This window comes from Cyclopterus lumpus, chromosome 2 (genome assembly GCF_009769545.1).
Source record: "Cyclopterus lumpus isolate fCycLum1 chromosome 2, fCycLum1.pri, whole genome shotgun sequence".
In the NCBI taxonomy this organism is placed as follows: domain Eukaryota; kingdom Metazoa; phylum Chordata; class Actinopteri; order Perciformes; family Cyclopteridae; genus Cyclopterus; species Cyclopterus lumpus.
The window spans coordinates 10,497,946-10,638,630 of NC_046967.1; the positions used below are offsets into that span (position 1 = coordinate 10,497,946).

Sequence of the window (140,685 nt, forward strand, 5' to 3'; positions counted from 1 at the left end):
TAAATAACTTAGCCCGTTTGTAATTAGAGATATACATATTTCTTATGCAAACACTGTTCGCAGGTGATGGAGTTGAGACACTATCTCTGTGCCTGAGGCTCGGATAGAAAGGTTTTTTGGGGGGTGGGGAGGAGACCCAAGAGACCCATCTGCTGCCAGCCAATGAACGCACCGAGTCTAGTCTGTAGGAGGAGGTGGAGGAGGAGGAGGTGGAGGAGGAGGAGGGAACTGACACGAGAACTTCCTCGTGAGGCAACTTTTCCACACGGCGTAGTAATCAGGGCCGAGGAGGCAGGAGTGTGAGGGGAGGAGAGCGAAGAGGCCCGAGGCAGCCTGTCGAGGGCAAGAGGAGCTGCACAAAAATCACCCTCCGAGAGGGAAGTCGGGGAGGAGCGTCGGAGGCACAAGCTGCAACGTCTCCCATAACTTAACGATATTCCGCTAACAAAAAGATGTTGCTTCTGAAAAAGGATTCGCACGGTTAAACTAAATATGTCTCCTCTTCGTTCTGCGCGAGAGCGCACGAGGAGGCGCTCGGCAGTCGTGTCGCGCTGAGTCACAAGCTGTTGACTCTGAAGATCCACGAGGCACCAACATGTGCTCGGCTCTTGTCACCGCGTGCATTATAGATGGAGTGCACTTTGCAACCTATTGCAGAGCCAGATACACGCATCTGCACACACATTTTACAAATTCATTCATAAATTCAGTTCCTAGCCTAATGATAAGCTATTTGTTGTTGTGCTCACTTTATAATCCATATTTTCCTCTGCGGTTGATTACTCTGACCAATCAGTCTATAGGTCTTGAATGTACGTAGTGTTGCTTAGCAACCGATACGTAGTGACCAGTGTGACCAGACTTGCCAGTAACAACCTAAACACATGACACGGCAGGTCCTGAGGTAGAAACATTCGTTTTTGGTTTGCCAGTGTGTGTCTTTAAAAATGCTTTCATTGCATTATTAATTGTATTATTATTTATTTTTATTTAATTAGTATTTATTTTCTATTCATCGCTTTTTTTATGGCACAGTGGGGAAGTCCACGGCTGACAACAAATCAATTAAAATCATATAATCAAATTTGTGTGAAAATAATGATGTAAATCATGAAAAAAAAATATCAATTTCTTGTGGGATGCTCAAAAAAAAAGATGTTTTTCATGCTCATTTCCAAAGTAACAGGACTCCCCATTGGCCCCTTCCGTGAAATCAACCATTAAAACCATGCATTGGTTGAAATGCACCAATCAGAAGACACCATTCCACAGGCTCTGGTTTCTGCATGACAATGTAAGCATCATGCACATGATGAAAAATACACATACACACACCCTCACAGTTATGCAGCTGCAAGTGTTATTTTTTTATAGATTTTCAGTGATCTGACTTTTCTCTTTTTATTCCTGCAGTGACCCTGAGCAACACACACACACACACACACACACATTTGCACCCACACAACTACACACAGACACAAACACACATCTCTGGCCCGAGGACAGAGATGGAGAGCTGTAATTTCCACCGAGCCCGCAGAGTCTTTCCATCACTCGAAAACTCAATCTCCACCCTTTCACTCTCACAAAGGCAAAATTATCACACACACGAAAGCATGAAGATGATTTCGCTTTACTTTTATTTAGTTAAAACTTTATTATCCTATAAGTAAATTAAAAATCTGTATTTTGACAGCAGAGAGACGAGATCCATGCCGGGTGTGTGTGAGTGTGTGTGTGTATGTGTGAGTGTGTGTGTGAGTGTGTGTGTGTGTGTGTGTGTGTGTGTGTGTGTGTGTGTGTGTGTGTGTGTGTGTCAACAATAAAGGATGGACAACGCAAGAGACTTTGACGCCTAAGTGTGCAGATTCACGATCCGGCGAAACTATTCCGTCATCAAATACTCCCAGGTTTGATTTTTTATTTATTTTTTTTGGTGCAAATCCATCAGTCGCTTCCTGTCTTGTTTTTTTTAATGTTTTTTTTTGCGAATGCACCAAACCCCCCCCGACCTGCTCGCTAACGGCATCAGCTCAGTCCCCGTCGTGTAAAGAGGCCCAGAGACGTCAAGAAAATGATGCTGAACGCTGTAAGAAATCAAGCAAATACAGGCAGAAAGCATATTCCATATTATTCCAATATATATATCATCATATACATATATACATATTCATCCAACAGGTGTGACTTATTACTTCATCAGAGTCACCAGGTTGGTCCTCTCAGCTTGCCGTGCGTCTCTGAGCATGTTCAGTGACGTCTGCCTGAGAGACATCGATGAGCAGCATCAGAGCGTCAGGTCAAATGTCATGAAGGTGGAGCTCATCTCCATTTGGAGGCCTCCGAGTGCACTTTGCACAACATTAAACAAGCAGCGAATCCCTTTAGGGGGGGGGGGGGGCATCTTACCCCCGCCGCCTACCTGCATCCGCTTTCATCCAGGAGTGATGTCCGCCTGCGGTTGGGGAACGGCGCTGTAAGCGATAGTCACTTTTTCTTTTTTAAAGTCCCCGAAAAAGCCATGTTTTAATTAACGAAACCACGGAAGGGCGACGTGATGAATCGAGACGAGTGTGTGCTCTCCATCGCCTCGTTCACCGCACGTGGATGTCCGAAGAAGTGAACCGTTCTCCCACAAGTGTGTGTGTGTGCGCGCGCGTGCGTGTGTGTGTGTGCGCGTAGGCTTTGTAAATGTGTCAGTGTGTTGGTCCTGGCGGCTCCCGCTGTGACTGAGTGTCTCTAATTGAGTGTGCTGCTCACTCAGACAGGAGGTCTCAGACAGTGTTGACATTCAGGCAGTGGAAGGCCACCATCGGGGATGACAGCTGATCATTCTTCCAGCCAGCAGCCTAATTACACGGAGATGGAAGGAGCGGAGGAGAGAGAGGCATAAACAGGGAGAGAGAGAGAGAGAGAGAGAGAAACAACAAACAGGTTCCGGTTGCTTCCAATCAAGCCTCCCCCCCCCTGGTGGGTAGATGAGCAGCCAACACCCCACTGCCTTCCTGCTCTCTGACTGGGCTCCTGTGACCACACGGCCCCCCCCAAACTCCCCAGCATCTTTCACAGCACTTTCCCCAATTATACCAAAGTCGTGAGCCCTGTGTGTGATTTCATTGTCGCCCGAAGCTCTCTCTCTCTCTCTCTGGGACACACACACACACACACACGTGTGGAGACACACAGACGTGCGCACACACCCTTTGATGTATGGAGTCAATCAGACTTCATTGGACAGTGTTGCGATAGCCTCAGGATATTAGGCAGCTCGCTCTCTGTGCTCACCCAGATGATGAACGCCTTCATGTGTCCACAGGTTTTCTTTTTTCTTTTTTCGTGGAGCAATAACAGCGTCTCTCTGGCCTTTCTCACCCTCGGTCGTCCATTTTCAGTCCAACTCAACAATGTTAGCTCGGAGCGGCGTTTTTTTGGGATGAAACATCAAGCCGGCTGCACGTCGTCAGGTGGGCGGCCATGTTTTGTTTGTTTTTTTTAATCAGGAAAACAGCAACGCTTCCTGGACGATATCAAGCCTTCGCCTTCTTTCAGGAGGTGGGACTATGGATACTTGACAGGCGATTGGGTGGATCCATCTGTCAATCAAACTCTTCTCGGAGCCGGTTTGGGAGAAGAGAGGAAACATCTTTTCCACGGAGAAAAGCCTCCAGTGATGAACTTTGCTCTTCTTTCAATCATGGAGTTGTCTCCAGTGATATACACACGGTATGAATATGAGTTTTCAAGACTCATCAATACTTTACGTCTTTATTATTGCGTAAACATCAGAATATGTAAAATACTACAAGATGTTCTCCCAGGCACTTACTAATATTGTATTTTAAATTCTTTTTTTTTGAAGTTACTCTCAAACAAGCGTGTTCACGCTGACACGCAAATGAAATAAAATGGTGTAAGACACACACACACACACACACACACACACACACACACACACACATCTGCAGGACTCCACTTGAGATTCATACCCATTTAATGAGTGTCTCTGACCTCGCCCGCACGTCTCTGTTATTGTCGTCCCCCACACAGGAAGCTGCTGACGGCCGCGTGACAACTCTGTTTAGTGCTGATGGCGCGTCAACACACACACACACACACACGCCAGAGTTTGTCTAATTTATGTTGTATATTTGAAATGTAAGCAGAAGTGCGAGTGTGTCTCTAAGTGTGTTTATCTGTGCATCCAAACACGGTTGTCAAGCGCTCGAGCGAGCCAATCTCTCATCAGATCAGCTGACGTGCAGCCGGACGTGAAGACGGAGCGGAGGCCATCACTATGCAGCCCGGCGGTGCAGTTCGTCCTGACCCTGTCTGGGGCCCTCTCCTCTCGGCTGATTCTAATGAGCCCCCCCGGGATTACACTTTAGGCAGGCCGGTGTCCCGATGAGGCGACATCAATACACTTGCACAAACATTGCATTCACCTCAGCGGGCAGACACGGGGAGGTGTATCCACTACCCCGCTGTAGAATGAGAGGAACACATAGATTTGTTCAGCACATCCTGCACACACATCAGGGCTCCCTCAGGATTACTAGCATGAATCTTTAGACTTCACCCTGGAAACAAAACTGGGTTTCGCTGAACATGTTTCGAACTCTTCGAAAACTAATTTGTTCCTCTTTTTTTTACGAGGATTTTCTAGCGCGGAACCGTCACTCGGCCAATCGGGGGGCTCGATACCAGGAGGAGGAGGAGGAGGAGGAGAAGAAGGAGGAGAAGGAGGAGAAGGAGAAGAAGAAGAAGAAGAAGAAGAAGAAGAAGAAGAAGAAGAAGAAGAAGAAGAAGAAGAAGAAGAAGAAGAAGAAGAAGAAGAAGAAGAAGAAGAAGAAGAAGAAGAAGAAGAAGAAGAAGAAGAAGAAGAAGGAGGAGGAGGAGGAGGAGGAGGAGGAGGAGGAGGAGGAGGAGGAGGAGGAGGAGGAGAAGAAGGAGAAGAAGAAGAAGGAGAAGGAGAAGGAGAAGAAGAAGAAGGAGGAGGAGGAGGAGGAGGAGGAGGAGGAGGAGAAGGAGAAGGAGAAGGAGAAGGAGAAGAAGAAGAAGAAGAAGAAGAAGAAGAAGAGTGTCGCTCACCAGCTGCTAGTTGCTAACTGAATATGCTATTTGATGGAGGTTTTTGACACAAAAGTTCACGTTTTCTGCCATGGCAACAGCGTTATCAACCTCGTTGATGAGCAACATTAAAAAGAGCAACTTCGCGATCGGGTCAAAGCTCAGTGGGAATAATCTGCAGTATTAATATGTTTTTTATTGTCATTGAACTAGAGGTCTGACTCTCCTGTCTTTCACTAAATACCAGTCGTACGTTCTCTCAAAGGAGTAGCTGCGCTGTATTTTAAGCATCCGCCGCTCCCGTCGAAGGGTAAACTAATGAAGTCACCCCCACACCTTGTAAACATTTCTGATCCGAGGGGGGAGAACAGGTGACATGTTGACATCTAAAAATGTACCTTGAAAAATCTGTGCGGAATTAGAAAGAAAAAAAAACTTGCATTCATCAACGAACAAGGAAAAAGTTTTGTGCAAAACTCTCTGGAGTTTAACTTCCAGCCACCTCGGCTACAAACAACCGTCGTCGTGTTTTTAAAAAGTCGTGTTCCGTCTCTGTGACACAAAACCCTTCATTTGCCTGCGATTTCCCTCATTGGTATCAAAGGTTGAACGGTAAGAGAGCCGATCAAGTATTGTCCGCGCTCGACGAGCTCATTAATGTGTCACAATTCATTATCAGAGCCTTGTCCCCCACCTTGTCGGGTGGCTAATGGGAATATCAATCATAGGCTCCCCCCCCCCCCGCCGAATCACGACCCTTCTCACATCTCCGCCGCTCATCTTGCCTCTCTCGACTTCTCGTCCCGAAATCCCACCCAAACACATCCGTCTGGAAACAAATGTCAAACACAATTTCGACTGGGGGGGGGGGGGGGCATACAGAGCTGCTGTCTCACAGATGTTTCCAGCTGGTGTATCCAGATACAGTTCTTTGTGACAAGAAGGTGAGCCTTTGTGGACAAAAGAAAAACAATGAGCTTTGATTGATGCCCGTAGGGAAGATGAAAAGATGAAGTGCTTGCAGCAACGAAGGCGATGAGAATTCATAAGTAGGAAACCTAATAAAAGTATGGAAATATGTTTAAAAAATCATAAGTAAAGCATCGCTGTATGCAGTACAGTATGAAGAAAACATGAAGAAATGCTACATATCTGCATTGAAGTTTAAAATGAATTAAAATGTATATTATACTTTTGATTAAATCTTTTTATTTAAAATGTAATTTATTAGATTTTTAATCTCATTAAATGTGTTATCGTATATAATTACATTTGTTACGTTCACTTGTTTGTTTTTTTCTCCCTACAATTTACTTAAAATAATTTCTTTAAATAATTATGTCATTTAATTAAGTGTTTAATGCGACTACTCTCAGTCATTTAACCCTAAATACTACTTGTATTTAATAATGTCCTTATTCAGAAAACCTTCAAATATTCAGTTTACACCCGATGGCCCTAAACACCCACGCCGGTGTTTACAGGTGGGTCAGATTAAACCCTAACAGGTGCAACACAAAGCAAATCGAACACAATCGGTTTAATCAAGAGTGAAAACACAAGAGGGGCTGAAGAGTATCTTATAGAGAGGAGACTTGGGCAAAAGCACCAAATATAATATCATATATTGATAATCCGACTCATCTTTAATAGATTTTTTGCCGGTTGACACTGAAACTGCGTCTGAATAAACACATTAATTTGTGTCAGTCTTTTGCTCTGGAATCCTTTAAACAGACATAATGTGAAATCAATGGTCAAAGTTGATTTTTTTAAATGTAGTATTTACAATAAATGCTTCTGCACCTGTAATTAAAGTAATTATGACAGCAAACATACAGGCGTTGATGTATTAATTCCATTTTCGCTTCAAGTAAAACATCGTTGCTCTTTCCCTGCTGGCTTATCGTTATTATTGGCATAAAGATGTGAAGACTGTTGTTAAGAAAGAGGAAGAATAAGCATTGCATTTCTTCTTCTTACTCTCTTTTCTCCTCCTCCTCCACCTCTTTTCCTCTTCACGTTGACACCGAGCCGAAGGGTTGAGAGGAGAGTCCATCGACTCGGACGAGCTCGATACGCAGCGGAGCGTTGCCTCCCAAAAAGCTCATTTTTTACGCCTCTCAAATTGCCTTGTAATTTCATTTTTGTGTGTAAATATGTGTGTTTTCTTGTCAGGTGCGTGGCGGGCGGAGGAGACGAGCTCTGACAAGCAATTACACCGCCGCCTGTTCTGGAGGCAGGTCGGGATGAGCAGAAGATTGAATACTCCAGGGACGAGGGAGGAAAATGGCCGCCTGGAGGGGGTGAGGGGAGACGACCACAGCGCCCCCCCCCCCCTTATTTTAAAATGCCACGATTTGAATAACTACATTTGTCTGAAACGCATATGATTGCGCAATAGTGCTTCCGCAGCGTCTGCAGCCCAGAGCCTTGTGAAGTGCAGTGTGGGTTTGATTTGGACCAGTGTGGCATTAAATAAAAAGAAATCCTCCGCCTGTCCCGTTCTCTCTCAACCGTTAACAACAACAACAACAACAACAACAAAAGGCGATCCGACAGCAGTTTTTTTTTCGTTTTTTTTGTCCTCAGGTCTGCTGTACGCGGCGTGGCGTTGCGCCCAAAGGCCGCAACCCCTCACAGCCATCCCGCCATCGGGGCTGCTGGGCTGCAGCGGTGCAGCAGACCGCGCCGACAGCGGCTCGCATGTGATACGTAACCTTCCCGCGGCGCGCACATATTGTGGATGTCCGAGGCGCCGGCTTTGACAGATGGACTGCGGGTGCCCGGCGCTTCCCCCGGCCGTGAACCAGGAGCGGCTCTGCGGGAGCGGGTACAGTTGATCCATTCGGGGTATGTCCCATTAGCTTGATTAATGACCTAATTAATGCCAATATAAACTCCTGGGAGATAAGGAGCAGAGGGGCAGTAGAACCAGGCTCGCTCATGGTCAGTGAACTACAGCGGTTCTTTTGTTCCTCGAGAACACAAACCAAACTTAGGCCACCTGGAAGTTGCTAGAACTGTGAAGCCTATGGGTGATAACTGCCTGGCTCAAGGGTAAACTGGTAGTGATGAGGCGACGGCCACATTCATACTGCCGGTTAAAGGTTCCCTGACCTTTAGGACCCCCCCATTGAAGTCCACATCAGCATTTTCTGCTCCGGCGTGAAGATCAACGTCGGTGGCCAAACTGTCTCTGACGGTGCTGATCCTTGAGGACCGCGTTAGCTTGATCCAATTCTGGAGAACCGCGCTGAAATTGAAAGAGCTGATTCAGCAAAGCGCTCCCTAGTTAACGCTGTCGGACTCGAGGTGGACAGTTTTCGTATACTTCGGTGTCCAAAAAATCGATACAGCAGAACCATAAATATCCTCTTTTCTTTTCTTATTCTCAAATCCCGACACATTACCCACAATGCAAACTGCGCATGCATCGTCAGACTGGACATTTCAATTGGTCCCGTACTGACGCTTTGTCGGTTCTAAGCTGCACGCGGTCGACACGTGGCGACCGTCGGGCATTCAAAACTAAAAGCACTCGCTCAGGCCGAGGAGAAGCATTTTTCTTGCTTTTGTTTTTATAGTTATGTCCGAGCTGAGAGACTCAAACTGGATTTTCAAGAACCAGTTTCCAGCTGCTAGAATTGGACTCTTGATGCATTGAGAGGTGTAATGTTGGATGCAATGCAGAGATAATCATCGTGGGAAGGAAAACGATTAAAAAAAAAAAAACATCTGATTGCGAAACAAAATAGCCTCGTCCGCCATATCTCTCCGATCGGCACGTGGGCGTCCTCGCCTCCCACGCCGCTCGTCTCCCTCTAACCGATGTGGGCCGAGAGCGTACGGCGGCGCCTTTGATCTCTGGGTCGAAAGAGGCGAGGACGCGAGCCTTCATCCTCCCCCGCGCTCGTCTGAAATGCAGCCAAGTACGGGCGAGGCCGACCGCGACCCCGCCGCCGCCGCCGCCGCCGCGCGCAAAACACTTACAGGCCGTTCCGAGGCGCCACCTGCTGCTCCGTGACACGGAACAGCAACGCGGCTCCCCCCCCCCCCCCCCCCCCCCCGGTAATTAGCGATGAAGGATGGTGAAATGAGTGGAATTGATTTTGCGATTCATGAAAGGATCGCAATTTGCATTGCATTGTAATTACAAAGTGATTGCTACGTTGTCGCTCGCCGTCTTTCTTGCAGGTACTTTGTTTACTTCTCGCTTCTTTAACTCTGCAAACCAATCAGCTGTTAGCCTCGTTTTTTTTTTTTAAGAGCATTGCTGTTGACGCTGACATTTTCCCTTTTTACGGTATGAGGTCCTTTTTCCTTTTTCCCGGGGTCACGTGTTTACGAAACGGGACTCTCCGATATCGTTTTCATTGATTCTGTCGCGGGGGGAAAACCTCACAATGAGCTTCAGCTCAGAGAGAGACGCAAGAAAATGCATGTTGTTGTCGTTGTTGTTGTTGTTTTTGCAACTTCACACAAAGAGCTGTACGAAACACAACACGGTGTGAGATGGAAAGAGAGCGAGAGAGTTAACTCACTTCATAAAAGCTCGTGCTTCGTGGTGCTCTCGTTCTTGTTAGAGTGGAGTTAATAATTATAGTTTAATGATGAAGGATAAGGTCTATGCTCTTGTACGTATCTTCGGGGCACATTGTATTACACAAGTGTTTATTGAGGAAATGCTAAATGTTCCCCGACTATACGATTTACAGTAATTGGCGGAGATTCAGAACCTGCCCCGGAGACACGGACTCACCCAGAGGCAAGAAAACGAGTGCGGTTCGTCATCCTGTCGATGCGGAGGCTGCGTGATTTGAGCTCTTAACGATGGACCCTGACAGTCGGAAGTCACAGTTTCACCCGATCCACAGCGGTTTGTTTTTGGTCTCTCTCGAAAAACCGAATGTGTTAACGGGGGGGAAATGCAACTGGCAAACAGGATCGTGAAGCTGAAATCTGTGGCTTTCCACTGAAATATCGTTAAAAAAAAAAGTATATTCAGTGAGGAGGCTGGTACCCCGTTAAGATTTTTTAAAAAGCACACCAAAAAAATGCAAAGCACGCAATTTTTTGTACAAAAATACAAGCTCTAAAATCTGGCGCGTGACCAAAGAAAAAAGCTCCTCGGTTTGATTAATATTTTCGAGAGAATGCACAAACAGGTCATTTTCTCAGGACGCTTTAGAAACAAACAAACGTGACAGACAATTACAATCTTCGGCCGTCCTCGGCAATTATTACGAGCCACTCGGCGTCGGCGTCTCGTATCGATCGCGCGCGTCAAGGATCTGAGTGGAATGGACAGTTGAAATCCGTTGTCAGATGACAAAAACTCCTCTTTGTGGTTCTTCTGAAGCTCAACAAAAGCAACAGGAGGCCTCAGCGGTCTCAAGGCCTGTGTTGACGCCATCTTCCATTGTTGTTTTATCTCTCCTGTTGAGTGGGAGCAAAAGAGGAAAACGGAGAGCCCGGTGGCACAACAGATGGCATCTCAAGCCCCCCCCCCGTTACCCCCCTCCCCCCCCCCCCCCCCGAGCCCACTCAGTGACCGGTGCCATGCTGCCACTCTGGGGGCGCCGCCACTGTGAGGCAGAATTCATTAGCGGGATCAGGCCGGCGCGCGAGGAGGTCTGAACGCACGACGGGGCTCTCGGAACGCGGCGTTTTTCCGGCGTCATTTCCTTCTTTTTCAAAGGGGGGAGTTAAGGGTTCGGTGCCAGACCCCGCACCCAATCATTTTTTTTTTCATTGGCCCCTTTTTGGAGCGTCACGACTTTTAATTGGAACGGAATAGCAGCTGCCTCGTCGACCGTCGTGTGTTTATTTTCCGATGACCTCTCCACGGCTCGAGAGTCGAGGGGGGCAACAGAAAAAAAAGCTCATCCCGTCCCCCGCTTGAAACCCACTCCGGGTTGCGTTTCAAGCGCACTCCACAGGTGTTCACCCCCTCCGCTGTCTGGCAGGAATCAGACGCACTTCACACCCTCAGCCCACATCTGGCGTCGTCTGCTGTGTTTCCATGTTGGGGATCTCAAATTGGCACGGGATGAGCACAGTTGGTCAGCGCTATTTCCGTCCGCCGTCAGTCTGCCCGGCCTGTTTATCTGAGCGTTCGAGAACAATTTAGTCCCCGGAAAGCGAGAGGAGCTGCAGCGATGTTCCTTATTACATATTCCCCCTGAAGAAGTCCACACTGTGTTCCCTGAAAACTCTCTGGCTCCCAGAGACAGACTGACTGACTCCTCGCTCTCCTACGAACAACCTGAGCAGAATAGCAAGGAGGCAGGCGATGCACATGGTAGAATATGGGAGTATAGTGACTATTTTATTCCGACAGAAGCTTCTCGTATTTGTCGTAAATTAATCTGGGAAACAAATCTAACAAACGCATCAGATGTAGCAAGTTGTTACGGCCTCACGTCCACAAGCAGATTGGACAAAATTTGATATTTTCTCGAATTACACAATGTTTCCCACCCAATAAGCCTCGGAGTAAATAATAATTTCCCCCGCATGCCTCTGTTTGGCTCACAGTGTAATCCATCCTGTCTGAATGTAATGCAATATGCATTATCTGTTTGCTCAGGAGGAGCGGAGGGCTGGTTCGGAAGTTCAGGTCCAACAGCACCACCCTCTGGCCGTCAGGGGGAACTGCAGGTGGTCTCCAGTCTCGTGTATGACTCATAAAAAACAAATTATGCATCCAGGATATGTGTATCAGTAATATTAGTGATTATTGAAAGTGTTGAGTGTGGAGGCTTTGGCTTGTCTTTCAAGCTCAAAAAAAGTCCCAAAAAATATATTAGGGCCCGTATTATTCAAATATTCTGGGATGTTGGAGGAGCTTTGCGACTGTAAGATAACTGCTGTACTCACTAGAGAGTATGAGGTGAATATCATGTGTTTCCAGGAGCTAGAAGACACAAAATCACACACCAAGGAGGCAGCGTGACACCCCCCACGGAGCCAGTCTGACACATGTCCGGAGAACAAACTCCTCAAACTCGTCTCCCGAGAGTCCGCTCGAGGGCCTTAAAAAAAGAAGAAAAGATCAAGTCAAGAGTTCTTCTGTGGTCTCCTCCCGTGCACTAGAGACACACACACACACACACACACACACACAACTATAGACCCACATCTGCACCCTCCTGTCTGTCACCGCTCACCGCGAGGGTTGCCACAGACATGCGCTGACATCACAATTAAACCGAGAACGCCCCGGCACTGCACGGTCATCCATCACATGCACCCCACCCCCAAACAAACACACACACACAGAGAGAGAGAGAGAGAGAGAGAGAGAGAGAGAGTCTTCCTGCATGCTAAGAGGGAGGTGTGCATCTCCTGCCGGCAGCTCACACAAAGCATCTTGATTGGGGGTGTGAAAATAAATTTTCAGCCTCAATTGGGCCTCCGGTATTCTGCTCCCCTTGAGTGGATTTTCCACCGAGATAAAAGAACAATATGCCTCTTCCATCGCTGCCTTTTTTATTTATTTTTTGCCCTTTCTGACCAGTAATATCAATATCGTACTTTCCCTGCTAAACCCCCCCCCCCCCCCCCCCCCCCCCCCCCCCCCCCCCAAGTGAGTACTCAGCCATGCCACAGAGGTGCAGATAATTTCCTGAGCATCAAGGAAGATGCCCTCTCCGGGGGCCCCTGGCGCTCTGCAGGCCCCCGGCCCCCGTGCTTCTTGATCTCATCAAGCGAGCACGTCCGCCTCCATTAGTCTCCGGCATTGTGCTCGAAATTGCTCTGACTTGTCGGGCGATTACCTCAAATGAACAATTAGGCGGCTGGCTGTCACAATAACTTGCTCCCCGTCTGTGAATTGCCTCGACCGGTTTCTTAACGGCTGCTGCCGCCATCAAGGTGCTCCAGATAAATGATCCATTCTGGAGGGGAAATGTCAGCTCGTAGAAAACTCGCGATGAATCGGCGCGCATGCATCTATAGTGGCATACACTGTGATGGGATGACGAAGGAGATAATGCCCGCTGTTGGACAATGAATATACGCTGGCGGGGGAAGTTCCTATTGGGAGATCGGTGCATGGCGAATGCGTATTTTTGATTGGAGTGGAAGTTATGTCAAATGCAGCAGATTCTTTAGGGGAGTTTTGGATGAAATGTACAGCATGTAACCCCCGAACGTTGGAGTTCCCCTTCATCTATCCAACTTCCAAAAAGGTGAACTGCGTTAGTATTTAGCCTCTCCGTTGCAGGTCCAGATGATATTTCCTCTTCCTCTTTTTCTTTCTGTGATATCTTATTACGTGAACAACAGAATGCCTCGACAACCAAATCACAAATGTGTTCAGCAGAGGCAGAGAGCCACGGTTACTAACGATGGTACTGTGTGTATTCAATCCCCCCCCCCCCCACCCCCACCCCGGTGCCCCAGCCGGAGCAAATCTAGTCCGCTCCGATTGGTCTCAGCCACGGTGGGCAAGTCCTCAGGACGCATCTCTACGAGGCCTGAAATGAAGTCTCTGTTTGTGTGCATGTTTTTTTTTTTTTTTACGAGAGCGCGTGCCTGTCTACCTCTACGCCAAGTTATAGGAGAGCCTGCCCCCCCCCCCCCCCCCCCCTCTGCAAAGGAAATCCTGCATCAGCGGCGAACCAGATTACCGATCAGAGCGTGACCAATGTCAGGAAGCGCCGAGCGCAGTAATGCGGCCTAATGGCGAGACAAGCCAGAGACTCTTTAATGGTAATGAATACACAATGTGAGCCCAGGGCGGGGATGGAGTCGTGACCAGACTGGAGAAGGGAGGGCGAGAGACAACCACGGTGTGTGTGTGGGGGGGGGGGGAGGAAGGAGAGACACCTTACACAGTGAATCAGCTGGGATGCGCCGCAATGTGATGATGATTACGTGCAAAGATGGAGGAAAACCTGAGTTTCAAAGTTCCTTCTTGACCTCAAGACCTCAGGATCCAGTCAGTAACCATTCTGTATGTGTTGTTTAGGAGACTTTAAGGTTATACATATTCCAATCAGCTGCTAAAGGTGACATTGATTTGGCAAATGTCCCCATTGCTAAAAGCTAGAAGGAGCATTTGCTTGATATGATACCAATACTTTGCGTATTTATACTCACATGCCTTTCATTTAGTATCAAAACATTTCCAAAGAAGCTAGTTAGATTAGTTCGAGTGTGTGTCTCGGATTTTCCTGCTTTCCAAGCTCCCGCTGGTTTGCATTCATGTCTCTAAAATCAATTCCCAGAGTCACACACACACACACACACACACACACAATTTTCACGCAATATGCAAATCAAAAGAAAGCAGCGGCCACCGGGGAAGCACTGAAAACAAATTGACAGTTTTTTCGGAAACGCAGAGATAAGCCGTCGTGTTAATGACTGTAAATTAAATGCGTCATTCCGCCCCCAAAATAAATTTTGACGTGAAAAATTTATTTAAGTAAGCGTCTCAGGTAAACACAGAAGAACCGTAGGGACGTGGCGAGAGAGAGGGGGGGGGGTGCAGCTGAGCCTGTCTGGTAGTATTTCTCATTTACTGTCCCTGTCTGACTCGTGTGATGGTTCCCGGCCTGCGTGTAACCACGGCGTCCTTCCGTGGCAGGGCCAATAAAAAATAAATAAAAAAACGGAATTAAACACGACCAGAGCGGCGCTTCGCCTTCCTCGCATCCTCCCCCCTCCGCGGCAGACTGTCAACGGGCTTCCTCGGCCTTTATCCGCCTCTCCATTCACTTATCTCCACGCCGTTCGGGGGCGGGTGTGGGGGGGGGGGGTCCACGCCCGGTTCTTGTTGGCATTTCCATTAGCGAGCTGGATTGTGGCCTTCGGTGCGTGAGTCTGGTGTAGACGTGTTGGGGGGGAAGACAGTGAAGAAATAGTATGTCCAAAATAATCTCTTTCGGTGGCGCCACTATCTGAATGAAGACTGACACGTGTTGTTATGCTGCCGTGTGCGTTGCGGTCGCTCCTTCCGTAAAGCCTTTCGGGCTGAAATATCTCAACTTCTCGAGGTCATTAAATTCCTTCTCGATATTCAAGACCCCCTGACGGTTCATCCGGAGCTCCACCGGGAGGTCAAATCGTTACTAACCCTGTAAAAATATACTTATTGTGCATCCAAAACCTCCTGATGTTCCTGTTAGCCTTGCCTGCATTTTTAGCGCTGATTAGCGACAGCTAGCGAGCTAACACGCTAAACCAAGACGCCAAACATGTTAAACATCATACCGACTAAACGCCGGCACGTTCTGACAGCGGCATTAAGCTCCAAGCCACTCGTGACGCAATAACTCATAATTTAAACATGTTATTCCTAACATTTCTTTTCTTTGGCGCAAACGGGCTTCCGTACCTCCGATGTTTCGCTACGTCATCCATGCAAAAAGATGATTGCAGTGTCTCATATTGACATTTAGGAATGTTTCTGTTATACCAAGAGTATTTATCCAAAGGTGTGAAGGCTTAGGAGTGACTAAATGACCCTAAACACATGCAGCTTTTCTCACCAATATTTACTCATATCTCTTCCTTCCTATCGCGCCCTCCACGTCATTCACTCCATTGCTTCCGATAAGATAGTGAATACAGAGGGGGGTGTCATGTGGAAACAAGATGGACTCCAGATAGACTTAAAACATACAGATCTCTCCAAGTCTCTGTTCGCCTTAGGAAATCCATTATGCGGATGATTACCTTCTGCTGGTGAACCGAGCGCCGCCGACGGCAGTCAAAACACAGTCACATTAGCATGCAGCTCAGAGCTCACGCGGGCTATTGGATCCTATCAGAAGGTGAATCTCTCAGCCAAATTGATCTGTTTCAACACACATCCCTAGATTACGTTCTACAATAGATTAGAGGACTGCGGAGGGGGGTTGGGGGGGGGGGGCATTAGCAGGTGTTCTCCTTTGTCAGCAGAATGGTGAGAGAGTGGAAACTCCACGTCCGTTAGATGCTGCTTTAGTCTCACTGTTAAAATCATTTTGGTTTTCCTTGGACAGAACGTACAGTACGGACGCGGAGAGGCGAGCGCTCGTCTTCGATGTGTAAGAAATTAAACTGCGCCGCTCGCTCGGGCCTCGCGTTAGTTGTCTTTGATCCAAAGGAAGATAGAAATAAAGGTAAAAGAAAATGAACAAGATATAGTAAGTTATAAAGTTGTTTTTCAAAGCATTTCTAGTCACTGCGGTGGATCCTTTATAAAAAAAGAAAATGACCAAAAAGATCTTGGGATATTGAAGATTTCAGAGATGACGTCACTTTTAAAGTCAGGGTTGCATTAATGTCGCGCAAATCCACAGTCATCTTATAGATGAGCAGAGAAAAGCAGTTCCTGCATGGGCGATAATGTAAAATACATAGAACGTCCTTCCATCTGTTCTCTTGCATCGTCAAGACAGTATCTTTCATTTCTTACCTTCCATCTATGTGTACACGCCCCATTAGCCAGCATCTCGCCGGCTCGTTCCCCCGCATTTTTAATGCCGCGGTTTACTGCCAAGCGGCCGCCCGGTCAGCCTCGTGAATCACAGAAAATGATGAGGTGGAGGCGGCTCAGAGACCCCCCCCCCCCCCCCCCCCCCCCCCCCCCCCCCCCCACAGAAAATGGATGTCCTATATTTGAGCCACTTGAAGGGTGCATTTAACCAGCCAGAAAACCTTAACTACCTTGAGTTATTCATGCTCCGAACCTTTAGTAGCTCCTTATGTCAAGACACTTTTTTTCCACCGTAAAAATTCCATTCGGTGTAAAACCGCGACTTCCCTCGAGGAAGACGTTGAGCACCATCGACTTTTTCTGACCCGCTTCCATTTTTTTCCTTCTTTCTCAAGCCGTCTTAATTTGCAGTCATCGCTTGCGAGCATGACTAATAATGTCTTTTGCTTAACTGGCGAGGGGGAGATAAGTAGACGAGCATCTGAAATCAATGGAGGAGGATTAAGGAGGACCGTGGAGCTTCCAACTTCTCTATTCAGACTCCCCCGAAAACGAAAAACACATGCGCCTCCACACAGCACCCTGAAGACAGGGGGTGGGAAATACCTTTAGGCTGCACCCCCCCCCCCCCCTTAAAAAGAACACTGTGCATAATAAGGCCATCATTTCACATCTTGATGGTTCACATTTCATCAACTCCATCTCGAGACTCACTTTGATGTTTATTGGCTGCGTATGATATAATTGGACTATTGTTTGGATTCTTATCATTTGGTTTTGCTTGTCGTGCGAGGGGGGGGGGCGGGGGGAGATGACCGCGCCGTACATCACGCGGAGGAACACAGGTGGGACCTTTTAAAGCTGACATTTCGGGTTTCAATTAATATATGCTGGGGGATTATTATGGATGTGCAACCTCAGCAAGGAATTGACTGCCCTCAGCTAGGAAAATTACACTGCGACGAAATAATAAAAAAAAAAAACATGTCTGATTTAAATACATGCCCACCTCGGACCCCTCGGTGCGAGTCTGGAATGTGCCGCCTCTACAGGTTTTGAAGTGACATCACCCCGCCGGCGTGTGCGCCTATAGCAGTGTGTGTGTGTGTGTGTGTGTGTGGAGGGGACAAAAGAACAGTGTGGATCCAAGCAGAGAGAGAGGGGAAATAAAAGAAAAAAAGATAAGCTAGGAGGATGGAATAAAAGGGAATTGATGTGTGTGTGTGTGTGTGTGTGTGTGTGTGTGTAGAGTACGCATATTCACTCCATTCATAAGTCTCTCTCTTGCTTGTAAGCATCTTCCACACATGCACACACACACACACATCTGGCTGGCATAGGTACACTGGCCTATTATATGGCAGTGATGCGGCTCCGCCACTATCCCAGGCCTTGCTGACAAATGTGTAACGTATAGGGGGCCTTGTGCTCTCTGTGCTGGAATTCAATTAGGATGCCTCGACAGTAGGGGTCTGCCTGGAATGGGATGGAGGAGTTAGAGCCCTGTCATATGGGCCCAGTGGGGCGGCAAGCCTCCACTCTGTCTGCCTAATGCTGGTGTCACAGCCGCAGGGAGAAGCACACTGCCTACAGGGCTCCCACCGACGCACTTTATTTGTTTATTTGTGTCTCTTTTTATTTAAAAACAGCTTCTTTTTTTTTTTTTGTCCGCCGCGGCTTGCAGATGTATATATACATATATATAGGTATTCGCCAGAAATGTAATTCACGAGAGGCTTGATAGGCAAACCACCAAAAAAAAATGTTGTTGTGTTCATTTACACACCAAAAAAAAAAAAGAATTGAAAGTCTGCAGAGAACAAGATGCCAAGCAAGTGCCTCAGTAAGGCAGCCTGAGTCCTCTCCTCAAACAGCCGGGCACTGGAGCGTCCACCGAACATGAAACAAAATGCATTTCCAGCTACAGAATAATACACATTTAGTGCACTTAAGGTGTGTGTGTGTGTGTGTGTGTGTGTGTGTGATTGACTATCATTATAATGAAGGAGCATCTCAGTCAGTGCAGAGGGGGTCTTTGCAGCCATCGTGGATGCATTTCCCCCCGATTGCCCGACTTCATGCCCTAAAATACATGCTGGAAAACCAAAGCAAATACCAGTTCATCAAAACTCGCTGCTGTCACTCTGCTATCAATGAGAGAGCAATATAACAATTTGATGACTCGCACTGTTGTCGTTGAGAGGCATTCACATTTCAAAGTTCTGTTCAGATTTGAACAATAAACTATAAAGAGTAGTTTCATGCTTTGAATTGCCATAAACGGGGCGTCCCGCTGAAGACAATTCACGCTTGAATTTGGGTAAACCGCGGTAGAATGTTCAGCCTGCAATTTGCCGCGTCGACTCCGAGTGGAGCCCCCACCTTCTGCTCCTATTTGCCATTTTCTTGCGTAGTCCTCCTTTGTGCCCACACCAAAACATCACGCCCTGTCTCCTTTAACCTCCCTCTGATTGGCGCAGCTGCCGAGCGCCATATCTTTCATTTCGGCCGTGTCCGCGAGCCGAGCCAAACAACTTTTCCCCGACACGGAGGCCTGGATCGGGCGGCGTAATCAGGGATAGAAACTCGGAGGCACACGTCGGCTTCAAGACACTCGACGTGGGGCACAGAAACGTAACCAGGTAGAGCTATTCCTCGCACCGTCCTCGCCGTCCCACCCCCCCCCCACCCCCGACGCCGAGGCCCTCGGCGGGGTCGGTGGCCTTGCCAGCCGTGACTCAATCAGTGAGACAATCAGTCCGGGGCCGCTGGTCCTGGATTAAGGCGGGGGCTGTGTAGGCTGTGGTCGAGAAGGTGACCGGGGGGGGGGTGGGGGGCCCAGCGGGAGAAGGGACAATCACCGACCCAGCACGGGCCCCACACACCGGGCCGCTAATCGGCCATTATTGAGTGCAATCACGAAAGAGGGAGGCCCATCAGAACGAGAGAAACTAAAAGACGCAGCAGCAGTCGGACAGAAACACTTTAGGGGGGCGAATGTTTTTAAAAAAAATAAATAAAAGACCACAAAAAACAAAACCAATGGAAAGTTCCACGAGTGAGCTGCAAGCTCCCGGTACTCGGAAGGGAAATGGTGTTTCTCAGCAGACAGAAAGTGGAACTTTACAATGGGCACAAAAGAAATATGATATATTGTATTTATCTAATATTCAATATTAGATAAATTGGCATATTTTTGGTCGCAGGCAACGGGCATGTGAATAAAAAATGATATAGTTGGAATAAAAGTTTTTACAAACATACCAAATGTTAGTTTTCCTTTAAATATTATGCATTTGGGATCATTAACACAAGAGCTCTTTTTAACTGTACCTGATTGCGTTGCTCTCCACGAATGAACGCGCTCAACAACGGCCGTTTTGTTATAATAACTGGCAAACGTACAATTACAAGACGCATTAGCATCCTCTGGAAGAGAAGGCGGACGCACAAAAGAGACGGACTGAATACACGAAGCAAAATTACTCTTTGATTGTCACGGACACACAATGAAGTCTTTTAGCGGTTTCGCAGACGAGATGGAGGTCTGGCGTTTCTATCTCGGGGGTCACCAGAGGTCACTTCAAATCACACTTTAATTCAACGGAAGATGACAGCCGTTACACACACACACTTTGTATCGGGTTTAATGAATATTTAGTGCAACGACATGCGAGAGATGATTTCTTTTCACTCGCTGTTTGTGTGGAAGGTGGCGCTGGGAGACGTTGTGTATGTATACTCAAACGAGGAAGAGACACCAAATGAGCACAAGCAAAAATAAATGACGATAAAAAGGCGACAAAAACAGCAAAAATACAACTAAAAGATGCTAAATAGCTGCAAAGAGAAACAAAAAGACGACAAAGAGAAACAAAAAGACGACAAAAACAGCAGAAATACAACAAAAAGATGCAATACAGCTGCGAAGAGACACAAAAAGGCGACAAATACAGCAAAAATACAACAAAAAGATGCGAAATAGCTGCAAAGAGACGAAAAAAGGCGACAAAGAGACACAACACAACAACAAAAAGATGCAAATCGATTACAAACAACACAAAGAGATGCGTAACAACTACAGAGAGACACATAACAGCAACATAAGGATGCTAAAGAACTATAAAGTCTGCGTGTCTTGCTTCGTTGCAGGAGAGGGGGCGGGGCCCATTTTCTCATACTGCGCCTATGGGTGGAATATTTGTTTGTCAACACATTTATTGACACTTTTGATTTTGAGCGTGTGCGCGTGTGTGTTCCAGACTCGTATATCCTCTTCAGCAGCAGTCTCAGGCTTAGTTTGGTCCTTTTTCCTGGCAAATATGTAGATTTTAAGTTGGGGTGGACGGCCACGGTTCGATTGCTGAAACATTACCCGCTGGAACCCGGAAATGAAATTAAGAAGACGGCCGATGAAGGATGACTGTCCTCGCATGAGATCTGTGAGTTATGACACGCGTCGGCGCTGCTCCCAACGCGTGGAAAAACAATTGCCATCCCGAATATCAATCAGTCAAACTAAATGATGAATTGAATGACTTCGGATCAGTCCATCACCGGGCGTTATCCATTTGAGAAAGGCCAGTCGTCTCCCGTGACGCAATGTCCTTTCGTTGGACTTTGTTCTCCGCCTCTCGCCTCCCGGTGCTTTTGTTTGTCATGTACACACCGTCGCCTCTCAGTGTAAGTACACCCGGGGACAATAGGCGGAGATAAGGCTCCTCCAGTTGCTTTTGTATCGGCGTCACTTCCCCCGGTCCGTGTTCTCACACTGGGGAGGGGGGCTGGGGACGAGATATCCAACCGCCTGGACAAAGACGGAGGCCTACAATCCCCATGGCGGTTATCCTCCGACTGGATGTATTCAACCACGTGATGCCACACTTATCATAATTATAGTATTTCAACCGTTTCCCTTTTCTCTCGTGACGTTTTGTGGTCAAAAAAAGGCACGTTAAACGCAGGGGGGGGGGGGGGGGGGGTAGGCACACCTCTTCCTCGCTCATTATTGATGAAGGGGTCAGGAGCAGAGAGCGAGAAACACACACAAGTTTAGCTTGGTGGGGAAAGCATTTAATGTTACTATTCTAATATCTAATATGCTTGTTATGCCACTTGCAGCCGGAGAAGGAAAAGTTATCTTCATCTCCCTCCACTGGCTTTAAATACGGACCACGTTGCACAAAACTTGGAATAACATGATTTACAATTCTCCAAACAACCGCTCCAATTAACACCGGACCACCGTGGCCATCTGCAGAGTCTGGTTTTTAAAACAAAAACAAACAGACAACCACATGACAATAAAGCGGCTCCCAGGCCTCCGGGCCGGAGCCTGGACTACTAGCAAAGGGGTCCCTTCTCTCTGCAGGGGAGCTGAGGCAGAGATCGCCCCGCCAGCCTTGTGATTCCCTCCACGTTGCTCTGATTCCCAGCCACTCGCAGATCAATAGCGGCCTTTGAGCAAAAGTAGAGGCCCTATTGTGACTGCTAAGCTATACGGCGGCCATTGGTGCAGCTAAACCGTGACAGACTCACCCCGGCCTGCTTCTCCCATTAGTCAGCCTCCACGGGGTGAACACACAGACCCGAGGTCCCCTAATGGGAATTTAATGCACTCCGATGTACCTGCAGCCAAATAAAAAATAAAACGGACGCTGCTTTTTTTCCCCTCTCCGCCGCGGATGACTCACGGTGGATATTAGATCTCCGCAGTCGGCGGCGCCGGCGCGGATCATGAGTCTCTTTGTGTGCCGAAGCGGCTCCAAATTGGAATCGGGGGGCATTGAGTGCACTTGTGTGCCGCCGTTGGGTATCTGGCTTAGCGGAGGGATCGTTTCTTTTACCGGGGAGGAAGTGTGCGCTTATCACGGAGTGGTGTGTGTGTGTGTGTGTGTGTGTGTGTGGGCTTGGGCTTGGGCATAAGCATGTCCTCTGTTGCTCATGGAAAATGATGTTCCATGTTACCTGAAGAGGAGGTAAAGTCGGAATGGGTTGCAGATGTATTTTCCCACCATAAACATGCATTCACAGGAATTATTGTGCAATTCCAGCAAACAAACTCTTTCCACCGAAGCATCCAGCGCATGAATTATGTAAATGGAGGGAATGCAATCGTCCCGTACAGCCCAGGGTGTATCTACTGTGTAGCCTTTGCTTTTATTTTCCAAATGAAGTGTTTTTCTCCTGCCTGGCTGAAAGCCTTAATTGATTGAATTAGCCGCTCAATTTGACTTTCCAAACCGAACTTTCCCTTGAAGAATCCCCGTGTTTTAATGGTGTCTGTGCCCCGGCTCCAGCACACAGGCAAACGCTGTTTGTGATGCTCAACGCTTTGCTGACTGAATCAGCCCAGAAAGTTATTTTTTCTCTCATTTGTGAGGTGCGGGTCTCTGCGGTCGCTCGGGGACCTACGAAGCGGCGTGTCTCCGCGGGTCGCCGTTCCTCGTGCGATGGTGCTTCATCAGCACTTCCAGTAACGGCCTGCTATTCGGACCACTGGGCCGTGCTCTCCTTGTGCACTGGCTCTCCAGCTATGCAGAGGGCAGAGGGCCCGGCTAGCTGGCGGCCTTAACCCCCGTGAACCCTCCCTCGGACACACACACACACACACGCACGTGTGTGTACTCTGAGGGCGGGTGGTGGGGGGGGGGATGAGTATAAACATGACAGTATCGACAGGTCCCCGGGATGGCCCCGGCCTCGTCTGCCCCCCCCCCCCCCCCTTCCAAGCTGCCGGGGGTTTCGTAGTGACCCCGTGTGCACTTCTGTCCGGCGTGTATCGAGCGCCCGCGACACATGAAGCCGTCGTGGCGTGATGAGAAATAAGCGCCGTCAGCCCACATCTGGATGGAGGAGAGGGGGACGCAGGGAGGCTTGGACCAGAGAGGAGAGGGGCCACGGAACAGAGGGGGGGGGGTGGGGGTCAAAGGGCAGTCCGCATGGCAGCGCAGCGTGATTCATGCGCCTGCAACCGGACCCGGGGTTTGTTTCCTTTTCTTTTTTCTTTCAAAAAATCCCACTTCTGTTGCATTGGCTTTGTCGCCTGTCTGCTGACTAATACGAAAAATAGTGATTCAAGCTCCAGGACAGGATGTCCACGTCATTAAAAAAAAAAGAAGCCTGTTCTGGTGTCGGGTAGATCTGGAGACGCTTCTTTTTTTGATCTGAAACTCCTCCATATTCGTCTTTCACAGAAGAAAGAGACAGTAGATACATGAATTCATAGACGGGTGGTTGGATTGATGGATGGAGGTGTGTGTGACAGATGGGTGTCAGGTGGATGGATGATCCGCAGACAAATGGGTGGATGGAGGTTGATGGATGGTTAATTGGATGGACGGAGTGATGGATGCTGATGTGGACGCGTACGCAGAAAGATTACACAAATACATACAACATTTTTAAAGTTACATCTAATATCTCCCTCCGTGCTTCGTCCTTTGTCTCGCAGAAGAAGCGCTCCGCCGTCACTCCGGAAAAATTACAGACAATTAACTTTAATAGCGCGTGAACACGCTGTTGACAGATGTGCGCGTGACAGGTCATCTCATGGGAGAGGCGGTGCAACAACGCCCGACGCCGCGTGGATCACGTCATCGGTGGCATACTGAATGAGAACCGGGAGCCGCGCTCTTTATTCCCGGTGAAATCAACCGTTTGCAGCATTGTGCACGCAGCTTTAAAGCAGCCTTTGATTTGCTTCTCTAGCTGTGATGTGTTCAGGCTAATGGGATTTTGGAACGACGAGTCTGGCGCAGCGGGGCCTTCTAACTCACAGAGGGGATTCAGGTGGTTGTGCCTGTTTGCCGACCGGTTAGCCGAAGTATCTGAGAGGGGGGCCGCAAAGAAACCTCAGCTCCGCACAATCGTGCGCCGCCTCTCAAGTGCGTGAAAACAAATCGTGCAAAGCTGCGTGGCGTGCATGCGATATTTCACTTTGTGGGTCAAAGGTCAAGGTCACTGGGAGCTGCCATAACTCGAGGATGGATTTGGTAATTGTACACAAAGCGTTTGAGTCTTTGTTTTCTTTGATAACTTTCGTGGCGATGCCTCAGTTTGTTGCAGGCCAATTTGATTTCTTACCGTTTTTGATGTTTCCAGCTCTCCGGTCAGCAGGTCGGCTTCAAACCAGGTTTTGCGGAGCCCCCTCAGACCCCTCAGACCCCTCACCCCCCTCCTTCATTGCTCTGTAACATCCTTCCCCTTCTTGTTGTTTTTTTCCTGTGGACAATTCTCTGCGTGATTTCTAGATTTCATCTTTTTTTCACCTCCAGCGGCTTCATGACCCAGCTTTGTGTGTGTGTGTGTGTGTGTGTGTGTGTGTGTGTGTGTCTGTGTTTTTGATTGTTGTTCACAGAATCCGGGCCTCCCTCCACGCCGGAGATCTTATAGGGTGCTGAGTGGGCGAGGAAAGATGGACGGGTGGCATGGCGATGGCGGTGGGTAAGTTAGGTGTTGTTGGGGAGGCCTGGTGGTCTCGGACTCTGCACAATCAGAGCGGTGCCTGGTTTTAATGAGGAGCCTGTTTGTTAAATCCACTCAGGGAGGATGTGCAAGTGCTTAGCATTTGCTCTCTAATTAGGAAAAGCTAAACAGTCCCTATTGCTGAGGATCAGCCATTAGGGGGAAGCGGAGGCACTTCGGCGCGGCTGTGCACGGGGTGCAGATTGCTGGGCCAAACACTCGAGGAAGGGGGGGGGGAGAGAAAAAAAGAAACAATCTAATACAGAGTTATTGTCATCGCAAAAAATATTTTTTGTTCTCCCCCGCAAGACAGGAATCGATTCAAACAGTCATGGCGACGATAAAGAAACCAATCAAACGGCGTGTCGGCAGTGCAGCGGGCGTGAGGGGGGCTCAAGTCACTGCAAGGAGTCCACCTAGTGGTCCTGAGCAGAACTGCAGCAAGAACATCCCTCGTCTGAACGGAAGCTGAAACTGCAAAGGTGTCGACCGTTTCGTCCTCCTCCTCCTCCTCCTCCTCCTCCTCCTCCTCCTCCTCCTCGTCACCATCATGTGCAATTAGCAAACAGCGGTGTGGTCACGACACACACTGTAACACACACACACTGTAACACACACACACTGTAACACACACACATTGTAACACACACACACTGTAACACACACACACGGCTCCTCTTCATCCGCACAACGAGCGCCTCCCTGATCACGCGGACCGCCGTTAAAGTGCAAGAAGAGGCGAACGCTTTCAAGATTAAGACCCTGATCAAATTTTTATAACTCGATTTTCGGGGAGAGAGGGATTGCCGTGAGAGGACTGCGGTGTGTGTGTGTGTGCGTGTGTGTGTGTGTGTGTGTGTGTGTGTGTGCCTTCGTACCTCATGGCCTTCCTCACACACACACGCATGTCTCATGAATGACAACCATATTCTCCCTGACAACTGAGAACGCTCCCTCTGCTGTTGCATATTTCTCTGGTTTCATAATTGTTCACGTTAATTCATATTGTCGGACCCTCTTAGACCAAAAGAATGACACGTACCCTTTCTTATATGCGTCATATGTGTTCCGTGTGAATCTGAATAGAATAATAATACAAGACGATTAGTTGATGTTGCATACTGGCTGTTTTCCCATATATAACGATGCAATAAACACCTTTTTAATAAAGTGCACGTTACAGTACATAAACCTGAGTGTTTTATTCCCACACGGTGGCTGTTTCATCCTCTCAGGATCCAGATGTCGTGCTTCTAAATGGGATCAGACCACGCGGCGCCTTCGCCACTCCGTGTTTGCTCGTCGTGTCGCGGACTTCTCATGTCTCCTTCCCCGTGATAGAAGATATTACAGTGAGGGTGGCATCCTCACCAGCCTCCTCCCCTTCAGGTTGTACCTTCACGGCTGTCCTTCTCCCAGACAGTTGACTGTACGCTCGACTCCAGACTGCGAGTATTTTTAGCGCCGTCACAGATGGAGGCCGTGGCCAGCATGTCATAGACCAGAATGTTCTTTATCTCAGCTGTCACTCTTCTTTTCTTTTTTTTCCCGGGACCAAAATGGATCTCGTCCACTCGGGAGTCGGGGGGGGGGGGGGGGGGAAGTTTGCTGATATCCAATGATGACACGTGCAGAAATAACAGCTTTGTCCCGTGCTGTGACCGACCCAGGCTTTAGCCACGGCCTAACGCCGGCCTGTGCGCCTCTACGTTCAAGGTACCCGCTGGTGAAAGCCGGAGCATGCACAGCGAGGGAGTGTCCATTTGATTCCCTCTCAACCTGCAAGCAAAGTGTTGGCCAGCAGAGACCAGGAGGACTTCTTTCTTTAGAGTATATACGCCGCAGGCTACGACTGGGGGGGGGGGGGTCAAGTGGTCGGCTTTGTGCATCGCAGTTTGGAGTCTGCAGAGACTCCTTGGCAGCGTTCACACACTGGAGCAGCAAACCGGACTGGGGGGGGGGGGGATGTTGACATAAAGGAGGAGGCGAAGAATGATCCGAAGTTTGGTTTGTCCGATTGTGTTCAGGAGTTTTCTTTTGGTTACATCTCCATTACCACGGCAAAAAGGTGTTTCCATCTAGTTCACACTAAACACTGGAACCATTGAGTATTTTTAAAGTGTGCCGGCATTAGTTCATATTTTCTCATCAACGCATCTCATGAAGAGACTAGAAAAAACAACAATGCATGTCTCTCAAGCCCATTTGGTCTTTAAAAAACGACCCACAACAATAGTTTCATCTGTTCTTAACCAACACTAGTTTTTTACAAATGGTACTCAAAAAGGAGTAAGTGCTGCATTTGTTGGGGACTATTTTAGGCCGTGGATTGATACACATGTGGTGCACGCATATGTGACTCAAAATTAACCTCCCAGACGCCGTTAGCTTGGCTGTAGACGCTTAGTTTCTTTAATGGCTCCAGGACATCAATGGAGGTCTACGGTTACACAGACAATACCTGTATAGGACCAGTTTGTAGTTCTCTTTTGTGTTCTTAAGAGACGACAAATAAAATGAAAAATGTGCGATTCGACGAGCGTGGACGTCAACAAATGATGATCAGTGTTTCTTCGCATTGATTTTACTTTTTAGTTTTCTCCATGAAACTGTTTATTTTTCAGGTCAATAACGCGTCTTTCCACAAAGAAGCTTGAATCAAACCCTGAAGGTCTCCTTCTGGATGGCGTTGCATTGTGAGCCTCATTTCGGCCTTCACCTGCAGCTCGGTCAATTGATGCGGACATGACGGGTCCCTTCGGACTGAAGGGAAATAGTGGAGCATAGACACAAACACACACACACACACACACATTAGCAGAGAGGTAAACAAAAGAGTGACATTGATGACTGTGGCGAATCTGGTGCTTTGGAACGATGTGATTGTCAGCTCCATCTGCACTTTCAAACACAAGGTTACGCAAGTCATTAACACGGGGAGCAAAAAACCGTAAGCGAAGCAACTCAATACGTTTTTGCATAATATCAAGAAAGAGTTTCCAAGGATTCAAAAAAAAACTCAGTCGACCAAAGCATTATTCTCTTTTTTTTTTGTAGGAAATATAATAGGAAAAGACTTTGAAGATTAATATTGTTTCTCACGCTTTTACATTTCAGTGAGTCCCGGAGGATTAATGCCTGCACTCTTGTGGGATCCCATTGGAGTGAGAATAACATATTCGGCCCGCAGTAAAGTTTAATTAGGACCGTGTTTTGTTTTTTTTCCGATGATTTTTACTCCGGAACAGAAAGCCGTCTAAAACCAGAGAGAATCATGGGAAGAAGGGGGAAGCGATTGAGTCCTATTAACAAAGAGAGAGGACAGTAATCAAGAGGATGGATCCCATTGCGAATAAGCGAGAATGTGGAAGACCAGCAGTCAGCCAATAGCGGGCCCCCGTGTTCTCCATGACTACCACAATGACCGTCACCATCCACAGGAATGACACGTTCGCAGAGGGTCAAGAGCAGATTGGTGGCACCTGACGTTTCCATGGCGCCGGCGTGCACGTAAACTGTGTTCCACCCCTTGGATCATGGATTTCCGCTTGTGTACTTGTTTGTGAGTCATTAGCGAGGCATTAGTTGTCTTAGAGCCGAAAGTCCACACATCAGGCACGAGAAACACAGATCAAGATATGCAAGTAGAAGGAAAGAAAAGCAGGTTGCATTCATCAATTAGAAGAGAAAAATCCAAAAGGCTCAAGAGCATGAATCCAATGTCAATAATCCCTCTTTTGTCTTCTAATATGAGAATGTGCCCCCTTTAGTTTGTCCGTATAAACCGAACCACCGGAAATAGCCTGATTGATTACGCAACCTTTGGAAACATTCATGTTTCGGGGCTAATGTCTGAGATTAGACACCTAGAGTGGTGCACCGAGGGGAGCCGACGTCTGTTTGCACACAGAACCTCCATGTCAAGCGGTCCCAAAATAGATCCCCTTTTTATTATGTCCAGGATTTGTTAAAAGGGGTCACGATAGCTCAACCTACGATCAGCGTAATCTTTTTCATATCCGTCTCCGACTCTATTAATTTACATGATGGCAATACAATTTATTAGTAGCACAATTTTATTACTGGGAGGATCCAGGAAGGTTTTGTACTTTCCCTTCAAGCTTGTCCTCAAAAATTATAATCTCTAACAATACTATAAACAGAGAAAACATACTATTGCTGGTTTAAAAAATACCCAACAGTGAATGGAGTAGTCAGACCGTATGAGCAGAGTGGTATGCGTTGACAATATTTTCATTACATGGTTCCCTCAAGATTTTATGCACATTTCACTTTGAGCTCCTTTCTATATTTATGCAAAATTCTCTCATCCAATTACATTTTTTTTTTTTTACTGGTGTTCTTCCAAGAGAGAGTGAGATAACTATTCTCGCAAGCAGTAAACACAGATCTAACGCAGCAATATCTTTCTTTATTTATGGCGTTAATCAGGGTGTGAACCCCCCCCCCCCCACACACACACATTTTTAATGTCTTCTCATTTACTATTAATTCTTAGTACTTTGCTGTACCCCTTTCTGTCTGATGGATGTGATTCTTATATTTATATATTTTGTTTCCCCACATTGCCAAAGCAAATTCATCCAATTGTTGTTTCTCTTCCAGGAGGGGGGGTGGGGAGCTGTTGTAATACCGCCGCGGCAGCAGGGGGCAGTAGCGCGCAGCCTAACGCCACTTATCGCCCTCAGGAAAATATAACGACGAGGAAGATTTTAGCATCAACAGTGCGAGACTAGCAGAGGTAACGTTCCCCCCCCCCCCCCATCATTGTTTGCTTTGTACAGCTCCATCTTAAACCCTTGACTTTCCACAGCGTTGCCTTATTTCACGTGTGTACCGTGTCGCGCGCCGCTACCGAGCCCCGAGTCGCCCGGGCGGACGCTCCTCCGTTAGCGTTAGCGTTAGCGGGTTTAGCTAACGGGACCAGCAGCGAGCTAAGCTGTCATTATTTTATGCGTATGTGGGTGTTTGTTCGCTGCAGAGGAGGCTTTGCTGCGTGATGTGGCCCCTGTAATCTGTTCATAAAGCTCCGCTAGCTCCCCGTTATTTAACGCCTCGCGCTCATCGCGCGCCTTCTGCCCCGCTGCGCCTCACGTTGCCTCATCTCTCCCTTTTTTCTTTTTTCTTTTTTCTTTTTTTTTGTGCAGATTTTTTTTTTTTCTTGGCCCAGTTATTTAGCGGTGCGGCCAGTGACAAAGCTTTGAAAAAAATGGACACGAGAGCCTGGAGGAATCCGTATCACGACTATGACGGCAACCCCGCGTCCACACAGGCGCTGTTTGACTGCCAGGGGAAGGTAACACCAATAAATATATATAAATAAATATATCTAATGTATGGGTTTGCACGTGCTTCGTGCACAGTGACCCTCATCATTGAACATGGTTGTTCTGTCTTCCCCCACCCCCCCCTCTCCCTCTCTCAGCTCACAGCGGAGTTCGCCCAGCGGCTGAGCAGCAAGATCAGCGAGCTGCTGGCTGTCATGGAAAACGGGCTGAAGTCGGCCGACCCGAGAGATTGCACCACTTACACCGGCTGGGCAGGTGATGGCACCGTTACGCACGCACGCACGCGCAATGCGTGACGACATATGGGTCTCTGTTCACGTGACTGACAAAAGGAGGTCACGCCTGATTTGTAATGCTCATAGCTGGCACTTTTTTTGTGTGTGTTGGTATTCCTTTTGTATGTACTCCCACGTATTTTATTTTTTTTCCAATGCTTATATTTTTCTTCACAATTTATGTTTTTTTTTGGGGTCATATTCAACGTTATGAGAGGCATCAAACACCCGCCCCATCTGGTTAAACTCTTGCTGCGTTAACAGTATTATTCATCTCGTTTTTAAAAAAAAATGTCACTCCAATATTTAGTTTATTATAATAATAGATGATCAATAAATGCAGAAAATATTAATATTTACAGAGCTGGAACTGGAGAGATTTGCATCATAAATGAATCTTTTGATCCATCCACAAACTATATATATATTTATTTATTTTTTGTTCAATTTATTAATCGACTCGTTTCCGCTACATTTAGATAAAATAAAATTGAAATTACAATATTAGTTCCAGTTTAAAATGGGGGGGGGAAACATTTCTGTTTTTGCATTCAAAGTTTTCAGCAACAGCATGTGTAGTATCTTTCCGTCCACAGGCATCGCTCTGCTCTACCTGCACCTCCACAACGTGTTCAGGGACGACTCCTTGCTCCAGAGAGCTCTGGAATACGTCAACCGCAGCCTGAAGTGTTTGACCCGACGTCATGACGTCACCTTCCTGTGCGGGGACGCAGGGCCCCTCGCTGTAGCTGCAGTGGTCTACCATCGCCTGCAGAGGGTGCAAGAGACTGATGAGTGCATCAACAGGTCAGTGTAGAACACGTTCACAAGCCTCTTAGGTGGAGATTGTCACATTTTTATTTCATACTTTTGTTAAATTCTCGCCTTTTTTTTAATTACAGTTATTACTCATATTACCGGCTAAGGATTAATTGATCCGGGTCAAAACTTTAAGAATGGTTTTATGTCAATTCCTGTGTTTTCTTTGCCGAGAAAAAAATAAATGCTGCAAACGGCTTTGTAGCTTGAAATGCATAAAATTGGCTGTTAATCAACTCTTAACTACTTAGAATATTCAATTTGTGTAGTATGCAAAGCTATTTTTATTATTTTACAGGTTGTTGCAGTTGGCTCAGATAAATATGAACATTTATAGTGACTAAATGTTAGCTCAAATTTGTGTAAATATATATATTTGTGTGTGTGTGTGTGTGTGTATATATATATATATATATATATATATATATATATATATATATATATATATATATATATATATATATAATGCTTGTTGCACCCGTGTCTTGAATATAGTTGCCCTTGAATGTCCTGCCGTTTGGAGAACAATAGGTTTTGTTTTCCAGTCTCGAGAAATAGTGTTTGGGAACGTGCTGCTTAAACTAAATGCTTGCGATTGGCCAGACCGTTTATCTGTGACCACTTTTGATTGGACGAACCTGGAGCATTACGCCGATCACAACGGGTGAATATCGCTCCCAGCGCTGTTGAATGAACTGCCAGAGGTTACAGGTCATCGTGGATAGGTCGCGGGTCGTGAGTAAAGGTTCACGAACTCTCTCTGCTCTCCCAGACTGCTGCAGTTTCACCAGAACGTGGTGAAAGGTGCCGGCGGGCTGCCTGATGAGCTGCTCTATGGCCGGATGGGTTTCCTCTACTCCCTCGTCTTCATCAACCAGCAGCTGGGGCAGGACAGGATCCCACTGCAGTACATCCAGCAGGTAAGAAAGAGAGTGAAAGTCCACGTTTATTCGTCGTTGCTGCCCCTCCAGCTATTTAGATTGAGCTAATTTGCGTTCATCAAAGTCAAATTCTCTAATCTATCTCCATGGATTTCTTTCAATCGGACAGATTTGGTGTGTTTTGTGAGGCAGGATGTGTTGTTCTCCCTCCTCAGATCAGCGAGTCCGTGCTGGTGTCAGGCGAGCACCTCAGCAGGAAGTTCCGGGTCCAGAACCACAGCCCTCTGATGTACGAGTGGTACCAGGAGCAGTACGTCGGCGCCGCCCACGGCCTGGCTGGCATCTACTACTACCTCATGCAGGTAAAGCGGGTCTCCTGTGTCCAGCTTGTGGGGCTGTTTTAGGCACCTAACTCTGTTATCGGCAGTATTTTATTACTTCTACTCGGCTCATTAATCTTGTCAGGAGCAGCATGTTGCTTGATAGATCTTCCTGAGATGCATGTGCGTGGGTGTGTTATCCGTAACTAACGATTGCTTTCGTTTTTGATTAACCTGACTTTTTTTATATTTCCAATAATTGACTAATTGTTGAATCTATTGATCACAGCCCGGCTTCGTCTGCGTGGAGGAGTACGTCCACAGGCTGGTGAAGCCCAGCGTCGACCACGTCTGCCGCCTCAAGTTCCCCACGGGGAACTACCCTCCCTGCATTGGGGACGACCGCGACCTGCTGGTGCACTGGTGCCACGGCTCCCCGGGGGTGGTGTACATGCTCCTGCAGGCATACAGGGTAAACACTCGAGGGAGTAATAAATCATGTTTGGTGATTTAAAGCCTTTTGTTGTGTGGAGAATAAGAAGAAAGTCACGCGGCCATCTTCTGGTGACGTTTAGGCCATTTCCGTTGTATTCTCAGCTAATATTGTGCGTATGTATTTGCCTGTAATGTCGAGGAGTTATCTTAGTTTGACACCTCCTCTCCCTCGTCCCAGGCCTTCGGCGTACCCCAGTACCTGGAAGACGCCCTGCAGTGCGGCGAGGTGGTGTGGCACTGCGGCCTGCTGAAGAAGGGCTACGGCCTGTGTCACGGTGCGGCGGGTAACGCCTACACCTTCCTGGCCCTCTACCGGCTAACGCAGGACCCCAAGCACCTTTACAGAGCCTGCATGGTGAGAGCGCGTGAATCGGGTGGTTCCGGATGCATCCGGGGAGCAGCCGTTTGAGTGGTCACGCAACTGGAATCCATCTGAATTGGTGTCCAAATACAATCGATTTCTCAGTAAAGTAAAATACACAAATCGGATAATGTTTTAAATGCTTAGAAGACGTCATTTTGTATTTCTTTGTTCAGAGGCTTTATGGATATTGTGTCTTTTTCCGACTTTGATGCAAGATGTGAAGGTAAACTTCGCTCGTATGACAACCAATCATAGCGCAGTCGGTTCAACGCCAGCCTTCAAATCAAAAAAATATTCATGAAATGGGAGAGGGGGTGGTAAGTGAGAGGCAGACCCTTTTATGTTTATTGACAATAGGTTGGTATCTGTCGGCATCAAAGCAGGGTGGGGGGGGGGGGGCTCTTTGGATGCACTCCAGGTGGCACGAGTCCCCCGTGTACGATCATTAATATGAATCTGTTGGTGGAGGATAGAAATGGACCCCTCAAGGCTCCGCCTCCTCCGTCTGGCGCTGTGGCCACAATCTGATACCTCGACACAGACGCTGGGGTCTCGCAGCTTTTAGTAGCTGTTGACATCGCCAGCTTTTCCCCGTTGGGGGGGGGGGGGGGGGGGGGTCAGCTGCAGTTCATTATTCTGATAGAATGGGAATGTTATTGTGACACCACCCCTTCTCTCTCTCTCTCTCTCTCTCTCTCTCTCTCTCCAGTTTGCAGACTGGTGCATGAACTACGGCAAACATGGATGCCGAACACCAGACACTCCCTTCTCACTTTTTGAAGGTAATATTTTGATGACATGCCCCACACACACACACACACACACACACACCATGATCTCATCTAATCGGAACAATCTTCTTTTTGAATGAAAGTTACCTTGAGGAACCTTTTAGCTGAAAAGGTCTCGATGTAACACCGATGCCTCTACGAGTCTACCTACATGTACAACATTTAAAAAAAGTTAGAGCGATATAACAGACTGTATAATCTTTTATTATTACGGCTATAGCATCGTTCTGTGTCTCCGTTGCGTTGTTACTGGCGCTGCCAACTCACTGCGTCACTTCCTGTTTGCAGGCATGGCGGGCACCATCTACTTCTTGGCTGACATCCTGCAGCCAATGAAAGCGAGGTTCCCGGCCTTTGAGGTCTAAAGGTTTCCCCCACAGGTAGTCCTCCCCGCCCCTCCCTTCCTTCCCTTCCCCCCCCCCCCCCACTCCACACTGTGGGAAAATATAACAAGGAGAAGACCCACACTTTTGCTCTCTGTCACACTCATGCATGAAAGCACCACATTCACAACAATCGACATTGTGCCATGTTTTTTCCTGCTCTACTTTACCGGGAACTTTACATGTTATTAACGGGATAAATCCTATACTCGCATCTCAACTACATCATTGTCTCAAAGATATGTCAACGGTGAGAGCTTGCCTCGGTTTTTCGTTCCTCTTTTGTGTATAAAATAATTAAATTCTGTGGCTGTTGCTCAGATTGTGATTTCTTTTTGAGGGTTTCAGCAAAAAGGAAGGAAACTAGTTTTCCGGCTGTCAAAAAACCATAAATAAAACAACAAAACATAACAAAATATTGTGTTTAAAACTAAATGGTGTTCAGCTAACACTCAGCAACTGTATATTTGCTAATCTGTAAGCTTGATATGTTAAAGACGGAAATGGATGCTTTGGTTTTGTTTTTGGTTTTCTTTTTCAGAGTCAACAGCAAAGCTAGTAACAACGCACTAAATATAATACAGTCCAAGCTGTGCCATGTGTTAAGGGATTAACCCCGGAGTGTAAACTGTTGCCTGTCCTTTGCACTGTCTGAGCAATAAACCATGTGTCTTTTTACAGCTGTCGCTCTCGTGCATTTCACTACTTTTTTGCTCTTGTTTTTGGTGGGCGGTTGTGCAGCGGCGAGGGAACGCCACACGGGGGCAGCGGCGAGTGCAACTTTCGGGAAATTAGTGTTTTGGCCTCCACCTGGCGAATTAAGTCCATCCCCTACCCCCCCCCCCCCCCCCCTTTCCCTTCCCTCGGTGACTTCATGAACAGATTGTTTGACAGTCCAACTGCACGCTGATCAGGCTCAAATTTCCATAATCATTGGCGATACGGTCCAAAAACTGCCCGTGGTGGGGAGGGGGTGAAGAATTAAACCCTGACGTGACGTAGAAGTGTCGGAGGCCCACGCATGTGTGTGAACGCAGTCTGAAGGCATCTAGCCGCGCGTTGCAGCGTCCATCCTCTGAAGTGCTACTCGGGTCTCTTCTCCAAATAAGGCTCACGTTGGCCCCCGGCCTGTGCGTTCTGTGTGACCTGACGCCAGCCTGGGTCTCGGGAGGGTCTGCGGGGGGGGGCTGTGGTACTGTACCGGGGGGGTCTGGAGAAGCGTTGGTTTTTCGTAGGAGAAACCGAGCACCTCCAGCAGGACTTGGGTGTAAAAATAGGGCTCATCTGTCCAGGGGGGGGGGGGGGGGGCGTCCCGTACGTGTCTTTGCACTGCGTCTCACGAGGGGGGCCTCCGACTCTTTTTCCGTCCTGTTCCTTCAGCTGCAGGACTTCCATCGATGTGTTCAATGCGGTTCGTGAATCACAGAATCCTTCCTCTCTTAAAGCAAACGGACGAAGGAAGCTGGACATTCACCGCCGAAAAAAATATATATCAAAACGCATTCCTCCCATTTAATTATTGTTCTCTTGACTGCGTTTAATAATCGTGTGATTTGTCTCGTAATTCATGTATTAGTGCTGCTTGTTTTAATGAGCTTATTAATAAAACTTCATACTGAATATACAGTAGCCAAGAGGCTTGTGTGTGTGTGAACTGGGACACGCTGCATCTCGGTGTAGTTTAACCTCCAATGCATATGAATCAAATTCACTTTAAAAAAAAAAAAAAAGAAATGCCCCGTTTTGTGTTTTTTTTTACATTTTATTTAATTTTTTTAAGCAATTTTATATTTAAAAAAAAAAAAAAAAAAAATCTGAAATTATGGCAAGAAGAAACCCCACATTTTATGAGGACAAAGCTCACCAGAAATTGAATGCCATTCGTCACAACCCTGGAGAACAAGCTGTGACTGTAAAGTCAAAATGCTGTTTCCATATTCAAGAATGAAGTTTTTGTCAGCGTGGATAGAGTAAGAAAGAAAGTTCTTCAGTACGTTCAACAACTATATGGCAGGAACCTTTTATTTGTGTAAGTATGACCATTTTTGTAAGTGTTTTCCTATTTTCTCAATTTAGTTTGTACGGAGCAGTAGAAGAAGGGGGTGGAAGTTTTTTTTATTTATATTTATTTGGCATTTTCAGAATAGAGGTGAGAATAAAGTTTCCGCATTAGTGCCAGGCATGCGACTAAATGAATCAGGAGGATTATTTAAAGTCATATTGGACATTTCGACTTTTTAATTCTCAAAATGCACGGCACTAATACTCTTCCGCATGCATGGGACTGTTTTCAAGATGGAAATCCATCCGTATATTTAGCGTGTACTCATCTTCTGCATTAATAATACGCTCCTCTTTTTTTTTTTATTTTAATGTTGCCGTCAGCACCATGGAGAGCGCTGGTCATTTAACCGCCATCGATTGCGCAATCAAGTCTTTTACTTCTGGGTAACTTCGCCCATTATAATGATTTTTTATTTATCGCCTCAATTTCACCCCAATGCATTAGTTCTCAATATAACTTGACTTTGGGATGTGTCTATTAATTATAAACCATCTAAGAAGCAATCTGATGCACTGAGCCTCTTTTTTATATATATATCTATATATAAAGAAAGGTAATATCCATAAAGCTCACGCAGTCGTGTTATGAAAGTTGGTGGAATCGGCTTCTCTTTTCTTTTTTTTTAAAGTTTATTTCTTTTTTTCGCCACGCTGTTATTTAACCGTAAGAGGAGGAGCACACGACGTTTAAAAATAGCACCTCGTAAAACGAGCCCCTCGCGAGGTGGTCCGCCTTCCTGCGTTTTCAAGCTCCAACTTATATATGCATCTCCTCTGGGGGAAGAAAAAAAAAAAGAGGAACATTTCAATTTTAAGTACATACAAGTATATATTTTTCCCCTCTTTATGAAATAACATACAAACAAAACCCCGAGACACAAGACTTGAGTCTGGCCTTCCTAAAAATACCCCCGTCCCCTTCTAAAGGCCTACGCCCACCGCACCGGGCGTAGCTCTCCTTTCCATTTGCCCTAAGAAAGTTAAAGATGCTCCGGCGTGTCATCTGATCCGCCTTCATTAGCATACGTGACGTCACGCGCCCGGGATTAATAAGAGGGGGCTTTGACAATGACAGGACCACTCTGTCTTGGGACTTCGGCTTCGCTTCTTCTTTTCTTTACGCTCCTCCAGCCCCTTCTCTGCAAAATGGTGTGTACATAATTGTGTTTCGGATCCTTGTGGGTGGGGGTGGGGGGGCGGCGGTGCCGACGGAGTTACTTTTTAATCCCTTTTTTCTGCTAGGAACCACTCTCTGTGGGGCGTGTATACCGACTCTCCCAAAATCAGATTTATTAAAAAAAATTGGGACTTGATTGGCATAAATCTAAGTTATAAGTTATGCGACAAGTTCACGGTTGATATTTTTTGGATACTTTTAGCACCAGGACCACCCGCCACATTTCTATGAGGCTTATACCTAAATGCAAGGACGCATTCCATCCAATCTTTTGACAATTTACGGCAATAAATTCTTACATTTAGCATTGTTTAGGACATCTTGCACAAAACTGGATTTTGTCTGTGCGACTTCTAAACTCATAAATCGTGTGTTTTTTTATTTATTTTTTATTAATTTCTCTGTGTTCTCTGTGTGTATGTATTCGTAAATGTTCCTTTTTTTGTTTGTTTGTGCACTTGTGCCTTTTTTTGTGTATTTCCACGTGACAGACCGAGTTCACAGCGGACCAGATCGAGGGTAAGTGAAGAAAAACAAAAAAAGTGTGGGGGGGGGGGGGGGGATCCATCTTAGTCCCATACAAATAACTTGGCATGCAGAAGGAAGAAAAAAAAAAAAGGTCGCCGTCGTGTTTTACACATTTACGGGATTATCTCCCTCCCAAAATTGTAATTTTAGTACCATTTTAATAGTTAAAATCTCGAAGATTTACTCCCCAAAAAAAAGAAGGAAGTAGTGATGAAGAAGGTCCAGTTGTCGAGGAGAATTCGAGACGTCTATTCTAAGCCGACCTGGCCTTGTCGTGTGGCCTCTACAGGGTCAAGATTTAAGATTCGGGGTCCCGTTACACGAGGAATCCCGACATGACACTTGTTTACATTATAGTATACAAAAAACTAGGCATTTGCACCCCCCCCCCCCCCAAAAACAAACCAGATCAAAGTGCTGCCTCTTGCACATTCTGGTACATTTATACTCCACAAGCGGGACGGGGTGTCGATTACAGCACCGTCAGCGCTCTCATGTTCAACTCGACATGCCTCTATATGGCCTGCGTTACTTTATTGGGGGGGGGGGAGGGGCTCAGGAATGGAGGGGGGTGGTGGGGAGCAGGTACAGCTGCTCCTGCTGCTGCCGTTCAGAGCATTAATCTGTCAAAAAGGTCACTTCCTGCTGGGATTCATACAAATAGCCGACCCTCCTCCTCCTCAGCTGTCGACACAATTATCAGGGGAACAATGACGGAAGTATGCGGCTTCTTTAGTCTTTAATCCCCCCCCCTCCCCCCGCGTCGCTGCCATTGGCTGACTAAAGACCCCTTTAACATTAAGAATAGACAATCCAGAGCAGATGGATCAGATATAACGTGTTAACGGCTCCAATAAAACCATTTTTTTGTCGCCGCACTGTGCCGCCAGTGTGTTTTTGTCTTTTTCCTTCTCGCGCCAGGTGCTCTGTAACTCAAAAGTTCTCTCCTCACTCTCCCGGCCAGAGTTCAAGGAGTCTTTCGCCCTCTTCGACAGAGTCGGTGACAGCCAGGTGGCCTTCAGCCAGGTGGCCGACATCATGCGCGCCCTGGGCCAGAACCCCACCAACAAGGGCGTCATTAAGATCCTGGGCAGCCCGAGCGCCGAAGGTGAGACTCGCTCCGTGACTTGAATGTGGGCGGGGCCGCACCACAAAAAAAAAAAAGCATACGAAGACGTAAAAGACGATGTTTTCTAACAGACATGGCCAACAAGAGGGTCAACTTCGAGACTTTCCTCCCCATGCTGAAGGAGGTCGACGGCCAGCCGAAGGGCACCTACGACGACTACGTTGAGGGCCTGCGCGTCTTCGACAAGGACGGCAACGGCACAGTCATGGGCGCCGAGCTGCGCATCGTGCTGTCCACCCTGGGTGAGTGTCGAGCTCGCCAAAAATAGACGCACACAAATAGACACTGCTTGGCACGCACTGTGTGTGTGTGTGTGTGTGTGTGTGTGTGACATGGATCCTTGTGCGCCTGCAGGAGAGAAGATGAACGAGCTCGAGATTGAAGCTCTCATGACGGGCCAGGAGGACGAGAACGGCAGCGTGCACTACGAGGGTGAGCTTTGATTTCCCAGCATGCCGTTGTCTATTTCTTTAATTTTTTTTTAATAAATACATCGCGCTGGAAGATTTAGATTTGAAAACACGAGTTCCGTCTCTCCACAGCTTTCGTCAAGCACATCATGTCCGTGTAAGAAGGAGCTGTCGCTCGTGTTCAGGACATCTACACTGCATCAAAGACCAACCAAGGAAAGACAAGGACTATGTACAAGGGATGTCCAAGCGAACCCATCTTGTTGTTTATTTTTGTTTTTCTTACCACTTCAAACCCTCCTCGCTCTCCGCCCAAGCCCCCCACCACCACTTGGCCTCTACTCCCCCCCCCCCTGGTGGGGAGGGGGGGGGGGGGGATGGCGCGCCTCCACTCGCCGCATGGGGTGAGGCACGGGGGAGAAGGGATGACCGCTCATCAAGTGAGGGTAGATCCCTCCCTTCCCACCGACCACCTCATCCAGTCTCGCCACCACTGGTCCCAGCAAAGCCAAAGGCGCTGGAGAACGGCTCCGTGGACACGGCCGACAAAAGTCTCCCCACTGAAAAGTTGTATTTATTATTCTCTGCTCATTTCAGAATAAACTTTTCCAACGTACATCCCACCTGGGTCGAGTCCTGAATTTGTATTATAGGCCATGAGACAGGGGGGGTGGGGCGGGGGTTGCATGATAACATTGCAGCAGTGCTAGTTTTCTTATATAAAGTCATATATCATAAGACTGTTATGGGACAAGGGGTGACTGTGGTTCAGCGGTGAGCAGGGGTCGTCCTTCAATCAGAGGACCGGCGGTTCGATTCCCCGGCTCCCCTAGCCTACGGCTAGTTAGTCCTGATGGGCAGGTGGCTCCTCCCACCGGTGTGTGAATGATGTCATGACGTGTTAAAGGAAGACTAGAAAAGATCTACACAAGTCCGGGTCCATATACAACATATGTTGACCTTTGACCTCGGATGCTGCAATAGGGCTGCCTCAGCTCTCATAACTAACCTCGTAATAATCTAATAATAATCACCTGCATATGGACAGATGGCTGCGTCACAATGACCTTAAAAAGACATTTAAAACGATGCAAACATAATAATAAACATATTCTAAAGAGAACTTAACATTTTGTGAGATTTATCAAATAATTTAGGGACATGTGATCAAGTATAAAACTTATTTATAGCAGAGAACAAGGAGTCACCAACATATTATGTGTACTTTTTCTATAACTATAACCTACTTGTTGTAAACCGTGAGAGTCTGCCCCCTTGTGGTCGAATGAGAAACTTTGATTACAAAACACATGATACTGTTAATTCTGTTTAAATATCTATTTAGATTGCTGCGCATGCCAACATAACAGCATCTAAAGTATACAAATCGATCCTTTTGGATGGATGAGATGATTTCCACTCCAGAAATGACATTTATTTTCATTTATGTGGCATGTCAGTGTAACGGAGATGTTTCCTGATTAATAAAAACCCACTTAAATAATTGATACAAATGATCGTATAATGTTTTCGCTTGATTTAATAGTGTTAGACTACTACTTATCAATTTAACAACAACAAATTAGTCCGGAGCCAGCGAACGGCAACGGAGTGATGCGTCGCTGCAGGTGAGACGATCTTTGTTTTGGGCTTCCTGAACCTTGCGCGTTCAGGTCGACTTTTCTTTGCACTTCGCTGTGATGTCGACGACCTTCGTGAAGAAAGTCGGCACCACGTGTCTGTTGGGTCTGAGGAATGTCTCCGCACGAGGACAGGTGTTGTCCGTGGCTGCCAGGTGGAGTATTCGATACCAACGTGTCACTTTTACGGCGGACACGTGTTTACATTCTGGCTAAACTAGACGGACACGTTAATTAGGTTCGCCTGCGGGTCAGTGGTGAGCGGGTCCGTCTTTCAATCAGGGGGTTCGAGCCCCGCCCTAGTCGATGTGTCCTTGAGCAACACACTTAACCCCGAGTTGTTCCCTGTAGCTGTGTCTGCGGTGTACGAATGTAACATGGTTGTAAATCGCTTTGGATAAAAAGCGTCAGCGAAATGACATGTAACGTCATAATTAGATAATCCTGCATATGCATTAGTTACATTTAGTCCATATTTTACGAACTGTAATCACGTGATCTGTAGAAGTGGCTCCAAATAACCTTTTGACACACTTCTTGTGCCTCTATGTCAACATTGTTATTATAAAATAGCATGATTTTTTTTTTAAAAAAGCATCATATTTATTTATTTATTTAGTACATTTCAGAATCAGAACTGTTTATTGCCAAGTAGGTTACACAGTTGATTGGTGCATAACAATAAACACAATATAAAAATATGAAAATTGACATGCTGGCTGATACGCAGTGTGATTGGTCGAATTTCTCTCATTCTTCCCAGGCCGTACAGTCAGGCCCGGCAGCCCGTCTCCTCCGTCCGTCCTGAGACCTCCAGCGCTGCGACCATGATGGACATCGGGACCCGCCGGATCTTCAACGAGGACCATGACATCTTCAGGCGAAGCGTGCGGCGTTTCTATCAAGAGGAAGTGATCCCTCACCACAAGGAGTAGGTTAGACGCGTGGCGTTTGAAGTCATGCTAAACACGTGCACGCCTCGATACATTCCCCCTTTTTAAAATGATTTTGTTCTCGATCCAGGTGGGAAAAGGAGGGTCAGGTGAGCAGGGAGGTGTGGGAGAAGGCTGCAGAGCAAGGCATGCTGGGAGTATCGACACCAGCAGAGCACGGCGGCATAGGAGCAGACCTGTTTTCCAGGGTTGTCACATGGGAGGAGCAGTGAGTTGTACTAAAAAACAAATAAATCATTCGTATCCGAAATGTAACATTGAGCGTTTACTTTGATTTCTCTCCTGCAGAATGTACTCCAACTGCTCCGGCCCGGGCTTCACCTTGCACTCGGACGTCGTCATGCCCTACATCTCCAACTACGGCAGCGAGGAGCAAATTAAACGCTTCATCCCCGAGATGCACGCCGGGAAATGCATCGGCGCCATCGCCATGACGGAGCCGGGAGCCGGCAGGTCAGAATTCAACGTCGGCGTCGGCGCACAGAAGCACCGATACCGCGTAGCTTTTGACGAGCCTGCGACCTTTTCCCTTTTTCAGTGACCTCCAGGGCGTGAAGTCGTACGCCAAGCGGGACGGCAGCGACTGGATCCTCAACGGCAACAAGGTAACAAGAGAAAGAAAAGAAGAACAAGAGCTGCCGTTTGATTCGCTCCGCCTCCCCTCTCCAGGTGTTCATCTCCAACGGTTGGATGGCCGACGTGGTGGTGGTCGTGGCCGTGACGGACCGCGAGGCGAAGTCGCCCGCGCACGGCATCAGTCTGTTCCTGGTGGAGAGCGGCGCCAAGGGCTTTCAGAAGGCCCGCAAGCTGGAGAAGATCGGCTTGAAGGCCCAGGTGCTTATGTTAGTAATTCGTTGAGGACCAAACAAAGCATCACTTTGGTTGGCTTAAGGCCATCTTCAAAGGTCACGGGGTCAAACGTCACACTTCCGGTCCACAACGAGAAGTTCCCCTTCAGAATAAAACCGCATCCAATTTTAACCAACACTTCTAAAGAATAAACTACCATTCATTCTCATGCATCATACGGTTATCAATACATACAGTTACAATAAGAAAAACAGTGATCATCATATGCGTTACAATACATTCCTCCAGAATATATTCTCGTAATATTCCCTATTAATTCTCATAACTTCCTTTTATGTATTAATTTAAAACATAAGACTCCCTTTATGTGCAAATCAAAATAACCTGTTACAACTCTACAATCCCGTCACAGGACACGGTCGAAATGTTTTTTGAGGACGTGCGACTCCCAGCTGATGCCCTCCTGGGGAACGCCAACCAGGGCTTCTACCACATGATGAACGAACTGCCGCAGGTGAGGATTCTATTTAAATGTTTGTTTGAGCTTCGTTATATATTTGTTCCTTGTTCCCTGACATCTCTGTCCTTTTGAGGTGCATATTCATCGTTCCGGTTTTGGTTGGTTTTAACCATAAATCCTTTGGTGGCGAAGGAGCGCCTGGTCATCGGGGCCCAGGCCATAGCGGGCTGCGAGTTCATGTTTGAGGAAACCAGGAGCTACGTGACGCACAGGAAGGCTTTCGGCAAGACCATCGCTCATCTTCAGGTGAAACGGCGTTTTGTTTTTGGACATGTTTACAGAAGTTCAGGTTGAGGACCTGTCAGACGTCTTCATCGTCATGTTTCTTTTTGAGGATGCATTTCATGGCGTCTGCTTCGACTCCTCAGACCGTGCAACACAAGCTGGCAGAGCTGAAGACGGAGATCTGTGTGGGCCGAGCCTTCGTGGATAACTGCCTGCTGCTCCACGCCGAGAAGCGCCTGGATACGGCCACGGCTTCCATGGCCAAGTACTGGTGAGGGGTTTGTTTTTGTATTCGCCAGCTTCTTATCTTTTAAAAATAAATAAACATGTCCCTTTTGGCTTCTCTGCAGGGCTTCTGACCTCCAGAACAAAGTGGCCACCGAGTGCCTGCAGCTCCACGGAGGCTGGGGCTACATGTGGGAGTACCCCATCGCCAAGTAAGTGTCACGTGACCTCGGTGTGTGTGTGTGTGCTCCCAGTCCGCCCACAAGTCGCTGAACTGGCGTCTGTCTGTCTTCTCCAGGGCGTTCGTGGACGCCCGTGTTCAGTCCATCTACGGAGGCGCCAACGAGATCATGAAAGAGCTCATCGGCCGCAGCATCGTGAGCCGGAAGTAAGGAAACGGGGACGTTGTCGTGGCGATCGAGCCCTCGGGACGGTAAAACAGGGGGGGGCTCGTTAGCACAGGTGTCAATAAAACAATAAATTCAACGTAAAAGGTGTTTTTGGAAATGTTATGGGTTGCTTGTGTCCAATATATGATTTCAATTTGAGATCATTTTATGGCAACACCTGAACATATCCATAAATTCAGTAGCTATGAACTATTTTCATTGGTCGAGTTTTATTCAGAATCTACATAATAATGACTTTAATAATCTTTTTGAAGTCGTGCCCAAATATTGTACATTTATAGTCCATTGAATAAAAAACTTTGAAATCAATCGGAATCAACCCTCCCTTGTGCATTGTCTTATTTCCACCGATAGGGGGAGGCAAACGCACGGACAAAGCCGGCACAGACGTGGCACGCGCAGGCCGACTGACTGAATGCGAGCTCGTTCTTCGTTTTGTAGATTACATCGTACCAACATCACTGAATTGGGGGGGGGGGGGGGGGGGGGGGTACAGAAGAGCTACTGCTCACTGATGCATCTTCCTCCCATCTCCTCTTCCCCCTCTGCCTCCTTCCCCTCTCCATCACTTCCACGTTATCGCCTCCACGCCCTCTCCTCCTCCTCCTCCTCTCTCCCTCCTTTTTCCATGTTTCCTCAGCAACAGCCACACCCCGGTGCCTCAGCTCGTTTCCACTGCGGGCAGCAGCCCCCCCCCCCCCACACACACACACACACACACACACACACAGCAAAGCGGCCCAGAAAGCCTTAAAGCAATGACTCGACATTTCACTCTTCCATCGCACCTGCCGCGTGCGTCGTGCCTCTGTGACCACCTGCATGCATGTGTCATGTGTTGCATACACCTCCCCCCCCCCCCCCCCCCTACACACACACACACACACACACTTAAGCCGTTGCACACATTACAATATAATATCAAGCAGGTCGTGCACGCTGCAGCTACACAATCCCGTTGCGCCTCCATCGCCGCCTTTACGGTAGCGTCGTGCGCGGTGGGAGGAGCCAGAGGGCCCCCGCACCGCTCTCATTGTCGCCGCAGCTCCCTCCTCTCACACGGGGTGTTAGTGCCGCTCAGCAGCCCGAACCTCCAGGTAAGAGCCGCCGCTCTTTGTTCCTCGTTTACCGGCCGCGCCACGCGGCGCGGAGGCTTCGCGTGCGCGTGCGTCTCTGGGTTCCGGCTGTTCTCAGTGCAACATAAAAGTTTATGAAGGGGAAAAGCTCGAGTGGCTCTTTTATTGTCGGCATCGCCGTGCACTAATCCTCAGCTGGTGTGTGCGTGTGTGCGCACGCGTCATGGTCCGATGTACAGTTATGTGTGATTTAAGGATGCGGATGTAATCTCTTGTAACTCGGCGTCTCTTCTCAGTTTTAGATTCGGGAGGAACGTTTTTAGATGTCGTGCACGTGAAGAAATGTGTGAAAAAATTTTTTTTTATTGTTTTGTTAGTATTTCTTATCTTTTGCTACGTCCTGGTGCGCCTCTTACCGCAGCAGCCTGCGCCTTTTGTTCTGGTCCACGCCTGTATGGTGCTGAAACCGGCGCTGCCCCCCCCTCCAGACACACACACACACACACACACACACACACACACACAGCTACTCACTGCAGCACAGGAGAGCAGATGAACCTGTGAAGAAAGGCCGGGGATTTAACGTGTGGATTATTTACCCCGCCCTGCCCACGGCGCGTGGCTCCTGTGGCTGTGGGAGTAGTTAGTTGGCATCTTGTTGCCCTTGTGGTCATCAAAGGCTGCATGACGTATGCAACACATGCAACACATCTGCTGTGATTTTTAGTTTAATTAAATTGCATTAATCGTACTAATTCATTAACATTTTTTAATGATCCAGAAATGTCCAGACCTCTCATTAAGCAGGGATCTGGTCCCAGCCATGCCCCCTTTCACTGTCCCCCTTCGGCCCCATAGATTCCCCCCCACGTCTGGATGTGAGAGCATTCCTTTCGTGAAAAGGACTTTAGCGCTTGCATGAGACGGCACACCGTTTTGTTGTTGTTGTATTTTCACATTCCTATTGCGGTCTCCTTAGACTCCAGGTACATGGAGGGTAGAGGATGAAGACCCTTCGCACGCTGGTGGTGGATTTGGTTCACGATGTGGGTCGGGTCTGAAGTAAATGAGATTCAAGCGTTGGTATAGACTCCTCCTGAGAACAGGTATAGGTTTCTCTCTTCTTGCTTTCTTGAGGTTTAGTAACTCGACTCACTGTTGAATGGAAGCCGAATCGACACCCGGTTCGCTTGTTTAATACCATTTTTTTTGTTGGTTTTCCCAAAGCGTTTCCTGTGAGAGTTGGGCGGTGTACAAAGTGGGACGGTTACTTAATGGAGGTGTCAATTAACATCTCGTGGAATGGACAGAAAGATGCCCATTGTACAGTTATACATATGTTCATGTGTGTGCGTGTGTGTGTGTGTTTTCCACCCCTATCAGGCCAGATTGGGCTGAGTCTAATCACCGATTGGGTAATTGAAACGACTGTAATCACGAACAGGTCGTCTTCACATAAGCTATATATACTTATTTAAAATCTCTCCGATTCCTGGACGCCTTCTTTGTCCATGGGACGTTTTCATTTTTCTTTCTCCCACCGCCAGGAAACCCTATCCTCCTCCCCGAGGACTAATTGTACTGGATCGACGTTTTGGGGCGAAAAGATTCCGTTTCTGGATTCTGTTCGTAGATCGAGGGGCTGATTCCGGGTTTAATGTGTGCCGTGATGGGTTTTTGGAGGCGGTGTGGGGCCCACAGGTGTTCTGAGGACCTCCGGCTGCTCTACAGGTGTCTGATGGGAGCTGGCAGAACTGTGTCCAGACCGTGAGAGAGACCTGATCTAATTCACATACGTCAGAGGGACAAAGCAGGTGTTGAGGTTTATTAAGTTGAGATAAACTTTATCTGATCCCTGGGATCCATCCCGTGACCTCTTCTGGGTCCGGGACGTCCTCTGCAACCTTTTTTTTTTTTTTTCATCCACCCTGCGACTCTCTCAACGTCTACTGGCACCCGGCCTCCCCCCGAACCGACCCCGACAAGCCAGGCGTCACATTTCATTCCTCACGGGCCGATGACCCGCGACAGAGAGGACTCTCTCTCAGGGCATTCCTCCGGCCAACTCTCCCCACATATTGGCATCCGCTGTCGTAAACCCCGTCAAGCTCATCGGCGAGGTCGACTGGAGGAGACCGGGAGTGAGTAGGACGAGCAGTTTTATTTTTCGGAGAGGCGAGGAGAACACGGCGCCGCCTACCACACTTTGAACAGGGCGGACTTGGATGTTGATCCGTGTGCCTCCCAACTCGAGAATCCTCTTCTTTATTTAGATCAGAAAAAGCACATTCCAAGGGGAAGAATGAAAAAATAAATTCACGCGGAGCAGGAAGTCATCATACGAGTGCAGCTTTTAACTCGGCCCCCTAATTGGGACGCGAGAATGCAGATAACTGGACTGTTGACATGTCCTGGATAATATTATGGCTGTGTCTGTTTCTACATGTAGCCAGCTGGGCCCCTGCATCTGTTTTAATGTCGACAACGCACCGGGACTTGGCAGGATCTTTTTTGGGGGGGGGGGGGGGGGCTTGAAGTACGCAGCAGTTCCAGTGGAGCCGTCAATGAGCCGAGGGACCTCCGGTTAGCCCGGCGTAGCGTAGCGGCTCAAGCTATGCAGCGCCCCAGCCTTTTTATGATTTCCAGATGTTTACAAGCGAAACAGCGAGATTGTGTTCTCCCCATCTTTTTTTTTTTTTTGCAAACGGCGGACAGGCCAAGCAGCTGCTGGCCCGAAGAACATGGAGCGCAGTGTGCCGGGTGGAATCAAAGAGCCTCATTGTTGGAGGCCTCATGTATTGTTAGAACGCACACGCTCCAGTTTCTTCATGCTTTTTATGAACATTTGGCATCTCAACTGTGTTATTTATTTTCTTCACTTGATCCATTAAGGACTCTAAAGTCTCGGAGGATTCAAGGTCGGGGGGGGGGGGGGGGGTGCGTGTTTCGGATTCATGGGAACTTTCCACACACAGCGGCTCTGTCCAGCCAGTGAAACGTAGAAACAGATGGACGTCGACGGTACATCACGTTCCTGGAAGTCTGTGTTTTTTAACTGGACTGCAGGAACACAGCAGCTGAGTGTGTGTGTGTGTGTGTGTGTGTGTGTAGTGGACCTCCTGGCCCGCTTCCACAAAGGGGTTTTCACTGTGACCGCCGCTGCAAATGCCTGAAGAGGGACTTACCAGCAGAGCTAGCGTCCTCTCTTAGATATGCAACAGGCGGGGGGAAGATAACCGGAGATGAAGGATGCCTTTCAGGGAAAATCCACCCAAAAAATGCTTCCTGCACCCTCACACTGCACTGTAGAAGGGTTCCTCATTCCCAAGTATCCCCCTATCTGGACTGTCTGTGTTGTTTTCAAGTGTTGACCGCGCCGACCGTGGCCTCCCCCCTCACCACGGCAACCCCTGCCATGGAAACCAGCCCCTCAAAGGAATGAGTCTTTTGAGCGCCAGCGTGCAAGAGACCCTCCTGTGTGTCGCCCCAGCTCCCTGTGTATTAAGAGGGAACAGAGAACAGCGTTCACATGTTTTCGGTTCTCCATGTTTTCGGTCCTCCATGCGGTTCCCTTCTTTTTTTTCTTTCCTTTTCCCCGTGTGAATGTGAATCCCCGGATTGGGACGCCAGTCGCAGAGGGTTCGGGAGCCCGTTGAATCTCTCCTTGTTCTCGTTCCTCTTGCAGCGTCCACGGGACCGAGCATGTTATGTCAATGGCGTACCCCCAATGTGCTGTTCGGGAGGGGGGGGGGTGTCCTCATTAAAGAGCATAAATCCTGGTAGAAGATGGGAGCCGTCGGAGCATCAACAGATGCTTGTGAAGGGCCTCTGGGGAAGGCGGGTCTCTTAAACTGAAGCGCTTTGGGCTCACAGGCCGAGACCTTCATCCAAAAAACAGACCTGGTTTTACAGAGTAAATCTGTCGACCGTAAAGGGAAAGTTTCCCATAGCGATGGTATTAAAGCTTTTCCCTAACACATGGTCTTTATGGTTTTATTCATGCCATATATACCCTGGCACCGACTGCTCTCCCCGGCTTCCTTTATGGAAACTTGTATATCCTTTGCGTGCATCTTTCTGCCCGTTTTTCTGTGTTATTCGTGTAGGTTTTATGGGATGGTGCAGTAAACTCTGCTCAGCGTCTCGGGTCTCTTGGGAACCGCCAACCTGTCCGCTGTGTTTTTACCTCTGCATCTTAACCGTGCGTGAAGTCGTTGTTGATACCAGCAGCTTCTCTTCTCGCTGTGTGGAGTCCCAACATTACATCCTGATGTTATCTCTGCTCGGGGGGCCCCCGTCACTATCTCCCACGACCTCTGTGTGTTGTATTAGGTTTCCATTGTGCATGCGACTCTCTTTTAAACCTCCACGGGGTCTGCGACGCTCCGCTTCACCTGTAAAACCCCCGCTGTTTAGAGCCACCAGCTTTTTGCCAGTTCCTTTCTTGTCTGCCGATTATTGACGTTGTCCCTACCGAGCCCTCCTTTTTGCCTTCAGCTCACCTGTCGGGAAGCAAGGAGAAGCCCCCCCCCTCCCACCCACCCACCCCGAAGGATCTGCATGGCCACATTCAAATGCTAATCCGCTGCCATCTGCTTTCTACCTCGGTGGTGGGGTGGGGGTGTCCACGAAAATTCCCTGAGCTCCTTTGCGCCCCGGGGACTCGCCAGGCTGGTCGCCGCCTTTACACCCTAATCAAGGCACACTGCCCCCCCCCCCTCCTGTTCTCACCCAACAGTGGTCACCCATACAGAAGGCCTAGCAGCACTCTAAAGAAGTCCCCCCCCCCCCTTTTTTTTATTCGGGGGCAATGGACCTGAGAATAATGGACCTGTTTTTCTGAGGAATTGACTTTATTTCTCGGGCTGAGAAGTCGTTCCCTGCCGGTTCAAAGTCGTACGAGCCGATCGAGACCGCCTCCCTTCTCGGCTCCCACTCTCATGAGTGGGAACGCTTTCTCAGGCTCGGCCTTCTGAGTGGTTTGCACGTCAACTGGTTGTGTGTGTGTGTGGGATCGGGATGGCATAATAAAGTATATTTTAGCAGTCACTGCGGTGAGTTCCTCTTCATGCTCGTAGCCTGTTTTTTTTTTTAAATGATCTACTGAACATCATAAGTGTGTAAAACGAGTCGATGTATTCGTGTGATGGAGCTTGCGGCTACAGCACAAGCACACGTCCCTTAAGGCGGAAGCACTAAACCCCCCCCCTCATTGGATTAAATACAAAAAATGCATTGTCGGAAAGCTTAAGTCTGTTTTGTTTACTTCGTCGTGGGGTCCATGTAATTTTCAATTAACTACGACACAAATCTGGGAAAGATTAACACGAGTATACTTTTGAAATGCAATGTTCAGCCGATGGATCACCAACTTCACGCACCTCTTTCCCATCGCAGATCGGACTCTTTTATTTCCCACTCCATCACCCCTCCGCCAGTAATGCTCCCCCCCCCCCCCCCCCCCCCTCGATGGAGCCGTCGCCATAGCAACTCATCTCGGTGTCATGGAAACAAAGTACCGGCAGCCCCCACAGCAGCAACCCCGGAGAACCACACGGCGACACCAACTATGCAGTACAACTGTCGACTGGATTGAACCATTTTGGGCCCCATTTCTTTCTTTCTTTCTTTTTTTGTATATTTCTATTCGACACTGAAGAAGAAATGAGCCGTTTCAAGCCGGGGGTTCAATGCCCGAAGCGACACATTTGGCAACAACCCGACAAATGCACCCTCGCCGGGGCTTTTTTCTTTTCTTCACATCGTGGGACGTGATGAAATGATAGTCCGAGGGACGTATCCGGAGCTGCAGTTTGGCTCCCGAGCATGTCAAATGTGCAGCAAGTTAATGCTGCACATTCCTGAAGTCCCTGAAGTGCACACAGTCACGAATCGCTCCACCACCACACCGAGCCCCCGCGTCAGCACATTGTTCCTGGGATGCTGCACTGCTCTTTAATAACTTCATTCTCCACTCCTTCCTCTTTTTGTTGATGGGAACTAACCAGAGACAAAATGTGAAGGCGTACGACATTAGTGCGGAAGAAAAGTTTAGGATATTCCAAATGCATCAATTATTTAACAATCGGTAGTTTAACAAAAAGCTGTTTCTTCATATCTCCAGCATGTAAAAGTACAACTTCCTTAAACTTTTAAGATTGTGACAATAAGCGGTTGACTTTGGAAAGTCAAAAGTATTGAATTCAGAAAGGTGAAATGAATGGAACTCAACAAGCTACTTGCAATGGTTGGCTCTGATTTTTCAATTTATTTTTTAAACGGGCTAAAACATGCAAAACTATTCGCAGTCCTTTTAGGAGCAGCGGAAAAAATTGTTTCCCATTCAAAAAAAAAAATAAAATAAAAACATGTCAAAACATAACACATTGTTATTCATTTCCCACGATGGCAGCGGCTGCAGTCCCCCCCTCCCCCCATCTCCCATTCAGAGCTGCCAAAAATCAACATCATTTCTATTCCCGAGCCTCCTGCCATGACTCATTCTTTTTTTTTTTGGGAGAAGGGAGGAGAAGGAGGAGGGGGGGGGGGGGGGAGGGAGCCGGCTTGCTTGTTTTTTTTGGATGCTTTTACTGGCTTCCCGTTCCCAGCGTTGCCCTCCCATAAGACTCGACAGCTGTTGTGGGGATGTGCTGCGTCTGCGTCATTTATTGGTGTTTACATGTGCCGGGATGGAGCTGCACAGTCGCTTGATGGGCTGGTGACATCCGTACATTGCAAAATCACTGAAGTTGTCTTTATTTTGGGTGCTTTAAAAGCCCTAATGACGGAGCTGTCCTCCTCCTTCTGGTTCCTGCTGGAGCGTCTGACCACTGGGGGCCCGGATCTCGGCGCTCCCTGTGTAGGTGCTAATTTAGAGCAGATGGCACGTGGACGCCACGGCTCAGATCTCCCATCAACAGGAAATGGCTTAGTGGCGGCGACATCCCTGCTACAAATTACAGCTTTTCCTCGCTGGTGAACCTGCCCTCTCGGTGAGCCGAGAGAAACACATGGAGGACGAGCCAATTATCCACGACCTGCATTGGCCCCCGCAGGTACAGACGAGCATCACGGGGAGGTGCCATTTCATACGCGAAATCTATGATGTAAATACGTGTTGGCTCCATCCCTTCTGTGCTGTCTTTCTGCCTTTTGAACTGGCGGAGGAGAGAGGGCCGTGTTCCCTGTGAGTAAAAAAAAAACACGTTGGGATTTCTTTTCCATGGAGTAATATCGGGTTTCTTGTACAGTAGCCTGTGTCTCAGTTCAGCCCGGGGTGCACGGACGACTTCAAAGCCCACGGCTACACCCTGTGGTTAGTGTAAAGCCTGGCATATATATATATATATATATATATATATATATATATATATATATATATATATATATATATATATATATATATATATATATATATATATATATATATATATATATATATGCCACAGTACACACGCCCTCAGACAGGGCACACATTTATTTAAGTCCATAAAAACAGTCTCTTTTTGGAGCATCTTCCACATTTGAGGAATTTCCTGTGTTTGGCTTGTATCAGAGGTGTGTGTGTGTGTGTGTGTGTGTGTAAGGCGGGACTTGAACAGGAGGCGGGGCTCTGGTGTGAGTCCCGCTGTGGCGTCTATATGCAGAGGGCTCTCAGGGGATGGAGAGGATCAGCTTCTTGTCCACCGACTCACCTTTTTGACCTCTGACACCTCGGAGTCCTCAAACAAGCTTTTGACCACGAGTGAGCGAGTTGGACAGCGTCACATCTCCGAAAGCATTCCAGCTATTGAGTGAATTAAAAGTTGTTTTTGACGATCAAATTGATCCTTAATTGCGACTCAATCCAAGAGTCATACATTTGATGAAAGGTATCCGACCGAGCCTCAGCCACGCTGGCCTTTCAACAGAGAGCCAGATCAGCGCGGATTGGAGCTAATTAGATTTCCCATGGTCTTAAATCTAATCACTATTTGTTTAGAGCAAAACAACAAAACAAGCAGATGTCGCTGTGCTTTTCTACCGATTTGGAGCCAAACGCCGTCGTGGGGAAACGGACGTGAGATTTGCTCCGGTGATCCGATCCTCGGTCATTAACACGCGTCTGCCAGTGGCGACGATTACAAGGTCCAACGTCTGAAAGTATTAACGTGGCAGCGGCCGTACGGCTTACAGTCGAGTGTGTGTGCTGCGGTCTGGAGAAAAGTCCTGCCACTAGTAAAGCTTCTAGAACTTCTGAGGAGTCGTCTTTTTATCACCCACTTCTATACAATCGGATTTCAGGAGTCGCCCCCTGTTGGCCATTAGACAGAATTGGTCTTTCTGCCAGAGCCCCCAAGGGCACGCTGTTCAACTTCAAATCTTTATCAAAACTGTTGTTGATTTTTAATTGTATTTCTCTGATGCCACGCTTCACTTTTAGCTGCATGTGTTTCGATTATCGTTTCCCTTTCGTCTCAATGTTGCTCCGCCTCCTTTCGTTTTTGTCCCAAAGCTCTTCCCCTATAATCTTTAATCCATATCTGCATATACAGTCGTGATAACTCTGCCCTCTCGTGAAACCACAGCAGCTCCAGTTATATGAAGGCGCACGGAAAGTTCCGGCTTGAGTGACACCTGCAATAAATGTGTCCCACTCGGTGAAATCCAGCTTGTGCTAATGCTGCTGCGGTTTAAATAAAACAGCTTTGAGTCATGCTTTCCAGTGTGGGGACCCACAAGAAGCAGATTATGCTGGATTTGTTGCTTCCAGACCCTTCGATGAAATCACAAATCTGGATGAGGGGGGGGGGTCCGGACAGATTACGCCCCACAAACCTCCGAGGATCCATTCAGCTAATCCTGATCATAGTTGGCCGCTCCCCCAATCATTCCCAATAAGGCAATGCGATTGACCTACCTTTTTTTAAATTTGGGATTAGGCATCAGGTTTAAATTGTCACCCGTGAGAGTAAATCCTCCGATAAGCAGATGTTCAGAATATTGACGCTTGTTTCTTAAAAAACGTGGAATGACGTCACAATATTGTGTGTGTGTGTGTGTGTGTGTGTGTGTGTGTGTCTGATGAGGGATGAACAAAACGTGTAATCTGGTGACGCCGAGTTCGTCCTGTGTCTGTTGGCGGTGAGGTGGTGGGAGATTGCCTCGCTCTGTAATCGTCTGCGGCTCTCACAAGCTTTCATCCCCCCCACCCCCCTTCCCCACCCCACCCCACCCCCCCACCCCCAAGACAAGCTAGCGATGGGACTGAGGGAGGATGTGCCGGCTCTCTTCCTCTAATTTCTCTTCGTGCGTCGATGCGTCCTCTACGGTTCTCTGTGTGGTTTTGGCCATCGCGTGTCCCCGTGACATCGGTTTCTTTAGTGGGTTCATTTATTCCCTTCTTTAAAGTATAGGTTCAGAAGCCTGTTTTAATACTCTTCTTGTTTCGAGCATCGTCACCGGGATCGGGGGGGGGGGGCCAAAGAGCGGAGGGGTCGCGGAAAGGTCGTGGAAAGGTCCATTATTGATATATAGCAAAGGTGGTTTCAGCCATTTTTTTTTACAGTATGACAAATGTTCTGCTGGTATTGAAAATGTGCCTTCGCCCCCCATAAATCATAACACACATGTGCGCCTGTATACCCTTGTTTGGTTTCTTATTTATTTATTCAGTCTTATTCCACATTTGTGCCCGTTCGTACTTTCCGATTCATCTTCTTTCTTTTTTTTAGCTCATATTTTCCGTATTTATTCACACACTTTGACGTCGCTCGTAAACCGCGCGCGATGGATGTCCAAAGACTGGGACCATTGTGAGCCGGGACAGTAAATACAGCTCGTTTCATGTGGGTTTTTTGGGGGGGGGGTGGGGGGGGTTGGTGGACTGAGCAGGGAATTAGGCTTTCAGCAGTCGGCACTCCCGAGTTTATGCATTTGCTCGTCTGGCCTCTGCAGTCTCTCCCTCAGTCCCCCCCTCCCCCCCCCCCCCCTTTTGCCTTTGTCTCAGTGCTGTTGCTGCAGCCGGCCGTGCCTGCAAATGATCACCAGGACAGAGCAATTATTCAGCACTGGGGGGGGGGGGGAGCCCCGCTCGCTGTCATGTTTAGATGCTGCACGCATTCATACTGTGGACGCTGAGAGGAGAATGAAATATGCTGCTGGAAATGCCTCAGAGAGAGAGAGAGAGAGAGAGAGAGAGAGGTTCATCTTGGAGCTCAATTCCCTGCGGGGCGGATGAGCCTCATATCTCTTTCAAACATGCATTAATGTGGCCGACACACGCGCACATTTCTGGTGCCCATCCCCCTGTTATCCACCCCTCCCCGGCGCTATGGAGACACTGGTTTGGTTTGCAGAGTGTGTGCTGGTGGAGGGGAAGAACTGTGTGTGTGTGTGTGTGTGTGTGTGTGAGATGGAGTGTGTGAGCTGCAGTAGAGCGCTCGCATCAGCCATCTCTGTCAGTGTGGCGCTGCTCCTGTGACTCCTGTTTGCTCCTCTTTTTTCTTCTTCTTCTCATCTCTCTTTCTTTCTTTCTTTCCACAGAAGCCCCACCCACCCCCACCCCTACCTTGAAAACAAAAAGCTGCCCTCACCAGGTAAGACGTTTGTTTTTTCTTTTCATGCAGTTCCTTTTTTGTAAAATCCCAAGCAATAAGCTGTCGAGATAAAGAATGCATTCTTTCCTTTTCAGCGTCGCCCTCGAGCATTTGCCCATCTATCTATAATCAATGCCTCCCTTTTGCATCATCTCCCCTTTTTGTGTTTGCAGAGATTCTAATTATTCAGGATATTTCCAGCGGGCTGTTTTCTGTGTGTTTTGGTGACCCCGTCGTCTTTGTGGCGTGCCCGGTCTAGACGTCGCTGATTATTCAGCCGGCGGGACAGTTCACCCAGAGTGCACATGTTCACCGGAATTCAAAGCCACGATTTCTCTTTTTTTTTGTGGAGAAAGTGCTTAAAAACAACTGGTGGACGATGGAGGGATGAAGCCCCTTTGACCCCTTTTCCTCCCACCTTTTCTTCTCTTCTTCCCTCGCACTCTGGTCTCATTTCGTTGTGCCTGTGTGGTGCAGACAGACGGCGATGGGGCAGCTCTGAGGCAAGCGGCCCTTTCCTGGGAACCAACCCACCCCGGCGTGGGCGGGGAGGCCCCTCTCTCCCATTTCCCCCCTCCATCCCTCCTCTGCCCTCGGAGCGAGGTCATCGTTGGGTAACCAACTGTTGCCGCGGTCGCGGGGCTCAAACAGTGGGAGGTGGGAGACATTGCTTCGGAGTCAACATCGCCCCCCCACTCCCCTCCCGAGTCCAACGGCTGTTTGCCAAGCGGAGGCATCGGAGCCGTTAACGGAGCTGAATGTAGGTGTTAGATGCCGAGTGCGAAAGAGAAGGGCATTGTTCCCAAAAGTATTCTTCAGCATCGCCACGCGCTCCTCAGCCTTCAAGGCGCCTGATGCGCATCGGAGATAAATATGATGCGCGGGTTATTTTCGACTTTGACAGGACGCCCTCGAGTTGTCCGTTGACAGGTGATGGGCGTGCAGCCGGAATGCCGCAGACCAGCCGAGTGAAATAGACGCGGCGCTTCACTCTCACTGCAGACACAATTCAATGGTTAAAAAGAATTTATGAAGAAAAAAAAAAACTTTCAGCATCTTCACATTCTTGAGGGTGAACGTTTTCCAGAGCGGTAGAACGACGGCCTGCGGGCCTCCTGCGAATATGGACTCCTTAAGAGCAGCTGTCGCCTCGGGGCGGTTGGGAGAAACAACCTGGTCCTGCACCTGGTCCTGCACCTGGTCCTGCACCTGGTCCTGCACCTGGTCCTGCACCTGGTCTCGTATGCTCGCGTGTGCTCCAGCCTGTCCGTCACGTGACGTGGCTGAAGCGCAGTGCGATGCACGCGTGTTAATACCTCAGATTCAAGGCCTTCGACACTGTTGTCCGGTGGGATACTTCAAGGCCAAGTAGGGAAATCAGTCCTTTCTAATGCGTCGCTGTTCTGTCAAAGATGCCGTACAAAGAGGACTAAACCTACGAGTACGTTACTGGTGATATATAAACGTGGGGGGATTGTCCAGGAGGCCCGTAGAGTACGAGCATTAGAGGTGAGGTGGGTGATTCAGCTCTTTGTGACACTTTTAAGCACTATTCCAGCTAACGGCTCAAAGTGTGAGTCATTTCCATATTGCTTGATTATGCGAGCCTGATATCTCGTACTAAGTTGCACCAGAGACCAGAGTTCTGCTGCTCACCTCCCTCTTCAAACTGCTGACTGCAGTCATGCTCTATTCTTTTCTTTTGGATTAATTAATGAGCCTCTTTCCCGGCAGAGTTTGGCTCATTAGCCCCCCCCCCCCCCCCCCCCCCCCCCCCCCACGTCTCTTCACACCTGTAAGATTGAGTTCAGGACTACATGCAGAGTTGTGAATCAGAGACTCGATAACTCGCCAACTCACATCGAGAAAATGTGATTGCGGCGGTTTCTTAATGGCAAAAATTAATGAAATAATAATTTTTAATGTTTTCTCGTGGCTTTATTGTAATAAACAGCCGTTTGGGCAGCGAGCGAGGGAGTCCTGAGTCCTGAGAAGAAACATCTGAGCCACATAATTGTGGAAATAGCTTCCTGTTATCAGGCCCTTTTGAGCACTGCTCCAAGATTAGGATTCATTTCCCGTTTGCCTCGTCTCCGACGATGAAGTCAAATCTGGGGATTAGGTCGGCCTCTGACCTCCTCCCCCTCCTTCCTCTACCCTTGACTCTTCCCTTCCTCCGTCTCGTCCTCCTGGTCGACACACTTGGCCTCCTCTCCTCAGGTCGATGGTCATCGATAACTGATAAGATTGTGAAAAAGGTAGAATTATCGCATAGTAAAAAATGAATAAAAGAAGAAATAACTTGTTCCCAGTTGCTTTTAAAAAGAATTTGTTCAAGCCCCTGTTTGTGACTTCATCCTTTTTATACAATCATGGGCGCCATCTTTGTTGTTGAGGGAGATTAAGGTGTCATAACTGCTGCGTGAGAGAGTTTACTGTAACGGTAACAACGCATCTCTCCATATCTCCCTCTCTCTTCATCATCCCCTTCTTCTTCTTCTTCAGGCTTAAGCTTCGCCGGCTGGCCAGAGGAGACCTCACTTCCTGTGTGACCTCACTGTCTCTTCTTTTCTCTCACTTATTCCCCACCCCTTTTTTTCTCTCTCTCTCTCTCTCTCAATAACAGATTGAAGGAAAACATCTCGCTGAATGTGTGAGCCGATGCAGATGTTTCCATTCAATCTGTTTTTTCGGAGGCTGAACACGATCAATCAATCCAATTCCTTCAAATTAAAAGACCGCGCAAACTGTGTTTTTTTTTTTTCTTCAAGTTTTCGTTATTGCCAAAGGACGTATGGTGGCCCTGTAGTGACATGGGCAAAAAAAAAAAAAAAAGAGAGAAAGTAAATCCACATTTATGCTGCTGCATAACATTAAAAGCTCAACAGTGACGAGTTCATGCAAATCGGCAAAGAAACGTTCTCGTTTCTGTAAAGCGACCTCGGGGAATTCCTCGAGGAGAAACGCTTGTGTCTCCTCCTCCTCCTTCTTCTTCTTCTTCTTCACTCCAGTCCTCTTTCTCTCTCTCCTCTCTAATAAATCAACCTCCTTCCTGTTTGGAGGATCTCTGCTCGGCTCTCTTTGCGTCCCCTTTATTCCCCCCCCCCCCCCCCCCTCGTCTCTTAATTTCTCTGTCCAGCTGCGCACACACACACACACACACTGTTCACACTGTTTTAATGTTAACAGGATGCCCACCCGCCCCCCCCCCGCCCCCCCCCCCATGTTGGGCTTAAGCCTGAACTCATGGCCTGGCTCGGACCCAACGGTCCAATCCAAGAATTTGACAAATCTCTAAGTGGAGTCTGTTGGCACACAGATGACACGTTCGCTTGTAATCACTTAAAAAAAATATATATATATAATAATTTTCTGTTTGGGGTGATTATCGTCATCCTTGCGGTCGCCATGGAAACTGCCCGACTGACCTCATCCTTTCAAAAAGGCCCTTTTTTTTTGTTGTTGCTTGAAGCCGTCACTGAATCAAATAGCTTTTGTCAGACCGAATGACACCGTTTGTTGTTTAGTGTTGAACTTTATCGAAGCCCTAACGCGTACTCCCTCTTCTCCACCCCCCCCCCCCTCTTCTTTCACGCAGGTCTGAGCAGACGCTTCGAGCTCGGCAGCTCGGCCGCTTCATCCATCAGCGAAGAACCGCTCAAGTTCGGTAAGCTCATCTCGCACTGGAAAAAACTAAAAGGACAAGGCAAAAAAACACGCGTGTCTGGACCGCTGCCAGATGGTATACTATGCACGACTTCTTCTCATACCCCCCCCCCCTTCACACACTCCTTTCCCATGACTCATCGGGGCCCCCGGAGTCAGATCTAAGTGGCTGCACTCAGCCAGATGATTAGCTCGGCTGTCCGTGGATGTATAATACAGAGGGAGTTATGTTCGGGCAATTGTTTGGGATATGTTTCACCGCTTTAAAAAAAATAACTTGAAACTCGTGTTTTTGGGAGCAGCTTAAACATGCAATGACAGTGCAAGTGGCTAAATGTAGATTGTGTGGTAAATTCAGAGAGTTTTGTGTGCGTGTGCGTGTGTGTGTGTGTGTGTGTGTATATCTCTCTCTCTATACTTAGCTCCTGTTAACAATGTGTTTGCTCCCGGCCAGAGAAGTTGTGGGTAGTCGAGCTCAGTGGATGCATTCGGTGGCGTCGATGAGAGCGGTTGCGAGGTGGTTTTTTTGAGTGTTTGTGCGTGTGTGTGTGTGTGTGTGTGTGTGTGTGTGTGTGTGTGTGCGTGTGTGCGTGCAGGGCGTGGGCTGTCGGCATTCATCATAATCCCCACGTCCTTGAAGGAGGCGGCGACCGACCGCTAAAGAGACGAGGCGGACTGGGACGTTTTGTTGGGAAAGGTTTTTTTTCCCCAAAAAGATGACAGTAATAATGTGTAAATAAGGACAATCTGCATTTTTTTTGTTTTTTGTTTATACAACAATGTGCTGTTGCGTAACAGACGGCACCAGCCTATAAATGGCATCAACAGCCCAACCAGCTATCGGCGTATTGATGACTTTAAAAAGGCTCGCCTGCCATCCGTGTGGGTGCAGTTATCGGCCGGACCCCCCCGGGGGGGCTTCGCCATGGAGGATCTGCTGACCTACTTCAGGATCCATAACGTGGTTCAAAGTCCTGCTCTCTCTGCAGCCGAGCGTCCAGCAGCAGCCCCTCCCACCCCGCGAGGCTCCGCATCACCATGGGAACAATGACATCAGCGTGAGGCGGGGCCAGCATCTAAACTAAAGAGGGAATTAATCCCAGCAGTCAGTTTGATTTTTTTTTTTTTTATTCGATCCTAAACTTGTCCGGTTGAGGAGGAAATTCAGTTTCCAGGATTCTAAAACATCTCAAATCCAATAACTGTTTGATTCATCTCTAATATGCCGTTTATAGGACAAGGAAAAGTGGATGAGCGCGTTGCCAATAGCTCCAAAAAGGCACTCATGGGAGATCGATCCATTAATGCTCATTACACTGCAACAGTAGATGATATATGAATGCATTACTGCAACGATAATGTTTGATTTGTTATTGTCGCCGCGGTAATAACTGCCCACAGCGGTTCACTTGAGCGTGTCGGTGTGAGGCTGTAAATATTCATTTGTCAGAGAGGAAAGATGTTTTTGTGTTGTTTTGGCCACGTGCAAAACTTCGCGTGCTGAGGATTTCTTTTGAAGCCTTGCTGGTTCCCAGTGCGCCTCTACTGCTGGTATTACGGTACCTGATTGGGCACGGAGCCCCACACCTCCGGATTATTGCACACGGGCGTGTTATTCGCTACGCTGCCCGTTAAAGCTCCTTCACGCTACAACGGCGGGCGCTCATTACGCGTCAATCCACCCCACGTCCTGCTGAGTCAGCAAAAAAAACATAATCCGCCCGTCTCCTGCTGCTCGGGAGGAAGTCGCTGCTGGATTCTGGGTTGATTACAGGTCAACTTGTGACGGTTACCCACCATGCACTGCGTCTATATGGCCTTTGACCCTATATTCTAAATTATGAATTATTTGATGAAGCTTGGAACGCCCTTTAATGGTGGGGCGGATACATTTGAATCCTAATTTCTTATCATATCATTGTCTTCATTGAGATCTGGATTCCAGAAGTTGAGTCCACCTAAATAACTGAATGAGTGACCTTCTTGTTGTCTCTAAAACTGCTATTTCCCCCTGAAATATAGAGAAAGAGGAATTAGGGATTACATAAAGGTTGTTATAACAACTGTGAATTCAAAATGGCAAAACACAGCATTTTGTAGGACATTTTTTGGCAATATAGCCTGCATAGATAATATCCGGAGCTGAAGTTATACGATAAGCCGTCTCATCGATGTGAAGGATGTAGAAGATCATACCTAAAGTCGGAGAGCAAGCTCACACACACACACACACACACTGACTGACACACACACACTCGGGGCGCTCACACACAGGATTAAGGCCAGGTTGGCGTACTGAGAGATTCCATCCTCCCTCCTAAATGGACGGTGACATTCCGATGAGAGCGGCGCTCCACGGAGGCGTGATGAGTGACCCAGATTGGGGGTGCGGTTGGTGGGGAGAGGAGGGAGGCGCAGACGGGGGGGGGGGGGGGGGGGGGGGGGGGAGGGAGGTCGGATTAGGGACGGGGATGAGGTGGAGTCGGGTGGAGGAAGAGAGGGACGCCGGGAAGGTGGAGACGCACCTTCTCTCTGGTCTCACGCTCGACGCAGGACTTCCGAAGACGTGACGGGATCCGACAGTCCTCCCGGCGCTGTTGCTTTTAACCCCTTCGAGGAAGAGGACGCCGCGATTTGAAAGTCAAACAGGGTTTGACGTGATAACTTTAGTTTCTATCGAGCTTCGGCGTGAGGTTAGCCGAGGACGGAGGAGGAGGCCGGTTCCCTCCGTCAGAGATCAGTTCTTTATTCTTTATCGGGGTTTTTTTCCGGCCCCGTAAAAGCAGGATTTTGATGCACTTTGTCAGCGATCGCACGAAGCAGATTGCAGACTGACCCCAACAGTGTATTGTGTCTTCAGATGAGACGAGAGGGCGTCTGCTTCTTTTGGTGGTGTTGTATTTGGAAAGATCCTTTTTATGTCTAACACAATGCGACTGGGAGACGGCCACGTCGGATCACGTTAACCTCGCGAGGATGACAAGGTGTGCCCGGAGAGCCCGGTGCTGAGGGGAGGGGCGCAAACCCAGACATGAGGAGACAAATAAATAGTTTGACATCCGTTCCACTATCTAATGTTACTGGAAGTGTTTAGATTAAAGGTAGATGAAAATAATAGATTAATAACGGGTGCTTTCTTTGTCCAAAGAATGCAGTCGTGCCCAACAACAAGGTCTTAGACACAAAAACACAACATGAACACAGACAACAAGCCAACTCAGAATAAAAGAGGTATTTGCAGTAGGTCTGGAGTGTGCATGCGAGACGAGGTGTTTTTGTCTTTTCATGAAAAGACGAAACAAAAAGGATTTATGTAAGCAGTCACGGTTTCTGCCATCTCAGTGTGCCGATGCCAAAGCGGCTCAATGCAGTTCTGCAGCACCATCAGCACCAGTTTTCTTCCTTAGCAACAGCTGGAACCAGACTGAGCCCTGGGCTGAGATGGCTGTCCCAGACAGTTTGGCCCAATATCTTTTAAGTGTCAGTCGGCCTCTCCTCCTCTCCTCCCTCTCCTCCTCTCCTCCTCTCCTCTCTCATGCAGGGAAGGAGGGAGGATGCAGGAGGGATGGAGACGAATGAAAGCGGGAGACACTATTTCACAATAATTTTTTCACACATATTTCAGGACTGGAGCTGCCAATAATTTGTGATTGTCACTTCCAAAGAATCAAAAATATTAATTTCTCTCAATTTTCAAAGAATAGTTTGATGTTTTGAAAAGAAAGTTTGATACCACTAAATATTGGAGCTTACCAGGCTGGTTAGCTTAGCTTAGTTTAGCATGAAGACAGGATTTTTAAAAGGGAGACGAGTGGAAAAGAGGGGAGCGGAAGAAAAACAGAATAAAGCTCGAGGCTGACAAAAAAAAGGGACGCGAGAAGAAAAGGAGTCTCGGTGATGATTTGTTACGATGAAATTAGCTGCAGCTGATGATGATGATGCAATTTAGCGGCGCTGCCAGGCAATGGAGGGCCCCCTGCTAACCATGTTTATAAAGCAACATTATGTGTCTCCTTAAGGGGGGAAGAAAGGCTTTTATGAGGGTGCACACTTGATTGGAGTGTGGATACTTTGGTAGTGCGTACTTGACTGTGGCCTTTTGTTATCTTAATGGTGGGAAAGAGCTTGTAGTGGAGGTCTGATGGGTGCTGCTCTCTGAAAGGGGCAAGCCTGTCAAACCCATATGCCGGACCCCCCCCCCCCCCCCCCCCCCCCCCCCCCCCTGTAAAAACCTGTTCTGGTTGCCACGGTAACAGCCTATCGAGGACGAGGGAATATAAAGGGTGTGTTCACATGCTCCCCCACCGACCATTTCATGAGCTTCCTGCTGCGGCGCTCCTTAACATCTGTGTCTTTCGTTTGCATCCCATATCCTGGATCCATACGCGGGTTTATTCCAGATCTTTTTTTTGGGGGGGGGGGTTTTCGTGTTTTTGGAACGAAGCTCGCCTCCTTGAATCGCATCGAAATCCCAGCTCGTGCAGGTGATGGCGTCACGCTCCACCTGCAAGCCGCCAGAAACGAACGTGTTGGAAGCCACTCTTAGACTTTGGGAGTCCACTGTTTAAAAAAAATAAATAAAAATAGAACGGAGTAGGCACAGCTATTTTTCAGTCTGTTCTTTCTGTCTCACCACGTGGATGCTGAGACAAAGAGCAGCCGGCATGCCAACAGTGTAGCTCCTGACTCCCTCTGGTGGCTGATCTGTTATCTTCACCAGCTGAGATGAGATATATATATATATATATATCTGACTCCTCTCTTATTCTCTCATCTCTCCCCCCGTCACTCGCTCCTACAGGTGACCTGTCCCCCTCCCCGGTGTCCCGGCATGGCAGACGGTCGGCAGCCAGACGAGCACTGGGCCTCAAACGGCCAGGACAACGGCGAGAACGGCTGCTCCGCCTACAGCTCGGCCTACAGGGAGAACGGACACCACGGTGGGGCAGCCGCACATCCCGGAGGCACAGGTAGGCACGCAGACACGGTGTGTTTGTGAGTGTGTGTGTGTGTGTGTGAGTGTGACCACAGCACCAGGTCAATAACATTGATTAGACCGCCTACACGTACTGCCAGATGCGATTGGTTCCATGGCGCCAGGCAAGAGCAGTCGGTCCTCCAGAAAGGCACGTGTTTCACATTTAAATGAGCACTGAACTGCAGCAGCGATACCAACGGTTGAAGGACAACGCTGTGCTTCGCCAACACACCTGTGTAGAGGGCATCTGGACCAGAAAGCTCCACGACGTCTAGTTGGAAATACTTTAAAAGGTTAAGGACAGGGGGGGGGGGTGTCTTGCAATAAAGCAGTTTGTATTTGAAGATATTTGCCTTTCAGAAACATCATTGTTTACTCTTTGCACAAAAATGTGAAACTCTGTAAACTCATAAATATGATTATGTCGTTGGCTAAAGGTTAATACATCTTACTAGCAAAATAAAGCGTCATATTAGAACTAGGCAGCAGGATGCCAGAATTATGGAAAAATGCTCATATTTCTGACTGACGTGATCAGTCCAGCTCAAAGGAAAAGAGAGAGAGAGAGAGAGAAATGGGGGAAGGTAAAGGAAGCTGAAGAAGAGAAAAATAAAAAAGGGGAAATTAGATTTTAAAAAAGAGGATTTTGCTCCCCAGCTGGGCCACTTGTTATGTCAACGTGCATGTGTACATCAGGTGTACATCCGGTTTTTAACAGTACATTTTTGTCAATGTCTTTTGATATTTTATGGGTGAATCTGATTATTCAGCCAGTATAATCTGACACAGTAAGTTCAATATGCATCCATCTGCACATTGAGTAAACGGCCCGACTGGCCACTAATCGAATCCTCGCGGAGCCTGAGATGCATCCGACAAGCACACAACGAGCGTCGGTCCAAACCCGAGGGGCTAAAGGTTCAGATGAACCCACAGAGATGAGGTTATTAGTTCTCCATTTCCTTCCTCCCATCCATGTCTTGTCTTCCCGGTGTTGTCTCTCTCTCTTTCTCTTTCTCCTCTCTCTCTCTCTCTCTCCCTTCACAGTGGATGACTCAGCCAATTTGCCTCCCTCCCCTCCCCCCTCTCCATCCGCTGAGCAGATTGGGCCCGTGGCACAAGGTACACCCACTCACACTTGTAACCACTCAGACCGTTCAGGGTGAGAGTGTGAATGGTTGTGAGAGTGGTAAAAAAATAAAAACAGCTCCAGGATTTCAAGTCCTCATTGCAGCCACTTGGCATGATGAGAATAACTCCTCCTCGTTCTTCTGGTCCCTTTAAGGGCAGGGTCCTCTGTCACCTTGCATGTCAGCTGATCATTATATATATCCTTTTTTTTAGGACGTCTGCAGCATGCCTGGACGCTAGCACTAGGCCACACAGGCATCCTTTCCTCCCTTGACGCTGTAGTACGTAGCCCGCCACTGGAGCCCTTCATCTCACAAGTCTGTTCTCTCCTCAAAAACATCTCCCCTGTTGCTCATTGTGTCTGTTGATTTTCTCAAGTAGTAAATCAACAGATCGGCTTTCAGCTCTTTGCTCTCAGAAGAAACGTCACCGTCACTTCCTTCTCGCATGTGTGGCATGAGATCACAAGATAAAATAAACAGAACTGATTGTACAGGGCGCTTTCACGAGAAACCAAACCGGATTAAATAGAAAACGAACCATAAGTGTCAATATCACTTCTGATTCGGACTGTGGCTCGTGAAAGCACCCGAAGAATATTGTTCTCGTACCTCCGAGAAAACATTTTCTTTTTTTAATAAAAATGTGCTGTATTCTGAAAAAGAAAGACTCATTGCATCCATGTCGGGATTAAACTGTAGTACAATGATCAAACTATTATTTCTAAGCCAAATGTGCAAATTCTGAAATGGTATATTTTCAAAATGAATGTGAAATAAAACCAGACTAAGATTAGAAGGCGTGTTAATTGCATCCCATGCATCTCCATCAGAGCTGAAAGTAACCCCAAGTGTTGTTGTCCTCCATGTCTCATCTATGTGTCCCCCTCTGTCCCCTGCTCAAAGAAGATAAAGTAGAAGTTGTCAGTCAACAGCAGGAGGATGAGGAGGAGGAGGAGGAGGAGGAGGCGGCTCCAGATGAGCCCCACAGTTACCAGGAGGAAGTGGCATGTAAGCAGCCTGGAGATTTGCTCTTAGAGCAGACAGATAATTTAACAGAGCCCCAGGCTTTGGGCTTCCAGCAAGCCCAGGCACCTGAGGTCCTCAATGGAGGAAGTCATCAAGGTGAACACAGCCCGTCACAAAAAGGTGTGTGTGGTTTCTATTGGGTTTATTTTGCGAGTGTACATCCTTCCTCTTTGAAAGCGTGTTGGAGCGAATGTCTTTTACCTTTTTACCCTTTCTTTATTTTGCATGATCCTCTTGTGCTCTTTTTTTTTTTTTTTTTTAACGGGGACTTCATATTTTTCCACTTGATTCATAACTTGTGATGCGAACTCGGGGCTTTGCCGTCCTGCAGCTTCGTTGCTCTTGAATCCTTAAGCTTCTGCTTCAGTACCCGACGTTGCCGTGTGCAAAATTATGTGACGTAGCATTTGTGCTTTTTTTCATGCAAAACATAACCATTTGCTTTTCATTGGAGTGACATTTAGAACACCCGATCAACCATATTGCAGTTGATCAGTTCTGCACTTTTGTATTGCCAGCTACATTGCAAACGCAAATATCACTGTCTATATACTGTGTCGCTGGTATTAGTCGTCTGTATATTTTGATGTGGGGTTTTTTGCTGGAATATTGTGTGCAAGACGGTGTTTCGGAGCACACCCACCTGTATGGGAGCTTCGTGAATCAGTCTTGAATGTATTTGAAGTCTGTTGTATATCTCTTTCTTTGAGTTTCAATGTTGTTTTCATTTCATCCCGAGGCAAAGGATAATTCTGTTTTCCTATTGTTACGAAGGACACACTTTTGGCATTACATAACACCCTCATTGGACATGTATCACCATCCTTACGATCTCTAAGGTTAATTAAATTAAAGAACATACCCTTCATCAATATACTCCCGAGCAATGTAGAGATGAATCCACCCCAACAGTGTTCCGGTACTTGCTGTAGAAACTTAAATGACACCATTGGCACTCAATTACATCAACAACAAAAAAATCTTTATCATGAGGTTGACCATGTTTTGTCAATCAATGGGTATTGCAATAGGAATTCATTGCCATCTAACATCATGCAACTCATTCCTTCATTCCAGTTCTGCACGCCATCTTAGGTGCTGTGACCCCCCCTCTGTGCTGTTGTGGCCTGCTGCAAAATACACTGTGCTGTGTGTTTTGCTTGACGGAGAGCTCCTCTATGTGCAGAAGGCCTCGGCTTGACTGTCTTGGCTAGCTTTTGTGGATGCTTCAAGCAAAGCGTTTAGCTCATAGGACTTTGCACAACGTTGTACAGTATCCTTCACACTCACAGCCCAGCCAGAAGAGTGTATGAGTAAGGAATCGTGTGAGTCGGCTCTGAAAGAAGATGAACCTCAAGTGGCGTCGCCGCAAGGGACGCGGTCTGCTGTTGGAAGAGCGACACCTGAAGGCGCAGAGCTCGCCCCTCCCTCTGTGAAAGAGATCTCTGACACCGCCTCAATTGAGCCGGGAGACCAAGAGAGAAAGGATGTAGTAGAAGAGGCCGCTGAGAGCCACCTGCTCGTCGAGTCCAAAGAAGAAGAAGCAAAACAACCGACAGAGGAGTTATCAAATCTTAAGGATGACGACAAAGAGGGAGTTCTCTTACCGAGCAAATCTGAATCCCCCGTGAATGAAGACAAGGAAAAACCAGAGACGCTTGAGGGGGTAAATAAGGAGAGCCAAGATAGTGGCAGTGATGTTGAGTTGCATGAGATGCCAGGGGACCAAAAGCAAGAAGCAGTCGGATCAAGTCCAGAGTTGAAAGAGACATCAGATATTTTACGTCAGTTTGGAGCAGAAACCTACTTTGAGACATCCTCGAAAAGCCACAAAGAGGAGTCATCCCAAGCCGAGAGCTATTACGAACTCAACACAGCAGCAGAGACAAAGTTAAGCGAGGACACCAAAAGCATCGTGCAGGAGCTCGGGGAACAGCAGGAGAGGTCGGCCAAAATATCTCTTGGTAAGATGTGTCTTGAACAAAGAAGCCTCTCCCTAAACATTACGGTTGGGTCTTCAACAGTCCAACTAGGCAAGGGCGAGAAGTCCAGGGCCTTGTGTTCAATCAGTGGAAGCTTTGATGAATCTGAGGTTTACCCTTCAACTCCATCTGTGGAGAGCCAACAGCAATTTCCTCCAGCTGTCTCCATTACACCAACTACCCCTGAATCACCTCCAGAGACCACCGAAAAGGTTGACAGGCCTTTCCCATCTGATAAGCACATATCTCTTGAACATTCAGGCAGTCTTTCCGAAATGTTGGACCTGGCTGGAGACCTGCCTCGGCCATCATTAGAGAGGCGGGAGCTAGACCACATGAGGCGAAAGTCCGTGCCCGCCAATGTATCGGCTCTGGTGGGGAGTTCATTGGCCAAGCTTGCCTTGGTCGATCAAACCTCAAGAGTGGTAGGAGGGGAAACCCAACTGGAGGAACTGGGCTACTGTGTCTTCAATGAGTACTCTGGGCCCATGCCTTCTCCTGCCGATGTGCCCAGTCCAGGAGACTCTCCGCACCAGCGTTTCCTTTCAATGGAAAGTGAAGTCGAGGAGGAGCCTGGGGCCACGGAAATTGAAGGACTTCAAAAAGGAATTATCCCTGAGATTTCTGAAAAAACTGGGTCCGAAAAGAAAGATTCACCAGTAAAAAGTACCCCGATTCTTGAGAGGGCCGTGACAAGTGGAGTGAAACCGGATCGCCTAAGAATTCCATTGAATTCCTCAAAAGATAGACTGACTGAGTTTCGTTTGGAGAGTGGCCTGCCCGGTGACATAAAGATCCAAGCAATTCCTGAGGTAGACATTGAAAAAGACCCCTCCAGAGAGGCTTCTCCCATCCCACTAGACAGCTCCTTTACTTTCACTCCGTTGGAGACTGGAAGCAAGGTTCCCCCAACTCCCACCACCCCCAAGTCCCCAGATGGTACACCCTCAGAAATACCAGTCACCGTAGAGAAGTCAGTGAAAGATGTCCGACCGGAGGTCAAAGCAGAGAACGATCCAGAGTCTGAGAGGATTCATAATGAACAGACGGAGTTAGACACAGGAATGCAACAATCTGAGCAGGAGGATTCAGAAGAAAGAGGGGATGAACCAGAAATGGCAAACATACCTTCAGCGTCATCTCAGTCTTCAGGAGAGAGCACAGAAAAAGATGACAAGATGCAGCAAAGTGAGCGTGGGACACCTCCAAGATTAGAAAGGGTAGAAAAGCAAGAGACCTCAAAAGCTGGTCAGGATTTAAGCACTGAAAAGCCATTCGATGATGAAGATGACCAAATCCAGTCACAGAAGGCGGCTAAAGGGGCACCAAAACCACATATAACCTCCCCAGTCATCATTATACCTCAAGCACAAGTAGAGGAAGAAGCCGATGAAGAGGACGATATTGAGATTGCTGAAGAGCCTCAAGAGGTAATGGAGGACGCTGAAGTGCCTGAGAGTCTAATCAAGGTGAGGCTGACGGTAGGAGATCAGATGGTGGAAGACGATCCCAAGTCTGGCGCAGAAGATTGGAGTATGCAAAACAGTGGTGATGGTGAACCTGCGACAGACAGCTCGCACTTGTCTCCATGCTCTGACCATGATCTAGCACTGCGACTGGATGAAGGTGGCAGAGATGACTGGATAGGGGAGGATAAAGAAGAAGACACACGTGTACGTATGGACGAAGGGACAAAAGAAGAGGGCGAGGTGGTAAAGACGGACCAAACCGAGGAGGAGCAAGGGAAGGAAGTTGGTTCTGATGGGGTAGGCGAAGAGAAAGAGGTGAAAACAACAGAGGATGATGGGGAGGAGAGGATGGGGGAAGAGGAGAAAGACATCGAGGTTGGTCAGGAGGTGGAAGAGACCTCCGCCGTGTCCATTCCGGCAGCTAACGATGAAACCGCCGTGGACGTCTCCCTCCTAGATACAGACAGTGGCTGGATGGACACACAAGGTACCCCGAGCTTGTCAAATTCTTCACATGTAAAATAAATGTTTAAGTATTATTTTTTTTTAATACCGGAAACTAGCTTACACCACAAAGCTTGTTTGCGAGTAAAATCGTAATGTGGAGAATTAGTCCTCTTTTAATCCCCTCTCCACTGCAGATGATGACAAAAGTATCATGACTGAGCAAATCGAAGCCCTTCCTCGGGTCCAGAGTCCTACCACTACACCTGTGGTGGACAGACCCGCTAAACGGGCCCCTGGCAGAGGAAGGGGCCCCCCGGGCACCACTGAGAGTAAAGTGACCCGCAAAGTACCCAGCCACCATCCACCAAGAGAGGAGATGAAGAAGAAAAAAGGTTCCAATTCTGTGTTGCTCGGCTTAGAACAAATGATGTACATTTTATGTTAAGCCTACATTTAACCGAGGCGTGCATGTTGGTATAACCCTGTCTCTCCTCTTTGCTAGTAGCCGTGAGGAGGGCTGACAAGGTAAAGGTGTCAGCCCTCCAAAGTCGCTCTCCGTCTCGAAAGGGCGTAGCCAAAGCGGCAGCCAGACACCCTAGGCCCGCTCTTCTTCACGGCTCTGCTAGACGCAAGGTCACAGGTGAACGGTCTTCACCGGGGAATCGGTGCTGTGGATAGAGAGAGTGCAAACTAATTCTAATGTAGACCCCACAACTTCCCCGTCTATTGTTTTTCATACTGGAAAACCTACAATAACAGGAACAAGTATGACTGTTTCATTAGACCTGACACATTATGATTTCTCAATGGAGTCAATGCTGGAACAATTTAGGGTTTTAATTGTACAATAACAGGTGTTTTACTGGCTTTACTCTCTCTCTCTCTCTCTATCAATGGCTCTTTGAGGAATCACACGGGTGCAATGTAGCTGGCAAACATCATGTGCTACAGTCTTTTTTAAATCTGCTCAACTGCTTTGTCTTTTTTTTTCTTCTCATTTTGTCCAAAAAAAAAAGAGTATTTACTCCTGCTTGGCCTCATATTCATGTTTAGTTCTGCTCACTGTTGCCTTCCGTAATTTGCGATTTGGTATTGGGGTCATTTTGAATGATCATAGCAACTCTGGTTTCAATGACACTTGTATGTGTGTGCTGGTGAAACGAGTGCATGTCCGAGGTTGTGCGTTTTGACTGACAGGTGCGTTTGTAGTGCATTTATGGATGTGTTAACGCGTTATTCTCAAATATGTCTCCCTTGTTGGATTGCATTGATCGGTACAGAGGAACTCCTTTCTTTACAGGTATGGAAAGCCATCAACCCCTCAGTGTGGCCCACCAGTCCAGGGAGAGGACCACCGTAAGTACCATAAACGCTATCATTGTTTATCTTAAATGCATCGTTTCAATTATCAAAGGTTATTACTATTTTTTTGGCACTTTTGTTGCGTTAATATATCGTCTGACAGCACATAGGAGGAAATACAAGACCCTGCACGACACGCACTTTGCTCACATTTAATGGGAAGAGGTTCTTTGTTCATTATCGCTCACACACACACACATCAGTTCAATACTGTTGCATATTAACTGTGTGATGGGGGGCTTTTGCATGACAAAATGGTGGTTTCCTCCCCCTTTTTCTAAACGCCTGCATGTTATTTCTCTCTGCGTGCACGTTCATTTCGTCTCGCATGCCTGCCTCTGTCCTCGCGCCAGTCACGACCGAGAACATCTGTGAGTATAGAAATCGAATGAGAGTATTAGCCGACAGGTTTTATTATTACAATGTGCAGTACAGGGGGCCCCCTCAGAAACATCTCCTTTCACCGCTAACCACCCTGTCTAAAAATCATCCCTTGTGTATGTTCGATCATTCCGTATCATGATTTACATTTTTTTTTTGTGCTGTAAGCCGTCAGTGTTTTGAACTCCATCCCATCTCACGTCTTCGTCTCTCCATCTGCTTGTCACCCCTCCCCCCCCCCCTCATCCTGCACGCTCTCCCCCCTCGCCTCTCGTCGCGGCTTTCGGGGGTCCAGAGCCCCACGAGGGCCGTTCTGTTAAAGATGGCGGTTCAGCGCCGGGCAACCGATTCCCCGCCCCCCAGGCCCAACTCCGCCTGCGGCCTTAAACGGAGCCCCGTGGTGCAGGCGGCGCTCAATGAGGCCCGCCCCTCCTCCGCATGCTCCCGCCCGTCCCCTCTGCACCACAAATGGGCAGAGAAGGTAACATGTAAAAGCAGCGGTGTTGCCGGGGAGCTTTGAACCAGTGAGCTCGGGCGTTGACGCTCCTGTGTGTGTGTGTGCGCGTGTGTGTGTGTGTGTGTGTGTGTGTGTAGGAGAGAGCGTACCGCAGCCCAGAGAAGAGGTCGTCTCTGCCCAGGCCGGCCAAATCTCTGACACGCCACATCCCTGCTGCCGAACAAGACGACAACAACCCCTCCAGGCCAACCTGTAAGAACACACACACACACACACACACACACACACTGTGACTCTCCTCACTCGCTTTCTATTGAATGACTTTATTAAACTCCTTGCACTCCCCTGGCCTGTTTGCCTTCACGTCCTTGTTTACTTTCCCCCTTTCTTTGCCTCCTTGTCCTTTTTTTTGCCGCTCGCCTCTCAAAAGCGTTCCAGTCCAGAGCGGACAACAGGTCTGGAAGAGCCCCCGGTATCACAGGTAGACCACCGAGTAGTAGTCGTAGTAGTGTTGGACCCATCACACCCTGCACTAGTGTTCATTCATTCATCGCGGTCACACATTATTCTGAAGTCCCCCCTACAATCTTCATTTTCCAATCTGAGCTTGTTTATGCAGATGTGTTCCCAAATTCAGTCCTCATTCAACATTTTTCCAAGTGTGTTGACTTTGATCCACGACGACAAGGTGGATACTTCCCGTCGCCGTGGCAACAAGCCGCCAGCGTCTAATCAATACAGTGGCGTTGCCTTGTCAAACATTCTTGTTTGATTTGGGTTTGTTTGCTTTGTGGAAACTGAGCATACACCTGGTGCTCCATAGTCTTCCTCTCTTCCCCTCCATCTGTGTTTCTTCCTCCCTTTTCTCTTCGTCCAAAGTGGTTCTCCCCGGGACCTCTTCCTCCTCTTCCCCCTCGCCCCCCTCTTCATCGTCGTAATCCAGCCGTATCTCTTCTCCCCTCCAAGGCCCAGAGTCTGCACGTTCCCGGTCAGTCCGCAGCGGCGCCTCCACCCCCGGCTCCACCGCCGTCACGCCCGGCACGCCCCCCACCTACTCCTGCCGCACGCCCGGCTCTCGCACGCCCGGCAGCCACACGCCAAAGTCCTTCAGCGTCCTCCAGGAGAAGAAGGTGGCGGTGATCCGGACCCCGCCCAAGTCGCCGTCCTCCGCCCAGCGGCAGCTGAAGGTGCTCAATCAGCCCCTGCCCGACCTGAAGAATGTAAAGTCCAAGATCGGCTCCACCTCCAACCTCAAGCACATGCCGAAAGGCGGACAGGTAACCGGCCACGTCCGGGTCCAACTGAGCCAACTCTTTGAGAAGCCTTTTATTTATTATTTTTACACATTTATTTATTGATTCGTACACATTAGTCTGCAGCATGGAGAGAGACAGATGGATGTACATCATTCAGACTTTCAAATGTCATGCATTTATCTGTTTCTGCCACATGGGGGCAGTAAAGGACATTTGTTAAATTATAGGATTTTATTTGTATTTATTGTAGCTCGTAATAGGTAATGAAGTTAATATATTTTATTTTGAAAATAACGTAGTGTGCGTATGAATATCCTAGCTGGCTATTCATACGCACATGACTAGAATAATAATAACGCGTAAAAAAAGACATTGAAAACAAAGTCAAATGAATTTACTTATTATAAGAAATGAAACATTCATCTGATGAGCTGCTGGATGTGAGTAGAGGGACGTTTGCATCCCTCTTCTTCTTCTTCTTCTGTCTCCTCTTCCCTTCTTCACTGTCACTCACTTCCTCTATATGTCCTCTCCCCTGTCTGCCGTCCTCTCCGTCATCAGCTGCCTCCGGTCCTCCCTTTTTGTCTTCCTCCTCCTTCCTTCACATCTCTCAAATTTCTCCTCCCTCGAGAAAGGACGTCAAAAAGCCACGTGTTTTTGTTGTTGTTTTTTTTTAAAAGCCGCAATCCTCCTTAAAGTCCCTCTCGCTGCCTCCGAGGAGTCGACCTGCAGAGGCACTCGCCCCGGGGATCGGCCTCCGCCATCGGCGTGGAGGCTTCTCCCCTCCGGCTCTCGGTATTAATAATTGCGAGCGGGAGGAATTACTTATTGAGAAGCTGCATCGAGGACAGAAATGAAATATTTCACCTTCTTTTTCTGTTCTCTTTTGCTGGAAAAGAATTGCGTTGATAATCCACCCCCACATTTTTTTTTATATAAAATGTTTAAATAAATAGAGCTGCGAGTTGACGTCACCTCCGAATATTATTGCTTACGCACACTCGCTGTTGTCCTTCTTCCTTCCTCTTTGGGGGAGAAATGTTTAATGAGGCTGGGATGAGCAGCTCTGCAGGCTTTACAGAGTGTGATGTACTTGATGTTTCACCTTTTTATTGAATAGGTACAAAAAGAACGAAAAATAACATTTTGTTTCATATTTCTTTGTCATTTAATGATTTATTGCGACATGAAAAGTCCCTTTTCAAAATAAGACATAGCCTCAGTGTTTTGGCTTGATTTTGTTGTTCCAACATTTTAATTGTGGGTGATTTTAACACAGAAGCGTGAATAATTAAATAAAGCTGTTTCATAATGCATATTGTAGGGCTGCCACAAATGATTTTAATGATATTTTAATTAAATATATCCTGTTGAAAAGGGATCAAGTTTCCCATAACGTCAAAATAACATATAAAGAAATCCTCATCTCAGAGCCTTTTAATTAATAATCCATCATCATAATAGTCGATCGATGAATTGACTAATTTGCAGTAAAATAACATTTAAAAATATACATATTCTTTGGTTTGTCATTGGTTGACCTTGCTGCTGCAACAGCTGTGTGTGTGTGTGTGTGTGTGTGTGTGTGTGTGTGTGTGTGTGTGTGTGTGTGTGTGTGTGTGTGTGTGTGTGTGTGTGTGTGTGTGTGTGTGTGTGTGTGTGTGTGTGTGTGTGTGTGTGTGTGTGTGTGTGTGTGTGTGTGTGTGTGTGTGTGTGTGTGTGTGTGTGTGTGTGTGAGCTGTCAAGAGAATCCAGGTCAGGTCGGAGGCTTGCTGTCGGGTCTCTCGTGCCCCCCCCCCCGCCCCTTCCTCCTCAACCCCCCCCCCCCCTTTCTTTTCTCTCCCCGTGTTCACCTTTTGGCTCTTTGAATAATGAAGTAGGCCTTTTTTTATTAACACGGAATGGCGCACAATGCAGAAAAACTGTCGTTTCGGATAAGTTTTATATCGACATATTTATATATATATATATACTGTATATATATAAATATATATCTGTGAGCCTGTTTTATTTATGTGATTGCCTGTCTGTCTGTTTTCAGTTCGTAGGTTTAGGCTGCATGATGTTGACGACCACCTTTAGCATCAGTCTAACGGGCCATTGACATTATGACATTATGACATTACCTGCACAACATTAATAACATCACTTCTCCTCTCAGAGCGTCGTTAGCATGCGAATGCACGTGAAGACGCGCGGCTCCATCAGCCCACACTAATCCAAATGAGGGCACATATGTAGTGTTTTTCCCCCCCAGATTTTTTTTTTTTTTTCTGAATTCGATTTTGTTTTAGGTTAAAATTGTACACGAGACGCTGGACTTCAGTCACGTTCAGTCAAAATGCCGCTCCAAGGATAATCTGAAGCACTCGCCCAAAGGAGGCAATGTATGTACGCTTTTTCCTCTTTTTCTGCTTTCTTTCTTCCTACTTTTCACGTGTGTTTCAGTGTCTTCAGTCCTCGTGTCGTGGATGTTGCACTTGTTTCCGGTGCTTCCGGCTGTAAGAACTGTACTCAAAGCACCGATGGAGCCGTCATGCTCTCTAAAGGAATGTCTTTATCCCTGCATATAAAAAAGAACAACTCCATCCATAGATCAGCCGAAATTCAAATTCCCCAGCGCGCCGGCTGATTGAGAGGTCGTGGATTTAAAATCGGGACACTTTTACAGGATTATTTTTCTTATTTTTAAGCTCCTCCCAGCCAGTCATGCCCTCAATGTCGATGTGTTTGTATAAAAAAAATAACAAATGTCTCCCTCCTGTCATTCGCAGGTCATGATTCCAAGTGTTAAGCTGGACTTTAGCCACGTTCAGGCTAAATGTGGCTCCCTGGACAAAATCCAGCACGCAGCGGGCGGCGGAAACGTGAGCGACACATATTCAACATATTACTTATAGATTTGTGAATTACAGCTGTCTTCATTTACATCACTTGCTTTGTGCCTCTGAGTGTCATTTTTTTTTTTAACCAGCATTTACGCAGGCAACATGTAAACACCCCTTTGCTTGTCTCCGTATCTTTTGTTACATAACAGCGCTAACTGGGCAATAAAGTTTAATTGAAGCACCTGCTCCCTGTAGCGTTCATGTTAACCTCTCCCCGGGGGAGCCGGCACCACCGTGCCTCCCCGATACATCCATTTTTCGGCTTTCTCCTCGCATCGTTTTTACAGTTTTTCAGGTAAACGTGTGTTTAATATGTGCTCCGCCCCACAGATCCAAATCCAGACCAAGAAGGTCGACATGAGCCACATCACCTCCAAATGTAACTCCATGTCCAACATCCGCCACAGACCAGGTGCGGCACCCGTTTTAGCTTTTGGTGACGGGAAAGTTGTGCAATATGCAATATAATATGACGTCCTGCGGGTGTGACACTCCCCTTCTCCTCCTGTCCCGTTCCCAAGGTGGAGGCCATGTGCGCATTGAGAACGTGAAGCTGGACTTTAAAGACAAGGCCGCCTCCAAGGTCGGCTCTCTGGGCAACACCAGCCACACTCCTGGAGGGGGGAATATTATGGTACCAAAAGAAAGCACAGTCGGCGGTTTCTGTGGGAATATAAAAAAGGAGAGAACCCCAAATTCACTTTTCTCTCTCTCCGCCCTCCAGATCGAGAGCCACAAGCTGTCCTTCCGGGAAACCGCCAAAGCTCGGGTGGACCACGGCGCAGAAATCGTCATCACGCACTCCCCCGGGGTCGAGACGGGGGGCACTTCCCCCCGCATGTCCTCCTCCGACAGCATCAACCTGGATTCGCACCAGCTCTCCACGCTGGCCCAGGACGTCACCGCTGCCCTGGCCAAGCAGGGCTTATGAGCGGGCTGCCAATCACTCCTCTACCCATCAACCTCATTCACTCACAAGCATCCAATGTTCTCCCATGGTCCTTCACTGCAACATGACCCCCCCCACACACACACTTGACCCCACAGGTTCTACAGCTGTAGTTGATTGACTGTCTCGTCCACCTGCGACCCGTCCGGCCCTTCCAGTGGGACTTTTCCAAACTCAAAGGATTATTTTCGCGCCCAGTCACTCTTTATTTGTTGTTCATAAATTTTCGTTCACTCAAAGATGGACTTTTTATTATTTTTTGTTCTCGATGAAAGTGAAGGTTTGAGTGGACGCCTTCGTCTCCGAGGTCATTGAAGGTTTTTAGCGTAAAAAGCATCACATTCAATGTTCATTCAGATGTTCATTCAGAATTAATAAGGTACTACATACTAGACGCTATAGTCTTAAAGATACAACTGTGTGAAAGACATAACTTCCAGAAACATGGCTCGTAACTGTACCTGCAGAAGAACGGCTGAAGACGCGATTTAGGTTTTTTTTTTAGTTTGTTCGTTGGTCGCTTTTTTTAATCTCATGATTTCCTGACACGTGCTGAATTCTTCTTTTTTATATATGTCACTGTAGTGGAAGTTGTTCCAGTTTTGTATGTTCCCTGCGGCTGCACTGGCTTATTAGCACTTAAAATGTGAATAACCACTGCGGTTATGTGGAGTCGAGCGCTAAAAGGCTGAGCTTTCCAATAGATGTTCAATTTTCATTCTTTTTTTTTTGTGCAAAACCGACGGGCTGTTCTTTTCCGTTTGATTTTACATGAGCTCTGTGATTTTTATTAGGCTACAACAATGCTGTTATGCTGGCATGGCAAACAATATATATATGATGAATAAATTAGATCTATGTGGGGCGAGTTAAACCTTATCAGTGTGAGTGTAAACGGGGCCGGGATGCATTCTAGTGTCCACGCTTCAAAGAAGAGGCCATGTTTGTTCCAAAAGTAGAATTTAAAAAAAGAAAAGAAAACAAAACAAATGAAAACATTCCATTAAAAAGAGCAGCTACCCCCTTTAGTGCAAATTTAACCAGTAACTTTGCAGGAAATGAACAATCGAAACAAAGGAGAAATGAAGACTTGCAGCTGTTAGAATTCATTGTTAAAAAAAAAAAGGATTAAAAAAAAAAAAAAACCTGTTCTAGCATATTCTCTGCTCACCATTGTGAAACTCCTCTGCCCCCCTGTTCCTCTTCCCCCCGGTGTCGGTTACCCCTCCAGTGTTTTTCTGTGCTTCCTATACCCCCCCCAGCCCCTCTTTGCCTGTGTAAGTGTATTTAAAAGACCATGTAGATGTGTGCACTCTTTCTGATGTTTGAGACGTACTGATGACAAATGCTCCTACAGGATGACGACGACAGAAATAAAGAAAATAAAAACAGATTTGCGGTATTTTTCGTATTAATCCCCCCCCCCCCCCCCCCCACAAAGAAATATGATTAATTTATCTTCAGTGTGCATTTTTTTTCTTTTAAATCCAGTATAGAGAAAAGCTAATATTTCGGTGTGGGTGTAACATGTAAATCTGTGATATTTGTCTCTTTAGATTCATCACTTATTATGGAAAAACGTGTACATAAATACCGATTTTGCATGAGGGGGTTGCTAACACACTTTGATTTATCATAAATATATGCATTAACATGGGGAACGTGTAATACTCTGGTTTTATGTTTGTATTTAATGTCGTTATGTGCAACAGCGCCCCCTGTAGGGCCACGCTTTACGACTGGTCACCACAATTTAACATATTTACCATACAAGGTGCAGCTTTAATCTAGGTTTTGACTAAGTTGGTGACGTTAACGTTAACCCCTTTAACGTTAGTTTTTATCGTTAGTTAGCACTTTACGTAAGTTGCATTTAAAGAGAAATGTATCCAACTTCTAACGATTATTGTTACTATGCAAAGTGAGATTTTAATTTTAATAGATACGTATATAAAGAAGCTCAACTAGCTTGACATGACATGCAATAATAATAATAATATCCATTATTTACTTAATTTAAGGTAATGCAACACTTCCGTCCATCACTGGAAGTGCTGCCTCTCCCCACCTCGACCACCTGTGTTATTGAACAACCTATTGGATGTTCACCTGAAGGATGCTCCCCCCCGTGAACGCACCATCCGGGTGCGATTCAACGAGTGTATACGGGCGCGTGCGTGCGCGCGCGCGCTTGTGTGTGTTGCAGTCAAACGTTGTGTCATTTACGTTCACGGTGCACAACGCGTGCGGGGTTGAGAACATCTGGCGCAGCCGCACACGGCGTCTCTAAACTCCGCCGACGATAAATTAGCACGCCGATCAAAACTGTCGCTGTCCGGGGAAGGAGGTGCTGAAATCCGAGCGCTCTCCTCCTCCTCCCCACCTTCCACCCCCAGTCTCTCTCTCTCTCTCTCTCTCTCTCTCTCTCTCTCTCTCTCTCTCTCTCTCTCTACCTCTCTCTCTACCTCTCTCTCTCTCTCTACCTCTCTCTCTACCTCTCTCCCTCTCTATTGCCGCCCGACCGACCGACACTTGCAGCCATTTTACGCAGGACGAACCCAATCATGTCGTGAGCGACGCTCGCCGGTCACCTGGGCAGAGCCAGTAGCAGCAGCAGCAGCCGCCTCGCGCGCGTGCGCGTGCGTGTCCCGGTGGTTCGCACACGCAGGCAGGTCCGGCCAAAATGGTGAAGAGGAAAAGCCTGGACGACAACGAGCCGGAGTGCGGGAAAGGAATCCCGTTCCCCATCCAGACCTTCCTGTGGAGGCAGACCAGGTCAGTGGGAACTGATAACAGGTGTTTGCCGAGGAGGAGGAGGATCAAAGGGTTGACAGCAGCCGTGTCACACATACAAAAAACAACCGCATTTTTTTAATCCTGTTTTTGCCTTTATCATAATTCAGCCCGCGTGAGTGGGTTTGACTTTGGAGATTTAATGGTGTAACCTACATTTGTCATTTTTGTAATAATAATAATAATCTTATGTGTTCCTCAGTGCATTTCTGCGTCCAAAGTTGGGGAAACAGTATGAAGCATCATGTGTGGTGAGTTATTTCATAATGCCGTGTGTGTGTGTGTGTGTGTGTGTGTGTGTGTGTGTGTGTGTGTGTGTGTGTGTGTGTGTGTGTGTGTGTGTGTGTGTGTGTGTGTGTGTGTGTGTGTGGGGGGGATAATCGCTCCATTCCCAGTAATCTGTTTTTACCTTTAATGCACCTGCAAATCAAGCAAATCATTTAGCAAATGAGTTTTTCCTCTTGCCTCCTCCTATTCATTACCCAGAAGCCAGAAACTCATATCCCTTTGGATCCACACAGAGCTGCCCCCTGTGCCCCCCCCCCCCCCCCCCCCCGGGCATTGCCTCGCTCGGGTTATTGAGATAGAAAGAAAGAGGCTTTAGTTCCTGGCTGATGTCTCTTTCTCTCCTTTCTCTGGCTGCCTCCCCAGTCCTTTGAGCGGGTGCTGGTGGAGAATAAGCTCCACGGGCTGTCGCCGGCCCTGTCGGAGGCCATCCAGAGCATCTCCCGCTGGGAGCTCGTCCAGGCGGCCCTGCCTCATGTCCTCCACTGCACCTCCATCCTGCTGTCGAACAGGAACCGGCTGGGTGAGGACACGCGACACACACACACACACACACACACACACATTACCGCCGCTTTAGGTAGTGAGGTGGCAGCCTCCTCCAGGTTATCCTCATCCAACAACAATGTTGTTTCAGCCACGGGGCCGTTGGAGTCACAGTGCATCACGGGTCAGGGTTAACACGGCGAGAATAATACAATAATAAATGTGTTTATTCAGATGAAAGCACCAAAATACACCAAAAAGAAAAATGTCCAGGAAACTAAAATATACTGAGTATTTAAAGCATCCACATTAGACAAGAGAAAATAATTATTAAAGTCTCTTTAATTAAAGACTATCTAAAAATGGATTAACACAATAAAAGGTGACCCAGGTTGATGTCTTCAAATTATATTCAGAAGACAAAGAAAAGCTAAAAATATGACAATGCATTGTAACAATATTCTAGTCTATATTTTCTTTCTGTCTCCAAAACCACCACAAGTCCTAAAGGACCATATATGCACTCAAACTCAACCCCTCACAAACGCTACACCGTCATTGCGCGACCATTCACTAACTCGCCTTGACCTCTGACCTCCCAACAGGCCACCAGGACAAGCTGGGCGTCGCCGAGACCAAGCTGCTCCACACGCTGCACTGGATGCTGCTGGACGCCGCCCAGGAGTGCAACCACGAGCCCAGCCTGAGCCACGGCTGGTCGGGGGGCAGCAGCAGCAGCGCCTTCCTCCAGCCGGTGGGCAACCAGGGCTCGTCCCCGGGGGCTCCCGGCTCGTGCTCCGGCTCGGCCCTGGGGGGTTCGGGCCCCCAGCACAGCGGCTCCCTGCCGGAGGAGGACGAGCACACTCGCACCAAGCTGTTCCACAAGAGCATGGCCACGGTGGAGCTCTTTGTGTTCCTGTTCGCGCCGCTCATTCATCGCATAAAGGTCTGTACCTGCAGATATGAACATGTTTTATTACGTATGAAACCCTCCAACACGCGTACTCGGTGTCACCCAGATGGCTATCGATCTGTGTGTGCACACTGATACAAAGGTCAGCTTACAATGCTCCCGGGAGCGCACTGTGTTTCCCAACTGAGCGATCGATGACTGTATCTTACGTGCGTGATCATATCATAATAGCAGTGATGATTAAATATGAGCGTTTCCGGTCATAAAACATGTTCCCATGTTGCTTCTCACATTGATTGGATGACGATTAGATGGTTGAGGACGACGTCCGTTAATGCGATTTAATTTTAAAACATTTTCAAGGAGTCGGACCTGACCTTTCGATTGGCCAGCGGTCTGGTGATATGGCAGCCGATGTGGGAGCACCGGCAGCCGGACATCTCTGCCTTCACTGCCCTCATCAAACCCGTCAGAAACATTGTGACAGGTGTGTGTGTGTGGGAAATCATCCTTACGAGTTAATCTATTTAGTTTTGTCGTAATTAAGACGTGTAATCCGCTACGCCTGTCTCAACAGCAAAGAGGAACTCCCCAGTCAACAACCAGTGCAGCCCCTGTGGATCTGGCAACCCGGGTCCCATGGTGAGTGAGCGTTTCAAGCTCAGATCACGTCTGATTCTGGGTGTTGATTGAATGTGTCCGGGAAGTTCCCTTCCCCCTGTTTCAACATCCCCCCCCCCCAGGGGGCTTCCTGCTAATGTTCATTAGCACCAGCCATCTGGGAGCATTAGCGTGGTTAGCCGGGGGGGGGGTCATGGCAGAAAACCCCTCCCTCCGACCTCCGAGCCTTTAATTACCACAAACTGTCTTTTTCCCTGTTGATCCACTCATCTGCAAGTGGCTCTCTCCATCCCTCCTCCTCCCCTCTCTCACCCACAGGGCTTCCAGGTGGTTTGCGAAGCGGCCCAATCAGATTGCTCCTCCCCCGCGGCTGGAGAGCGGAGCTGTCGCCGTGGTAACTCGGTGGAGAAAGGCGGCCCTTCCCAACCGCCCCCGCCGGTGAAAGGCCCTTCCAAGAAAAAGTGAGCGCCCCGTGAATCAAATTAACCTTCGACAAGCAGCGAGATAGGTGGCGCTTGGTCACGTGTGCACTATTGATTTTGACGTTCAATGCCCATCCAGGCTCGCTGCATTTTATCCTGTGGTCGGAAACATATTTATTTATTATTCATTATTCACTTAAAAAGTAAATAACAGTTTGCAGAAAAGTGCTGCGACAGCTTATACCATAGCGTGCCTTATTTTAGGGTTATGGCAAACTAATAATAATGAGCCAAACATCACACGTCAGATAAATAAATACACAGAGGAGGTCAAGGACCTTTTCCTTTCTGGTAAAAAAAAAAACACCGTGACCATTAGTGTCGATTCGTAATTATCAACGCTTTAATGGCGGAAGCTTTCATGAATGAATAACACACAAGGAGGCATGAATAACACACAAGGAGGCAGTTGTGTGACGAAGCAGTGCGGTGACCCACGCTGACACAGAAACCGGTGCCATCATCTTGTTGATGGCAAAACATTTAGCCCTGCGGCGGCGTCTGACACACACACACACACACACGCACACACACGGCACAGCTCGCTCCACTAGCTGGGGAGAGCTGGTGTGTGTGTGTGAATAGCTCCTCCTTCCCCTGTGTAATGCCATTGCTCTCAGTCAGCACACACACACACACACACATGCAGAGCCTTGTCTTGCTTGAGCATCAGCACACCCATCTGACGTTTTGTCCCCACAACCGGGGGTAATTACGCTGAATTAATGTGTCTGACACTGGCAGTGTCTCTGGCCTGGCCTGGCCTGGCATGACATGGCCTGGCTTCATTCGGTCCGCACGCGGCCAGTCTGGAAAATCTACTGGCTTTTCTGTTTTTAAAGTCTGTCATCGTCCTGAATCACCCGACCAGTAGGCGGAGAGAGTGATGTGGGAGAGAGAGAAAAAAAGAAGAGAGGCTGATAAGCCATCCATTGCTCATCTCGACTCATTCTGACAACCGAATAAGTCACCGCGGTGCTCCTCACGATCACTCTGACAGCCAGCAACTGACTGAACAATCTAAATAAGGCCCCCCTCCCCCCGCCAAGCTAGTTATATCCTCATACACTCAAACACCAAAGGGTTGTTTTTTCTTTTCTTCTCGCAGTCACATGGTAATAATGTTTTTATAATATTTTTATCCCGTCCTCTCGCTCGCACACCTCCGCGCCGCCCAGATACAATCGTTCCTGGTCCTGTGATTAATGCCGCTTACTCATCCGAGTGCCGCCGACCGCCGTCACTCACGGAGCGCTGCTGATGCTGAGGCAGTTTCCATGGCAACCGCCGGCTGCTGCATCTCTCCCGACCGCATGGAGTCGAGGGGCCGGGGCCGCTGCCTCTCGGAGGGCCCGGGGGAGGGGGGCTGACTGTCGTCACTCGGTCTCCTTGGCGACCTCGTGTGTGTGCGTGTCGGCGAGACAGCGAAACATGATGCGGCCTCTCCTCTGCCGTCCGCTCTCAGAGTGATTCATGTAGATATCGACCATCTTTTCCTGCTCCATTTATTACGACGGGCAAAGATTAAATGGCCTTCGCGGTCTCTCTCTCTCTCCCTCCCTCCCTCCTCTCGTGGTATATCAATACGTTTCTCCACAATGTGCGGCGCTCCATACGCTCTTGCAGCTCACCAACTGACCTTCATTCCTGCTTATTTATAGTGGACTCACGTAGGCTTAGGCTCCCTCGCTCCCCGTACTCTCCCAATGATGCTGGAGGGGGGCTCTGCCCTTGTTTACCATCCTCCTTTGATGCATTATTAATGAATTAGTGTGGCGGGAGTCGACGACAGGCTAATATAAAAGGAAAGGCCACGACATAGTGTAATTGTAGTGGATGTAGTTGTGTGACAGTACTGGTCCGGCTGGTCCAGATTTCCATAATGTCACTGGCACTTCTTCGCGCATCGTTTATTTTGTCGGCGATATAAAAATACAATTTCATGCAATAAAAAAAAAGTTATAATCTTAATGCAGTGTTTTAAAAAAAAAAAACACTGTTGTTTATGATACGGAAGGGTTGAACCCGCGTCTCTTCCCTCTCCTCTCAGGACATCAGCCCCCGCCGGCCTGCCCACCTCCCTGGCCCAGCGGGCGCGCTACGCCACCTACTTTGACGTGGCGGTGCTGCGCTGCCTGCTGCAGCCACACTGGACGGAGGAGGGCGTGCACTGGGCCCTGATGTACTACCTGCAGCGCCTGAAGCAGATCCTGGAGGAGAGACCTGAACGCGCCCCCGAACCTTTGGTCACGCCTCTGCCGCGCCCACGCAGCAGCTCCATGGTGGCAGCCACGCCCTCGCTGGTCAACACCCACAAGACTCAGGTAACGGCAGGAAGACAAGGGGAGGAGTTCGTGGAAGAGGTCTTTTGGATGCACTGACCTCCGTTTGCTCTGCTGTGCTCTGCAGGACATGACTCTGAAATGCGACGAAGAGGGAAAATCTCTGAGCACAGAGACGTTCACGAAGGTTTCTCTGACCAGCCTCCGTCGACAGGCCGTCCCAGACCTCTCCTCCGACCTGGGCATGAACATTTTCAAGAAGGTCAGAGACGAGAAGATTCCCATTTGCATCAGATTGTGCAGGACCGAGAGGATTGCGGTTCCTAACTGGGAAGCGCGTGTCCCTCCTTTTCCGTTTCAGTTTAAGAACCGGCGCGAGGACCGCGAGAGGAAGGGCTCCATCCCCTTCCATTACACGGGGAAGAAGCGTCAGCGGCGTATGGGCGTTCCGTTCCTGCTCCACGAGGACCACCTGGACGTCTCGCCCACCCGCAGCACCTTCTCCTTCGGGAGCTTCTCTGGCCTCGGAGACGACCGGCGGGCTCTGGACCGCGGGGGCTGGCAGGCCACCATCATGGGTAGGCAGGGCGCCGTTCCTAATCAGAGTAGATTGCATGTCACCGGTCCGCAGGCGGGCTTCCTCTTCATTAAGAGTCAGAGGATTCTGTTTGGATCCGGCTGTCAGCTGGTGAATTAGGTCACTTCATTACCGTTATGTATGTCTTATTAGCTCTCTTCTTTGAGAAGTGTGCATTTGCTCAAGGCACAAAGACACTATTCAGAGCTAGTGACTTTTTAGAGCCTTCCTTGAACCCCACACTGTCACCACGCGGTTATATGTCTACTCGGCTTAGCTGCTCCTTCAAATTAACTCCACGGATGACCTTTTTGTTGGTATCTCCATGTGTTTGATTCAACCGGATGTATCCATCAGTATCTGTGTCACTTTTCCAGGCAAGTTCACACGGAGGGGCAGCACGGACACGGCCGCAGACGCCGACAGCCTGAGCGCCAAACACTCCCATTCCCACCACTCGCTGCTCAGAGACATGCCCGACCACTCCAACAGCCACAGCGACAACACCGTCAAAGAGGGTGAGGGGCAGAGCGCCGGGCGGCCACGTTTCCAAATGACACGGCACTCTAGTCTACAAATATACAACATTTAAAGAACATACACAGTGTATGAACCACATAACAAACAGTCAAACCACAACGTGCTATGAGATGAAATATGCATTCATATCACTGTCCATCCGCTACAAAGACAATGCTGGCTCCTCCGAGACCTGCAGAGCAGAAATAGGACAGGATTATATAACAGTAATATTCCTTTGACAATGCTAATTTGCATACCAATAGCTCCTCACAGGCACGCTACTGAGAACAAAACATACTAATTATAGAAGAGAGTTGATTCTGAAAGGATTGACGCCAGAGGGTTTTATTTCTCAGCACAATATTTATTTTAAAAAAACAATTTGAGAGGAAGTAAAGAAAGAAATGCTGCAGTGTTGAAAATAGAATATAGAAATCAACACGAGAAAACTGTAATTCCACCCACGGTGGCGGCGGCCTCCTGCATGATAACATCCATCCATCTGTACCCTCCTCTCATGATAACATCCATCCATCTGTACCCTCCTCTCATGATAACATCCATCCATCTGTGACCTCCTCTCACTGCCTCCTCCTGCAGTGCGATCCCAGATCTCCACCATCACCATGGCAGCGTTCAACACCACGGTGGCATCCTTCAACGTCGGCTATGCCGACTTCTTCACGGAGCACATGAAGAAGCTCTGTAACCCCGCCACCGCCCCCGAGCTCCCCATGGAGCCGCTGGCCTGCGCCAACCTGCCGCGCAGCTTCACCGACTCCTGCATCAACTACTCCTGTCTGGAGGAAGGGGAGAACATCGAGGGCACCAATAACTTTGTGCTGAAGAACGGCATGCTGGACCTCACTGTGAGTGTTCGGGCGCTCAATGGAAACCTACAGTAAATGATCCCTGTGGGCAAATACATATAAAGGAAGGTATTGACCTGCTGTGGCTCTCCTCAGCAACAATGACACCACTGGGAATCCAAACTGAATTGTTTGCTTTCTTTTTATTGCTCCGGAAATTTTTTTAGAAAATGTCAAATTTGCAGCTTTCTCTTGCACATTAATACAATTTAACAACGATCCGACTTCTTGTGTTTCAGGCCGTCTTGCGGGCTCTCTACGCCGTCCTCAGCCACGACATTAGTTCCAGGATCTGCGACGTGGCTCTCAATATCATCGACTGCCTGCTGCAGCTGGGCGTGGTGCCCGGCATGGGCAAGAAGCTGTCCAAGCCCGACAACAAGGAGAACCAGGAGGCCCGAGCCAAAGACGCGTCCGGCCAGGGCCTCGGAGGAGGCGCCCAGGGAGGCGGGGCGGTCCCAGGAGGAGGGGGCGATGGAGGCGGAGGTGGTGGTGGAGGAGGAGGCGGAGGAGGGGGAGGAGGAGGAGGAGGAGGAGGGGGAAGCGGTGGAGGGAGCAGGGAAGGGAGCAAAGATGATGTGAAGAATAACAAGGACAACAATAAAAAGGTGGGTTTCTTTCTGTATTTTTTTGCGGTGGTTATATCCAAATACATCCACATAAGCGTCCCGTGGGGTTTGATGTGTGTGCTCCCTTCACTCCTCCGACAGGAAGAGGGCTCCGGCTTCAGCACCCACCGCCTGGCTCTGACCATGCTCATAAAGATAGTGAAGTCGCTGGGCTGCGCCTACGGCTGCGGCGAGGGACACCGCGGACTGTCCGGGGACCGCCTCAGGATGCAGGTCAGACCTTTTTGTCTCCGGGGCTCCAACGTGCTGCGGGGCTGAGGATCTAACTTCAGGGAGAAAGCAGCTGCGCTCCTATTTCAATGCCGATCAATATGTTTTGCTGTTCTATTAAGTTGTTTTGGAGGAACACAAATCTATCCAGACAGCTGATATCTTTCATGCGAATCAATGAAACATGATGAAGGCCTTTAAAAAAAAATTGTATTCCTCCCTGACTCCTTCTTCTCATTTGTCCAACACTTCCTGTTTCCAACTCTTTCCTTTCAGGCCCAGAACTGCCTGACCAGCCTTTATAAGCTGGACAAGGTGCAGTTTCGACAGACAATGCACGAGTACGTCAACAAAGACTCTCTCAATAACATTGTGGACTTCCTGCATGCACTGCTGGGCTTCTGCATGGAGCCCATCACCGACAGTAAGTATGGTGGCGCGTGTGAGCGTGGGACCAGATGCAGATCTAATGCAAATATGATAGCAAATGCACAAATGAGGGCTTTTGATTCAGCTCAGTACTGATGCTGTATAGAAAGAAGTCCTGGAAGAGGCTGCAGCGGGCATTTCTATTTAATTTTTGCCGATGATTCATCTGGTAGTTATTATTTTAGAGTCCACGACCGACGCAGATGTCACACAAGCAGTAGTGCGGGTGCTACATTACATCGTGGGTATACGATAGAGAGTTAGTGATCACTAATGCGGTGGACAAAAGCTGAATTGCGGTGCAACTGTCTCACCCTGCACTTCGACTTTGCATTCCAGCGCTCTCACTGTTTATATATCTGTTTTGTTTTTTTCCCCCCCTTTCCTCCTTCCACTCGGCCCTGCTCGTCCCTTAAATGTCCCCCTCCTGCTTCCATCTTCCCTCTTTTACCGAATCCTATACCTTCCTCACCCGCTCATCCATTCTGTACACTTGCCAATCCAAAAGCTTCGCCCCATGACATCTCTGCTCAATCAGCGGCTTGATTGCTGAGCATCGAGACACATTGTACATGCCAATTCAGTTTTGCAGACGACAGACAATTGTGCAATTGGCAAGTTACTGAACCGATGACTGTTCTCAAAGAGAAAAGGGCACCCTGTTTAGTTTTTTGGTGTGTGTGTGTGTGTGTGTGTGCGTGCGTCTCGAGTTCGCCTCCTCCCAGAGGCGGGGTGCCGCCGCCTCCACGTCTGTGCTGGCCTGATGTCAATCAACTTGTGCCCCGCCTCTTTTCTCTTGCAGAGTACGGCAGTGCAGGTGAGAGGTCCAGGAGGGCGAAAAAAAGAAACATCGGTAGATACACACGATCAATAATCAATAACGGTCAATAAATATAGTAAAACGAGATGAACGTACTCACCTGATCAGACCCTTCCCTATAGGCACCGCTTCCATTGCTGCACCCCTCACTCTCTCTCTCTCTCTCTCTCTGCAAGTGACAACACTCGCCTGCAACTAAATTTGTGTGGTTAAATCTGGTATTTATGGCGCTTATACATTTTGCATAAATAGTTGAACTGGACCAAGAGAACAAGCCCCACACTCTATGTTTTTTTATAGCAGGCAGTCTCTTGCATGTATTCCTAATCCCTGACCCAGAATCCTTTTCAGTTTGCTTCTCCCCCATATGCTTTATGGACCCTTTTAATTTGCCCCCCCCCCTTCCCCTCCCTGTTGTACTTGAGCTGATCAGCTGTCAATAACAATCTAAACCACCCCCCCTGTGTGATCCGTGGTCTCTCCGGCCTCCCTCTTCATTCCAGACAAGGCAGGCTTCGGGAACAACTTCACCACGGGGGACAACAAGTCCGTGGCCCAGAACATGGAGGCGGTCGTGGTGGGCTGCATGTTCAAGTCCCTCATCACCCGCTGCGCTTCCACCACGCACGAGCTGCACAGCCCCGAGAACCTGGTGAGCGGCGTGCGCCCCCGTCCACGCGCAATCACTTATGCGGCCTTTTGTTAATGCCTCGCCATAACGTGATGGATTGGACATGAGTGGTACGTTAATCTCGCCGGGTCGAAGGAAGACATCGTTGGAGCTTCTCTCGGTTCTTTATTACAAATGGAGAACGAATATGTTAATAACAGAGTGTCTCAGAGTGTTGCTTCCGAGACCTTTATTTTGATTTTTGAAGGCCGAGGCACGCGACGACATTCAAACCACATGGGGAAGAGGAGACAAACACCCTGAATGACGTTTCAGCAGTTATAGTGCGGCGCTAATTCAATTCAATTCAGTTTATTTTCAGTAAATTACAAATTTGCCTCAGAGGGCTTTACAATCTGCACACATACGACATCCCTGTCCCAGAAAAACTCCCCAAAAATAACCTTTGCTGGGGAAAAAAGGAAAGAAACCTTCAGGAGAGCAACAGAGGAGGATCAATAGATGTCATGTGACCAGATGAACAGCATTACAGAGTTACATAAACACATTACACGAATATGACAATGTATGAATGGACCTCCAATCCATGAAACAGAAGGAGGTACACTGTAAAATGTAATTAGTGACCTTACTTAAAAAAATAATAGTGAGCTTAACTCATTTCTGCTTACTTTGTTGAGCATACTTTAGTTTTGTTTTGTATGGCCTTATGTAAAACGTCTTTGTGTGTTTTAAAAAGCGCTATATAAATTATTATTATTATTATTATACCTAAAGAAACTTGGTAAAGAACACTTTCTGGTGGGTCAAGTTATTAAACTTATCATCTCAAGTAAACTTTAGTTTAAAAAAAAAAAACGAGTGAGGACCCGTATGCAAAGCTCGGCCGCGCTCGACTCTAATACGCATGCGCAGTTGAGCTCTGACGACGTTCTTTGTGAGGCGGAACGACGCAAGCGGGAAGAAAGCGCCATTGTGTGAAGTTATTTTAAGGTAAGTTTCAGCTTCATAATGAAACGTTACCGTTCATCTGTTTAGCAAACTTCGTCGTCTCTTCGCCATATTCTTCATATGTTAATTATTGGTTGGACGTTAACTTTACGGCTTCTATTTCGAAAGCTAATGTTAGCTAGCGGTTAAGCTAGCTAGCGTTTAAGCTAGCTGGACCGTCAAGTCCACCGCGTGTAACCCCTCTAGAAGAGCTTCAGTGTAAATATAACCACAACTTGCGCAAACTTAGCGTGCTTATTAGCGTGTGCAATGATAATTATGTCAATCTTTCAGGGCCACTCTTGAATTCGGTTGTTAATAACCGTGGCTGGCTCACTCGTGTGCCCTGAACGCACCATTATGCGAGTCACGCAACGTTACTGTCATTGAATGAAGATGAAATGTTAAGTTGAACGAGGAGTAATTCAACGACAACCGTATGACGGCTGACCTCTCGGCCACAGCGAGTGGCACCGTGTCCCAACAGCAAGCGGTACTCTACGTTTGTTATTGTGTAGGTCTAATATGACTACATCTTAAATTATCATACTCTTTCCTTTAGATTCTGGCTGAGTTCTGTTGCTTATCAAGCAAAAATCTGCACGAAAATGCACTTTTTTCTTTATGTTGTTACTAAAGTAGTGCTATTGCATGCAGAGCTGTCAATTGATTGTCCTTTAACACTTAGGAATTGTGTGTGTTTGAGTACAGATGTGACAGAGTGAACAGCAGTCCTCCGTGGCCCTCCTGTCATCCTTGGAGATGAGAACGCACACTTCTTCAAGACGGGCTTTGTAAGTAGACTTTACTCAACATTATTTAACTGCCCAATCTATCTCTTGATTCACTGATCACGTATCCCTGATTGGGGCCCTTTTTGGTCTCGAGTCGCCCCATTCAAAACCCAAATGCCTTCAAGAATAATAAAAAAAACACCTCATATCACACCCAAACGGGTATCTGTACACCTTCACATTTCTGCATGATAGTAGAGGGCTTCTACTAATATCTCCTGTTACCAAAAAAAAGAATAAAACAGGGTTTTCCCTTGTAACATCATCACCATTTCTTTGTTGCCTATATGCTTTTTGGGCAATATGCTTCCTCTACTGCAACAGGAGATATAGTCACACTTGATATGTAATTGTTTTTTTTTTTATGCTGATGTTGTTGTTGTTAGGACTCCGGTGACCTTCTGGACACGTCCCACACCTTCATGGGGATCCTGACAGTGATTGCTGAAGACACTGTGGCCTCTCCTCATGGGTGGCCATGACAATCTTCTGCATGCCATGTGCCTCCTCTTTGGACTTATTTACAATATGGATTGTGGAGGTCCATTCATACATTCTGTCATATTCATTTAATGTGTTTATGTAACTCTGAGATGCTGTTCATCTGTACACATGACATCTATTGCTTCTGTCCATCCTGAAGGTTTCTTACCTTTTTCCCCTGTGAAAGGTTTTTTTCTATTGCTTGGAAGTTTTTCCTGATCCGATGTGAGGTCAAAGGTCAGGGATGTCGTATGTGTACAGATTGTAAAGCCTGTCTTCACGATGTGCTTGGTGTGTGACATGCCGGGTTTTCTGAAGTGGAATTTTTTCAAATGCCAAAACTGTTTATCATGTGTTACAAAACTTAATCTGGCAACACGTCAAGCATTTTAAGAAAATGTGTGAGGACAAAAACTCAAATCCATTTGTTTTTCTTCTAAATAAACGTTGTCTTCCATTATAACTGTTCTCAGCTTATAGTTTGTAGTTCAGTTTACTAGAGAATTTTAAGGCAATCGGTTTCCTGATTATTTCCTAGTAATGTGGACGTTTGGACTTGTAAAGATAACTCTTTCTTATTACTACTGCTTACTTAATATAACTTGGATCTGTAAGTTGTCTGAATTGACTATTTATTATCAACATGATTAAATATTTTAAGTTAACTTCACTCAGATCCTTAAATTGTCTGAATTAAAATGTTATAGTTAACCTAATTAATAATTTTGAGTTAACTATACTAATGTTTACTGCAATTACATGAGTTGCCTAAACCTGCTCACCAGGCAGGAGGCATCAGACACATCCAGGTCCAATGGACCCTATGAGACGTGAAGTCACAAAGACTCCGGGGAGGAAGCAGAGTTGTAAATTCATCCATAAGTAGAGAGAGAAGATGAGATAGGTGCTCAGTGTATCCTAAAAAAAAAGACCTGTGCTACATTCAAGAGTGTTGATGATAACCCTGTCTTTGTATATTTGTCTACGTGTACATGTGAGTGCGCCGAGGTGCCTAGAAAGCCTCGAGGCTGGCAGGACCGGTGCACGTTGGTGGGAGATGACACACTCTTGCAAAGGCATCGTGGCACCGGATCAGAGGCCACCCACTCACAAGCTGGAGCCGGAGGATGGAGCTCCGATGAACTCCATCCTCCGTTTATGCATACGTGCATGTTAAGACATGCACGCTGTTTGATGCGGACTATGCACAGTAAGATCGGCCTGATTCTGTTTGTTTTTTCTGGGCCGGTCAAATTTTTCGTTTGTCTGTTTTCTGTCCCTCTCTTTCTCTCACTCCGCCCTCTTCCTCTCCAGGGTCTGTACTGCGACATCCGCCAGCTGGTGCAGTTCATTAAGGAGGCCCACGGAAACGTGTTCCGCAGGGTGGCGCTGAGCGCGCTCCTGGACAGCGCCGAGAAGGTCGCCACCGCCAAGAAGCCCGAAGAGAAGGAAGAGACCAAGCAGCCCGGACCCAGGAGGTACTGGCCAATCAGCGGCCACACGTGGTCTCTATGACATCATATTTTCAGGTTAAATCGACAGAAAATGTCTTGTTCTGAGTGTCTTTGAGCACAGACTTAAACGCCCCTTCCCTTATTAAATATAATGGAATATTTATCATCCAATTCCAGTGATTGGTTCCTACTCAGAGCTACGCTTCTCATCAACGCTGGCTGTTGTTTTTTTTCATTTTCTTTGTTTTTTTTCTGTCCTGTCTGCATCTGTTTTGTGATGTTTCTTACTATTCAAACATGATGTGGCGAAGGGGAGGGGGGGCTCCTTTTTGCCTCATCATGTGACCCCCGAGCAAGGTCTTGCACCTTGATGAGACGCAACATTACAGTTCAGCCGGTTAATATTTAAGATTGCCCGATGGCAAGTATGACAGGTGTTAAGAATAATGTGTAATAACCTAAAATTAGAAATAAAAAATATACGGTACACATTAAAAAAAATGAATAAATGGCTGTAATGTGAGGCTAATGATTAATAGAAGAATAAATAATTAAACTTGGTCCCATATACATGTATGGTTTGCATAATAGTGGCATTAATCCATAATGTAGTATTAATTATGTAGGACATTTCCTGGGACTAAGAATAGATCGAATGGAGATGTAATGGATAATATGTAAATGTCTTATTGAATTTTTAATATGGATGATCAGTCAACTTGTTGTATAGTTTTTTTCTTTTCTGTTACTTTAACTGCAAAACATGTTTAAAAAAAAAAAAAAAAGACGCAGTATAATCAGAAACGTATATATAAAAATATTAATTAAAATAAGTGCAGTGGATGATTTCCAACTGCAAATCTAATGAGTCAACCCAGCTGGCCAAACATCTAAAACGTCACTGACTCTTCTCGAACAAAACCATGTGCGTGTGTGTGTGTGTGTGTGTGTGTGTGCGCGTGCGTGCGTGCGTGCGTGCGTGCGTGTGTGTGTGTGTGCGTGTGCGTGCGCGCGTGCGTGCGTGCGTGTGTGTGTGTGTAGGTCAGAGGCGGGTGTGTCCGGGGAGAAGGGTCAGGTGTCCAGTGCTGCAGATGAGTGTCGCAGCTACATCTCCAGCAGACCCCCCCAGACCCCCGAACAGTGAGTGTCCACCTCACACCATCTCCATATAGCGCCATCTATGTCGAGTCCCAGCTGCCATTCCTCTGCGCCCCCCCCCCCCCCATTTTTTTAAAAGCTGAAGTTTGTATCCTCGTGTTCAAACCCCCGACCCTTCCTCCCGCTCCCCTCCAGTGACGAGCAGCTACCGGGCGCCCTGCTGGGCCGGAAGGACTTCTGGAGGAAGATGTTTAAGTCGCAGAGCGCCGCCAGCGACACCAGCAGCCAATCGGAGCAGGACACCTCGGAGTGCACCACCGCGCACTCCGGCACTACCACCGACCGGCGCTCTCGCTCCAGGTCTCGCCGCATCTCTCTTCGCAAGAAGCTGAAGCTGCCGATAGGTGAGAGGGCATTTCATCAGGTTTAAGATTAACGTGTCAAATCTAAATAAACGTGACAATTTCCCCTTAAAAGAGGTTTTCCCCCACCCAAGAAGTGAACTAAATACATAACTTTTAATCAAAGAGTGTCAGTATTTAGTCAAAGATGGCATATTGACTGATTTCTGAGCTTCCACATCATCCCACAGTGTGTATGCCTCATTTGCCGTCCCAGGCGTTCAGCCTTGAAAATCTTTCTTGACACGCCGTGTGTTTGTTTTTTTGTATGTCACACATTGGAACATGGAGTCCCTTCATCTCCTTCCGGTCTGTTTGTTGTTGTCCCCCCCGCCCCCACCTCTGTGACTCAGCATGCCGCAGGACTGTTCGCCTGCCACTCACTCTCTCTGTCCTACGTATGTGGATGTGGAACCATCTCCATGCACTATTTTATTCACGCCTGTTTGTGTTTGGTCATCTCCCCCCCCCCTCCCCGGGTGTCGAGTTGTGTTTGCAAAATTGTATCCGAAAAAAATTCAACATTCAGATATGTAAATATATATACCGGATCGGGATGAGCAGGGTTGCAGTAACTAGTGTCGTAGTGGTCATTCAGTAACCTTTAATTCACATTTTTTAATTTGTAGATTCATTTATTACATTGGTTTTCGTGTAAATATTCACATTAAATTGGCAAAAACACACATGACACTCAACATAATCTGAATACATTTTATTTTCTCACACACACACACACTTGCCGGTGTGACCGACGATGTAATTTGCAAATGCCACTCGGCCCCGGAGTCTCATGCAAATTTATTTTTTGTGCCTTTTTGTATGATTTTTGAATGAACCTCAGTCTGTGGAATCTATGTGGCGACTAGGGAATGCTCTCCCCTGTGTGTGTGTGTGTGTGTGTGTGTGTGTGTGTGTGTGTGTGTGCGCGCCTTCATAACCCTGTGTTTGCAAGACGTTATACATTTCCTTTGTTTTGCAGTGTCACTTGTTCATGCACATCTTGTTCGCGTGTCTCCAGGCAACTGGCTGAAGCGATCCTCTCTTTCTGGACTGACCGACGGCGTCGAGGACCTGCTGGACATCAGCTCCGTGGACCGACTCTCCTTCATACGCCAGAGTTCAAAGGTCAGGGGAGGGGGGCGGGGAGGGGTTGACCGCTACTACGACAGCATTGTTGTGATATTAGATACAAATGATGTCGTTGGTTTTTCTTGGGCATTTGGCTCTGAAACAGCATTTAGACTTTTATTTTGAAAGGTGAAATACGTTTTGAGGGATACGGTAGAATGCCGAGGTGTGTGTTCCTGCGTCTCAGGTGAAGTTCACCAGCGCCGTGAAGATGTCCGAAGGGGTCGCGGTGGGGCCGGAGTACGCCAGGGACGAGGAGGAGAATTTCTTCAAGCGGCTCGGTAAATGGAGGTCTGGCAGGAGGAATCCATCCAAGCTTCACCACACAGAAGAGAAAGATGGTAGACCTCCCCGACCCCGGGGTGCCCCTCGCCCACCCCACCCCACACGCCCCCATCGTCCTTTAATCCTTTCTCCCTCCCTCTGTTTGTCCGTGTGGTGTCGTGTCTCCGCCTCGCAACTCGTTGGTCCTTCCTCTTCTGCCAGTTCCTCCGTCCGTCCATTCTCCATGTCAGCTCGGCCGGATAGCTGCCTGCTCCCCTCTGTTAGCCTCAGTGTGTTACTGTCAACCCATCAGTGTCTAGTTTGTACGCAACAAAAAAAAGAAAATTGGCATAAATGTCTTTATATTACCAACGTCACATCCCCTCCTTTCCAACTCTGCACGTTCCTGTTCTCTTCAGCAATGAACACCCCTCCCTCTCCTCCTCTTTCTTTCACCCACTGGTGGAAAGAGAGGAACAACGGAGGCGTGAGATCCACTCATATATCTATGAAAAACCATCTTTCTACTGTCGAGCGTATATATATATCTCTCTGTGCTACTGTGGCAAAGCATGACGCTGTCGGCGCTCTCTCCGTCTCTTCTGTGGTGACGTCTGGTGGTATTTTTTCCCAACGCCTGAGTTTCAGTGAAGTGATAAAAGCAGAATGGTCCACAGACAGCTTTCCTCTGTACGGCCTTGGTTACACTTGATTTCATCCATCCCATTATGGAAAATATATTATATAAGAGACCTGAAGATGGCCTTTTTTTCTCTCTCCCCCTTCAATTGAAATCCAAGTGTAACCACCGCCGATGGCTGTGTGTCCATCTCTCACCCAGCTTCATTTGTTGGTGGCTCTTTGGCGCTTTTTGTCAAATGTCCTGGATGGTGATGTTGCTTCATGCAATGTCTATATTTAATCTTCAGTGCAGTCACCCAAATATGCTTTTAAAACAAAAGAAGGAAGAATAAATCTCTTCACTTGTTCTGTTATACTCTATTCTCCACTCCTCTCCTCGTTCACACTTTCCTTCAGGACCCCACGGTTTTCAAGAGCGTCTCGCCGCCAGCCAGGAGGCCATGAAGAACAAGAATGTGGTGAATCTGGGCGCCATTCGCCAGGGCATGAAGCGCTTCCAGTTCCTCCTGAACTGCTGCGAGCCGGGGACCATCCCCGACGCCTCCATCCTCGCCGCCGCTCTGGACCTGGTATGTTTGAGGACTCACATTTCCTAATCCCCCCCCCCACGCCAGGCGTTTAACATCCTCTACCCGCACGTCTCGGTTCTTCCAGGAAGCGCCGGTCGTCGCCCGGGCCTCCCTCTTCCTCGAGTGTGCCCGATTTGTGCACCGCTGTAACCGCGGCAACTGGCCGGAGTGGATGAAAGGCCACCACGTCAACATCACCAAGCGAGGTCTCTCCAGGGGTCGATCCCCCGTCGTGGGCAACAAAAGGAACCAGAAGCTCCAGTGGAACGCGGCCAAACACTTCTGCCAGTGGGGAGACGTGAGTTAACGGAATTTCCGGCGTCGGGTTTTCTCGGATATGAATGTACAACACGGCCATTTTAATGTATTTGTGTGTGTTTATAAACCGCCCAGGCCATCGGCGCGAGGCTCAGTGAGCTCTGTCACTCGGACAGCGAGAGCCCCGCGAACATCCTGGGCTACATCTTCGACGAGGAGACCAAACGGAGAATGAGAAAAGAAGACGAGGAAGAGGACTATTTGGATGACAGTGAGTCGGAGACTAAGCTTATTAGCAGTGTCACTGAGAACGACGTGTGGAGGTTTGTGTGTTCTAACCGCATTATTATAATTTCTTTCAAGACACAGTCAATCCTACAAAATGTGGCTGCCCCTTTGCCCTAAAGATGGCTGCCTGCCAGCTGTTGTTGGAGATCACCACTTTCCTGCGAGAGACCTTTCCCTGCTTACCACGCCCACGCACTGAACCCCTGGTGGTCAGTAGTCATATCATAAATACATGCATTCAGTACGTTTTTAATCCACCGCACATTAAAATGCAAAACGTTGTGATTCCTTGCGTCCGGCCGCAGGATCTGGACAGCTGCCGCCTGCGCCTGGACCCGGATCTCGGCCGCCAGCGTTACGAGAGGAAGATCAGCTTCGCGGGTATCCTCGACGACGAGGACGGACACGACTCGCTCAACAGCAGCAGCCACACGCTGAAGTCCGACACCACCGCCGGCGACGACAAGAAGCAGCAGGAAGTTCAGGGTGAGATCTGGTTGTCGTACGGAGGAGGCCGTCTGTTTTTTTTTTTTTTACCGTCTGCTTAACCTCGAAAAATAATTTAGATAATCTCGCCCCGCTCCCCTCGCCTCCAGCGCCGATCCGAAAGATCCGCATCGGAGGCTCCCGGCTGCTCCAGATCAAAGGGGCTCGCAGCTTCCGCATTAAGAAAGGCGGCTCGCTGTCCTCCATCCGCCGGGCCGGGAGCCTCAAGAGCACCAAGATGCCCCGGCAGGACTCCGAGTCAGAGAACGACGAAGGCCTGCTCTCGCAAACACACAGCAGGGATACTGTGACCGACATCGGTAAGGCACGGGCGACATCGCTCGCCTCGGCCATTTGTAGTTCACACTAGAGATCAGATGGTATATAAGTGGACCATTTCCATGTGCTTGTGTACGGTTGCAGGCAGTCCCTTCAGCACCAGTGAGCCCAGCATAGAACCGGAGGGCCAGGGCTCTGGAGGGGCGGAGGACAACTACCACCGCAACATGTCCTGGCTCCATGTACGGGCCTTTAATACGTGACATGAGTGCATATGGCGTCTTCCAATCCGAAACACTGACCCTCCCCTCTCTCTCGGCTCAGGTTATGATCCTGCTGTGCAACCAGCAGAGTTTCATCTGCACCCACATAGATTTCTGCCACCCGCGCTGCTACCAGCACCACAGCCGCTCCTGCGCCCGTCTGGTACGCGCCATCAAGCTGGTGTACGGCGAGATGGTGGACAGCCTGAGAGACGACAGCGCCTCCTCGGGCGTCCTCGGGGCCCGGGCCAAGAAGAGCAAAGAGGTGGGCTTTGGAGGTTGTTGTTGTTTGTTCTTCTTCTTCTTCTCCTCCTTTCTGTTTGTGTGGCGCTTAACGGTAAACGCGTCTGTGCCTTCAGTGTTCAGACAAGTCTTGCCTGAGGACCCCGTCCATGAAGAGAAGACCCACCGACTCCAACACGGAGGGGAAGAAGGATACCGGCATGCTCAAGTACATCCGCAACCAGGTAAAGAATTTTTCATTTTTAGACTTAATTAAAGCAGAATGGTACCAAATGAACCGTCTATAACCGAACTGCTGTCCATCGGACTTTTCTTTTGTTTCTCCCCAGGTGATGAGCCTGTCGCCGGCCCCTCTTTCGCTGCTGATCAAGGCAGCTCCCATCTTGACCGACGACATGTACGGAGACATCCAGCCCGCAGCCTGGGAGCTCCTGCTCAGCGTGGACGAACACATGGCAGCTGCTGCCGGTGAGTCGGGGGGGGGGGGGGGGGGGGGGGGGGGGGGGGGGGGGGGGGGGGGGTCTCCTCGTATGTCTCTTCATCCCCCTTTCCACCTTTCTTTTGGCTTTAACCTTTTTGTATTTCATCCTCTCCTCATTCCACCCCCCTCCAGCTGCCATGTTCCTCCTGTGTGCGGTAAAGGTCCCCGACGCGGTGACCGAGATGATGATGGCGGAGTTCCAGCACCAGGAGGCCTGCCAGCGCATCAACTCCGTCTTGAAGTTTTACACGCTGTGGCGTTTTCGCTACCAGGTGTGGCCTCGCATGGAGGAAGGAGCCCAGCAGATCTTTAAGGTACAAATAATAACGGCGTCCAGAAAGGACAACACTCATATGGGGCTTACATATCTATACTATATTCATCTGTTTCAGATCCCTCCGCCCAGCATCAACTTCACTCTGCCATCTCCGATACTGGGCATGCCCTGCGTCCCCATATTTGACCCTCCCTGGGTGCCCCAGAACACAGGCAGCGTGCAGGACACGATCAATGAAGACCAGTCTGTAAGTCTGAGCCCCCGAATCAAGTGGGTTGCCAAACACGCACAGCAAAATTGCGTTTTTTCTTTAGTAGCAGTAGTATTAATATGTAGTGGTAAATCACACTGACTTGTAAATTCAAGGGTCTGTTCACCCCAAAAACACGTGTTTTCTCACTTCCCTGTCGCGCTATCTAGCCACGCAGATTGCTCTAATTTAGTTTCTCCATGTTTTGAGATATCCAGAGTATCGGGGACACATTGATGTCGTTTTTTAGCCATGCCGGGAACAGTTTTGTACAGACTTTCTGCTCTATTTCAACCATAAGGTTGACATTTGTGATTTTAAATGAAATGTCTCGTTAATACTTTGTGTTATTGTCAAATCCCTGAGAAACATCAGCCCTTCTCACAGTAATTAGCATGATGTGGACTCTATTAAACAGATTAAAATCATGTGTACAGGTCTGATTAGATCCAAACCACCTGCATTGTATCTCAAAATGCGGTCAAACTAAATCAAAACTATCAGCGTGGTTGGATACAAGTGAGAAAATGTGGGTTTCTTTTCATCATGTCGGTGAACTGACCCTTTTCAATCCCATAACCTGTAAAAAAACTAAAAAAACATGTCACTTTTTAATAGTTGCCTTATTTTGACAGTCCACAAAAGCAGATACGATGCACTTTAGACCTGCTTTAATACATTTGTAATGTAAACAACTGCACCAAATCTGCTAATTCAAGAACAATATAATTCATGTAATACATGTTTCAGGACCTTTTAAAAAATATATATATTATTTTGTACTTTCTTGTCTTTTTTTCTTGGTTAAAAAGCATGAAAATCCAAATATGTTCATAGATTTTGATGAAAAACCTGCGAGCACCTGTTTTATAATTTATCTATCGACTGTCTTTGTTTTTAGTTCTCCACATTAATTCAGTCAGTCCATGCCATAGTAAGTTGGTATTTATGTCCGGATGTTTGTGCTGATGCATCTTGTTACCTCAGATCATTACTGACAGGAAGGGAAATGCTCTCCATTCAGTGTTTTTAGGCTTTCATCGTGGATCAGGAGCTGGGGCGGTTTCATGGGTCATTTCAGATACTTGCATCTTGATCAGTGACACAACACCACACCTAGAAAGTCTTTGAGTAAGAAGAAGAAGAAAAAAACAACGGCATGCGTCGGACATTCAGACATTTCGTTGTGCTTTTGATGCATGGTCATTGGACGAGAATGACTTTGCCGTGTGTGTGTGTTTGTTTTTCCATACCGTGCAGTTCAGCCTATTTTGGGGTCTGTGTGTGTGTGTGTGTGTGTGTGTGTGTACGAGCAACTGTGTGAATGCTGTGAGGCATTTTACTGTCCACACGATACAGTAAATTCTCCAAATTCCAGTCTGAATCCATTTATTTGCCGTGATTTGAAAATATGGAGAAAACAACAGTGTTCTTTGTGACGCTCGGGATATTGTTAAGAGCATGAGGTCGATGTGCTGGAGGAGAGTTACTGTATTAATGTGTTGTCCGGTCATTTTATTCATCCTCAGATGTAACCGTGAGCCTGTAGAATAGCTGCGGCGCACACGCTCCTGAAAAAAAAAAAAAATTCTATTAATTTGTTCCAATTGCCCTCACTCTGAACCTTTTTTTTTTTTTTTTTTTGCGTGTTTCGACCGCTCGATCAAACGCCGCCCTCCCTCTTTCCAGAAATCCTTCTCGGCGCGGGCGGTGTCGCGCTCCCACCAGCGGGCCGAGCACATCCTGAAGAACCTGCAGCAGGAGGAGGAGAAGCGGCGTCTGGGCCGCGAGGCCAGCATCATCACGGCCATCCCCGTGGCCCAGGAGGCGTGCTACGAGCCCACGTGCAGCCCCCCGCCTGAGCAGGAGGAAGAAGGTGGGGCCTCCGGGGGCACACGGGCGCATATATTATGACGTTTGATGCCGTGTTCCCTGACGCCGTGTCGTTTTTTATTTGTTTTTCCCGTATCTGTGCTGGTCGTGTCGGCCGTTGATCCCGCCAGCAGAAGAAGTGGTGAACCTGGCATCCCGCCGTCTGTCCGTCAGCCCGTCCTGCGCCTCCAGCAACTCCCACAGGAACTACTCCTTCCGTCGGGGCTCTGTGTGGTCCGTCCGCTCATTGGCCAGTGCCGAAGGTATGAAACCCCCCCCCCCCCCCCCCCCCCCCAAAAAAAAAATCAGAAATTTTATCAAAGCATGTTTTTTATTTTTTTTTATGTGAAAATTCTCTCCTTGTTGTCCTCCGCCAGACGAAGAGAACACAACGGAACACACTCCCACGCACCACATGCTACAGCCGCCCCAAGCCGTCTTCCCAGCATGCATCTGCGCCGCGGTCCTACCGATAGTGCACCTGATGGAGGACGGGGAGGTGCGAGAGGACGGCGTGGCCGGTCGGTGTCCATTGTCTTCAGACTCTATGTTGAAAATAGAAATGAGTTGCAGCTCAGTAACAAAAAAAACTATAAAAAACAAATACATTATCTATATATATATATAATATCTGCGTCATATACTTCCAGTGAGTGCTGTTGCCCAACAAATCCTGTGGAACTGCCTGATAGAAGATCCGGCCCTCGTCCTCCGCCACTTCCTGGAGAAACTCACAGTGAGCAATCGACAGGTAGGTGAAACAAAGCCTCAGGTGTGACAGATCAGAACCCGGAGGTGGGGGGGGGGGGGGGGGGGGGGGGGGGGTACGGTACGTCAATGAGGATAAAGGCTTAAAACGTGAAATGTTACATAACTCGTACCCTTCGTGTTGTCACGTCAGGATGAGCTGATGTACATGCTGAGGAAGCTCCTGCTCAACATTGGAGATCTGCCGGCCCAGACCTCTCATATCCTCTTCAACTACCTGGTGAAGCCACAGATAACACTTTACCTTTTTCTTCAAAACTCTCTAAACTCAGTTAACCATCGGTTCTCCCCGAATGAATTCCCCCCTCCCCCCTCCTGCCAGGTGGGACTGATCATGTATTTTGTGCGCACTCCGTGCGAGTGGGGAATGGACGCCATCTCGGCCACGTTGACCTTTCTGTGGGAGGTGGTGGGCTACGTGGAGGGGCTCTTCTTCAAGGACCTCAAGCAGACCATGAAGAAGGAGCAGTGTGAGGTCAAGCTGCTGGTCACTGCGTCCATGCCAGGTGAACTCAGTCCATTGACTTTAAACAGGGCGACGTCAAAAAAAAATACGTCGGATATGTTTTGAATATTTTTCTTTCTGCGATGTGGAATGCAGGAACTAAAACCCTGGTGGTGCACGGGCAGAACGAATGTGACATCCCAACGCAGCTTCCGGTCCATGAAGACACTCAGTTTGAAGCCCTCCTCAAGGTAAGGTACCTAAGCGCAGCAGTTTGAGGTTATTAGATGTGTCGTTTGATGTTTAACTCTGTATTTTATTAGCTTGTCACATGTTTTTATTGTCAAAAACTATATATTTTTTCTCCCCTCAAACCAGGAGTGCCTTGAGTTCTTCAACATTCCCGAGGCCAGATCGGCACACTACTTCCTCATGGACAAACGATGGAACCTCATCCATTACAGCAAGGTACTGCAGATGCATGAGGTTTTTTCTCGGTGTGGCTAGCAATGGATATCACTAGACTTGCTCTTCTTGGTTTTGAGGCAATATTTGAGCATTTTCATGTCTAATTTCCAAAACAATATCGCTATTTACCTCCTCCAGACATATGTAAGAGACATCTACCCCTTCCGGAGATCGGTCTCTCCTCAGCTCAACCTGGTCCACATGCTGCCTGAGAAAGGACAGGAGCTCATCCAGAAACAGGTGAAATTAGTCTGCATTAAATCAACAGCGTATAGAAATAACTTGGTTAAAAAACGTGGTTGAAGTGTCTACTTCCTTCTCACTCTGCTTCTTTTTTTCCTCCAGGTGTTTTCCCGTAAACTAGAGGAAGTTGGTCGGGTCCTCTTCCTCATCTCCCTCACTCAGAACATGCCAGCCGTGCACAAGCAATCCCACGTCTCCCTGCTGCAGGAAGACCTCCTGCGCCTGCCTTCCTTCCCACGGACCGCCATCGACGCAGAGTTCTCGCTAGTCAACGAGCCGCAAGGTGAGGCAGAGTCAAAACGGTATCGTCGGACACTGGAATCGCGTATATTTATCCCCTCCGTCCCCGCCTCATCCCAGGCAAGGAGCTGTTTGGGTTGGACACCCTCCACAAGGTGCTGTGGATCAAGCTGCTGGAGGAGATGTTCCTGGGCATGCCCAGCGAGTACCCCTGGGGCGACGAGATGATGCTGTTCCTCAACGTCTTCAACGGGGCTCTGCTGCTGCACCCGGAGGACAGCGCCCTCCTCAGGCAGTACACGGCCACCGCCATCAACACCGCCGTGCACTTCAACCATCTCTTCTCCCTGAGCGGGTACCAGTGGATCCTGCCCACCATGCTGCAGGTGCGGATAGTTGTATGACTTGCACGCCCAAAAGCAAACGGAAGCCCCACGTGCCCCTTTGTGTCGTTGTGACAGGTCTACGCCGACTACGAGAGCGACCCTCTACTGAGGCAGGGCATCGAGTTCTGCTGCCGGCAGTTCTACATCCTCCACCGCAAACCCTTCGTCCTGCAGCTGTTTGCCAGTGTGGCGCCGCTGCTGGAATTCACAGTACGACACACACACGCATAAATATATATATTCAAATAAATGGGATACTTTTTTTTATTTTTTTTATAAATCCCTCTTGTCTTCATTTGCGATTCCAGACCAGCACCAGTACTGGTCTTTCTAAAGGAGTGTCAGCTCAGTGTCTGTTTGACCTGCTGATCTCTCTGGAGGGTGAGACCCAGGACGCTCTGGACGCTCTGGAGCTTGTTAAGGCGGAGAAACCTCTACGCTCTCTTGGTAGACTGTCCCCTTTTCACATGAAGGAAGCCTTCGTCGCGTCTGGAAAGCTCTCGCTAACGCCGTACTTTTTGTTGTTGCAGATTTTTGTTACGGTAATGAGGACTTGACCTTTTCCGTCAGCGATTCCATCAAGCTGTGCGTCACCGTGGTTGCCTACGCCCCCGAATCCTTCAGGAGGTACGGAAGCATACGTCATCCTTTCTTCTTCTTTTCCACAGCAGGCCGTTTTCTGCCCTCTAATGGCTCGCGTGCATCTCTCCAGTCTCCAGATGCTGATGGTGCTGGAGGCATTGGTCCCCTGCCACCTCCAGAAGCTGAAGATCAACACGGTGACAATGGAGTCGGCCTCGGCTGCCAGGGATGAGATCGCAGCCATCGCTGCTCTGGCCACATCCCTGCAGGCCCTCCTCTACAGCTCAGAGACCCTCACAAGGTCCGACTCTCCCCGATGCAACCAAGAAAAAAACACAAACAGTTTTATTTGTGTCCTTTTTTAGCTGCTCACGATCCTCATAACTTTACCCACAGGCCCATGACGGCTCCCCAGATGTCCCGCTGTGATCAGGGCCATAAAGGAGGCACCGCAGCTAACCACGCCATGTCAGGGGGGGTCAACACCAGGTCCGGACCCTCACTTTGAATAACTCGTGACAGTCCCAGGATAGATGAGCGCAGTCCTGTGGTCCGACAGACAACACCTGACCCATGTTTGTATGCATGTGCCCAGGGACAACCTCCACCTGTTGGAGGAAGGCCAGGGCATGCCGAGGGAGGAGCTGGATGAGCGCATCGCCAGGGAGGAGTTCCGCCGGCCCCGGGAGTCGCTGTTAAACATTTGCACCGAGTTTTACAAACATTGCGGGCCGCGACTCAAGATCCTGCAGAACGTCGCCGGTGAGCCGCGGGTCACGGCCCTGGAGCTGCTGGACATCAAGTCCCACATGAGGTGATGAGGTTTACTGGCGGATGACGTCCGATTGATTGATAAAAGTCTGTCTAAAGAGCAAGAGTATCAAATTATGGATGATGCTGCGGGTACACTCATTTTATTAAATCTAGATTTCCAGATTTCTGGATATATATGACATGTCTTTTAATCTCTTGTAGCACTGTTGAGTTACACTGAAGATGCATCTGTGGTTCTCCCAGGCTGGCGGAGATCGCCCACGCCCTGCTGAAGCTGGCGCCCTACGACACGCTGACCATGGAGAGCCGAGGGCTGCGGCGCTACATCATGGAGATGCTGCCCATCACCGACTGGTCGTCCGAGGCCGTCCGCCCCGCCCTCATCCTCATCCTCAAGAGGCTGGACCGCATGTTCAACAAGATACACAAGATGCCTACGCTCAGGTGCGCTCGCCCACAGGCATTATGCACCAGGTCTGTTGAATACGATCCCTCTTCTTTCTCCGTCTCCCCGTGAGTGTATCGTTGCCGTGGTGTGTACAAAGTAGATAGACGGCTTCTTGGCACTGTCCTCTGTAACGCTGCCTTTCGTGGGTGCTGTACCGTAAGTGCTGCTGTGGCGTGTTGTCATGCGGATACTTGTGGGCGTGCGTGCGCGAGAGGAGTTCAAAATGCATCCCCGGGCGCGCGGAAGGAAGTGCGCACCGAGAGTGGCTCGCAGGAAGTGTCGCCCCTCGGAGCCGGAGTCCAGTCTTGTGTCACGAGTGATGATTTTGGTTTCAGACAAACAGTCACATCCAGTTAATAACAATATTTCTGATCCGTTTTACCTCCCCGTGTGGAAATAGTGAGGCTCATTCTTCTCAGTGGTATGTAACACAAATAAACAACAATCTAATCTACATTTCTTTTCATTCAGAGATGCTGATGCTCATCCTTCATACTTGCATCACATTATGTTCATATACATTGACAAAGAAGATGTATTAATTGAAATGGCCACATGATCCTTACAATAATATCCAATCCAGTATATAATGTTTAACGGTTAATAATAATAATAGTATTAAACTGTATTTGCATTGCACACTACGGACACAAAAGCAGCTCAAATTGCAAAAGAAAAAAAGAAACACTTAATTTAAACAATGGAAATTTAATTTACACTTGAACAGAAAATGAAAAAAGTATGCGAGGCTGCAGAATATAAAAATATACGGATATAGCTGCTTCTCAATCCTACTTTATTTATTGTATTATTTTGATAACATGACGTAATATAATGATATTAATGTCGTCCTCCTTCGTGACACCGGACTGAGCGTCGCCGGCTCAGAGGGAACACTGGTCACAGGTGTGTGCTTCACACCAGGGTCTGTTCAGCTGGCTGTGTTTGTGGGCTTTGCATTATTTGTTGTCAGTATGGCCTTCACCACATTGAGGTGATGAATATATGGAGGAAAATGTTAGCCGAGGGGTAAGTGTTTCATGTTAATGGTCTTCTTCTTCTGCTTTACATTTAATATCGTGCCACATTCGAGTCATTTAAAAAAAATGAGAGCGAGAAACGTCTCGCTGTGCTTCGGTCCATTTTTAAATTCATAAAAAATATGCTTTATTTGGGTGCGGGGTGGTGTTGTATGGGTGGGTGTTCTCCAGGAGACAGGTGGAGTGGGAGGCAGCCAGCAGCCTGATCGAGGGGATCTGCCTGACCCTGCAGCGGCAGCCAATCATCTCCTTCCTCCCGCACCTTCGCTCGCTGATCAACGTCTGCGTCAACCTGGTACGGGAACGCCGCCGGCCGCCGCCGCGCACAACCGTTCCCTGCGATGGTTTTGAGACTTGTGTCTTCTGTGTGTGTGTTGCCAGGTGATGGGTGTGGTCGGTCCTTCCAGCGTGGCGGACGGGCTTCCTCTCCTCCACCTCAGCCCCTACCTCTCCCCTCCGCTGCCCTTCAGCACAGCGGTGGTGCGACTGGTGGCGCTGCAGATCCAGGTCGGGCGTCAGTGTCACCCATCTGGCTCTACGGCTGGACGTCTGTTCACCGGCAGCTCTTAATTGTCCTTTTTCCTCATTTTTCTTTTTTCCGTCCCAGGCCTTGAAGGAGGACTTCCCTCTCAGCCATGTGATCTCACCTTTCACCAATCAGGAGAGGCGAGAGGGGATGCTGCTCAACCTGCTCATTCCCTTCGTGCTCACCGTGGGCTCTGGAAGCAAAGGTAAAAGCCCGTTGGTTGTCTGGGGCAGCTCGGGGTTCATGCTTTCCTGGTGACATAGAATTAAAACACAACCACACTTGAATCACTTTGTACAAATGTCGTCGTCCCCCTTGCAGATAGCCCCCACCTGGAGCCGCCGGAGATCTTCCTGCTCCTCCAGACGGTCATCAATATCCTGCTGCCCCCCCGGATCATCTCCACCTCCCGCACAAAGAACTTCATGCTGGACGCTTCCCCGGCTCACTGCTCCACCCCGGGCGACACGGGGAAGGATCTGCGCAGAGAGGGATTGGCGGAGTCCACCAGCCAGGCGGCTTACCTGGGTACGAATGAAAGGTGCTCGGCATTTTAGTGCCGGTCCTTGGTCCCTTCTCATCCTCTTGCTGTCCCTCTGCAGCTCTGAAGGTGGTGTTGGTTTGCTTCGAGCGCTCGTTGGGAAACCAGTGGTACCGGCTGAGCTTGCAGGTGAAAGAGATGGCTCTGAGAAAAGTGGGCGGCTTGGCCTTCTGGGACTTCATCGACTTCATCGTCCGAACCCGTATTCCCATCTTTGTCCTGCTGAGACCCTTCATACAGTGCAAGGTTAAGAACCAGCGCATTTCCTTCACTTTAGTCGTGCGTGCACTCCGTTGTACCGCGTCGGCTCCTCGTCTTCCTCACCGGTCCGTGTGCGTCCGTGTTCCCCTTAGTTGTTGACGCAGCCTGCCGACTCCCAGGAGGAGATCACGGCGCGTCACCACATCGCTGACCAGCTGGAGCGGCGGTTCATCCCGAGGCCTCTCTGCAAGAGCTCCCTGTTTGCAGAGTTCAACAATGAACTCAAGATCCTCAAGGAGGCTGTGCACAGCGGCTCTGGTCAGCCGCTGAAAAAAAACTGCCATTTCGTACATTTTTGTTTACGTTGTGGAAATCTGTGTATTTCTTTTATTTTACTAACGTGCGCTTTTTTTTGCCTCGTCCGACAGCTTACCAGGGCAAGACGTCCATCAGCACGGTGGGCACCTCCACGTCGGCGTATCGCCTCAGTTTGGCCACGATGTCGCGCTCCAACACGGGCACCGGCACGGTTTGGGAGCAGGACAGCCAACCGTCGCGCCAACCCTCCCAGGACACGCTGAGCCGCACCGACGAGGACGACGAAGAGAGTCAGAAGAGTTCTCGTTTATTTTTCTCGGGAAATGTTTGGTAGGAAAAATTGAACTGAACTCACCCGCGTCTCCATCCCCGCCCCCCCCTCGTCTCCCTTATTCCCCAGATGACTCCATGAGCATTCCCAGCGTGGTGAGCGAGCACGAAGCCTTTTTGCCTCGGATGGTAGCGCAGCGGCGTTTCTCCAGCGGCCTCGCCGCGGCCTCGCAGCCCGAGGTTCCCCGCACCACCTTGCTGCCCAGCCACAGGTGACGTAGAACAACACGCATGCACGCACGCCGGAATATTCCAACCGTGTGAACCCCATCGAAGTGTGTTTTTCCGCGGAAAGTATTCCCGTATTCACCGCGTTCGATTCAGATCTCGGCATGTAGAATTGAATATTAATGAAAAGTACCAAGCAAGTCATATCCCACAACCACAGCCATTCTTTTCTGTGTATATCTCTGTTGATGTATAATGTTTTTGTTTTACAGTCTCAGGGCAGAATTGTGAACTAGCTAAGACTCTTGGTGAGAATGTCGTAGTCAGAGCTCTGTCTCTCCCCCCCAAACCCCCACCTCACCCCACTGTCTGGGCTCAGGGACTCGGGTGGTAACGGATCTCGACTGCTCTCCCTAAACTCCCACTCTCCCCCTCCGCCCTCCCTTTTTACAGTGAACCCAATGTCCTAGATGAGTCCCAGGGCCTTCTGGAGGAGGGTAACCTCTCTAGGTACAGTGGCCCTCTCTCTGTGTCTGTCCCGTCGGTGCGTTCTTGCATCTGTCCGCCAGTGGGGAGGGGCATCGCCTCGGGGCGGCGCCCTCTACTGGCCGCCTCGCCTGTCGATCACTCATCCGCATCCAATCAAATCGCCTCGGCCCACGCCACACCTCACCCTCCACTTACCTGTCTCTGTGTCTCTCTGTGTGGGTCCAGTGTGCCTTGTCTCTGTCCCCCCCCTCCCTCTTCTTCTTGAGCTCCACACTGACCCTCATCCTCTCAGCTCATCTGCTGTGCTATCTTAACCAGGCCCCCTACCCCCCCTTAAAAACCAACCAAAGAGGGCCCCCGGGGCCAGGGAGCTCCGCCTCTGTGTCCCCTCTGTTCGCTGTGGGTGTTTACAGTTGATGTGCCATCACTGAAGTCAGCCTCTCTCCCATCGGTGCCATGATGTTTCATACCGTTTCCGTGTCTATCAGGCTTCTCGCTGATCAAATTGGGCGTCCGACTCTGGACACCAATCTGTAGGGGCAAGAGGGAACTGGGGTGGCAACTAGAACATGAGGACACGCTTGTTTTCTTTGTTCCGGTTTTGTCCAATTTTGCTTTTGAGAACTTCCAATTCTGATCGAGCCCAATTACAATTTGATTTAACCGTGTCACACGGTGTTTTTTTGTTTTTTTTAAAATGTATCAGCGTTGCTACTCCAGCCCCTACTATCCCTTGTTGTGTTGTCCAGTGTGTGTCCATGGCAGCACTGTTTATTTGTCTTGTAACTTATTGTGTGTGTCGTGGAGTAGAGTGAATGGGTAGAATAGCAGCGACATCTTATTGTGGTCAAAGATGTGGTCGGTAAATGAGCTCAGCTGGGGATGCGGTGGCTTTTTTTGGGGGGTTTCTTCATGTAGATGTATTTATGTGTCTCTTGTGTGTGCGTGGGTTGGTTTGTGTGTGTGTGTGTGTGTGTGTGTGTGTTGATTGAATGTGCCAGGGTTGCCAGTGTGCAGAGTGAACCGGGCCAGCAGAACCTTCTGCTCCAGCCTCCTCTGGGAAGAAAGAGAGGCCTCAGACAGGTGTGGACATTAACTTGATCTTTCAACGACACTAAAGAAAAGATTTTTATCCCGAAAAACAACAGCAATAGCAATAAAATGTAATCAAAATATTTTTTATTTTGGTTAACTTGTCATTGCCCTTATATATGTATACTCCTTGTATCCAGCACATTTAATAAAAGCATCTGTCATATATATTCTCTATATAACTCAAAAGTCTCATCCTGCAGCTGCGACGCCCCCTGCTGTCCATTCCGAAGAATGAACCACGGAGTCGATCTGGAGCGAGGCTTTCCACAACGCGCAGGAGCATGCAGCCCAAGAACCAACCACTGGGTAACAGCACTCGAGCCTTTACATGTATAAATGTGTGTGTATATATAAAAATGAGCAACAACAAGCCAAATCTAGACTGCTCCATGAAGCATAAGGATCCCATTGAGATGTTTAATGTCTGCGTCCCCATCCTCCCCCCATTCATAAACCTCCCGTCTTTGTTCCAATGCTGTCCGTTGTTCCTCCTGGTCACCACACTGACTCTGCTCACTCTGCTCTAAAAATAAAGAAACTTTGTTGGACTGTGAAGGTGAGACACGACCCTTAACCCCTTCCTCTCCGTCCTGCAACGGCCCGCCCCCTTTAAAAAAAAATAAACCTCACCCAATAGGGCGCTCTGCATGTCTGTCTTGCATCCCCTCCCGGTCCCTGCCCCCCCCCCCCCCCTCCCTATTCCATCAATGCCTGTGTGTTAGCGAGTCGCTAGCTGGTGCCGTTTTCTCTGTTTTGACCACGTGCGCATGCGTGTGTGCCCTAACCCGCAGCGCACGGAGACCAAAAGAGGTCAGTGACCTTTACTGAGAATCAAGGGCAGCAGACTCCCAGCACGACCAACCCTCCAGCTGAGGGCAGGAGGCCCAGTATTGCCCTTTCAAAGTCCCCGACCCTGGAAGTGCCCTCCGTCTCCTTGGCGACGGTGACTGCCGACCTACACAGCCCCGCTAAGTCACAGGTAGGACCGGCAGAGACGGGACTGGGGGGGGGGAGGAACTGTGAAATCATCATTACCTGCTGAAAACCACTCATCCGTGCATTATAAAAGTCCACGACATCGTCTCCCCAGGTTCCTATCATCATAAGCAGCAAGGAGAAGCGAGAGCAGTGGGGCCTCCGCAGCAGCCTCTCCCCTCCCCCCTCCATCTCCCGCCCCTCCACCCCGACACCCCCATCCCGAACCTGCTCCCCGCTGCGCCTCTCCCGAAACTGCTCCCCTCTCCCCCTGTCCCGCACCTCCTCCCCTCTCCCTCCACCGCTCCCGGTGCTGGGCACGGCGCCGGCCCCCGGACCCCCGTTGCCTCCGCCTCTGCCGCCGCTTCTCCTGCCTCCGCCGCCGCCGCCGTCGGGGCCTCCCAGGATCCGAGAGAGCCCCGGGGACGAGGACACCACCGCGCTGCTGCCGCGCAGCGACACCCTGCTGCACCTCAGCGAGGACGACGGCACGGAGAACCCCCTCCTCACCCCGCTGCTGTCCCACCCCTCCCCCCGCCGGCGGCCCCTGCCCTTCTCCCCGGTCGACCTGGACCTGGACGAGTCCCACGTCTGAGGGGACAGGCGCGCTGTATTTTTCTATCTGTGGCCAAATACCTGCAGGGTACGGACGAGGTGCTGCAAACACGTCACAAGCGAAAACAGCGCCGTGGGTCTGAAAGTGCGTCGTTTGAAAAGAAGCGTGGCTTCTTCTGGCCTCTCAACCATCGACTTGTTTTCGGATCGTGAAAGCCATTTTTCTTTCCCCCCCCCCCCATCAGGTTTCCCCTGAAACTGAGCGTCTCTATTAAGAGTACAACACATTACCCTCCCTCCCTCTGGAGGTCTCTTATTCCATCTCCTGCAGTGTTGAATATTAACCGTATTGTCTTTTGTCTGTTCCTCTGGCTGCATACACTGCAGGGTTGAATGTATACTTTAGCAGCAATCTCTACCTTATTGCTTGCCTCCGTCGTCGTAGCAACGTGAAGTCATGCTGTATTTTGAAGACGAAAGGTATATTTTTTAATTTAATTTTAGATTAATGCTCAATTGTAAAAAGAAAAAAATCTGACATATTTAAGAATTGATATTTAACAAATGAATGCTGTAGATTTGAATGTTTATATTGCGGAGAGCTAATATACGATGAAAAGAGGAGGAGTTATATCTTGTACCAAGTGTTGCCATGGCGATGGAAGGAGGGCAGTGCAGAACTTGTACAGACAGTCTATCTATAAGAGCTATTCTAAAGCGGTGGGCCAAACTACGGCCTTTATATTTAATGAAAAGGGTGATTTAGAGTAAAGTATATGGATTTTAAACATTTTATGTGATATGTAAGACATGAGAAATGTTTTTTTCACTTGTTTCAGCTCTCGTTCCAATCATAACGTAGATCCATTCAACTGTGTTTCTGCAGTGTGTATTGTGCTGCTCGCTGTCTCGGCAGAATATGTTATATGTGACCAAAGACGGTATCTTTGTGTACATCAGCGTAAAAATATCAATTCCAAAAGCCCTCAGTCCCGATGTTGCAGTGCTGGTCGTGTTTTTTAAGTGTTTGTGCGTCTACGATGTTGTCTCACAGCGGCGGGGGCTGTGACCTCGTTGCTTATTCCATGCCTTAACGGAGAAATATGTACATGTCTGTCGGTTTCAATGCGTTTTGTCTGCTGCAAAAGAAAAAAAAGAAAACTCATACCTCCGAAATGTCCACTTTGTATAGTTCGTGGACACGCAGTGGCAAAAGATCGAGATGTTCAATAACATCAGTATTTATTTTTGAACGCATCTTTGTGCGGTCGAAACGACGCCGATTTGACCCCGCTTCACCAAGCGTAGTAGTGACGATGTTGAATCCCATAATACGGGATGAATATGTGCCATAGGTCACACGTCGGTGTGACCTATGGCACATATTCATCCCGTATTGCGTCGTCATTGGCTGACGTCACATGGTGGTCATTACTCCCGTTTCGACCTAATTTAAGACCCAAAACGTTTGACGTTACCGCAAAGGAAATGCAGTGAGAAAACGTTTCCGTCTCCATGGCAACCTAAGACATTTTTTATCACAGTGCAAAACATATCTATCTCAAATCCATAACAACACATCTCACGGTGTTGAATCTATGGAGAAGTACGAAGGCGCATCCGTGTTGTTGTTTTTTGCCACAGGGCCATTGAACTGTTAAAACTGAGTTCCCTTTAAAGGTAATGTGTTCGTCAAATTATGTCTTCTATTTGTGCAAAGTTAGAATAAAGCGACAGTATATCAGAATATCTAAATAAATGGATAATGTTTACAATGTTTTTCAGCTCGCCGTCCATTTCTAACCGTGGAGGAGTCAGGAGGAGTAAAAGTGAACGTGATGAATGCTGTCTGATGTCACACTTAATGAGTATTTCCTATTATTATCGTCTGGTTTAAAGAGTGTTGATGGAGCGTGGCAGCAATGTGAGATCAGCCTCAACAGTCACATATATATACATACATATGTATGTATATTTATGTATGTATATATATATATATTTGTGTGTGTGTATATATATGTGTATATGTATGTATATACATATGTATGTATGTGTATTTAGATATGTATGTGTACGTATGTATATATGTTATGTCAGTTGTGTTTTGTGGGCTGGTTCAGGTGTTCACAGGTGTTTGCAGGGTCGGGAGCCAATCAGAAGCTAGAGTTCATGATTGGTGCGAGCTGAGTGTTTGTGACACAGAGGACAGTGAGCTGGGTTGAAAGCATGGTCGGAGTGCGGTGGACTAGCTTATATGTATGTGTGTATATATATATATATGTGTATATGTGTATAATGTATGTTGGACCAGCTAGCGGCTAACCCGCGGAGGGTTCATTGAGGACGACGTAGCCTGCGAGAAGAAGGGAGGCAGGATGGAGTTTCCGGTGATCATCGCGCTTCCAGCTGGACTTCTTGTAGGACTGGATCAATCGCTTTCTCTGGGGGACAGTGAGTACTGACCCCGCATATATGTATTTATATATATATACACTACCGTTCAGACAATTTCGTGTTTTCCATGAAAACTCACTTTTATTTATCAAATGAGTTGCAAAGTGAATAGAAAATATAGTCAAGACATTGATAAGGTTAGAAATAATGATTTTTATTTGAAATATTAATGTTGTTCTTCAAACTTTGCTTTCAACAAAGAATGCTCCATTTGCAGCAGTTGTATAGCTTCTCTCACTAGCATAACTGTTTTCAGCTATGCTAACATAATTGCACAATGGTTTTCTAATCATCCATTAGTCTTTTAAGGCGATTAGCAAACACAATGTACCATTAGAACACTGGAGTGGTAGTTGTGGAAATGGGCCACTATACACATGTAGATATTCCATTAAAAAAAAAGAATTATAGCGTATATTTCTGATTAATTTAATGTTATTTATATATATATATGTTAGACCGGCTAGCCCGCTTCCAGCTGGACATCAGGGTTTCTTGTAGGACTGGATCAATCCCTTTCTCTGGGGGACCGTGAGTACTGACCCGCATTTATATATATATATATACACATACACTTGTACACATTTATATCAGTTATGTTTTGTGTTCACAGGGTCGGAGCAGAGAAGGAGAACAGGTGAGAACTAACATGTACATACTTGTATGCATACATACAAACTTGTATGTATGCATACATACAAACTTGTATGTATGCATACATACAAGTATGTATGTATGTATACATACATACTTGTATGTATGTATGCATACATACAAGTATGTATGTATGTATACAAGTATGTATGTATACATACATATACTTGTATGTATGTATACATACATACAAGTATGTATGTATGTATACAAGTATGTATACATACATGTATGTATACATACATGTATGTATACATACAAGTATGTATACATACATACATGTATGTATACATACATACATACATGTATGTATACATACATGTATGTATACATACATACATACATGTATGTATACATACATGTATACATACATGTATGTATACATACATACATGTATGTATACATACATGTATACATACATGTATGTATACATACATACATGTATGTATACATACTTGTATGTATGTATGTATACATACATACATGTATGTATACATACTTGTATGTATGTATACATACATACATGTATGTATACATACATACATGTATGTATACATACATACATGTATGTATACATACATACATGTATGTATACATACATACATGTATGTATACATACATACATGTATGTATACATACATGTATGTATACATACATACATGTATGTATACATACATACATGTATGTATACATACATACATGTATGTATACATACATGTATGTATACATACATACATGTATGTATACATACATACATACATGTATGTATACATACTTGTATGTATGTATACATACATACATGTATGTATACATACATACATGTATGTATGTATGTATACATACATACATGTATGTATGTATGCATACATACAAGTATGTATGTATGTATACAAGTATGTATGTATACATACATATACTTGTATGTATGTATACATACATACAAGTATGTATGTATGTATACAAGTATGTATACATACATGTATGTATACATACATGTATGTATACATACAAGTATGTATGTATACATACAAGTATGTATACATACATACATGTATGTATACATACATGTATGTATACATACAAGTATGTATGTATACATACATACAAGTTTGTATGTATGCATACAAGTATGTATGTATACATACAAGTATGTATACATACATACAAGTATGTATGTATACATACAAGTATGTATACATACATACAAGTATGTATGTATACATACAAGTATGTATACATACAAGTATGTATACATACAAGTATGTATACATACAAGTATGTATACATACATGTATGTATGTATACATACATACATGTATGTATGTATGTATACATACATACATGTATGTATGTATACATGTATGTATACATACATACATGTATGTATGTATACATGTATGTATACATACATACATGTATGTATGTATACATACATACATACATACATGTATGTATGTATGTATACATACATACATACATGTATGTATGTATGCATACATACATACATGTATGTATGTATGTATACATACATACATGTATGTATGTATGCATACATACATGTATACATACATACATGTATGTATGTATGTATACATACATACATGTATGTATGTATGTATACATACATACATACATGTATGTATGTATACATGTATGTATACATACATACATGTATGTATGTATGTATACATACATACATACATGTATGTATGTATACATACATACATGTATGTATACATACTTGTATGTATACATACATGTATGTATACATACATACATACATGTATGTATGTATACATACATACATACATGTATGTATGTATACATACATACATGTATGTATACATACTTGTATGTATACATACTTGTATGTATACATACATACTTGTATGTATGTATACATACTTGTATGTATACATACATACTTGTATGTATACATACATGTATGTATGTATACATGTATGTATACATACATACATGTATGTATGTATGTATACATACATACATACATGTATGTATGTATACATACATACATACATACTTGTATGTATGTATACATACATACTTGTATGTATACATACAAACATGTATGTATACATACAAGTATGTATGTATACATACATGTATGTATGTATACATACATACAAGTATGTATGTATACATACATGTATGTATGTATACATACATACATGTATGTATACATACTTGTATGTATACATACTTGTATGTATGTATACATACTTGTATGTATACATACTTGTATGTATACATACATACTTGTATGTATGTATACATACTTGTATGTATACATACATGTTTGTATGTATACATACATACTTGTATGTATGTATACATACATACATGTATGTATACATACATACTTGTATGTATACATACATGTTTGTATGTATACATACATACTTGTATGTATACATACATACTTGTATGTATACATACATGTTTGTATGTATACATACATGTATGTATGTATACATACAAGTATGTATGTATACATACTTGTATGTATACATACATGTTTGTATGTATACATACATACTTGTATGTATACATACATACTTGTATGTATACATACATACTTGTATGTATACATACATGTTTGTATGTATACATACATGTATGTATGTATACATACAAGTATGTATGTATACATACAAGTATGTATGTATACATACATACATGTATGTATACATACAAACATGTATGTATACATACAAGTATGTATACATACATACTTGTATGTATACATACATACATGTATGTATGTATACATACATACATACATACTTGTATGTATGTATACATACTTGTATGTATACATACATACTTGTATGTATGTATACATACTTGTATGTATACATACATACTTGTATGTATACATACATGTTTGTATGTATACATACTTGTATGTATACATACATACTTGTATGTATACATACATGTTTGTATGTATACATACATACTTGTATGTATACATACATACATGTATGTATGTATACATACATACATGTATGTATGTATACATACATGTATGTATGTATACATACATGTATGTATGTATACATACATGTATGTATGTATACATACATACAAGTATGTATACATACATGTATGTATGTATACATACATACATACAAGTATGTATGTATGTATGTATGTATACATACATACATGTATGTATACATACTTGTATGTATGTATACATACATACATGTATGTATACATACATACATGTATGTATACATACATACATGTATGTATACATACATACATGTATGTATGTATACATACATACATGTATGTATGTATACATACATGTATACATACATACATGTATGTATACATACATACATGTATGTATACATACTTGTATGTATGTATGTATACATACATACATGTATGTATACATACTTGTATGTATGTATACATACATACATGTATGTATACATACATACTTGTATGTATACATACATACATGTATGTATGTATACATACATACATGTATGTATGTATACATACATGTATGTATGTATACATACATGTATGTATGTATACATACATGTATGTATGTATACATACATACAAGTATGTATACATACATGTATGTATGTATACATACATACATACAAGTATGTATACATACATGTATGTATGTATACATACATGTATGTATGTATACATGTATGTATACATACATGTATGTATGTATGTATACATACATGTATGTATACATACATACATGTATGTATGTATACATACATGTATGTATGTATACATGTATGTATACATACATGTATGTATGTATGTATACATACATGTATGTATACATACATGTATGTATGTATGTATACATACATGTATGTATGTATGTATACATACATGTATGTATACATACATGTATGTATACATACATGTATGTATACATGCATGTATGTATGTATACATACATGTATGTATACATGTATGTATACATACATGTATGTATGTATGTATACATACATGTATGTATACATGTATGTATGTATACATACATGTATACATGCATGTATGTATGTATACATACATGTATGTATACATGTATGTATACATACATGTATGTATGTATGTATACATACATGTATGTATACATGTATGTATGTATACATACATGTATGTATACATGTATGTATGTATACATACATGTATGTATACATGTATGTATGTATGTATACATACATGTATGTATGTATACATACATGTATACATACATACATACTTGTATGTATACATACATACATACATACTTGTATGTATGTATACATACATACATACTTGTATGTATGTATACATACATACATGTATGTATGTATACATACATACATGTATGTATGTATACATACATACATACATGTATGTATGTATACATACATACATGTATACATACATACATACTTGTATGTATGTATGTATACATACATACATACATACTTGTATGTATGTATGTATACATACATACATACATGTATGTATGTATACATACATGTATGTATACATACATACATACATGTATGTATGTATACATACATACATGTATACATACATGTATGTATGTATACATACATACATGTATACATACATACATACTTGTATGTATGTATGTATACATACATACATACTTGTATGTATGTATGTATACATACAAGTATGTATGTATACATACATACATGTATGTATACATACATACATACATACTTGTATGTATGTATGTATGTATACATACTTGTATGTATGTATACATACATACATGTATGTATGTATACATACATACATGTATGTATGTATACATACATACATGTATACATACATACATACATACATGTATGTATACATACATACATGTATGTATACATACATACATGTATGTATACATACATGTATGTATACATACATACATGTATGTATACATACATACATGTATGTATACATACATGTATACATACATACATGTATGTATACATACATACATGTATGTATGTATACATGTACTGTATTCGATCAATCATCCTTTTCTGTGAAAACCATAAATCAGTGGAACACCCTGCTGGACGTGGTGAAGATGAAGATCTGCAGCACCTTTAAAAATAAACAGAAAAAGTTTAGCAAAATTATTATGTTTTGTATTTCTTACTTTTAATGTACTGTAGCTTTGTGTCTTATTATATGGTGATATTTATGTTGTAACTGTACCCTTTTAAATAAAGAGAATAAATGTATATACACATGCGGGTCAGTACTCACGATTGATCCAGTCCTACAAGAAACCCTGGTGTCCAGCTGGAAGCGCAAGGATCGCCGGCTACGCTGTCCTCAATGAACCCTACACGGGCTAGCTGGTCCAACTTGTGTATATACACATATATATACATTACATGTCATTTAGCTGACGCTTTTATCCAAAGCGACTTACAATAAGTGCATATATGTGTATATATATACATATGCATATATATATATATATACATACATGCGGGGTCAGTACTCACAGTCCCGCAGAGAAAGCGATTGATCCAATATATATATATATACATACATACATGCGGGTCAGTACTCACGATTGATCCAGTCCTACAAGAAACCCTGGTGTCCAGCTGGAAGCTCGATGATCACCGGAAACTCCGTCCTGCCTCCCTTCTTCTCGCCGGCTACGCTGTCCTCAATGAACCCTAAACGGGCTAGCCGCTAGCTGGTCCAACATATATACACACATACATTTTTGGTCAATAGCAATATTGCACTCTTTTTTGAAGTGGCACAGTTGTTCCTTATGATTTCTGCTTCTGAGAGTTCAAAATGAACCATACATATTTGTTTTGTATGAACACCCCTGAAAAAGACGCTGTGCTATATGTTGAAAATAGTCTTTTAAATTAGAAAGTTCACTAATTGCACAAGAGACATTTAAGGTGGTCAGTTCAGTTTGTGACAAGTGGCTCAAAAGTGCATTCCAGGTCTTGCAGGTACATGGACAGTTCAAATGGATGCACAGATAGGAATGTCTGTGTTCTAGCTTATATTGTTTAAGAAGCTCTGATCTTCGTGAAACAGAAGTACCAGTCTTTGCATTTCCACATTCATCGGAAGACTAGAAGAAGAAAAAAGGCACCCGTTTAATGCAATTTTTAAAAATGCAGCTTGGTATTTGCACCTAATTTGTAGAAAGTTATCTTTGTTCTCAGTTACTTCAGCAGGGAAAAAAAGATTTTAAATCGAGTAGACATACATTTCCTTTTTTAGTTCATAGAATAAATTTGACTAGAGTTATTGTTATTAGTCTGATCACACCATCCTGAACATCTTCACAAACTATTCAAAAGTTGGAATAGGCAAATGGGTTTATACAGTTTGAAACACAAAGAAAGTGATTTCCTGTATGGCATGATTATCTACAATTCAGTCATGTAATGATTAACTTTAGTATTTTAAATATTTTTTGAAGGATATATAAAAACTATAGTAAATAACTTTGAATTTTGTTTATTGTTTGGTGAAATCTAGTCACATTCCATTGGGTGGGTAACTTCTTGATATTTGTTTTGACTGCCAGTTATGCGTTTAAAATTCTACAAATATGATAATAAATAAATATTGCAAAAATAGAAATGTAAAATTAACCTGCCATTAAAATGTCCACCATTAAAAATTATTGATATTACAGACTACATTTGTGGTAAATTCAAGGTATTCTCTGAAGTATTATATTTTGGGTTTGTCATTCCCATTTAAAAATACCTGAAAATGTTCACAGTTGTCATATTTTGACTTACCGAATTCAGCAATATGGCTACAATTTCAGACAGTTACAGGAAACAGCAGCAACCCTGTAAACAAAGGAAAAAGAGAAATAACTTATTTGAGACAGCACTATCTATTAATTGTCACTACAGACACATTTATTAATTAGGCTTTAGACATACTGGAAGTATTGTACTATACTGCAAAATACTGACTTAAGAATTAAGTATCATTTTGTTCCTCATTATCTAGGACTAATAGAGGTGTACTGAGATATACTTATCTGCATCTGTTCAATCAAACAAGGTAAAACATCGTTATTTTAATTATCAACTAAAAACCACAGGCTCTAAAGCTTCATTTTGTTGTATAATGTGTGGTATTTGGAAAAAAAATTAAGTTGTCCCCACGCTGCGAAAAGCACATGGCTAATTAGTATGCAGAATGACTATCGGGCCTTTGTGGACATGGCGGAAGAACAGGAGAGCTAACGTTAGCGTAATACGTTAACATGCATTACGCTAACGCTAGCTAGCTAACTATAGCGTAATACGTTAACATGCATTACGCTAACGCTAGCTAGCTAACTACATTAACTAACGTTCGCGAACACATATACAGACAGTTGTACATTCTGCCACTAACAATTAATGTGCACGGAAACACGTGTTCCCTTTAAAACAACACCATTTAGAAGTATTACCTTGTTTAAATGAGTTGTCTTGAAGAACAGACGGTTTTTACTTCAGAAGTTCAGGCGAAGCGAGGTCATGGCGGACATCAGAACCCACAGGGAGCACTACGTCATATACTACGTCATATGGTCACGTGGTAGTCACGTGACACGTGATCCAAAGTGAAAATACGACTTTTACTGAAAGTATTGCTTTTAATTTTGTCTATGGAGTGCTATTTGCTTTTAGGCAAAGCAAAAAAAAAAAACATGTTTAAACCGGAAACCATGTTTTTTAATTAGACCAAATTAAAACATTTATCCACCCATCTTAGTTGTATACATCATGTATTTAAGAGTGAGCATGTAGCAATAAATAATGACAATTGAACAATAAAACAATAGTTGGCGTCATTAGGCCTATTTTTGTTAACGAGTGTTACCTGCATACATTCAGGTTTACCTGTAAGTCCAGGTAGTTACAGAATGTGTCTGTCTGTAGTTAACAAGTGTTACCTGCTTACTTTCAGGTTTACCTGTAAGTCCAGGTAGTTACAGAATGTGTCTGTCTGTAGTTGTTAACGAGTGTTACCTGCTTACATTCAGGTTTACCTGTAAGTCCAGGTAGTTACAGAATGTGTCTGTCTGTAGTTGTTAACGAGTGTTACCTGCTTACATTCAGGTTTACCTGTAAGTCCAGGTAGTTACAGAATGTGTCTGTCTGTAGTTGTTAACGAGTGTTACCTGCTTACATTCAGGTTTACCTGTAAGTCCAGGTAGTTACAGAATGTGTCTGTCTGTAGTTGTTAACGAGTGTTACCTGCTTACATTCAGGTTTACCTGTAAGTCCAGGTAGTTACAGAATGTGTCTGTCTGTAGTTAACAAGTGTTACCTGCTTACTTTCAGGTTTACCTGTAAGTCCAGGTAGTTACAGAATGTGTCTGTCTGTAGTTGTTAACGAGTGTTACCTGCTTACATTCAGGTTTACCTGTAAGTCCAGGTAGTTACAGAATGTGTCTGTCGGTAGTTGTTAACGAGTGTTACCTGCTTACATTCAGGTTTACCTGTAAGTCCAGGTAGTTACAGAATGTGTCTGTCTGTAGTTAACAAGTGTTACCTGCTTACTTTCAGGTTTACCTGTAAGTCCAGGTAGTTACAGAATGTGTCTGTCGGTAGTTGTTAATGAGTGTTACCTGCTTACATTCAGGTTTACCTGTAAGTCCAGGTAGTTACAGAATGTGTCTGTCTGTAGTTGTTAATGAGTGTTACCTGCTTACATTCAGGTCAGAAACTGTCTCCATTGAGCGAGTGTGAACGAGCAAATTCGAAATACAATAAATAACTATGGACATCTCTCTATTCTTTGCATTAATATATATTATTATTATATTTTTTTATATTTGAAGAAAGATTTGCGGCGCGCTACATGTGCACACATTCACAAATATAACAGTTCAGAAATAACCCTATAATTAGAAAGGAAAATGCAAAATATATTAAAAAAACACTATACAGAAGGTGATAGTGTATACAGAAAGGTGGTACTATGTACAAGAATAAAAGCAAAAAAGGTGCTAATATGTACAGTTTGGGATACAGTTTAAAATAATATGTCACACATTGCACATGATAAGTGTAGTGAGGTAGTGTTGGGTTATTAAACATATTTCAATGGTTTTGTGATTACTGATTACATTACATTACATGTCATTTAGCTGACGCTTTTACCCAAAGCGATTTAAAATAAGTGAATTCAACCATAAGTACATCGAGAAAGTACAATTTCTTCAATAATGTTAAACTACAAAGTGCTATCGGTAAGGGACATTTAAGTGCTACTAGAGTGCTACTACGGCTCTACCTTCCCTATTCAAGGTATAGTCGAAAAAGATGTGTTTTTAGTTTGCGACGGAAGGTGTAGAGACTTTCTGCTGTCCTGATGTCAATGGGGAGCTCGTTCCACCAATGAGGAGCCAGCACAGCAAACAGTCGTGACTTTGTTGAGTGTTTAGCTCGAAGTGAAGGAGCTACAAGCCGATTGGCAGAAGCCGAGCGAAGTGAACAAGGTGCGGTGTGCGGTTAGACCATGTCCTGGATGTATTACATTACATTGCATTACATTACATGTCATTTAGCTGACACTTTTATTCAAAGCAACTTACAATCATGTTACATTAACACACCGTAGACACAGCTACAGGGAGCAATTCAGGGTTAAGTGTCTTGCTCAAGGACACATCATGTATGTATACATTACTTATACTTTCAGTACTTTTAATATCAATACTTTTGTATACACACATTTACATTTAATACAATACAATACAATACATTTAATATCAGCTAACGTTAGCTAACTCACAACACCATAGGATTGACACCGCGTCCACATTACATTACATTACATACATTACATTACATGTCATTTAGCTGACACTTTTATCCAAAGCGACTTACAATCATGTTACATTCATACACTGTAGAACAGCTACAGGGAGCAATTCAGGGTTAAGTGTCTTGCTCAAGGACACATCGACTAGGGCGGGGATTGAACCGCCAACCCCCTGAAAGACGGACCTGCTAACCACTGACTCACAGTCGCCCCCTGTGAACACACCTCTACCTGCCTCACCGGCCTGTGAAAGGTTATTTAGCATCGCTCCGTGGCGTCTGCGCAGCGGGGGAGGAGGGTGGGGTGACCACGAGGGTGTCATTGCTGTCGTCGGGGGGGAGGAGGGGGGGGTGACCACGAGGGTGTCATTGCTGTCGTCGGGGGGGAGGAGGGTGGGGTGACCACGAGGGTGTCATTGCTGTCGTCGGGGGGGTGACCACGAGGGTGTCATTGCTGTCGTCGGGGGGGGTGACCACGAGGGTGTCATTGCTGTCGTCGGGGGGGTGACCACGAGGGTGTCATTGCTGTCGTCGGGGGGGAGGAGGGGGGGGTGACCACGAGGGTGTCATTGCTGTCGTCGGGGGGGGTGACCACGAGGGTGTCATTGCTGTCGTCGGGGGGGGGTGACCACGAGGGTGTCATTGCTGTCGTCGGGGGGGGGTGACCACGAGGGTGTCATTGCTGTCGTCAGGGGGGGGTGACCACGAGGGTGTCATTGCTGTCGTCGGGGGGGGTGACCACGAGGGTGTCATTGCTGTCGTCGGGGGTCCCTTAACTTCCAGAGCTAGGGAGATCGCCAGCTTCGTTACATCCAGTGGGTTGTATTGGGGTGTGATGACGCGCCCACTCTTCTGGCTGTGTTTCTGTTCTATGATGACTCCCGGCCTCATTCTTGTTTTACTAATGGACGTTGTGCTTTAATTAAACTGATTTTGGGTCAATGATTTGTGTGCGGCCTGTCTTTGTGTTGCCAGCCTTGGGCCAGGTGGTAACTGGACCCAGTCATGTAGCACCACATGTATTTAATTAAATACATCAACAGGAGTATTCCGTGCACACCCTGAGTGCCAAAGTTATTGACATAAAATCAAAATTAATTCATTAATTAACACTTTGCACATCATTTAAAAATATTTTTCCTCTAAATTCAGCCTTAAATAACAGATTACTTTTTTTAGAAACTCTGATTTCATCTAGAAATTTTAGCCACAGTGACCAACTGGACTAATTATTTTGTGTTGGGAAACCTGCGAACCAGGGGAAAATCCCAACATCCATCTTCATCAACCTATCTAAGGTCGAGTGGCGGTGGCAGCAGGCCGGGCAGACTGACCCATGCAGGCTTCCCTCTCACCCGCAAACATTTGCCAGCTCATTCTATGAGCTCTTGAGGCGTTCCCAGGCCAGCTGGGAGATCTAATCCACCCTATGAGTTATCAGGTCCCCCAGGGGTTCCACTCTGAGGAGGTTACTTTTACCCGTGCCCTCGTTCCATTGGCCACCATTTGATTTTGAAAATGTGGATGATTCGTCCACGTCATCTGCCCTTCGCGCTTTTGGCCTCTCTTCGGTCGGTCCCTGAAGTCGTAGACGATTTCGCTGGGGTGTAGGGGGGGTGGGGCATGGGAGGAGAGTAACGGTGGCGTCTTGGGGGTTGGGGTGACCACGATGGTGCCATTGCTGCCGTCACTGTCGTCGGGGGGGAGGGGGGTGTCGGAGGGTGTCGGGGGGGCATGGGAGGAGGGCGCCAACAACATTGGCGTTGGGGGCGTTGGTGTGGCCACGACGGTCCGGCTGAAAGCCTCATTCTGAAGACCCATCTCGATCACCGTCAACTCATGCTCCGCCATTACAACCTCAATGACCAGGCCAACACGGTCCACTAGGGACTCGTTTTTGGTCTCCATGAAAATCACACGGTCCTCTAGGGACTTGTTTTTGGTCTCCATGAAAATCACATGGTCTTGTAGAGACTCGTTTTCGGTCTCCATGAAAATCAGACGGTCCTCTAGGGACTTGTTTTTGGTCTCCATGAAAATAACATGGTCTTGTAGAGACTCGTTTTTGGTCTCCATGAAAATCCCACGGTCCTCTTGGGACTTGTTTTTGGTCTCCATGAAAATCACACGGTCCTCTAGGGACTTGTTTTTGGTCTCCATGAAAATCACACGGTCCTCTAGGGACTTGTTTTTGGTCTCCATGAAAATCACACGGTCCTCTTGGGACTTGTTTTTGGTCTCCATGAAAATCACATGGTCTTGTAGACACTTGTTTTTGGTCTCCGTGAAAATCACACGGCCCTCTAGGGACTTGTTTTTGGTCTCCATGAAAATCACATGGTCTTGTAGAGACTTGTTTTCAGCCTCCAGGGCCTCCTCCTTGAGTCTGTATTGAGCTCTCTCGCTCATCATCTGTTCTTCTGCTCGCTGGAATCTTAAAAACAGATCCGCCGTTGCCTTGCCGAGATCACCGATATCAGTCGTAGTCCGTGATTGTTCCACGATGTGTGGGCGTGGGCTTGAGAGTGTCCGCTGCCGTTTATTTGGCAGCAGCGATGTTTCCTTGCCATCCCTACTTTGTTGTTTACGCCGTAGTCCTGGTTCAGGGTGGTCCTGAGGACCGGCAGCCTTGTTTGGTTCAGGTCCAGCAGCCTTGTTTGGTTCAGGTCCAGCAGCCTTGTTTGGTTCAGGTCCATGGTGGTGTTGAGGACCGGCAGCCTCGTTTGGTTCAGGTCCATGGTGGTCCTCAGGACCGGCAGCCTTGTTTGGTTCAGGTCCATGGTGGTCCTCAGGACCGGCAGCCTTGTTTGGTTCAGGTCCATGGTGGTGCTGAGGACCGGCAGCTTCGTTTGGTTCAGGTTCAGGTTGATCCTGAGGACCGTCCGGGCATGGGCCAAGTGCCCGCTGCCGTTTATTTGGCGGCAGCGACGTTTCCTCTGCATCCCCACTTTGCCGTTTCCGGCGTAGTCCTGGTTCAGGTTCAGGGTGACACTGAGGACCGTCCGCCTCGTTTGTTTCAGGTCCATGGTGGTCCTGAGGACCGGTAGTCTTGTTTGTTTCAGGTCCATGGTCGTCCTGAGGACCGGTAGCCTTGTTTGTTTCAGGTCCATGGTCGTCCTGAGGACCGGTAGCCTTGTTTGTTTCAGGTCCATGGTCGTCCTGAGGACCGGTAGCCTTGTTTGTTTCAGGTCCATGGTTGTCCTGAGGACCGGCAGCCTTGTTTGGTCCAGATTCAGGGTGGTCCTGAGCCCCGTTTACCTGGATGTTCTTGTTACGACGAAAACGTTTGAAAATATAGTCCCACATTTCTGGTTCAAAGCCGTAATCTCGTACTTAATTCTGTAAAAATGAAAACTCCTACTGACAGAATCTCCCTGGCAAGCTTCTATATACACTAACTACTCATGATGTCATAAAATTGTGCCTTTGATAAATTCCTCGAAAACCACCCAGAACGCTTTCGTCATCAACGCGTTCTTTTGTAGTCTCGTTGAGAACCTCTCGCGAGATCTCATGCCTACGCGACTACGAACGCCGTAGGTCCGTTCGAGATGAGCCAGTCCTGTGCAGAATCGATCACCGACGATTTGCGCACAATGCACGTGTAGATGCATCCCGGTTTTATACATCACGTGTTGGTTATGAAGCAATAATACATTTGGTCTCAACTTGTTAAAGCTGCGTTATGCTCTAAAAACACATTTTACATAACGACTTCCGTCACTATAATGATGTTTTAAAGAAATGTATACTTACCTTTATGGTTTTCATATTGCTTCAGCACCCCCTGCTGGTTTAAGTTAGTACATATTGTGTGATTTTGGTATTATTGTGATATTATCCAAGGTTATGGAGGAATGAATGAGTTCCTCCTGGTTAATTAAAAAGAGAAAAGTTTTTAAAAAAGGACACAGATATTCCAACTTGCATACAGAATTAGTAAATAAAGCCACTGAATCCTTTGGGGGATCCTGTAGAAACCTCCAGGGCCACAGCAGCTGCGTCACATTTGACTTTTAATAGATTTTAGGTACTGACAAAAATAATTAAGTGTCATTATGCGTAGAATTTCTAAATAGTGTGAGCAAAAAGAAAAAACCACTGCCAGGCAAATTGTGATGACATCATCAGATTATCAATGTATGACCCAATATACCTACCTGTGTTTTGGGCACGCGGTTTTCTTTTGCCCCACGAGAGGATTTAAGGATGAAAAGAAGAAATGCTCAATATAAACAGCACCTGGACCATCTTTCATTTAGCATTTATGGTTCGGGGAGGGAGGATAATGGCATTATTACATACAGTCCATATATAAATTTGGTATGATAAAACAACAGGTCAAACAATTAAGGTTACATCTATTCAATCACGAGTACAGTAACATGAATATTCCATATATTAATGAACATTTGTTTGCTTTATTACTGTGCAAAACAAAATATACATATCTAACTGAATGCGTAATCACATGACTTAACGTTCCTATAAATACTCCAAAATAACGACCCTGTTATGGCGTCTACAGTAAGATTACCAACCTTCTGGTCATTTGCTGGTGATCCATATATTGCCTATTAATATATGTAGTAAACACCCAGGTCACGGCCAACTGTGAATATTGTATCAAGAGTCGCACTCCTGGGCAACAAACAACAACAAAAACAGGCTAATTTGATTGAAGAGAATTTGTTAAACATATGCGGTAGCTCTTAATATGTCAGATTTAATTGTCATCCCTGCTACGTGAGGCTCTTTACGTCGACTCCACGGGCTTCATTCTTCAGTCCACACGTGGCGTTCAAGGCGTGCGACCCCCGTGGGAGTTTTTACTGGAAAGACCCCGCCCTCAAATCACCTTTTTTTTTTTTTAACCATCTCCTGTGGTTGCTGATTTCCTACAAATCCAAAAGAATTAATTTTTCTTGCCCACTTTGGAATGAACAATAGCAATTTCAGTGGCATTGTTTGACTCCTCCTCCTCCTCCTCCTCCTCATTACAAAGTCCTGAAATAGTTTCCAGCTTCGGGGGGAAGAATAAAAAAAGGAAGAAGAAAGAACACGTTGTACTCTGAAGCTTATGAGACTGACAAACCAAGCGTTAACCTTCTCCTGCGTCACACAACTTTCTCATACCATTCCAATGCAGTCTGAAGAATTCAAGTTGTGTGTGTGTGTGTGTGTGTGTGTGGCTTTAAAAACAAGCATCAGGACCCACCAGAGGAGCCGATCCTGGTCCTCTCGGGGCAGATGCAGTTTTTGGCCCGTCCGTCAATCTCTAAACCGACTTTGGAAATCCACGTTTGCGATAAACACAGCGGCCGCTCTTTCAGACGGTTTGATATTCATATTAGTGTCTTGCTCGGCTCGTTTTAAAAAAAAAAAAGAAAGAAAGAAAAAAGGGCTCTTTGTTTTTTTTGGGTTTGTACCAATCTCTAAAAAGAAAATAAATAAAAAAAAGGATTAGAGTTGTGGTCATTGATTCTCACTGTTTCCTTGTGCTGCAAATTAACAATTTTGAAGTGCAAAAAAAAAAAGATCCCCATTAATCATCTAATGCTGTTTTGTAAGCGGCGTTAAATTTACTAAAATAATTTTCTTCATCCCAGTGATAGGGAGGACTTCCAGACTAAACTTGTAAAGTGCCGTCCAATCATTTTGTTATTAGTGAATTCAACAACTCTGATCACGTCGCTCTAAGAACTCTAAAATGACTCCCGAGGATCAAAAGCTTTTTTTTCTTTTCTTCTTCTTCTTCTGCAGACAAAAAGTGTGCCAATTGACTCAAATTAGGGCAAAAGTTATTGTTTAAAAAAAAAGACATCCGCCAGTACGTGCACGCCGTCTTGCTCTTTCAACGACGACACGGACAAAGTTTATTTGCACGGACAAAAAAATTCGGTTCATCAAATCCTGCCTCAGAATCGGACCCGGTGAATCCACGATAGGGTCCAGTACCCGGACCGAGTCCAGGGGATTCAGAGGCGACAGACTACTGCAGGCTCAGCGCCGCCGCAGAAACGTCCGTAACCATCCGTCCATCCTTTCCTCCCACGTCGAGCCGAGAAAGTTACACATTTCAGGGAGTTTCCCCCATTCGACCAGTAGGTGGCAGTGGCGAGGCCCTTAAAAAAAAATAATACTCCCAAATAGGATGTTGGTTGTTGAGACCGGGGCAGGGCAGTGAGAGCTGGAGCCGTGGGCCTCGCTGGCGTGGCTGAATCCGGTTTGAGATGAGCCGTTAGCTCGCGGCCCCTTGGTGCTTGAGGACCGTGTAGACGTCCTCCACTTTGCTCAGCCTCTCGAAGAAGGGGAGGAGGTCCAGCAGCTCGGTGTCGGACATGTCGTCGAACCACGAGGCCACCGGCACCTGGAAGAAGACGACCAATCATCAGCGGCCGACACCATCGACGACATCGTCAGATCGGTCTCAATAATTGAGAGAGAGAGACTCACAAATATGTTCGATCTGACCCCGTATTGTTTACCCCGTCGCTACTCACCGCGTTGTCGGGGTGGAAGATGTAGGAGGCGGGGGAGTTGTCCACGATGATGACCTTGTTCAGGTCGCGGCCCAGGCGGCTCAGGTCCTTGACGTAGTTTCCCCGGTAGAAGACGCACGACTCCCGGAAGAGGCGCGAGCGGAAAGCGCCCCGCTTGTCCAGGAGGTCGGAGACGGGGTCTGCATACTGCGAAAGGAGTGTCACAACATCACTTCACAACATGAGCACAAAAAAGGAAGCCGGAGGCTCTGTTGCTTCACACCTCTGAAGGGTTTCCCCATTTTGTTGTTGTGCTCTCCTGTGACTACTCTGTCCACCCTGCGGTCGTGTTTTTCTCACCTTGGCTAAACTGGCCGTGAACAGGACGCACTCGAACAGCTCTCCCATCCTCTTCAGGAACTCGTCGACGTGGGGCCGCTTCAGGACGCACACCTGGGGGGGGGGGGGGACACGGGGATCTTAAAACCATTCAATTCAGACACAGCTCACGTTCCAGAAAAAAAAAACATGTTTCTACAAACCGTAGCTGCCGGAGGAAAAGTGGCACTTTGACATTAACCTGTGCAAAACGGTTTGAAGTGCTTTCGCAGCGTGCATTATTCAACACGTCTGAAGTGTCAGGCATTCAAGACGTGCTGAATAGGGACTTGTTTTCCTTGAAGTTCCTCGCGGCTTTCGTTCCGTCGGCGGATGAGGGAAGCGTTCCTGAACCAAGTCATCCGGAAGAGGCTGTGCTTATCTGAACAAACCTATCCTGGATTACTTGAATCAGGCCCAGACCCACGGTGCGTCACCCGTCTCCAAATCCCTTAAACGCAGACGGCATTTTGAACCCTGTGATGTCAGTGGACGTTTTTTTTTTTTTTAAACATTACCTGGTGTACTGTTCCATCTATTTCCACAGGAATGATGAAGTCTGCATTGTTCACAGGCTGTTGGAATGACATAAAAAACAACAACAAACATATAAAACGTCGACATAAACAAGATCCAAATCACAAGGAAGACTGTTTACTACCAGGAGAGGAGACCGATCCTGATATTAAATATGTGGTGTCATTGCAGGACAAATGCAGGTCGAGGCAAACAATCTGTGTGTGTGTGTGTGTGTGTGTGTGTGTGCACATGGAGGATGACACAGTGGTTTTCCGTCTCTGTCGTGCCCATCTGATGACGTAATGCCGGCGGCCATGTGCTCTACAGACCTTGAAGGAGCTGTGAACCAACGTCTCATCCAGATCTATAACCACGCAGATCTTTCCCGAGTCTTTAGACTTCACTGGAGGCAGCAGCGGCTTCACCTGGATCTAAAAGCAAAGAGAGAGAGAGAGAAACCAGACTTGAAAATCTTCTCCCCTGAACCTGTTGAATAACTGATCTTTATCTCTCCGCCGCTGTCAAAACAGGACAAATATGCAACCGGGCACGAACACACCTTGGAGACGGTGCCGTTCTCCTCCACCAGCAGGGGGGCGTTGTTGTTGACGGGTTGGGGTTCGGGATGGTCTCGACACAGGCAGCAGAAGAGGCTGGAGAAGAGGCCTCTGCTCCTGGACTTCTTGGAGGTCAGAGAGGGGGCGGAGCCTGCAGAGGAGGAGGAGGTCACTATCGATCCTTCCGCGTCTTCACATTATGTGTTTTATTCAAGCCGAACCCAAAGACATTTAGTTTGTGACCCCATGCGACAAAGAAACCGCACATCCTGTGACATGAGAAGCTAGAGCTGAATGAATTAAGTGGCAAATTGTAGCTTGAACGAGTTATTCATCATATAAAAATAGATGTACAGATAATCCAAAAATGCTGCATTTCAGGGATACCCCCCACACCGAGGGCTCCATCTCGTCAGTGAATGTATGACGACAGCACAAAGTCCACGCGGCAGCTTTCCTCATACTTCAGTCATGTGCACAAACCCTCCTGGAGACGCACGGCCTCTTGCGTAACGCTCCGATGTCAGCAGCAAACAGCCCCCGGCCATCGGCGGTGAAGTCGCAGCACTTTAACAGCGTCATGAAGGCGTCATGAGCGCATCACGAGGACGGCGTGTTCATAAATACCATCTACAGAACTGCTTTTAATGTGTTCTTATTTCTTGTTTTTAATTGTAATTTTAGTTAACTTTATTGTGTAGCTTTTAGGATGTTTTAAATATGTTATGTAAAGGGTCCTTGAGTACCTTGAAAAGCGGTATATACATTAATTGTATTATTATTATTATTACAAAATATGTCTCCACCTGCACAGCTCAACAGGTATAAAAGAAAAAGCTAATTCCTTGCTCTCTAGTCGTATAACCTAAATTAGGTAACCTAATTTAACTTAAATTTGTTAAAGTATTGTACAGTATTTAGTCGTCAATTTGACAAATTAAGTACAAATAAACCTAAAAGTAAAATAACATGTTTTCAGGAAGGAAAGTGAGATATTCGGTCGTCTTTAATTGGATTTTTTTAAATGCAATTTAGTGACAAAGCAGTTTTTCTTGCCATGAGTTCATCTTCATGTTGTTATCTTTTATAAAGAAGGTCGGCGGGTTACCTGGCGGACAGCGAGGAGTTCTCAAAAGGGGGGGGGGGGCATTTGGAGGCGTTTCTTCAGGGATTCCCCCCCCCCCCTCAAGTCTGTCAATGAGCAGAACTCCACTCGGCCCCCTGAATCACTCGCGTACACTTTGTTTGGGTCTCTTTATGCTCCGCTGCCTCTGTGTGTCCGGACGTGACCGTGCTACCAACACACAAACCTCTGTTGTGTGTCTCTCTCTCCCTCTCTCCCTCTCTCATTCCCTCTCCTCCGCCATTTGTGGATTCAAACTCCGTCTGACCCCTGCGCCGGGCCTCAGGCGGCGCTCGGGGGCCCAAAAACAGGAAGAGGAAACAGACGGGTGATCGGCGGAGGAAGCGACTCGCCGTCCGGGTTTTTCAATTCATTCACGTGTGTCGTTTGCATTGTTATAGAGAGCGTGAATCAATTCATTTCTGCCAGATGAAGACAAAGAACTTAAAACAATAGAGGAGTTGTTACATTTGTCTCATCGTGGCTGTGAAATTAATCTTCTGATCTCATCTCAAAACGTTCAGTTTGGGTTTTAACGGTTTATTAAGTCTTAAAAGGAATCTTGTACAGATGTTTTGATGTTTCTAACACCTTCACCTCAAAGCGCTTCCAGCTGCTGTCTTCTTAACTAAAAGACGGCAATAATTAGCATGCATATTGTCCCCATTCAACAAATAAAAAAAAAAGGGCCTATACAAATATAGTTGTTTAAGAAGTAGCAGCTCATTTTAAGTTGTGGTGTTTTTTTTAAACACATCTGGCTTCCAACCCGAGATGAAACAACCGTCTGATGTATATTTGCGGGTGAAGTCTGTGACATCTGCTCGGGGGCTAAGACGTGTGATTTCGAGCCGCGTGAGATGAAGTCCAATTTGTCACATTATAAAAAAACACCAGAAGGACTAAAATCTGAATTCCTAAAACGGAGACTACAGCGATTTGGATGCTCACCCAACCGTGGAGAATAACTCTTAAATAAATAGAGAGAGCCGAGCTTCAGTCACATCGTGACCTCCAACATGTGGTAAACACACGCTCGGCTGCCAATATTTGTAATAAAAACTATCCCTTTTGCGCTCTTTTCTTTGAATGGAAGACTTTCATGTTGCAATAAAACTTTGGAGAGAAGGAACTGATGACGCCTCGCGAGATGCTGATACCCGCCGGTTTGCGTGACACCCTGATGAGCGAGCGTGCACCCGCAGGAGGCCGAGGCCTGCTGGGAGAAGCCCACACTATAATTAGTGGCAGATGAGGAATTGACCTGACGGCAGCCCTTTTTGGAGACGAGTGGGAAAACGACAAACAAACTAGCCGAGGGATTGCACGAGTGTCCTTTGCATTGCATCCCTTATTTCTCACCGGGGAGGATATAATAAATACAGATATCATAAAGTATGGCGATCTGGTAACCGACACCGTCACAAGCTCTCGTCTTGCCCTTTGACACGGTTTTCCCCGGCGTCAATGGACGGCTTTCTCAAAAAAGGATTATGAAGAAATTGTTGGGATTTCAACACTACGCTTGTTTAGAGAGAAGGGATTAAAAAAAAACAGGGCGTAATCAGCCGCGGTGATCTCGAACGTGTGAAGCAACGCCGCGCGAGGATTGAGAAACATTCACCTTGCACATCGAAAGCGGCCCACTCATCCGTAGGCTTATTTTAAACCTCCGTAGGCCCACGTTTAACTTTAAAGTTTGACCCGTGTGCCGATTTATGACCCAGCAGGCTCTGTCATGTCTCTAAAAGAGCCCTCCTCTGAAGCGGTGAGAGGGACCAGGTTATGTGAAAGATTAGGCTTGTCATCCATCTCCCTTTATACGTGCGTGTGTGTGTGTGCATGCAATAACACGCGTTTTAATTCCAGGCACAGGTCATATATCGGTGTTGTTGGCCTTTACACGAGACCAGCAGCAGCTTCTTCTTCTTCTTCTGGGAGGAGGATGATTGACAGGTCACCAGATTGCTCGGTGACCTGCATTCACCCTCCGTATCGTGTCATTGATCCGTGCACAGTGGCCGTGCCAAGAGGTGCAAGCCGGTGAGCACAGAACTGATAAGAAAGAATAATATAATAATAATAATTCTGTGCTTCACAGGCCGGTCATTAAGTGAGGAGGGGTCCTGTAATGACGTAAACAGCATGGGAGCCATGGCAACCATATAGAGGAGATAGGAGGTCACACAGGAGTGAAAAAATGTGGCCAATATTTAACATTATTTGACGCATGGAGCCGTGAAATGCGTCACCGTGTGGGTATTAAAGTAGATGAGGATCCTCGTGCATAAAGTAGTTAGGGCTCTCGTGGTACGTCATTTCCTTAACTTGCATCCATCACGGGCCGAAGGGCCGCAGCCTGAACCTATGCAGAAGTGAAGGGACCGGGGACCGGGACTAGGTTCCTATCCTACCCCCCCAGAGACTGCTCTTGTTGCAGCGAAGCACAGCTCACTGCGCGCGGCTTCCGAGTCTCGGGACTCCCGGAGCTCTGCACGCAACTTTTTTTTTTTTAACAAATAATTTTAAAAAACACACAAGGGGCACTTACCCCTCTCTCCTGCGGCTTTATTCCCCTCCTCATCCCGGCTGACTTGGGTGATTATTGAGGACGGGGGGTCCATCACATGCAGCGGGTTCGGGTCCGGTCGTGCTGGTCTCGCGCTTTTTTAAAAGTTACAGATAGTTCGCCGACTAAAAAAGAAAAAAAGAAAACTTACAAACGAAGCCGAAGCGCTCCGGAAAACATCCCAACAAAGTCGCCTACAGCTCGGCCATTGCGCCGTGGGGGGGGGGGGGGGGTTGAAGTCCTGGGAAACTTACAACAACAACAACAATAACAACAACAAAAAAACCGTTTGCCAAGGAGATAGCAACTTTGATTCAATATGGTGCTTCAACTCCGCTCGCAGAACATGGAGGTTTCAAGGCTTCCCATTTCCCTTAAAGCGGCGCGCGCAGCCAGCGACTCCCCCTCCTCCGGCGCCTGCGCATTTGACGATGATCCCTTAAAGTTACTTAAACTTTAACTAGTAGTACAGGACAAACAGCCCGTAACATGGTTTTAACCACACGGACACGACGTTAAACGATTAAATACGCCATTTTATTTACTAATTTATAACTTCACTCCATTCCGCGATACCACGGACACGTGTTGCGGCATTTTTCGACTTCCAGCCCGGCACGTGTGTGCATACGTGGGTCTGCACTACTGTGGTTGTTGTGTAATGGGCAATATTAGGGAAACCGAACAGACACTTAAAGAAACGCCCAGTTCGGGCCCCCTTGAAACCGCCTCGACTCAGGGACCGTCGCACAAGTGCCGTCTCTTTATTTTCTTTTTTTGGGGTTCAAAGTCTGACCGGTCGGGAAGACGCGGACGTTTTAGTTTAGTCACTTAGTCCAATAAACAGCTTGCATGTGCATTTGTTTTGTTTCTCTTAGAAGTGAGAGGTGTTTCCTTCCTTTGTGTTTCTTTGCAGGAAAAAAAAAAGGCTATAGTTACGGTGCAGGAAGGATAAACAACCATTTTGTTGTTGTTGTTGTTGCATTGAGTCATGCATATGTATCAACAGAAGGTGATAGGTAAACATGCATAGACGTGCACGACTGCCAGAAAGCAGTGCTGCTTACGTGCGACGTGGAATCCGACACATTAAATTGCAAAATGTCTTTAATGGTTGACGCATTTATATTGTGCCATATTGCACAACCTTACAACCTAGAAATAGGAATGTTGTTTGTTGCAAGCGTAGCTTTTCCTTTTTCTTTGTCACACCTTAATTTGTCACTATTTATTTATTTTTCTAATATCTGCATTGCTAAACAATAACAATGAACAGCACCTGAATGGATTCGAGGCCACCGGCATGGTTTTGTCTTCTGCAAGCACATTATAATAAAAACATTTGAATAATGGACACAATTCCACAAAAGCTTAAAGCAAGTTTCCCAATTGTATCAATAGTTTATTACATACCTTCTCATAAAAACATCTTCAACCCCCCCCCACATATAAACACCGCAAATTGGTACATTTATAAATCTTCAAACGTCCAAATTCATACAAAAAGGGAACACTGTGATGCACAAAGACGGCCTATTGTCACGAGGACCGCGTGGATGAGAACATAAACGCATCCGCGTCGTTGCAAAGTCCAAATATTGCAGTCGAACGTTTCGCTTCAGGTCAAAGTCGAACATTTGTCAATCAATTGTGAATTATTACCACGGGAGACGCATTCACGAGAGGAATATTTGTTGGTTATGGATCCGATCGAAGCACCCGGACAGGCTGCTTATTCATCGTTTATTACAGAGTTCAACCACAACAAGTTGTACCAATAATTCCTCGCTCGGACTAAATGAGTTCATTTTAACGATTTCTTTTTACCCTTTTTTTTTGGCCTCCATGAGAATTCTAAAAGTGATTTTAAAAAAATGCTCTCGCGCTCACACACACACACACACACACACACACAAATAAATTAACATGTAAAAAGTAAACAATTTCGAGAAGGAAAAAAAAAAAAAAAGAATACTTTTTGGTTTTAATTTGTAATTAAATGCAAAATAATTAAAATAATTAGCAGCTTTTAAATCATGGTACATTCACATGTTGACTTGTACATTTAGTGACACGGAAACAAGCCGGA

General features: G+C 46.8%; 6 protein-coding genes and 1 long non-coding RNA gene across 9 annotated transcripts; 6 read left to right on the forward strand and 1 right to left on the reverse strand.

Annotated features, from left to right (window-relative positions):
• Positions 1–29,636: 29,636 nt before the first annotated feature.
• On the forward strand, positions 29,637–35,290 carry lancl1 (LanC antibiotic synthetase component C-like 1 (bacterial)). The gene is made up of 10 exons (XM_034552250.1): positions 29,637–29,729; positions 30,136–30,284; positions 30,414–30,531; positions 31,148–31,358; positions 32,143–32,290; positions 32,467–32,613; positions 32,861–33,043; positions 33,245–33,421; positions 34,140–34,212; positions 34,510–35,290. Exons 2-10 carry the CDS (start codon positions 30,198–30,200, stop codon positions 34,584–34,586), a joined length of 1,221 nt encoding a protein of 406 aa, XP_034408141.1. The 5' UTR covers positions 29,637–29,729; positions 30,136–30,197; the 3' UTR covers positions 34,587–35,290.
• A 2,412-nt stretch (positions 35,291–37,702) lies between these two features.
• Positions 37,703–40,310, forward strand: mylz3 (myosin, light polypeptide 3, skeletal muscle). The gene is made up of 6 exons (XM_034552261.1): positions 37,703–37,817; positions 38,337–38,364; positions 39,338–39,481; positions 39,574–39,744; positions 39,857–39,934; positions 40,045–40,310. Exons 1-6 carry the CDS (start codon positions 37,737–37,739, stop codon positions 40,071–40,073), a joined length of 531 nt encoding a protein of 176 aa, XP_034408152.1. The 5' UTR covers positions 37,703–37,736; the 3' UTR covers positions 40,074–40,310.
• A 1,263-nt stretch (positions 40,311–41,573) lies between these two features.
• acadl (acyl-CoA dehydrogenase long chain) lies at positions 41,574–44,974 on the forward strand. The gene is made up of 11 exons (XM_034552874.1): positions 41,574–41,707; positions 42,316–42,483; positions 42,576–42,713; positions 42,794–42,958; positions 43,044–43,110; positions 43,175–43,339; positions 43,728–43,829; positions 43,968–44,081; positions 44,204–44,331; positions 44,411–44,497; positions 44,584–44,974. Exons 1-11 carry the CDS (start codon positions 41,613–41,615, stop codon positions 44,675–44,677), a joined length of 1,323 nt encoding a protein of 440 aa, XP_034408765.1. The 5' UTR covers positions 41,574–41,612; the 3' UTR covers positions 44,678–44,974.
• Positions 44,975–56,319: 11,345 nt separating this feature from the next.
• LOC117746279 (microtubule-associated protein 2-like) lies at positions 56,320–79,670 on the forward strand. The gene is made up of 15 exons (XM_034555325.1): positions 56,320–56,348; positions 59,947–60,015; positions 64,816–64,984; positions 66,040–66,114; positions 68,444–71,089; positions 71,244–71,441; positions 71,552–71,689; positions 72,350–72,405; positions 73,387–73,501; positions 73,680–73,730; positions 74,216–74,526; positions 77,280–77,372; positions 77,724–77,805; positions 77,915–78,027; positions 78,118–79,670. Exons 3-15 carry the CDS (start codon positions 64,846–64,848, stop codon positions 78,322–78,324), a joined length of 4,224 nt encoding a protein of 1,407 aa, XP_034411216.1. The 5' UTR covers positions 56,320–56,348; positions 59,947–60,015; positions 64,816–64,845; the 3' UTR covers positions 78,325–79,670.
• A 1,355-nt stretch (positions 79,671–81,025) lies between these two features.
• On the forward strand, positions 81,026–114,046 carry LOC117744889 (protein unc-80 homolog). The gene is made up of 66 exons (XM_034552911.1): positions 81,026–81,117; positions 81,338–81,386; positions 81,787–81,943; positions 82,512–82,852; positions 83,183–83,306; positions 83,397–83,461; positions 83,759–83,901; positions 85,973–86,246; positions 86,332–86,466; positions 86,566–86,782; positions 87,159–87,299; positions 87,904–88,172; positions 88,412–88,780; positions 88,883–89,014; positions 89,288–89,435; positions 90,243–90,293; positions 90,764–90,912; positions 94,473–94,636; positions 95,654–95,752; positions 95,906–96,114; positions 97,133–97,239; positions 97,430–97,583; positions 98,545–98,717; positions 98,803–99,015; positions 99,111–99,246; positions 99,339–99,472; positions 99,569–99,749; positions 99,830–100,069; positions 100,173–100,270; positions 100,353–100,556; positions 100,651–100,758; positions 100,864–101,002; positions 101,148–101,329; positions 101,408–101,539; positions 103,232–103,418; positions 103,546–103,677; positions 103,792–103,935; positions 104,065–104,165; positions 104,316–104,402; positions 104,505–104,688; positions 104,784–104,878; positions 105,006–105,095; positions 105,234–105,335; positions 105,441–105,621; positions 105,699–105,964; positions 106,040–106,174; positions 106,273–106,411; positions 106,495–106,591; positions 106,677–106,847; positions 106,943–107,035; positions 107,142–107,360; positions 107,564–107,794; positions 108,980–109,103; positions 109,190–109,315; positions 109,416–109,539; positions 109,656–109,862; positions 109,937–110,121; positions 110,229–110,394; positions 110,505–110,684; positions 110,795–110,936; positions 111,346–111,402; positions 112,383–112,464; positions 112,677–112,782; positions 113,012–113,032; positions 113,268–113,455; positions 113,546–114,046. The coding sequence occupies exons 1-66, from the start codon at positions 81,026–81,028 to the stop codon at positions 114,044–114,046; spliced, it is 10,392 nt and encodes a 3,463-aa protein (XP_034408802.1).
• LOC117744905 lies at positions 91,833–93,300 on the forward strand. Its single transcript, XR_004611190.1, has 3 exons — positions 91,833–91,884; positions 92,593–92,675; positions 93,062–93,300. It is a non-coding gene; the product is annotated as an uncharacterized LOC117744905 (long non-coding RNA).
• A 17,167-nt stretch (positions 114,047–131,213) lies between the features above and the next one.
• On the reverse strand, positions 131,214–139,085 carry LOC117744964 (carboxy-terminal domain RNA polymerase II polypeptide A small phosphatase 1-like). Of its 3 annotated transcripts, none has more exons than XM_034552917.1 (8): positions 138,851–139,085; positions 138,579–138,721; positions 134,907–135,055; positions 134,677–134,778; positions 134,347–134,403; positions 133,811–133,903; positions 133,472–133,657; positions 131,214–133,338 (listed from the first exon to the last, which is right to left on the reverse strand). In XM_034552917.1, exons 2-8 carry the CDS (start codon positions 138,649–138,651, stop codon positions 133,210–133,212), a joined length of 789 nt encoding a protein of 262 aa, XP_034408808.1. In that variant the 5' UTR covers positions 138,652–138,721; positions 138,851–139,085; the 3' UTR covers positions 131,214–133,209. The 3 variants fall into 3 exon arrangements, with proteins under 3 accessions (XP_034408808.1, XP_034408809.1, XP_034408807.1); XM_034552918.1 differs by having other exon boundaries at positions 138,905–138,919; XM_034552916.1 differs by having other exon boundaries at positions 138,579–139,085.
• Positions 139,086–140,685: the final 1,600 nt, after the last annotated feature.

Excerpts from the sequence above, each read along its gene's own strand:
- lancl1 (XM_034552250.1), top strand. The coding sequence starts at position 30,198 with ATGGACACGAGAGCCTGGAGGAATCCGTATCACGACTATGACGGCAAC. Across the intron at positions 30,285-30,413 it reads TGTTTGACTGCCAGGGGAAG|CTCACAGCGGAGTTCGCCCA; the intron begins GTAACACCAATA and ends TCCCTCTCTCAG. Across the intron at positions 32,614-32,860 it reads TCTACTACTACCTCATGCAG|CCCGGCTTCGTCTGCGTGGA; the intron begins GTAAAGCGGGTC and ends TATTGATCACAG.
- mylz3 (XM_034552261.1), top strand. The coding sequence starts at position 37,737 with ATGACAGGACCACTCTGTCTTGGGACTTCGGCTTCGCTTCTTCTTTTC. Across the intron at positions 38,365-39,337 it reads CACAGCGGACCAGATCGAGG|AGTTCAAGGAGTCTTTCGCC; the intron begins GTAAGTGAAGAA and ends TCTCCCGGCCAG. Across the intron at positions 39,935-40,044 it reads CGGCAGCGTGCACTACGAGG|CTTTCGTCAAGCACATCATG; the intron begins GTGAGCTTTGAT and ends GTCTCTCCACAG.
- acadl (XM_034552874.1), top strand. The coding sequence starts at position 41,613 with ATGTCGACGACCTTCGTGAAGAAAGTCGGCACCACGTGTCTGTTGGGT. Across the intron at positions 42,484-42,575 it reads GTGATCCCTCACCACAAGGA|GTGGGAAAAGGAGGGTCAGG; the intron begins GTAGGTTAGACG and ends TTCTCGATCCAG. Across the intron at positions 44,332-44,410 it reads GCTTCCATGGCCAAGTACTG|GGCTTCTGACCTCCAGAACA; the intron begins GTGAGGGGTTTG and ends GCTTCTCTGCAG.
- LOC117746279 (XM_034555325.1), top strand. The coding sequence starts at position 64,846 with ATGGCAGACGGTCGGCAGCCAGACGAGCACTGGGCCTCAAACGGCCAG. Across the intron at positions 71,442-71,551 it reads GGAGATGAAGAAGAAAAAAG|TAGCCGTGAGGAGGGCTGAC; the intron begins GTTCCAATTCTG and ends CCTCTTTGCTAG. Across the intron at positions 78,028-78,117 it reads CTGGAGGGGGGAATATTATG|ATCGAGAGCCACAAGCTGTC; the intron begins GTACCAAAAGAA and ends TCCGCCCTCCAG.
- LOC117744889 (XM_034552911.1), top strand. The coding sequence starts at position 81,026 with ATGGTGAAGAGGAAAAGCCTGGACGACAACGAGCCGGAGTGCGGGAAA. Across the intron at positions 100,759-100,863 it reads TCAAGTACATCCGCAACCAG|GTGATGAGCCTGTCGCCGGC; the intron begins GTAAAGAATTTT and ends GTTTCTCCCCAG. Across the intron at positions 105,965-106,039 it reads TCCTGCCCACCATGCTGCAG|GTCTACGCCGACTACGAGAG; the intron begins GTGCGGATAGTT and ends TCGTTGTGACAG.
- LOC117744964 (XM_034552917.1), bottom strand. The coding sequence starts at position 138,651 with ATGGACCCCCCGTCCTCAATAATCACCCAAGTCAGCCGGGATGAGGAG. Across the intron at positions 135,056-138,578 it reads TAAAGCCGCAGGAGAGAGGG|GCTCCGCCCCCTCTCTGACC; the intron begins GTAAGTGCCCCT and ends CCTCCTCTGCAG. Across the intron at positions 133,904-134,346 it reads TAGATGGAACAGTACACCAG|GTGTGCGTCCTGAAGCGGCC; the intron begins GTAATGTTTAAA and ends CCCCCCCCCCAG.